This window comes from Adiantum capillus-veneris, chromosome 10 (genome assembly GCF_014529385.1).
Source record: "Adiantum capillus-veneris isolate H3 chromosome 10, ASM1452938v2, whole genome shotgun sequence".
In the NCBI taxonomy this organism is placed as follows: domain Eukaryota; kingdom Viridiplantae; phylum Streptophyta; class Polypodiopsida; order Polypodiales; family Pteridaceae; genus Adiantum; species Adiantum capillus-veneris.
The window spans coordinates 90398795-90542973 of NC_140940.1; positions in this window are offsets into that span (position 1 = coordinate 90398795).

A 144179-nucleotide genomic window follows, 5' to 3' on the forward strand; every position below is an offset into this window, starting at 1 on the left:
TCTCCCTTGTAAATTATCACATGATCACACTACACCACACCATTCTCAACACATAACACACCACTCTTCAAACCTAGTTGTGTAGAGTGTGTGTATTGTGAGTGCTCTATTCCATCATTACACATAGGTGCATGGAGAAGCTTGAAGTTAGTTATGCCATATAGAGGAGTGGAGTGTTTGCCATTCTCTTCACCACACTTGTAGCCTGCTCTTGTGCATAAATAAGATTTATAGTTTTGGGTGCAATTGTATGCTGCAACTACGACTCTTCTCTCCAAATTGACTTGATAAGTTGGCTCATCAGGTCGTTGAAGGTATATTGTCCTTGAAGTTTGTTGTGCTACTTCATGCTTGGTGGTTTGAGGGCTTATTGAATTGTTTTCCTAAAAGGTCAATTGTAAGAGGGTGCTTGGTGAGAGGGCTCCCGTGACCCTAAGACAATTTGTGTATTGGCAATAGGGTCAAGTTTTGTGTTGTCTCTCTATTTCTCATCAAGCTTTGTGTGCATCTAGTCTTTAAGGCTAAGACTGAATTGCTCAAGTTGATTTGTGCTCTTTACCTCTCTTTGGCGTGGTGAATGTTTGTGTTTGGTGTGTGTGGCTATCTTGCATTCCCCTCTCTTTGTACGTTTGAGTACAAGGAGATATCACGTGCGTCCTAGTTCGCATCTACAACTGAGTGGTGCCCCTTTTATTGTTTGTTTTCTGGCTGTGGGTTGTTGTTGTCTGTGATTGTGCTTGCCCCAGCCCCAATTGAGCAGCACGGGAGCCTCGAAGGGTGTTTAAAGGCCGCTCTTCTTGTTGCCCGCCCCGGACCGCCTCACTGTCAAGCCACTGATTCCTCGTCTGCAACCTGATTCCTGTACAAATTTGATCAAGTTAGCTATTCTTCTATAAAGACAGTAGATTTTTGGCCAACTGTTGTGATTGGTCTCTATGTATTACTTCAAATCGAGCTATGAAAGTAAAAATTTGACTTTTAAATTAGACTTTAGTAAAAATTCAAAGGTTTGATCTTCAACCTGTAAACTGAGTGTACATGTATTGATTTTGGTCAGATTGAACCCAAAATTGCCATGTGGCTTTATATTATGTTGGTCTATCACCGTATAAGTTTAAAAGTCAAAATTAATGTCTCTAGATAGCAGAAGTAAATAATCGTGATTATTTACTTTTGTCTGCTTTTTGCACTTTTTGGATTGGTTTGGCAAGTATACAACTTGTGAAAGTCTTTGGACAAGTTTCAGCAAGGGTGAACAAAATCTGATCAAGTTTATCAACTGTTTTGTGTCCGCAGACTCTGATTTCGAGACTCTGGCTTAAGTCTCACTTTTGGGATCCAAATTTTACCAAAATGGATTTCTGAGGTCTACTTGATATGCTTGACCTTGTGGTGTACTCAAATTTGCAAAATCACCAAGTTTTGAAGCAGATGTAAATAATCACGATTATTTACTCCAACTATAAGTTTGCAATTTTTTGTCCCAACTTTGACACAGATCTGTTAAGTACCTTAAGTTAAGGTCACTAGTCAAGTTTCATCAAGTTTGGACAATTTTTTGTCAAATGGTCATCAATTATCTGTCCACAAACTAACTTTGCAATTTTAGTCATAATTTTCAATCCAATGATCCGAATCTTACCAAATTTGGTTTGTGGACTTATTACAACATGGTAAAACTAGTGGTATACTGACTTGATAAAAAAAGTTGAAAAAGTGGACAGATGTAAATAATCGCGATTATTTACTTCTGACAAATTTTTACAAATTTTTGGTCAATTGAGCATGTACACATGTTTATCACATCAACATAAGCCTATGAATCAAATTTCAACAATTTTGGATTAATTTTATCCCAATTTATACTCAAGATTCAGAAAGTCAATACAAACTTTAGTTTTTACTGAGTTTTTTGACAGTTTAGTGATCCAAATCTCTTGGGCCTTCACAAAAGTTGTTTATACACATGCAATGAGTCAATGGTATGAACCTTGGTCAATTTAGAGCAGAAATTTAATAATCGTGATTATTAACTTTAGGCTTGAAATGAGCATTTTTTTGTGATTTTTTCAAAGACAGTCTTTATATGAGCTATTTTAAGCCTATCAATCAAGTCAAAACTTAATTTGATCTAAAGTGTCAAGAAAAAGTAAATAATTTGAGTTTTGGCCAACTCTTGAAATTTTTACGTCGAAGTGTCTTTGAGCTTACCAATTGGTTCAGACAACCCTTAGGCTTACTCTCCAGTCGGATCGAGTGGTTTTGAGTCTTTTGGAGCTATTTCTAGCTATTTCTAGCCGTAGACCTGAAATTCTGCAACTTCCAATAACAACTTACACTTGATTCTTTCAGAGAGAGCAATGTTCTAAAATCCCACCTCGGATCCTACTTACCCTACTCCTAGATTCTCATTCAATGGGGTTGTGGTAAGTGTTCACGAACACTCGTTTTTTGTGTTTTATATGTTTATCTGAGCATTGATCTTAAGACTTTTCTTGTCTACCAATCATTCTCAAAATCTTAATCTACTTCTAAAATCCTACAATCCTAAAGGTACTCAGCAAGTAGGATTACTTCCAAGCTACCTCTACACAACAAAAGACGACAATCTTAAGCTATGCGGTTTCTAAAAGAAAGTTTTGAACTCTAGACGAACTTAGAGGAAGTTTAAGGACAACTACACAAGACGCTCATATTTTTTCCAAGTTTAGGTCTCTTCGTTCCCCAGCAATGGCACCAGATGTGGGGCGCATGTCTAACCTCACCATCCTATTTTATTGCAGTATTAGCGAGAACCACGATTAATTTGTCAAACCATGGGACGAAGCTGACTCGACTAGTGCATAGAGGCTACAAGAGGTTGTCAATCTCTCGTAAAACAACTAACAACTCGCATCTAACTCAAGTGACTGAAATCACCAAAAGCCAATTGCTCATCAACAAACAATTCACATCCGTTACAGCATCAAATGACATCCAAACATAAGGAAACTTCTAGGACAAGTTTATAATACCTAAGCACACATGCTTATGGTCTCAAACCCCACTTTAGGTCAAGTTCCAAAATCGCGATTATTAACAGTAGTGGATTTTTGACCTAGTCGTTTTCGACTCAGAATGCATCTAAATGCTTAGCAATAATGTCCCAATACCCTGCCTATGCTTAGTTTTTGATTTAAAAGCGTAAATTCCTAGTTATAATGAAATTAGGCCGCAGATGAACGACGCCAAAAGCTACAAAATACTGTGAACTGCTCACGTCAATGTGTAGAATTCTTATCTGCGGTTGCAATGCAACAAACGCAATCGCAATGTGACAACGGGAGAGGAAGTACGAAGCACGAGAAGGAGAGAAGTGGGCGCTGTTAGCTCACATTGTGTATTTCTTATCCAAAACTTATAAAAAACTTACAAAAATTGATTTTTATACCTTAGTCAAGGTTTTTGGGTGGTCAAAACTAATAATCTGGAGTTCTACCAAAGCTAGGAAATGACTGGCTGAAATAATCTGGAAGCTTGTAGCCCTGGCTCATCAATTACAGAGTTTATCCGAGAATATAGCAGTTATAATATTCCCGATTTATTGAAATAATAAATGTTTTACAAAGAGAACTCCAAAAAATGGTGTCTGTGTTAGCTTGCTACTAACACGAGCAGACGCCGAGAAGAGAGCGAAAGAGGATAGGGCTCAAGCCACCCAACAAGCAAAGGTTGGGAGCTCCAGACCTTCAAAAATTCCTCAAAGAGCAAAACAATGTGCGAAAAAGAAAAATGACAAGCTCACACCTAAAGAGCAACAAGCCCAAGAAGAGAGGAGGAAAAAGTATAAAAATGACCCTCCTCAATGGGCCAAACAAGTTACTCCTCCACCACCGCCAACAACGCAGAAGAAAAGGAAATGGAAGCCTGGATCAATTGCTCTACGTGAGATCCGAAAATATCAAAAGAGCACAGAGCCAATAATATCAAAGGTAGCTTTTTCTCGGGTGGTAAGAGAAATTATGGACAAATATTCAGATTCAGTTACACATATCCAGTGTGTAGCCGGCTCTTTTGGCTTTACAGGATGCCGTCGAGGTTACAAGATGGTTGTATCTTGTATGGTGCATGCAAAGCGAGTTACACTAAAAAATACATATCTAGCTCTAGCGCTCAATTTAAGGAATGAAGGGTGCCTCCATAAGAATTAGTTTTCCCATGTTACCTCTGTTTCTGAGATTTATAATCTTTTGATATAATGTAAACGACTCAATTTTCTCTCATTCGGTGTAACTTTAGTAGTTAATTGTGTACTTTTTGTTGTTGAAGTATTTGAATCAATCAAGTAGTTAGATTTCGCCTCCTCGACCATCCAAGCACCCGTCTGACGTAAAACGCCTGTCGATGAATATTTTGTGAAACAAAGCCATTTTGGGTGCGTACGGAGGCCATGGGATGACCAAAAGCCACGCCAATGACCAACGACACGGAACGGGCCAAAAAATGTCATGTGCGCCATGGCGCGCATGGGGTAGTTTTGACCAAGTCAAAACTGGTCAAAAATGCCCCATGCACGCCGTGGCGCACAGGGTTTTGCATCGCCCAAGTCAAAATTGTCCCATGCATGCTTTGGCACACAAAGATTTTTTTTGGCCTGTTCCACACATCGCTGGTCATTGGCGTGGCTTTTGGTCGTCCCATGGCCTCCGTACGCACTCGAAACAGCTCTGTATCACAAAATATTCGTCCCACGTCAGACGGGTGCTTAGATGGTCGAGGAGGTGTGAACGCATTGAAGAAAAATATGTATTGGCCAATATGTACAATAGAAAAAAAAGTACATGAAGCTACAAACAAAATGCAGAAGACAAAATTATTGTATATTGCTCTAAATATTACATCATGGTTGGTTGGTTTTCTTGTAAATTACATCTTTTGGTATAGAGAGAATGGCCCACTTAACACCAAAGGTTTTGACAATATCCTCTGGGTTTGTCATCCCTTGACCTAGGCTTAAGGCACAATGGGAGAGGACTCACCCAGGGTGCTTTCCTGTAAAGGCATACAATGATGCCTCTCGATCCACCAAGATACACTTGTGAGCATTAAGGGTAAGGGAATCTTTAGCAAGGATGGCACTTAATGCCTTGCACTTGAGCAGCTCCGCAGAAACATGCTTGGAGAACTCTGTGTGTGAAACTGAAAGACCGGATGGCCCCAGATGGCCAAGGTAGTGCCACAGGGAGCTATCTCTACCCATAGGATTGTTGCGTGAACCACTAGTATGCATTGCAAACTTATCAACATGGTATGCAGTCTGCAAAATTTTTTTTAAAAATAAACACTTGCTATAGGATATAATTTACTTCAGTTAAAAAGTTAAAAAGTGGCTACTTCAGTTTCCTCATCCATCTCTTCAAGAATTTTCCTTATAAGGTCGATGCTAGAGCGATCTTCTCCACCCATAATGATCAGCGGTTTGTGTGGAACAAAAGCGCTTTCAGGGATTCTTTCATAAAATGAGGCACATGATTTGATTTTCATAAGTGTATTTGCCACGGTTTGTACCAAATTCTGTTCGTTTTCACTAGGGAGGAAGTGAGGCTTGGTGGGAGACCTTGTTCTTCAAAGTCAATTTGAAAGTTGACCTTCTCTTGCTTTCCACTGGGATCTTTCATGCTTGCATAGATAGCGAGCACTGAGGGCAACTCATCTTCTCTGAGTCCTAGTGTCTTTGCAATGTCGTCAAGGAACAAGAAGTGACGACCATCCACCACCACTGCATGCAAAGTGAGAATTTGGAGGTCAGGAGCTTCCTCCAGCACCTTGTATCCCTCTATCATCCCATCTTCCTCCCTAGTGGAGCTGGGACCTTGAAGGAGGACAAGTGCCATAGATGCTTCAGCCTGCTCATCAACCTCTTCAATAAATTCATTTGATTCCTCCACAATGGTTACAGGAGGTTTTTGGTCGGCCTTTTTCTTTGATTTTTCCTTCTCCATGCCCTCAAGCACAAGCAATACCAAAACCATGTCCCAAGAGATGAATTGGGTGCCTATGCACCCCATGCCCAAGTCTATGAGCTCATCCTCGTCCTCTGTCCTATAGTCCCGCTCAGTAAGACCGTTTATAAACCTCAACAAGCGATAACAATGGTTTTTGTTGGCTGCATAGAGGTGTTTGAGAAAATCCACTGGCAACCACGCCATGTTGGATCCCTCAAAGACTATTGCATATTCTTCTGTGTGCTCCATACACTACAAGAGGCTATTCATATTAAGGACGCTCACACAGCGACACTCAAAAAAAAAATTCTCGGCGTCGCTATGAGCGTCGCAAATTTACAAGTAGATTTGCGACGCTCATAGCGACGCCGGCTGGGTAAAAAAAAATAGTAGAGAGCGCCCAAAAAATCAGATCTCAGATCTGAGTTTTTCGGCGCCCTCAAGCAAGGAGCAGGTAACGCTCTCCCTCTCTCTCTCTCTCTCTCTTTCTTCTGTTGAGATGTAGAGAAAAAGAGAGAGAGACGAGACAAGAGACACACCATATACGCTCCCAAAGACTGATTCATATTGAGGACAAGATACAAATATATAGGTGAGACCAAGTTCAGTAGAGTGAGCCATATATAGCTCCAACACCCCCACTCAAACAAAGGTCTCTAGCTTTGGATGAAAAAACCCTTGGGGAGTTCAAGGGAAAAACCCAAGCCCCTATACAATGTGAAATATGAACCAGTGGTGATGATGTGAAAGTGAATTGTGCATCTATGTACAAATATTCAAGTGACTTAGATATCACAAGGTGCAAATGTGGAGTGTGCATAGTGCATGGTACCTAAAAGATTACAATGTCATATGTACAAAGCTATTACAATAGAAAAGAAGCTAATCTAGAAAGAGTGAGGCCAAAGCAACTCCAAGCTCCGAGCGCAAGAGGATGAAACGTGACTCATTGAGGCCTTTGGTCAAAATGTCTGCAATCATCTGGTCACTTGGATAGTGTTCAACCATAATGGTTCCCTTGCGTACTTCATACCTGACATAATGATAATGGACAGCAATGTGCTTTGACTTATTATGTTGAACATAGTCTTTTGCAAGACTAATAGCACTTTGGTTGTCACACCGCAAGGGTGTGCTAGAAAGAGGAGAGTGACCAATATCAACCAGCATTTGTCGAAGCCAAATCAACTCACGAGCTGCAAGTGATGCCGCAACATATTCTGACTCAGTCGTAGAAACTGCAACACAACGTTGTTTCTTGCTGGTCCAAGAAACAAGACAACCATTTATAAAGAAGCAATTTCCACTAGTAGATCGCATAGATAAATGTGAGCTTGCCCAGTCTGCATCTGTGTAACCCAAAAGAGAAAGAGATTGCATAGAATCCGATGTGAGTTGTCGTCGATAGACTAAACCAAAGTCTGTAGTGCCTTTCAAGTATTTCAATACACGCTTTGCAGCAGACCAATGCTTAAGAGAAGGACATGCAAGATGTTGTCCAAGATAGTTAGCAGCAAACAGAATATTAGGACGAGTGTTCATGCCAACAAACTGAAGACATCCAATCAAGTTAGCATAAGGTTGATTTGTGACAAGCTGACCGCCATTGTCAGAAGTATTCTTCGTAGAGCTCGCAAGACAAGGTGTGTTGGCTGAATGTGCAGATTCCATACCAAATTTTTGAATAGTATCTGCAATAAACTTTGACTGTCGAAGGAATAAAATACCTTTTGTAGGGTTCCGTTGGATTTGAATGCCAAGACAAGAGTGAATCTCTCCAAGATCCACCATATCGAATGCAGAAGACAATAAATTTTTCACTTGCTGAAGAAATCCCAAATCATTGGAAACAAGGATGGTATCATCCACATAAAGAGCAAGAATCACAAAACTGCTACCTTGGTGTTTTATGTATAAGTTGGGGTCTGACGAGCAAGAGATGAATCCTTTAGAGGTGAGAAAAAGATCAAATTTTGTATACCAGGCTCGCGAAGCTTGTTTGAGACCATATAGTGCCTTATGGAGTTGAGCAACAAGGTCTTCTTTACCTGGAATAACAAACCCTTCTGGTTGTTCCATATAAATTTCCTCTTCCAAGTCACCATTAAGAAAAGCAGTTCGCACATCCATTTGATGAGCTTCTAAATCAAATTGAATAGCAAATGCCAATAAAACTCGAACACTTGTAATGCGAACAACTGGTGAAAAAGTCTCTTGATAATCAACACCAGCTACTTGGGAGTAACCTTTTGCAACTAAACGCGCCTTGAATTTGTCAAAAGATCCATCTGCTTTTAATTTTGTTTTATACACCCACTTACATTTAATAGCTGTACGACCAGGAGGTAATTCAGTTAGTATCCATGTACCTTTAGAGATAAGAGAATCGTACTCTGCTTCCATAGCCTCTTGCCATTGATCCTTTTGTGGTGAAGAGATAGCTTCATCATAAGTAACGGGATCTTCAGAAGTAGAAAAAACATTATCAGCAATATCGTCCTCATAAACATGACATGAGCCATGTTCAAAATCAATAGGCAGATCAACAAAAATATCAATATCATCATTGGCAACATTTGGAATGGATGGTTGTGAGGAGGAAAGTTGCTCTATAGGAAGTGTTTCATCTTCTGAAAGAAATGGAAAAGCCTGAAGCAATGATTTAGTATCATCAGAATCATCCATGGACCATGAGCCTCCCATAAGCTGTTCGTTAAAAGTAGCATCACGATTCACAGTTACTTTCTTGGAGGAAGGGTCATAGAATTTGTAGCCTTTGGAAGTGTCAGAATATCCAATAAAAATAACTTTAAGACCAGGAGCATCAAGCTTTGTTCGTGTTTCTTTGGGAACATGAATATAAGCAATACATCCAAAGGTTCGAAAATGAGATACAGAAGGAATGTCACCTGTCCATGCTGTGACAGCAAGAAAAATTGAGATGAAGTTCAGGGTGTCATTAACAAGAAAACGTAATCAACGATTAGATTGATTATAAATAAACGCCACATAAAACACTAATCATATTCTTCTTAACACAAAACAACCACAGTTAACAAGAATCAACGCTCAAAAATAAAATTTGTAACAATTTTGAATCTTACATGCTAATCGCATACACATACTGTTGTCACCATGAATTGAATCGGCGCGTGATCGTTACCGCTCTGATACCATGTTGAGATGTAGAGAGAAAGAGAGAGAGACGAGACAAGAGACACACCATATACGCTCCCAAAGACTGATTCATATTGAGGACAAGATACAAATATATAGGTGAGACCAAGTTCAGTAGAGTGAGCCATATATAGCTCCAACATCTTCTCCACACACACACACACACACACACACACACACACACGAGGAGAGGAAGGAGAGCCAGGTATGCTCCTTCCCTCTCCTCACTCTCATGTTCCCTTCCCCTCTTTCTCTCTCCCTCTCTCTCTCTCTCTCTCTCTCTCTCTCTCACACACACACACACACACACACACATAGTGTTTTTGAGAGAGAGAGAGAGAGAGAGAGAGAGAGAGAGAAAGAGTACAAACATAAACAAAAACGCACACACACATACATAAACAAAGAATGCACACACACATTGAGAGAGGAAAAGAGAGAGAGAGCATGGATAAATAAAAAACGCACACATTGAGAGAGGAAAAGAGAGAGAGAACATGCATAAACAAAAAATGCACACATTGAGAGAGGAAAAGAGAGAGAAAACATGCATAAACAAAAAAGCGCACACACAGTGAGAGACAAAGAGAGAGAAACTAATTTAACATCGTAGGAAACTAATTAAAATTAAAAGACCTAAAGATCTAGCCGACGAGGAGTTGAACTCAAGACCTATTATTCAAGAGGGAAATGGCATAACCAATCTATCATACTTGGCATGGGTGATAGAAAGGTTATACCATTTATCTCTTTTTATTGGCACACACATCCACACACACGCACACACACGAGAAGAAGAGAGTTATAACGTCGTAAGAAACTATCCTAAAAGACGTTAAAGATTAGGTTAGATGTAGACTTACGTTAAATTATATTTAGGTTTATTTAAGTTAAATTATATTAGATTTAGGTTTATTTTTACTTAGATTTACGTTTATTTATGCTAGATTTAGATTTACGTTATATTAGATTAGATTTAGGTCTCCATAGACTGCGATGCCTGCATGAAGCGGGTGAAGAAAGCCCTCAATGGAATATAGGGTATTGCTGCCTTCACTCATGGTGGGCTCCGTCGATCCAAAAGTACTGGTGAAATGTCCTCAGAAGATAGGGAAGAAGGTGGATCTTCAGGGCGGCAAGAGTCACTACATCCCCGACAATGACCATCTAGACAACCTCTAGTCATTCAACAGCAACTTCAAAGTTAGTAACAAGAGCAAGAACGGTCCAAAGGGCCAATTGCTGTCATCAGATGTGGATGGAGATGAGGCAGCGTCACCGCCGGAAGTTAACTCTCACATCTTTAGTGATGAGAATGCCAACTCTTGCCGAGTTATGTGAAAAATTATGTGTTAAATTAGTTTTAAGGTTCTTATAATCCCTCTTAGTTTAGTTCTTTGTTTTTAATATAACATAATTTACGTTAGATTTAGATTTATGTTATATTAGATTAGACTTAGGTTTATTTAGGTTTACCCACACACACACACACACAAGAAGAAGAGAGTTTTAACGTCGTAGGAAACTATCCCAAAAGACGTTAAAGATTAGGTTAGATGTAGACTTACGTTAAATTAGATTTAGGTTTATTTTTAGTTAGATTTACGCTTATTTACGTTAGATCGAGTCCACGCAAGAATTACTTACGGTTTAGGGTTTAGAGTTAGACGAACAGTGAAAAGATGTTAAGATGTTGTGAAGTGCTACAGCTAGAGAAGAGGCAAAGGGGTTTTGTCCACTACATGCAGTATTATGTAGATTTCTTGTGCCCACAAATATAGGTATTGACCAATAAAGACGATATTATAACCCGGTGGTTCTGATCTCCGTGCACCTCTAGACCGAGGTGTGCGGGGATTGGACATGACTAGAGAATGTGAGGTAGGGAGAGAGAGAGAGAGAGAGAGAGAGAGAGAGAGAGATAAGACGAAGAATGCCAATAGAATATTAAATTTGTTGTCCAGGTCATAAGATTTTTATCCTCATTATGAGTAGTGACGAGGATGTGGGACCGTCCAACCGAAACACCTATCTCTCAACGAGGGTCTTATGTCCTTGTAATCAATGCAAGCATGATGTGCGACGGAAAAGACGTGTTTCTTTGCAGCACGTTCGCGAATTTGGCGAGTTCGATCCATCTATTATAGATCGAGTTTTTGCCAATTATAACTCGTCGGACTCTGACGCTGGCCAACAAGCAGCAATCTTGCAACCCAATAGACGTGTTCGCAGGCGCTTTGGTCAAGCAGCATATGTGAGGCCACAAGATGTAGCCTCTGACAGCTCGGGGGATGATCATGCAGAGCACATTCCCAACGAGGCAATGTTTGAGCCCGAGATTGATGAAATGATCGAGACGATCATGGATTCAGAAAGGCTTATCTATGATGATATGAAAAGTGAAGCCGATACGCCATTGTATAATGGAGCACGTATGTCTAGATTGAAAGCACTCCTGGTTCTTCTCAACATGCAGACAAAGTTTGGATGGAGTGACACTAGCGTCACAGCGCTTTTCAGGTGATCTATTACAATTAGTTTACTTTAATAAAACTCTAAATGTATAATGATCCGATAGATTTTTACACGACTGTATCGTATTTTTATGTTGTGTAGATTGCTTAAAGAGCACATACTACCAGCTGACAATGTGATGCCAGATTCCCGAGATGAAGCAAGAAAGATTTTGCGAAACTTGGGGATGGATTACAATTCTATCCACGCTTGTCCTAATGACTGCATTCTTTTCAGAGGGGAATACATAGACATGGAGAAGTGTCCGAAATGTGATTCCGAAAGATATCGAGTAGATCTCCACGGGACAAAAATTCCACGAAAGGTTTTGCGACATTTTTCTCTGCTTCCTCGCATCAAGCATTTCTTCGAATGTAAGTCCATGGCCGCCCTAGCATCATGGCATGAGGAGAATAAATCTTCGGATGGTGTGCTACGAATTCCTGCAGATTGCGCAGTCTGGAAACATATAGATGGAACATGGTCGGATTTTGCCAGGGAAGCTCGAAATTTGCGCTTAGGCCTGGCTATGGATGGCGTAAATACATTTGGTCAAAGATCAACATCTTACAGTGTATGGCCAGTTGTCATCGTCAACGACAACATTCCCCCGTGGTTGACTACGAAGAAGGGGCACCTATGGCTAAGCTTGATTGTGCCAGGGCGATATAAAGTGGAGAATATGGATGTGTATCTTCGTCCACTATTGGAAGAGCTACAACAATTGTGGATTGGCATAGAGGTGGTGGATATGAGCCAACACACAAGACGACGGAATGATTTGATCAGAGGCATTCTAATGTGGACCATGCATGACTATCCCGGGCTAACAGAATGCTCAGGTGATCTATTGACACTCCTCACTTAGACACTGTAAATCTTTTTTTTTCCCATAGTTGATCTATTATTATGTGTATACATGCAGGGCTTCAAACAAGCGGATACAGAGCATGTGTCACATGTGGACCTAGACTGAATGCACGTAGGGCGCCCTCACTGAAGAAGAAAATCTACGAAGGTCATCAAGCGTATCTTCCAGAGAATCATGTGTTACGCGACGGCTTTTTGGGAAGAGAGCCACCAGGGATGTCTGCACAAGCATGGTTAGAGCAGAAGGAGATGTGCGATGATGGATTGCCTCCAGGGATGAAGAGACTATCTCTATGGTACGAGTTACCATACTGGCCCCGACTCATGATCAATCACTTGATCGATCCAATGCACATATTCAAGAATGTGGGTAATCTACTATGGGACCATCTGACCGGCAAGAAAGATACTTTGGAAGCCAGAGTTGACCTTAGAAATGTGGATCGTATGGAGCAATATTGGCCGCAAACAGCGTTTGATGGATCCATAAAACTCCCTAAAGCACCATGGATTTTCAGAGGAGCCCAAGAACGCAAAGTAAAAGAGACCATTCGATCTTTGCGGACCCCCACTGGCGTAATGCACTCGCTCCGAACGTGTTTTACTAAAGAAGGAAAGCTTACCGGTTTGAAGTCACACGATTGGCATAAAATGTGTCAGGTACGTTCATAGTGGACTTTAATATCATTGCATAAAATGTGGACTTTAATATCATTGCTGCACATACTTTACTGTTTATTTTACCGGTTGCCATTGAGGGATGTTTGTCTCTCGACATCCGTAACACAATCTACAAACTTGCAAAGCTGGTGCAATGGATCTCACAAAAGGAGATCAACTTAGACTCCATACCATTCGCCAAACTAAATGCTGCGGAGCTTGTGTGCATGTTTGAGAAACATTTTCCTACTACCATGCTAACCATTCAAGTGCATCTTCTTGTTCACATAGTTGATGAGGTGGAAATAGCTGGCACAGTTCATTCCAGATGGATGTTCTTCTTAGAACGTTTCATGAAAACGCTTAAGGAATATGTGCGTCAAAAGGCACGTCCGGAGGGTAGCATGGCAGAAGGTTGATTGGTACCAGAGTCCCTAGTGTACATTGGAGAGTGGCTAGATGGATTTGATAAATCCCGGGACACGCTATGGCGAACCATAGATGATGAGCGCATATCTGGGATTGTCATGTGCAATCTAGGTGTTGAGAAGAAGATGACGGAAGATCTAGAGGTTAAAATCAACCGATTTTGCATGCTTCACAATCCAGTGATGCAAAAGTGGATTTCACAATATGAGGATGCAAAGCAAGAGCGACAAAGGGCACGAATCGAGTGGAGACGGGGAAGACGACCACCGATGCACTATCCGACGGGTCTGGAGAGCCTACCAACATTCATGAGCTTAAGATGGTTGCACAACCAATTGAAAAGCGCACAACAATGCGGTGACGAAGTGACTGAGGAAGAGTGGGAGTAATCTCGGGGTTGCGCGACCAAGGTAAGTTTGCAATGTACGACTAGCTAGTGACTTTATTTCTAAACATTTGAACGGCCACTCATAATCTTTGTTCGTTGTAGTATAAGTCATACACAGCAGCGTGGTGTAAAGGTCGACATTTTAGGGTGGAACGGATCGATAAAAAGCGTTTTACTCAAGATTGTGGAATCATGGAAAAATTTGAACAGTCTAGTCGACGACGTTCCTCTGATGCAGATCCTGTGGTGGCGAAACTCACTTACTTCGGCACGCTACAAGAGATTTTGAGGATCGATTACAGAGGATTTTTTGTCGACTTGTTCGACGTGCAATGGTTCAAGATAATCATGGAGGGTCGCAACGCTACTGTGCGTAGAGGAGAGTCTGGTTTTCTTGAGGTGGATTCTACTAAGAAATGGACTGACCTAAGAGACACTTTCGTACTACCCGAGCATTGTGAACAAGTAAGTATGTAAATAGTTAACATCCCTTTTTTACAAGTTATGTGCTTGAAAGCTCTCATGTAAGTTATGTGGCTCTGGCAGGTAATATTTCATCCTACAAAGTCTACATCAAACTGGTGGTACGTCATAGAGGTAGCCCCTCGTAGTGCAAGGACGTATGAAGGCTACCATGTGCCAATCACAACGACATCAATGGAGGAGATCAGAGAAGATGCTAAATCAGAAGCCGCTGCGGTGGTGCCAGACGAGCATCAAGATGCTACTACTCTATATGGGGTGCATGCAGAGGAGCTACAAAATGAAACAGAGGATATGTGTTTAAACGGAGAGCTCTATATAGATATAGGAAGTTATGCTGAGTTATGCAAGGATGAGAGAGAGATCTCTTAAAGCCACAAATATTATATTTGAACAATTTTGCTCCGTGTTGTAAAAGAACTGGCTCTCTAAGTACCTTCCATGGTGTATAACGCTCTTTTCTACTCGCGCTCACATCTTTTGATTGAAAATTATGAGTTTTCGACTTGCCTCTTCTATCACTCAATTCATTGCGTCATTGTATTTATATGCGTCATTACGTCATTGTATTTAATGGTCTTTGCGTCGTTGTCTACTCTATTCATTCAATATTAAGTTTAAATATTCGTGTGTTTAATGCAGGTATGGATGATGAGGAGTTTCTTTCTTCTTTGTCACCGCAGCAGAGACAGTGGTACGTGGAGTGTCATCGCTCTGGCGTATCATCGCGCGTTCCTACTCCATCCGCATCTCCCTCTCTTTCGGAGCATTCGGCGTCGATGAGACGATCTTCACACTCGTCTAGACGCCGGCGCTCTAGTGGTGACGGTAGCGGTTGTTGTGGGGATTCCGCCGCCGATGCCTCCACACCGCCTCATGCTCGAAGAGGCTCTTTACCATCCCCTTCTTTGCCCGCCCCCACACCAGCCACAGCATCGCCATCTACGCCAGGTTTTGCGCGGCTGACTGTTCCTAGCAGCTACACACCTCTACCTACTCCGCCAGGAGCCACCCCACTCGACACTCCTTGCTTCGGGGCCCAGACGCCGGTGGAGACACCTGACATCCGTACCCCCATCGACACGCCGCTAGAGACCCCTGCCAGGACACCTAGGTTCACGCGTCACCGGCCAGAGGGCTTGCCTTACTCCGTCGACTTCAGCGGCGGCATCATCATGGATGATGACGGCAAGAAGGTGATCTCGCGCATGCGTGGTCTTTGCTCTCAGCTCTTTAGACACTACATACTAAACAAATGGAGTGGAGTACCAAGTGGTTTAAAAAACAGAGTCATCAGCATACTTCATGATGAGTTTCCCGTTCCAACACGGGATCAGCGCTTCAATGAAGACGTGATGAAGATTCGAATACGCGAATACTGCAAACACAAGTGTTCCGAAGTGTAAAAAGCAATCAAGCATGGGTGGAATAGGCCAGATTGGCTGGCCAAAGAAGATTGGAAGAATGCGAAGAAAGCAGCGCGCGAGAATCCCGACAAGTGGAAGCAACAAAAGGATGCAGCCAGAGAGCGAGTAGAGACAGGGAGCTCGCACCACTTGGGGAGCAGTGGATGGGCATCATTTGAGGCCGATTTTGTAAGTGTTTTCGCATTTCTCTTTATGTTCGATATTTTAGGGTTTATGAGTTTTTAAATTCTAACATAATCAAATCTTTGTATGTTTTGACAGTGGTCGATGACAGGACGTGATCCCACACCGTACGAGCGCGAGTACGCAGGCAGGAAGGGCTTAAACGCCCTGATGGACATTCTCAGTTCTCGCGGCGGCATGGTTAGTATTAGGGTTTACTCTTTTCTATTTTTTGTATTGTTTTATAAATGTCGTTATATGTTTATACTTACTGAAAGCTGTCTTATTGTCTTGTTTTGCAGAATCCGACAGATACGCCGCTTGGACGCGATGAGACGTCTGACTAGACGACGTCAGTTTAGCCGTAGCTAGATAGCATTAGTTTAGGGTTTCTCATAGCTTATGTATCATGAGACGGATTTTATACGTCTTTTTGAACCATGTATATTATTACATTTGTCACCGCAATTCATTTTGGCAATCAATTCTTTATGCCTATGATGTTGTACAATTGTCATTATTACATTTGCCAATCAACTCATTTTGCCTATGATGTGTACAATTGTCAATTTTACGCTTGTCAATTTTGCAAACAATGCGTCTTGTGGGTGACTAGTTTGGGTCTATTATCTACCCTTGCACTTTTTTTAAAAAGTGAATCAAGTACAATATGCTTGATGGGTGGCAGGGCATTCAATGCCCTGTCACCAAAAAAAAATTCTCTCGGGCGTCGCTATAACCGTCGCTATTTATGGCTCTGTAGCGTCGCTATGAGCGTCACTATAGACTTCTATGTAAACATCGCTATAACCGTCGCTATATAGCGACGCCTATAGCGACGCTCTTGTAGCGACGGTTTTAGCGACGCCGGGGGTTATAAAAACCCAATGTATTTCCGTCGCTAACAGCGTCACAAGAGCACACAACCTCTTGTAGTGATCATGTAGTCAAGAAAGCTCTGGAATCCCTCTAGATGAAGGTTAGCAGTGGCATGCATATCGATTGTCCCCTCAAACACACTGACTAATTCATGTGCACGATCTGCAAGTCCTATCTTCTGTAATTGTGTGAGAAATGCATCAGAAGATGTTGCCATGGGTCGGTTCGCAAAGAAGATGGGAAGAGAGCTCAAAGCTTGTGTTTTGTGAAGTGAGAAATGAAGTTTAGAACCTACAAAGTGATTTTTATACTCAATGTCACTTTTTTAAAGCACTTAAAATTAACACCAAATTAAATTAGAACTATAATTATAAATAAAATCACGCGAAAAGCATTGAAAGGCACCAACATTGAAAGTCTTCACACTCAAAACTAAAAAACTTGCATATTTCAAACTTAACCTTGAAGAAATTAAAAATGAAACAAAGATTCAAAATGCCATATGTATTAATGGGAGAGAAATCGTTTTAGTTACAAGATTTTACATTAATACATCATGGAAAACTGATGTTTTCACACATAACGCTCTTCTCTTTTTTGGAACGAACAACCTTTTCATTGATTACAAAAATATATTGATTTGGCAAGGTATATCTAAGATTAAGATACTCATGAAGGTGACTGAGATTCTAGTCGTTATTCACTGAGATGTCATGCACTGCATTATTGTGGAGGCATATTTGCAGATCAATTGATTCTCTAGGAGCAACATCAAAGTCTAGTGCCTCCCATTCTCCCTGTGTTAGCTTCCATCTTCTATAGGGAAACACAATTGACAAGCTCTGCTTTGCAATATGGTATTTGCACATCACATTCTCAGCAACTAGAGAGCACTTGATTGTATCTCCCTGTTGGTTGACCACCTTAGTCTCCCATCCAACTGCAAGGAAACTGCTGATCGCATGTCCCCCTTTGCAAGTCCACATTGTTGGTGTCCTATGAACACTCTGCAGTCAAAAGATAAACACGAACACATGAAGGGACATAAACCAAGTTAGAGAAGCTTTATGGGAGCCATAGGTGCACTTCATTGCTGAATTCACATCCGCCTCGATTCTCCTTTTGGTTGCTGTGATCAAGGCACTATCAGTCTTAGGCCATTCCATACTCTGCAAGGTTTGTGGATGAATCGGAGAAAGATTACCATACCCAGTTTTCCTAGGTGTTACATAAGTATGGTTATAAAAAAAATGTCCCATGAGACAATCTCCACGGATGGACAACAAGCATAGAGTAGCCTGCCAAGGTCAACATGGATGGCGTCAAAATTTCCTGTGAAGGACTGTATTGGATCCCACTCCACAAAATTGGATGGGAATACATCTGCAAACATGAACGAGAAATGAAAGCCTTATAGACATCAAAGCAATATATACAAAAGAAGTACAAAATATACAATCTAAAAACTTGACAGAGGAGTGAAAATATAGTTTACAGGAAACCTTGATGAAGCCACTGTTGTCTCTAGCTTCAGTTGTGAAGCAACATACACATGTTTCACCTTTGCAAGATGCTTGCCGTCATGGGTTTGGTTGAACTCCATGATCCTTCCCTTCCAATGGTGTGCTCGAGAAGCCATGTGTCTCCTTGAGACCTTGTGTGCACCTCTTGAGCTGGGTTGCATCGTCACCCACATCAATCATTTGAACTCCACCGTCACCCAACATCCACTGTCGTCTTGTACATTGCTGCATGAAATGGAGTCAATGACACTCCTAGGTCGTTGAGTACCTGATGATGCCATGGAGAATAGTGGCACAACCTGCACACAAACACTTATGATTAGATATTGCACATCCATGTTCTCAGTTGTAAAAAGCAAGATCCTTGATGGTACATCAGATGAAGGATGCCACTTACTGCTATACTGCTCCACCTGCTTGTTGGATTTAAAGGGAGCAGGAAACCTGTTGAGGAAAGAAAGAGGGATGATCTAGCAGAAGGATATGCTGCAGATCTTCAGCTTTAGGTAGAGGTGTTTAGTGAGGCTCATGGAGAAATGGAGAACTTCAGCTTGAGGAGAATGCAGTGAGATTGAGGAAAGGAGGTTCAAACTTCTGCTGCAAAGCTTTTGGGAGGGAAAACTGAAAGGAAGGAAAGAGAAGAAACGCTTGCAAGGTGAAGTGAAGAGAAGTGAGAGATGGTACATTAGAGAGAGAGGGAGGGAATGATCAACACGTTTTTGGAGGGACCCCTTTTTAGGAGAGAGGGGGGAGAAACTGACAGCCACTAGAGAGAGAAAGTATTGGATTTTACTCAACTATTTAGAGAAAAGTTCATTTTTTTGAATTTATAAGAGATTTTATTTTTGTATTTTATAAAAGAGTACAAGTTTGACCACTTACTTGTAGGCCCTGCCATACCCACCATTTCAGTCCACATGGCATCCACCCATTTGCCCCTTCCATAATCTCCTTTTTAATCCCATGGAAAATAAAGAGACCCCCTTAGACCCCATTCCCTTCCTAATGGTCCTATGTGGTGGTCAGCAAGACTCTGACCTGGCTTTTAGCCCTACAAGAGACACCGAGCTCCTCAAGCTTACCAGCTAGATCAACCTCGTTGAACAAAGAAGTCCAAGACATAAGAGAATCCCTTGCTCAGGAAAAATATGACAGACAAATCATGATTGCAAGGTATAGGGCACTACAAAAATCCAAAGACAAGGAGATTGAAGAATTATGAAAGTTGTTGGCAAAGGCCAGGGGAGATTTGGAGGCTCTGAGGGCAGAACAATCAAAGCCTAAACAAACAACCCCAGAGAAATCTGATCAAATAGGAGGATTTGAGCATTCCACTTTTAAAGCTCACCAAATAGATGTCCTAGGTACAAGCACGGAGAGAGTAACACAAGAATTTGAAGTTCCAGCGATGACATACATCATGGATGCGGCCAAGGAAGAAATTCAGCATTGGATCTCATAAGTCAAAGACCCCTCACACAAAGAATATCTACAATATGAATTGAAAGTGTTGGAATCTGCTGCCCTACTCATGATCACTCCAGATGAAGTGGTAAAAAACCTTGGGCATGAGATGATCGCCCTGTCACCATTGATGCGGTAGGAGGGCAGATTATGGAAACAAAGAATGATACTGCCCTAGAGCCAAACAACAGAGGGGATTATAGAGATGTTCCTGTCATAGTAATACAAATCTAGACTATCATTGACAATCAACCCCTCTGGTGAAAGAAATGGTTTGAGCAGCAAAGATGAAGCCTACTATAGGAATGCTCCGCAACATCTTAGGATCGACCCAACTTACTATCCCATCAATAGACGGAGATCCTGGGACAGCTTTTACTCTTGGCAAAGCAAAATACCGGTAGTACTGAACTACCCGGTTATAACAAATCCAATCAATAACAACCTCCCCTCAAAGAACTATATGGTTCAAACGTTCAAAGGGGTCATCAACATGATGAAGGAGATCCCAGATCTCACATGCCAAATGCTTATAAAAATTTCCAAGATGCTAATCACCTGCATAACGGCATTCAATGATATAGAGGCAGCAGAGCATCTCTGGTAGATTTTTGTCAAAGGCACAAGAGATCTCTGCTGGAATATGGAGACAAAAATTCCAAGCAAAAATGTCATCATTGGATTCTATGCGAGAGTCATGTTCCTACCCTTCCACTATATGTAGACTTTTGAGGAGGTGTTCATGACCGGATTCTTTGAGGTAGACTCCTCAATATTTAATCCCATGACTAAAGATCTGCCAGCCGGACATATAGCCTATCAAAGTACTCTCAACAATAATCCTTTCAGAGAGATGGTGACAAAACTTGAGATTGAGGCAAGGGTGCAAAAGTTTAGGCACCTCATTGCGATGCTAGAGAAACGACCGATCAACTACTAAAAGACATTCAAAGCACGATTGCACGAGGATGTGCAATGAATAGAAAGGGGAGAACGTTTGGTGGACACAATGGACTAACATGTAAAGGAGGATGTACACCAAACCTTGTAGTACTCGCTCATTTTTTTGAAACAAGTGATGTAATTTAGCTATAAGGATTCATAATTGTAATGTATTTTGTCATGCCCTCTTAGCCTCTCCGAGTGTCCACCCCTTGTAAGTGGTTAATTGGCCGCGGGAAAGTTCCCTTATCTCTTAAGTCAAAACCCTTAGTTTTTGAAAACACTTTATCATTATCTAAGAGGAGGATTGGACGTTCATTGTGAGAGCCTCTTGCTACTACAATTTGTAATCCATTTTTCTCCTTGTTTGGTAATCGGGATTTATTTCCGAATAGCACATTGTGTTCCTTGTCTCTTGCTCTACAATCTAAGTGTAACCATTCTCGATTTTGTTGTGGTTTGCAAAAGTCTTTCTTGTGAGAAAAATGCATTGATTTGTGGTCTTAAATGGTTGTTTTTTTATGTTTGACCTTGGATAAGTGTTTTTGTGCTTGAAAGGACCTTTTCGTATAGTTGTGTTTCAATTTTTTTCACACTTTTTGTGATGGATTGTGATTTATGTACCTTCTGAGATGACTGCATAACTTGGTAGGATTGTACCATTAGGTGTTTTGATACCTCTCTTTAAGTTTTGTTGCATTCCAAATTCGTATGGATGCCGAAAAGGCGTGATAACCTAGAGTGGTGAGATCGGACGTAAACTGATTTTTTGACTAGGAAGTGGTTGATTTGCTTTTGTCGTAGTATGAAGAGCCCTTTGAGTTCACTTTGGTGAGATTGACACTCTCATTAAGTCTTCGTGCCCCATCCTGAGTCGCTTCCTTGCATATTGGCACTATGTTAGTACCAAAAAGCTATGCTGCAAACGTCCATTGCAGCGACCCGCTAACATGTGGATATACATGTAGAGGCTTCCTGGAAAGTTTGATGGAATATTGTTGAGGGTAAAGTCATCTTGCAAGGTTGATCAAATTGAGTGGTTGATTTAGCTTTAACTTTCTCCGTGATGGATGGCGATTTATTCTCTGCATGGGTTTGAGAAGCTTCGTGGAGTCTTACCATTGTTGTTGTTGAAGCTTTTGATTGTTGTTGAAAGATGATGTTCCTCCAGCTTTCTTTCAAGATCAAATGCTCTTTGATATGATGGGATTCAATTATGTGGAAAGTATCCTTGTACTCCCCAATACTTAACTTGAGTACCACTTTTGCCATGCCAAAGCTAGGAGTTGGCATTTTTGAACTTGTGTACACGAGCTCCTCTAGCTCGGTGATTGGTTGCTTTTCCATTATTATCCACGTATCATAAGACATTAGATTCTTTGTTGCTATTGGATCTATCACAACAACTGAACATGTGATTTTGAGACCCGTTTCTCCTCATATACTGAATTTGATCAATGTTGGAGACACTCGATCTTTTGTTGCATCCTTATCCTTCTCTTGATCTTGAGTTTGTTGAGATTTTGATGTGAAGCTTGGAATTTTTTTTTTCTTCGTCGGCTTTCATTTGTGCTTTTTCTTGAGTCTACTTCTTTGAAACAACTTTTGTTGATTCTTTGGATATGTCAATGATGACATATTCTTGTTGTTGCTGTGCTTCATTTTCACTTTTGCCTCATGCTCTAGGACGTAGCCATTTGTCTCATCGTTTCTGCTTTCACACTCACAAACTTCATTAGCTTTCTTCAACACTTTATCGTAAATAAGGGAGTTATGTCAAAGCCATCTTTGTTGTAAAATTTGGTAATGGTTAGCTTGTTATGTAGACATCAAGAGTTGACAGTATTTGATTCCATCCAAAGGGTTCAAACAAATCCTCTAAAAATGGTTCCTTAATATAATCTTCATCTTCTACTCGATTGAACGCTCTAGGATGCAATCTTCCTATCTAAGGACACACATCCAAATATGCTCTTTGATTTGCAACTAAGCAGATATCTTCTTTTCATCTTCAATTGTTGTGGAGTGTAATTATTCCCCCAAGGTTTTGTCTACATCTCTATAACTATGATCTTTGTAGTGATCGCTTTGTGTCTCAAGTAGATATAGTCATATCCCCAATCTTGTACCATTTTGAGTTGACACATGAATGGTCTGCCCAATATGATATCAAAGTTGCTACTCTTGTCAAAATTCATAATGACGAAGGTATGCTCATACTCAATGCCACACATGGATACAATAATTTTTTCTAACATTCCTATTGGTCTCTCCATGTATCCATCTCCTAATTGCAACTCTAGTCGAGTTTTGCTTAGAGAGGGCTTTCCCCATTTTACCCACATTGCCTTGATTGCAATGGAAATTCTTGCCCCACTATTTAATATCGCAACCATCTTTACTCCTTTGTACTCAAGTGGTAAAGTGGTGTTTCCTTCATCTCCTTCACAATAATCACCCACCTTATTTACAGGTATTGGATTTGTTCGTGGTTTCTTAGGCGAGGTGTCATCCATGTTTTTTGCTACAAGTTGATCATGTGAAGGGATTTTCAACCCCATCTTTTCCAGATGTTTGCCCATTTGGCCCCATAGGTGTGGTTTAATTTTTAAAAGCTCTAAGAGATTAAGTGTCTAATTTATAGGAGAAGACATCAATTCCTGCAAGCTCTTGGTATCCATCATTTTTGGTATGGCTTTCCACTAAGAAGGTATCACTCTAACCTTAGATTTTGTTTCGAATTCTTCTATAAAAGATGTCAAAGTCTGTAGAGAGCGTGGTGTACTTTCTTCAAATACGACAGACCCAACATTCCCATATAGAGATCGTATATACCATGGGAAAATTTGTGATCCATGTTTATCTCAAAGATAAGTGTTGACGGTAAAGTAGCACTACCATCTTTTTGGTTTCTAATCGATTCCCATAAGAATTGTGGCCAAGGTTCTTCTACCTTTGGAATTGGCATCACTACCTGTGAACCCACCCCATCTATGGTATTGGCTACTTCCCTTGTATCTAAAGGGGCCTCAACTTCTATCTCTTCTTGGTCTCTATTTACAATACTATGGATCTCCATTCCTTGGATTTTTTTGCCTCCAGTTTTTGGAGCATTTGGAACATGTGTTTCCACACGATCTTGGGCCGCCTGGATAAGCTTCTGGCACATTTGAAGCCTCTCTTTTTCGTACCCTAGATGAGGATATGTCAGCCATCTATTCTCCTTGGTTTGATTGGGCTTTAGCCTAGCATCATAGGTCTTCAAAATTGCATCTAAGGGTTCAAACTTTGTCCACCAAGACTGAACTTCTCGAGTTAGTCTTTGACTCTTTAGGTCCCTTTGCATTTTTCTTTCTTTGTTTCTTGTGTTTAAGTTGTTGTATTGTTTGATGTACTTTAGTTTCCAAAGCAGCTTTCTCATGCAGCCTCTTTGCTTTCATTTTGTCTTGTTTGGTTTTCCATGATTGTCTTCCTGTTGTCACCGATATATTCTTGATTTTTGTTTGAACAGGCAATGTGGCTTCCTCCTCAATGATTGCGTTTTTGGTAGCCTCTTGAGCTTGAGCTCAAGTCATCACCTTTAAACAAATGGTAGGTTCTACCTCTGATCCGCTTGAAGACGTTATCACACCTACAATGTTCATTGTTGCTTTTCCGTTGTAGTATGGATTCTTAGTATAGTTTTGGAGTAGAAGGTCTTTACCCACAACCGTCACATAATACAAATAATTATATTCATTGACCCTTGCTTGAACAATTTCTTCCCCAACAGTCACCTCCACATTCATAGCATGGACCTTCTTCTTTCATAGCTAACAATCCATGCAATGGTTGTTATTGCATGGTAAGAGTATTCTTCAAACCATACTCCTGATTGGCTATGAACATGAGCGTATTTGCATCCATGGAAAACTGGTTTCTTATTGGTTGTGGCACATGTGTTGGTTGAGCGCTCAGTGGGTTCACTGTTCACTACCCCCTATATAACATGGGTTCGTGGGCTATTAAAAAATTCCCTCTTTTAACATGTCTAAATGAATAAAAAGACCCCTTATTTTAGGTTTTTTCCAAAATTAACTATAAAAACCCCTTATTTTAAAGTATCTCTGTTAACTTGCATAAAATTTTTGCATTTTAAAATCCCTCCTTTTGAAATCACGTTATACATTATCATGTTATGTAGTGCACCCCCGTCCCCCCCCCGAGGTTGAGCGTAGTTGACTATCACTCTACCATCGTTTAGAACTGGTTCTTGTTGCCCTAGCATTTGTTGCGGTTTTGGTTAAGTGTTACACCATGGAGTGGGATGATCCCCTCCACAAGTATTGCATCTCTTCAATTGAGGTTTTCGTACATTCAGATTCTGTTTGTAGCCTTCGTTTATTCTTCTAATAACCTCCTCCACTACTTGATCAAATCTCTGCACCATATGAGGTTGAACATATTGCTTTGTTGTGGGTTCACTCTTCGGGGATGAGGTGCTACTAGTCACATTATTTATCTTATCATCGGTCATCTCCCCGTAGGCCTTACAATTTTCAACTAGCTAAAGAGCTTCTCTAGTGACTTGCTCAAACATTGTGCATACTTTTAGGTGTAAGCCCTTTTTGAGAATCTCATTTTTTAAGCCCTCAAAGAAGATAACTGATAATCTCTCATCTTGCGGTAGACAGGACATCTATCTATGTACAGTTTAAAGCAAAGCAATGCTTCCTTCACTTTTTCGTCCTTTTTCTGTTTGAAAGCATATATTTGTGACACCATGTTGTGCTTGATTCCCCTTACTCATCTACAAACTCTTGTAAGAGTTGTGCCATGTTTGGAAAATCATCTCTGTTTAGAGGTTGGAACCACTTCAAAGCCGTTCCTTCTAATGCCAACCCAAATCCCTCATAATGAGTATGGAAATTTGCAATCTGTGCAGCTCTCAAATCTATTTGAAGAGTGAGACATGAGAATATGGATCCTCTGACCCATCATACTTTGTTTTGACACATTGAGCCACTTGATATGGTCTTAATTGTTTAGGTCCAATCACCAATCTAATCAATTTGTGGTCTTTTGGAAAGATGTCTCCAGCTCTCACCTCTCATCTTGGAGAAAATCTTGATGGAATCCTCTCAAATATGTGCTCTGGCATCAATATTTGCTGAAAGTAAGTAGAGAATTGGAGTACCCTTGTATGTGTATCGTTCTAAGTCAATTGGATTGACAAGTTTGTACTCTCTTCCATACTTATCTACCATTAAAACTTGAACTTCATAGGCATCTGTATATGTGAATGCATATGGAATTGCATCTCTCCAGTATAGGGTTATATACACTTGTAGAAGATATATTGATCCCTGTTTGTGAATCTATATATGCCCTCATGAGAATAATTTGTAAGCACTCTCAAGGATTCATTGGTTTTGATGAATATTACGCTTGGTTTATTTATTAGAGGATGTCTCTCCTCTAGCTATTCTCCCAATCCCACTGTTGAAGGCATTGCAGTGATTCTTGCATTTTTCATGTCTCTAAGTGGAGTAAATAACCTTGATGGTGGATGATTTGTCATGATTAAGGCTCACTTAAGATTCTGAAGATAGTCTCTTACAAGCCCACTTTGTCTTAGTGCAACTTATCCCTTTTTGCCCCTAGTAAGGTCTCTTAAAAGTCACAAATTTGTGACTTTTTGGTCTTTGGAAATTATTCTTTGGGTACCCTAAAACTTTGGATTTAGGAAACCTCAAAAAATTCAGCTCGCAAGCTTTTTTCCTGGCTATACCTGACTGAATTTGGAGTTCTCTATCAAAAGGTAGAGAAATTTTAGTGACCTGCACTTGAAACAACACTCAAGAACATCTCAGGACCTGACCACAGGAACTTTGGCTTGTGTCTTGGCCTCTAGAAGGTCATTTAGGTCAAACTTGAGATCTCGGATGCTCTCAAGTATTTCTACAAGATCATCAAGTCAGATACCCTCACTATGCTGAGGTACATGGATCGCAATCCATGTTCCTCTATCAAATTTTTCTCTAAATATTCCCAAATTTTGACAGTATATAGACAAGTTCATATGTAGGATTTGTACTAATTTTCATGAAATTCTGCGATTGATGTACATGGATCGTGATCCATGTTCAACCACATCTAGACTTGATCTCTTAGGAGTTTGTTCCTCCCTATGTCCACAAGCTAAATCTCAAATATTTTTGGATTAGGTCAAACATTATGAAAATTGTATGCTTTGTGTGTGTCCCAAAAGTCTTCATCCATCCCTACATAGGAGGGGGCCAGAATTTCAAGTCGGGGATGAGAGAGAAAATCACACACACACAAGCTCCCTTTACATAAACGGACTGAGGGACACATGTCGGCTCCCTAGCCTAGATGCCCACAAGGTGTATTCAAATCCTGTTGGATAGCCTTGGAAGTAGACCAATGAGAATTAGGCTAGAATAAATCTAGTTTAATTAATTTAAAAACACTTCATAAAAGAACCAATGGAAATTAAGCTCTTTAGAAAACTAGTGAACAGTCTCGCAAGGGGTCCAATGAGCATTCAGCAGCCCAATGGCTTGCCTGATTCCTATTGGCCAGGAGGCAAAAGGGTCCAATGAGAGTTTAGTTGCATTTATTAATTACCTAAAGCTCTCACAAAAGGAGAAAGAGGGACACATGTCAGAAGGCTATCACTTATGTTGCTTTATTACCATTTGCTAAGCCTGGGGAGGTCTAATACGATGCTAGCAAGAGGGGTCGACCAAGAGAGAGAGGGGGACTGAATTTTCAAAGGCATTATCACCTACAAATTCACTCTAGCTCATGTGTGGAGTAAGAAGACTCTCTCTCCTTCTCAAGCTTTAATGGAAAGCTTATCACTTACTCCAAGCTTGTGAGAAGGAAGGCCTACACCAAAAACTCTTGGTTTTGTTATGCAAATCCAACCAATAGCCAAGCTTCAATGCATGCTCATCTCCTCTACCATGCTAATTATTAAGCTAAGCTATGCTAATATGAGTGATTATGTGAGGAGACTCTCATACCCCGCTAGCTCTCACCATCTTCGAAGGTGTGTGAGGTCTTGAGTGTGAGACCGTGAGGGAATTGATGTTGTGTTTGATAAGTGTTTTCCTTAGTGCATGAAGTTTCCATCTTCATTGCACTAGCTAGTATTGAAGGAACACAAAGAATTGTATTGTAAAATGTCTCTCTTGATGGGAGAAACAATGATACAAAGCCTTTCGGAGGGGGGACCGGCTCCATGCAATTCCGGTCCTCAGCTGTTGTCAATTGCCTAATTTATCTCTCTTTTGAAGTATTGTTCATGATGTCTAACTAGGTGTTATGATTTTTGTTGCTCTCTCCACCCAAGCACTCTTGTTATTCTCATTAGGAATCTATTCTAATGAAATGCTCACTATGTTCATGCTATTTTTTGCTACACACAAGCTACTAGACCATTAAATGATACATTGGTATCAAAGCACAAGGTTGCTCTTTTCTTGCTCAAGAAAGGAGGTCCTCAAGCTAGCTATAAATGGTTGGTACTATTAATTGCATGTGAGTAAGTAGAATAGGGATTTTTCAGCCTTGTAGTGCGCCTCCCTTTGTGCAGTTATCGGGGCATCACCGTCGAGAGCTATGGTCTTAATAGTGGAGTCCTACGGGGCTTGCCTACGGCTTAACCACTATTGAGCTATTAGAAGCTTGCAGCAGCCGGTGTTGTTTTGGTGTGAAGCGACCCTCTCTTCTATTCCTTGCAATTAATGGTATTCGAGCCACGGGTAAAATAGCTTGAGTGCTTTTTCTAAATGGGTAAAGAGGAGTAGTGTAACATTTAATGGCCTAAAAACTTGTGTGAAGCGAAAATTAGCATGAACATAGTGGGAATTTCATTAGAATAGATTCCTAATGAGAATTACAAGAGTGCTTGGGTGGAGAGAGCAACAAAAAGCATAACACCTAGTTAGATAGCATGAAAAATACTTTCAAAAGAGAGATAAATTAAGCTATTGACAACAGTTGAGGACCGGAATTGCATGGAGCGGGTCCCCCCTCCAAAAGACTTTGTATTATGGTTTCTCCCATCAAGACAGACATTGTACAATACAATTCTTTGTGTTCCTTCAAGACTAGCTAGTGCAATGAAGATGAAAGCTTAATGCACTAAGAAAAACACTTAGCAAACACAACATCAATTATCCCCGATCTCAGACCCAAGACCTCACACACCTTCAAAGATGGTGAGAGCTAGCAGGGTATGAGAGTAGATTGAGAGGAAGAAGGAGTATTCTTACGAGAAAGATGTACATCTCCTCACATAATCACTCATATTAGAATAGCTTAGCTTAGTAATTAGCTTGGTAGAGGAGATGAGCATGCATTGGAGCTTGGCTCTTGGCTGGATTTGCATCAACATGCCAAGAGTGTGTCGATGTAGGCTTCTATCTCACAAGCTTGGAGTAGGTGATGAGCTCTGCATTAAAGCTTGGCAAGAGATAGTCTTTTTCTTGCTTCTCACATAGACTGTGTGAGAGTGTGTGTGTGAAAATGCCTTGCAAAAATCAGCCCCCTCTCTCTTTTGAGTGATCCCTCTTGCTAATTGCTCTTGATGTCCTCTCATTGGACCTCCCTAGGGCTAGCCAATGACAATTAAACAGCATAAGTGATAACCTTCTGACATGTGTCCCCCTTTCCCATTTTGTGAGAGCTTTAGGTAATTTAATAATTCAACTAAACTCTCACTGGACCCCTTTGCCTCCTGGGCAATAGGAATCAGGCAAGCCATTGGGCGGTTGAATGCTCATTGGACCCCCTGGGAGATTGTCCAATAGTCTTCTAGAGGACTTAATTCTCATTGGTTCTTTTATTAAGTGTTTTTAAATTAATAAAACTAGATTTACTCTAGCCTAATTCTCATTGGTCCACCTCCAAGACCATCCAATAGAAATTGGGTACATCTTGTGGGCATCTGGGCTAGGGAGTTGACATGTGTCCCTCATTCCCTTTGTGTAAAGGGAGCTTGTGTGTGTGTGTGTGTGTGTCTTTCTCTCTCATCCCTACATGCAAGGCTCAACCCCTCGTAAGTAGGGATTGTAAAGACTTTTTTGTACACACACAAAGAATCCAATTCCCCTATGGTTGACCTTTGGACACAACCTTTGAATTTTGGAACCTTAGTATTTTGGAAGTCTTAACACTAGAATGGTAACATGACACTTTTATATCCTTGGACACTTTTGTGTCCTGTTAAGTGACCATTTTGCTTGAATTATTTGAAGAGTATGAAAATGAATTTCTAGGTGCTATATATCCACAAAGTTGCCTTATGAGCTGAAAAAAACTTAGCATTTTTTTTAGAGTATTGATCTCACCATTAACCTTACTCTTGCACAACATTTTTGAACCTAAACTGTGTGAAAAAACGGGTCCTGTTTTTGGCCTTTTTTCAATTTTTGGCAACTATACTACTCTAAACTTCATGTTTGTGAGGTTTAGATGGCTAGAGGTTAGGACTTCATAGTTCTCAACATGTTTTGATGCTTGTAGGGAGAGCTAAGTGTTAAAATTGAAAGTTATGACCAATTTATAAGAATTGCATAATCCTGTTTTTTGGCCAAAATTAGCACTTTTATGATTTTTTTGGTGGCTTTCTTGATATCCAAATTCAATTTTGATTGTGTAAGTGTAATGTATAACATAAAACTAATCTTCCTGGAGTTTTGGGGGACCTAATATGCTATATAGCATAGTATATGATGATGGTTGAGTTTTTTGATTGCTGAAGAATACGATACATTTTAGAGTAGCAAGTATAACTTTCTCAATATTGATAGTTTCTTAGGCCAATTGTGTGTATTTTGTAGGAAGTAACCATATCTAATCATAGACTAAAACTTGGTTAGATATTGAGTAGTTTTTATGGGTTTCTAGAGGTCATAATGCTAAACCCAGATTCATGTTTGCTGTATTTAGCACTTTATCATTGCCCCCAAGGTTCCAATTGTAAGAGATCCATAATCCTTTTGACATGATCCATGGATCCTTTTGAATCCAAAGGCCCAAAGGAAACTAAGAAAACATGTATATAGTATCTGTATTGAGCGTGACTATAGAAATTTTGATGATAGGTCCGCAGAATGACAAAAATGCAACTTTTTGGTACCTTTTTTTTTTACCAAAAAAAAATTAGTGAGGTAAAAGAAACCATATGTTTTGGTCACCAACCCATTGAAGTTAACGGGGCATTTTATCTCATGTCCTACAAAAATCCCCAGTCTTATTTATATGCAATCAGCCGTAAGAAATTGCTGTTTTGGGCAAAATGCACTGGTCCATCAACTTTGGAGGCTTGTAGTGACCAAGGGATGAGAAAAATTACAAGTTTCTCATTTTTTCCATATGTATTAGTTATTGAAATATAAGCTCATGAAATGATTTTTCAAAATGAGTGGATCTACTATGGTTTTGGAATTTTTTCCCAAAACCCTGAAAGGACACTTTTATGTCCTGTTAGGTTACCATTCTAGTGTTAGTGGGCTGAACCTTAGGGTCTTTTTAGCCCATTGTTGCACATGGATCTTTTGCAGATGGCCCCCAATTTGGATCCCTATTTTCCCTCCTTTGGATCCCTACTGTGGCCGGTCTGCTAGCTTAACCAATATTCTATCTTTTTCTCCCCTGGCACTTCCCCATATTAAATGATCAGTTTAACATGAGAAAATCATTTAGGAGAATTAGATATTGATTATTATGACATTACCTCTCTCTTGAAATCATAGTCGTCCCCTCGACTATGGTGTAGAGAAGATAAAGCATATTCATGAGTCCTTTTCTTAGCGGGTAGAGGATCCCTATGTTACCCTACTACATCATTCCACAATGGATGACTAGTCCACTTGGTGCTTGAGAGCCTGAGGCTGCCGCAACCATGTCTGCACATTAGTCCTATCAATCTTCCATAGTAGAGTGACAAGCTCTACCTGGTGTTTGGGACACGTCGTCTCCGCAAACTTGATCTAAGCATGCATACTACTTCATTTTTGTGCACAATAAAGAAAAAGAGAGTCTCATAAGACAAAAACTTTGTTTTTTTTAAACATTTTGTACATTTTCTTACTCTTGAGAAGCATTGTAATCATTGACAAGGTTTAGGTTATCCTTTAATTGTATGCCTTGCATCCATCTAGCATCTTCAAAAGGATAATTCTTAAACTTAATAAGATATCGTCGGATAGTCTTACCGCCTCTTAGTACCTTGTCTTCATGTCGGAGAATGGACTCGGGCTGCAGCACCTCCTCTTGGTCCTCGATCTCAGGTGGGTCTTCAATAGTTGGTTCTTGAGGTGGATCTCCTTTGTAAGGCTTTAATAGGCTCACATGGAAAGCATTGTGTATGAGCTAATGATTGGGCAACTTGAGTTGATAGGCCATCTCATTGATTTGCCTAAGAATATGGAAGGGACCATAGTACCTTTTTGCTAGTTTAGCATAGTACTTTTGGTGTCCCGTAGGATTCTTGCCCATTGTGTGTCTTAATCGAGCCTTGGGAAACTTTAATAAGACCCAATCATTTTCTTTAAAGGCTTGGGCTCTTCTGTGCTTGTCAGCAGCAGCCTTTTGCCTTTGCTGTGAGATAGAGATAGCATCCTTAATCTTTTGAGAAAATTCTTGTAGGTCTTGGCTATACTCATCTGCAGCAAAGATCTTCCCATGTACCTTAAGTAGGAAGGGACTTTTTGACCTTCCCTCAATTACCTCGAAAGGTGATTTTCCCATGGAAGTATGTACAGTGTTATTGTAAGCATACTCTACTAAGGGTAAGTACTTCTCCCATTGGGATCTTTGATCTACTTCCGTTACATAGGCTTTTAGTAGATCGAGAATGGTTAGGTTAGCTATTTCACTTTGGCCATCCGTTTGTGGATGATAGGCCGAAGAGAATTTTAGCCTTGTCCCTAAATTCTCAAAGAGACCCTTCCAGAAATTACTGGTCATTCTAGGATCTCTATCCAACACTATGGACATTGGCAAGCCATGGAACTTGAAAATTTGTGATATGAAGAGGGTTGCCATTTGATGGGCTTTGATAGTCTTTTTGACAGGTATAAAATGAGCTTGTTTACTGAACCTGTCTACTATCGTGCATATTCCCGTATTCCCATGGATAGACTTAGGCAATCGAAAGATAAAATCCATGGATATTCTTAGGCAATCCATATTCCCGTATTCCCATGGATAGACTTAGGCAATCCAAAGATAAAATCCATGGATATGCTCTCCCATGGTGAATAAGGGATTGGCAAGGCTTGAAGCAATCCAAGTTGCTTTCCTCTATCAAATTTTGCCTTTTGTCATACCACACATTTAGAAACATACTCTTGTATGTTCACTTTCATGGTAGGCCAATAGAAATATGTTTCAATTCCCTTTAACACTAGGTTGGTAACCTAACAGGACATAAAAGTGTCCTTTCAAGGTTTTGAAAAAAACCTCCAAAACCATAGTAGATCCACTCATTTTGTAAAATCCTTTCATGAGGTTATAGTTCAAGGCCTACTACACATGGAAAAAATAAGAAACTTGTAAAATTTATCATCTTTTGGTCACACCAAGCCTCCAAAGTTGATGACCAGTACATTTTCATCAAAACAGTCATTTCTTATGTTTTGTTGCATAAAAATAAGATTAGGGATTTTTGTAGGACTTGAGATAAATTCCCTAGTTAACTTCAATGGGTTGGTGATCAGAACATATGATTGCTTCTCACTCACTATTTTTTGTTTTGCCAAAAGAAATAGGTACAAAAAGTTGAATTTTTACCATTCTGCAAACCTATCATCAAAGTTTATATAGCCACGCTCAATACAAATAATATATGCATGTTTTCTTAGTTCCCTATTGTCCTTTAGGTTCATAAGGAGCCATGGAGCATGTCAAAAGAATAATACATCTCTTACTAAGGGGAATCTTGGGGACAAAGATGAAGTGCTAAATACAGCAAACATGAAAAAGCTGGGTTCAACATTATGAGTTGTAGAATCCCATAGAAACTATTCAATATCTAGCCAATTTGATCCTTATGACTAGATATGGTTATTACCTACAAAATGCATGTAGTTGTCACAAGAATCTAACAATATTGAAAAAGCTATACTTGATATACTAGAATGTTTCGTTTTCTTCTATGATTGAAAAAATCAACCATCGTTGTCTACTATGCAAAATAGGGTATTAGGTGCCCCAAAACTCAAGGAATATTAGCTTTATGTTACAATATGCGACATAGAAAATCAAAACTGCATTTGGATATCATGAAAGCCACCAAAAAAATCATAGAAGAGCTAAAATTGGCTAAAAAACAGGAATTGACAATTTTTGTAATTTGGTCATAACTTACAACATTTATTTCTCCCTAAAAGCATTTGGACATGTTGAGGACTACTAAAGATAGTTCTCTAGCATTATAGACCTCACAAACATGAATTCTAGAGTGGTATAGTTGCAAAAAGTTGAAAATTTTCAAAAACAGGACCCATTTTTTCACACAATTTAGGTTGTGAAATGTTGTGCAAGGACAAGGTTAAAGATGGAAGTGATATTCCAAAAAAATGTCAAGTTTTTTTCAGCTCATGAGACAACTTTCTAGACAGATAGCACCTCCAAATCCATTTTGAAACTCTTGACATAATTCAAGGAAAATGGTCACTTCACAGGACATAAAAGTGTCCCAGGACATAAAAGTGTCCCATTACCAACCTAGTGTTAAGGTAGACTAAATCCCTCTATGCCCCACATAAGGTGGAGCATGAGATTCATACATTACTTTCTCACGTAGTGAGTTAGTAACACATAGTCTATTGCCATAGAGAAGATAACCATCTTGTAAAGTAAATGGTTCTTCTTTCTTCCCTAATGCAAGGGCTGAAATCACATCTCTAAAATCGGGATCAATAGCGTACTCATCTATCATTGAAGATAGATCATTGTGAGTTGCTATGGAAACCGCATTCACTCTCGGATGTCTTGAGAGTGCATCAGCTACTTGATTATTCTTGCCAGCAATGTGAGCAATATGAAAATGAAATTGCGAAAGGAAATTTTCCCACCTCATTTGTTTGTCGCAAATCTTGGTTTGCGTCATGAAGTACTTAAGACTTTGGTGATCCGTTCGTCTCGCAGAATGAAAAGAGTCCCCAATAAATAGTGCTTCCATGAGTCTAAGGCATATAGAACTGCAAGGAGTTTCTTTTCATATATGCCTAGAGCTTGCCCAACAGGGTGAGCCTTCGACTCTCATAGCCTATGGTGTGCCCTTCTTGAAGCAAAACAGCTCCAAGGCAATCACCACAAGCATCACATTGGACCTCAAATGGTTTTGAGAGATCCGGTAGTGTAAGCACAGGTTGAGAGATAAGCTTTTCTTTAAGCTTTTCGAAAGCATTGTTCTCCTTAGCAGACCATGTATACCTAACTCTTTTCTTTGTTAGGTCATGTAATGGTCCCGCAATTTGTGAGAACTTTTCTATGAAGCGTCTATAGTATGCACACATACCTATAAAGATTCTTAGTTCATGAAGATTCTTTGGTTTAGGCCATCCTTTTGTTACCTCTAACTTTGATGGATCCATTTGGATGCCATCTTGAGAGATAATGTGACCTAAATACTGAATCTCTTGCAAGAAAAATTCACTTTTCTTTCGATTAGCATAAAGTTTATTCTCTCTTAAATCTTGAAATATTACCTGGAGGTGTTGCTTGTGTTTGTCTAATGAATTAGAGTAGCTGATAAGATCATCAAGGAACACCCCAGTGAAGGTTCGATGAGGCCTGAACAGCTTCTCCATCAAGCGGTTGAATGTGGCTGGTGCATTGGTCAAGCCAAAAGGCATGACAATGTATTCGTAAAGACCAAATGTGGTGCAGAATGCGGTCTTTACAATGTCTTGATGAACTATCCTTGTTTAATGATAGCCACTTTTTAGGTCAATCCTACTGAAGTAGGTTGATCCTTGTAGCTTATCAAATACGTCTTCTACCCGTGGAACGGGAAACCTATTCTTGATAGTAGTGATCCTATTTAGTGCTCTATAGTGAACACACATACGATATGTGTTGTCTTTCTTTTGCACTAATAGCACACGTGAGCAAAATGGAGATGAGTTGGGCCTAACCATGCCCTTCTCAACTAACTCATGCACTTGCCACATAATCTCCTCTTGTTGAACTTGAGAAACTCTATAAGGAGGTTTGTTAGGCAATGAACTTCCTGGAAGAAGTTCAATTGCATGGTCATCATTACCTCGGTTTAGGAGGTAGCTCACAAGGGATTTCGTCAATAAAGACATCTTGAAACCCCTTGAGAAAATTGGATAACTCTAATTCCTTTTGGTTGCTTTTATTTTCTATTGCTAAAGCATTAGGTTCATTTTGAGAATCTTTAACAAAAATCATGTACACAGAAATAGAGGTCTTTATTGACTTGTTGAAAGCTGGTGTATGTACAATGGGGATAGTGTTACCCATTTCCTTAGAATCTATATACATGTCTTTTTCCCTTAACTTAAAGGAGATTCTCCTTTCAGGAAATTTAACATTGGCAGCCAGGCGGTCAAACCATGGTGCCCCTAGGATTACATCCTCATACTTGAGAGGAGAGATAAAGAAGTCCCCTTTGTCCACATAGCTTTGGACATGAAGCCTCAATTTCCCGATTAAGGGAGTGACTGAAGGTTCTTGCCCCTTGAAAGCACTGTCTGCGGGTTGGACATCTCCCATCTCCTAGGCTTGTATGCCTAGCTTGGTGGCCAACTCTATAGATGTAACATTGTGAGTAGAACCAGGGTCAAAGAGAATAAAAGCATCATGTTCTCTTACCTTTCCCGAAGCATGGCATAGAGGAGATCCTTTGTGGTGAGTTTGGTGAGTCTCCTCCTCTTGGATTTCAACCAAGGTAGCTCTAGGAAGATCTTGGCGGTTTTTCTTTTCGGGACAAGCGCGGTATGCATGCCCTTGTTCGACGCACTTGAAACACCGATTATCCCTGCGATAACGCTCAAGCTCTTCAGGAGAGAGTTTGTTTTTACCTTTGTAAACTCCCTTCTCTTTAGCTTTGTTGGAGTTACCTTTAGGAGACTTTTGGTTGTCCTTCCCCTTAGGCTCGTTGGAACCCTTGTTTTCCGTGGGCTTATTATTTATTTTAGCCCTCGTTTGGAAATTGATTCGAGAGGCCACCATAGTATGGTGTATTACCGCTGATATGGTACGTGGCCTTTGGGAGTTGACATACTCCGCCATTTCTTCGGTTAGTCCCGCACAAAATTGTTGCTTTTGCTCTCCAAAATCCAACTTTTTGAAGACAGTGGCTTTGAGTTGTAGGTCCCAAAACTTGTCTACATATTTGTGGATGGATTCATAGGGAGAGAGTTTTAAGCTTCGCCATTCGGTGAGTACTTTGTCTTTGGCATCGGTGGCCAAAAACTGCTTCATAATGGAAGCTCTTAAAGATTTCCATGTTCGTGGTGCTTCACCGTTGGCTCATAGGCTAGACCACCATTGGCTGATAGAATTTTGAAAGTGCATAGCTACATGGCGTAGCTTAAAGGACTCTGTGAAGCCCTCATCTCCAAACGTCGCATCAAACTATTGGATAAAGGCCAAGACTTTGTCCGTAGCACCAAAGGTGCCATCATAGATAAGGAAACAGATGCTCTTCCCTCCCTCTTTGAAATTCTTCAGCTTGGACGACCTCTTCCATGCGGCATAGGATTTCCTATGGCCTCTTCTTTTTGATGGTTCAAAGGTTGCACCATCACTTTCTTTAGAAGGTGAAGAATTTGAAGAAGGTGGAGAAGAGGGTGACCTCTTTCTCGCCTTTTTCTTGTCTTGATCTTCGTCCTCTTCACCATCACTTTCATAAGAGGAAGAGGATGAAGAAGATGGAGAAGAGGGTGTCCTCTTTCTCTCCTTTTTCTTCTCTTGCTTTTTATAATCCCTCTTTGAATTATGGTGTGGAGAAGGGTGCAATGGTCTTCTCTGCTTTGGTGGTGATGGAGGAGAGCGTTTAGCCCACCGTCTTCATGGATCCATCTCCGCCGAGGTGGCGAGAGACTCACTTCTTTCTCGTTCCTTCGGTGGAGGCTCTTGAGTTCTCCTTTAGGAAGGAGATGCATCATCAAGAAGTAAATTCTTGAGCCCTTCATATGGATTCTCTTCTTCTTCCCGAATCGGAGAGAGACCTCTTTTGGGAGTCTCAGAAGGAGGCTTCCTAGGTGTTCTCTCGTCATGGTAGTGAGCTTGGAGAATCCCATGAGCACGGAGTTGCCGTTGCACTTCACTTTAGAAAGATGGATTGCCCATGGCTTGTTGAAGCCTAGAAACAAGATAGTTAACAAGCATCGGAGCATCATTAGTAGCTTGCTCATTAGCAAAATCAAAGTTATCAACATTAATTTCACTCTCTTTACTATTGTCAGCCATTCTAACAACTTTTAGGTGTAAACGTTTTAGGTGTACTTTGGAACTTCAAGCCCTAGTTGCTACTCCTCTTTACCCCTTTAGACAAAGCACTCAAGCTACTGTACCCGTGGCTCGAATACCATTAATTGCAAGGAATAGAAGAGAGGGTCGTTCAACACCAAAACAACACCGGCTTCTGTCAAGCTTCTAATAGCTCAATAGTGGTTAAGCCGTAGGCAAGCCCCATAGGAATCCACTATAAAGGCCATAGCTCTCGACACTGATGCCCCATTAACTGCACAAAGGTAGGCGCAGTGCAAGGCTGAAAATCCCTATTCTACTTACTCACAGGCAATAAATAATACCAACCATTTATAGCTATCTTGAGGACCTCCCTTCTTGAGCAAGAAAAGAGAAAACCTGTGCTATGATACCAATGTAACATTTAATGACCTAAAAACTTGTGTGTAGCGGAAATTAGCATGAACATAGTGGGCATTTTATTAGAATAGATTCCTAATGAGAATTACAAGAGTGCTTGGGTGGAGAGAGAAACAAAAAGCATAACACCTAGTTAGATAGCATGAAAAATACTTTCAAAAGAGAGAGAAATTAAGCTATTGACAATAGTTGAGGACCAGATTTGCATGGAGCCGGTCCCCCCTCCAAAAGGATTTGTATTATGGTTTCTCCCATCAAGAGAGACATTGTACAACACAATTCTTTGTGTTCCTTCAAGAGTAGCTAGTGCAATGAAGATGAAAGTTTCATGCACTAAGCAAAACACTTAGCAAACACAACATCAATTTACCCCGGTCTCAGACCCAAGACCTCACACACCTTCAAATATGGTGAGAGCTAGCAGGATATGAGAGTAGAAATAGAGGAAGAAGGAGTATTCTTACGAGAAAGATGTACATCTGCTCACATAATTACTCATATTATCATAGCTTAGCTTAGTAATTAGCCTGGTAGAGGAGATGAACATGCATTGGAGCTTGGCTCTTGGTTGGATTTGCATCAACATGCCAAGAGTGTGTCGATGTAGGCTTCTTTCTCACAATCTTGGAGTAGGTGATGAGCTCTCCATTAAAGCTTGGGAAGAGATAGTAGGATTTTTCTTGTTTCTCACATAGACTGTGTGAGAGTGTGTGTGTGATTATGCCTTGCAAAAATCATCCCCCTCTCTCTCTTGGGTGAGCCCTCTTGCTATTTGCTCTTGATGTCCTCTCATTGGACCTCCCTAGGGCTAGCCAATGACAATTAAGCAAAATACGTGATAGCCTTCTGACATGTGTCCCCCTTTCCCCTTTTGTGAGAGCTTTAGGTAATTTAATAATTCAACTAAACTCTCATTGGACCCCTTTGCCTCCTGGCCAATAGGAATCAGGCAAGCCATTGGGCTGTTGAATGCTCATTGGACCCCTTGGGAGACTGTCCAGTAGTCTTCTAGAGGACTTAATTCTCATTGGTTCTTTTATTAAGTGTTTTTAAATTAATTAAGCTAGATTTACTCTAGCCTTATTCTCATTGGTCCACCTCCAAGGCCATCCAATAGAAATTGGGTACACCTTGTGGGCATCTGGGCTAGGGAGCTGACATGTATCCCTCATTCCCTTTGTGTAAAGGGAGCTTGTGTGTGTGTGTGTGGATTTATCTCTCATCCCCTACATGCAAGGCTGGCCCCTCCTAAGTAGGGATTGTAAAGACTTTTTTGTACACACACAGAGCATCCAATTCCCCTATGGTTTACCTTTGGACACAACCTTTGAATTTTGGAACCTTAGCATTTTGGAAGTCTTAATGGGATGAACCTAAGGGTCTTTTTAGCCCATTGTTGCACATGGCTCTTTTGCAGATGACCTCCCCTTTGGATCCTTTTTTTCCCTCCTTTGAATCCCTACTGTGGCCGGTCTGCTAGCTTAACCAATATTCTAGCTTTTTCTCCCTTGGCACTTCCCCATATTAAATGATCAGTTTAACATGAGAAAATCATTTAGGAGAATTAGATATTGATTATTATGACAAGTAGCAACTATGGCTTGAAGTGTCAAAGTACACGTAAAAAGTTCATACCTAAAAGTTGTTATAATGGCTGACAATAGTAAAGAGAGTGAAACTAATGTTGATAACTTTCAATTGGCTAATGAGCAAGCTACTAATGATGCCCCGATGCCTGTTAACTATCTTGTTTCTAGGCTTCAACAAGCTATGGGAAATCCATCCCTCCAAAGTGAAGTGCAATGGCAGCTCCGTGCTCATGGGATTCTCCAAGCTCCCCACCATGACGACAGAGCACCTAGAAAGCCTCCTACGAGACTTCCAAAAGAGGTCTCTCTCCGATTCTGGAAGAAGAAGAGTATCCCTATGAAGGGATTAGAAATTTGCTCCTTGAGGATGCATTTCCTTCTCAAAGGAGAACTCAAGAGCCTCCACCAAAGGAACGAGAAAGAAGTGAGTCTCCCGCCACCTTGGCGGAGATGGCTCCACAAAGACGGCGGGCTAAACGCTCTCCTCCATCACCACCAAAGCGGAGAAGACCACCGCACCCTTCTCCACACCATAATTCAAAGAGGGATGATAAAAATCAAGAGAAGAAAAAGGTGATAAATAGGACACCCTCCTCTCCATATTTCTCATCCTCTTCCTCTTATAAAAGTGACGGTGAACACAATGAAGATCAAGGCAAGAAAAAGTCAAGAAATAGGTCACCCTCTTCTCCATCTTCCTCAAATTCTTCATCTTCTGAAGAAAGTGATGGTGCAACCTTTGAACCATAAAAAAGAAGAGGCCATAGGAAATCCCATGCCGCATGGAAGAGGTCATCCAACCTCAAGAAGTTCAAAGAGGGAGGGAAGAGAATCTCTTTCCTTACCTACGATGGCACTTTTGGTGCTACTGACAAATTCTTGGCCTTTATCCAACAATTTGATGTGGCGTTTGGAGATGAGGGATTCACGGAGTCCTCTAAGCTACGCCATGTAGCTATGCACTTTTAAAAGTCTACCAGACAATGGTGGTCTAGCCTACGGGCCAACGATGAAGCTCCACGAACATGGAAAGATTTAAGAGCTTCCATTATGAAGCAATTTTTGGCCACCGATGCCAAAGACAAAGTACTCAACGAATGGCGAAGCTTGAATCTCTCTCCCTATGAGTCCATCCACAAATATGTAGACAAGTTTTGTGACCTATAACTCAAATCCACTATCTTCAAAAAGTTGGATTTTGGGGAGCAAAAGGAGCAATTTTGTGCGGGCTTAACCGAAGAAATGGTGGAGTATATCAACTCCTAAAGTCCATGCACCATATCGGCGGTAATACATCATACTATGGTGGCCTCTCAAATCAATTTCCAAACAGGGGCTAAGAGGAATTCTAAGCCCCCTCAAATAAAGGGTTCCAATGAGCCTAAGGGGAAGGACAATGTCCAAAAGTCTCCTAAGGGAAATTCCAACAAAGCTAAGGAGAAGGGAGTTTACAAAGGCAAAAATAAACTCTCTCCTGAAGAGCTTGAGAATTATCTCAAGGATAATCGGTGGTTCAAGTGCGACGAACAAGGGAATGTGTACCGTGTTTGTGCCCAAAAGAAAAACCGCCATGATCCTCCTAGAGCTACCTTGGTCGAAATCCAAGAGGAGGAAACTCACCACAAAGGATCTCCTCTATGCCATGCTTGGGGAAAGGTAAGAGAACATGATTCTTTAAATTCTCTTTGACCCTTGTTCTACTCACAATTTTATATCTATAGAGTTGGCCACCAAGCTAGGCATACAAGCCTACGAGATCGGAGATGTCCTACCCCGCAGGTGGTGCTTTCAAGGGGCAAGAAGCTTCAGCCACTCCCTTAATCGGGAAATTGAGGCTCCATGTCCAAAGCTATGTGGACAAAGAGGACTTATTTATCTCTCCTCTCAAGCATGAGGATGTAATCCTAGGGGCACCATGGTTTGATCGCATGGCTGCCAATGTTAAATTCGCTGAAAGGAGAATCTCCTTTAAGTTCAGGAAAAAAGATATGTATATAGATGCTAAGGAAATGGGTAACACTATAGCCATTGTACATACACAAGCTTTCAACAAGTCAATAAAGAGATCTATTTTTGTGTACATGATTTTTGTTAAAGATTCTCAAAATGAACCTAATGTTTTAGCAAAAGAAAATCTACACAATCTATCCAATTTTCTCAAGGGGTTTCAAGATGTCTTTATTGACGACATCCCTTGTGAGCTACCTCCTAAACGAGGTAATGATGACCATGCAATTGAACTTCTTCCAGGAAGTTCATCACCTAACAAACCTCCTTATAGAGTTTCTCAAGATCAACAAGAGGAGATTATGCGGCAAGTGCATGAGTTAGTTGAGAAGGGCATGGTTAGGCCCAGCTCATCTCCATTTTGCTCACTTGTGCTATTAGTGCAAAAGAAAGACGGCACATATCGTATGTGTGTCGACTATAGAGCACTAAATAGGATGACTATGAAGAATAGGTTTCCCGTTCCACGGTTAGAAGACCTATTTGATAAGCTACAAGGATCAACCTACTTCAGTAGGATTGACCTAAAAAGTGGCTATCATTAAATAAGGATAGTTGATCAAGACATTGTAAAGACCGCATTTTGCACTACTTTTGGTCTTTACGAATACATTGTCATGCCTTTTGGCTTGACCAATGCACCAACCACATTCAACTGCTACATGGAGAAGATATTCAGAACTCACCGAACCTTTACTGAAGTGTTCTTTGATGATATCATCATCTACTCTAACTCATTAGACGAACACAAGCAAGACCTCAAGGTAATACTTCAAGTTATAAGAGAGAATAAACTTTATGTTAATCGAAAGAAAAGTGAATTTTTCTTACAAGAGATTCAATATTTAGGTCACATTATCTCTCAAGAGGGCATCAAAATGGATCATCAAAGTTAGAGGTAATAAAAGGATGGCCTAAACCAAGGAGTCTTCATGAATTAAGAAGCTTTATAGGTATGTGTGCATATTATAGACGCGTCATAGAAAAGTTCTCACTAATAGCAGGACCATTACATGACCTAACAAAGAAAAACGTTAGGTACACATGGTATGCCAAGGAGAACAATGCTTTAAAAAATATTAAAGAAAAGCTTATTCTCAAACTGTGCTTACACTACCGGATCTCTCAAAGCCATTTGAGGTCCAATGTGATGCTTCTGGTGATTGCCTTGGAGCTGTTTTGCTTCAAAAAGGGCACGACATAGGCTATGAAAGTCAAAGGCTCGACCCTTTTGAGCAAGCTCTAGGCATATATGAAACGGAACTTCTCGCAGTTCTACATGCCTTAGACTCATGGAAGCACTATTTATTGGGGACTCCTTTCATTCTGCGAACGGATCACCAAAGTCTTGAGTACTTCATGACTCAGCTGAGGTGGGAAAATTTCATTTTGCAATTTCATTTTTATGTTGTTCACATTGCTGGCAAGCATAATCATGTAGCCGATGCACTATCAAGATGGCTGAGAGTGAATGCGGTTTCCATAGCAACTCACAATGATCTATCTTCTATGATAGATTAGTATGCTATTGATCCCGATTTTAGAGATGTGATTTCAGCCCTTGCACTAGGGAAGAAAGAGGAGCCATTTACTTTACAAGATGGTTATCAGCTCTATGGCAATAGACTATGTGTTACTAGCTCACTATGTGAGAAAGTAATGTATGAATCTCATGCTCCTCCTTATGCAGAGCACAAAGGGATCCAGTCTACCCTAAAAGGGATTGAAACATATTTCTATTGGCCTACCATGAAAGCAAACATACAAGAGTATGTTTCTAAATGTGTGGTATGACAAAAGATGAAGTTTGATAGAGGGAAGCAACTTGGATTGCTTCAACCTTTGCCTAATTCACCATGGGAGAGCATATCCATGGATTTTATCTAAGTCTATCCATGGGAATACGTTAATATGGACGACAGTAGACAGGTTCAGTAAACAAGCTCATTTTATACCTGTCAAAAAGACTATCAAAGCCCATCAAATGGCAACCCTCTTCATTTCACAAATCTTCAAGTACCATGGCTTGCCAATGTCCATAGTGTTGGATAGAGATCCTAGAATGACTAGTAGTTTCTGGAAGGGTCTCTTTGAGAATTTAGGAACAAGGCTAAAATTCTCTTCGGCCTATCACCCGCAAACGGATGGCCAAAGTGAAATAACTAGCCTAACAATTCTCAATCTACTAAAAGCCTATGTAACAGAAGTAGATCAAAGATCCCAATGGGATAAGTACTTACCCTTAGTGGAGTATGCCTACAATAACATTGTACATGCTTCCACGAGAAAAGCACCTTTTGAGGTTATTGAGGGAAGATCAAAAAGTCCCTTGCTACTTAAGGTACACGGGAAGATATTCGCTCCAGAGATGAGTATAGCCGAGACCTACAAGAATATTTTCGAAAGATTAAGGATGCTATCTCTATCTCACAGCAAAGGCAAAAGGTTGCTGCTGACAAGCATAGAAGAGCCCAAGCCTTTAAAGAAAATGATTGGGTCTTACTCAAATTTCCCAAGTCTCGATTAAGGCACACGACAGGCAAGAATCCTACGGGACACCAAAAGTACTATGCTAAGTTAGCAACAAGGTACTATGGTCCCTTCCAAATTCTTAGGCCAATCAATGAGATGGCCTATCAACTCAAGTTGCCTTCACTGGCTCATACACAGTGATTTCCATGTGAGCCTATTAAAGCCTTACAAAGGAGATCCACCTCAAGAACCAACTAATGAAGGCCCACCTGAGATCGAGGACCAAGAAGAGATGCTACAGCCCGGGCCCGAGTCCATTCTCCGACGCGAAGACAAGGTACTAAGAGGCGGTAAGACTATCCGATGATATCTTATTAAGTTTAAGAATTATCCTTTTGAAGATGCTAGATGGATGCAAGGCATACAATTAAAGGATAACCTAAACCTTGTCAATGCTTACAATGCTTCCCAAGAGTAAGCAAAGGTACAAATGTTAAAAATGAACAAAGTTTTTTTCTTATAAGACTCTCTTTTTCTTTATTGTGAACAAAAATGAAGTAGTATGCATGCTTAGATCAAGTTTGCAGAGACGACCTCCTGAACACCAAGTAGAGCTTGTCACTCTACTATGGAAGATGATAGGACTAATGTGCATACATGCTTGCGGAAGCCTTAGGCTCTCAAGCACCAAATGGACCAGTCATCCATTGTGGAATGATGTCATAGGGTAACAAAGGGATCCTCTACCCGCTAGAAAAAAGGACTAATGAATATGATTTATCTTCTCTACCCCATTGTCGGGGACAACTATGATTTCAAGAGAGAGATAATGTCATGATAATCAATATCTAATTCTCCTAAATGATTTCTCATGTTAAACTGATCATTTAATACGGGGAAGGGCGAGGGGAGAAAAAGCTAGAATATTGGTTAAGTTAGCAGACCGGCCACAATAGGGATCCAAAAAGGGACAATAGGGATCCAAAGGGGGGTCCATCTGCAAAAGAGCTATGTGCACCAATGGGCTTAAAGGACCCTAAGGTTCAGCCCATTAAGACTTCCAAAATGCTAAAGGTTCCAAAATTCAAAGGTTGTGTCCAACCGTCAAACATTAGGAAAATTGGATGCTTTGTGTGTGTCCCAAAAGTCTTTATCCATCCCTACATAGGGGGGGGGCGAGCCTTGCAAGTAGGGGATGAGAGAGAAAATCACACACACACACACAAAATCTCCCTTTACACAAAGGGAATGAGGGACACATGGTAGCTTCGTAGCCGAGATGCCCACAAGGTGTATTCAAACCTTATTGGATGGCCTTGGAGGTGGAACAATGAGAATTAGGCTAGAGTAAATCTAGTTTAATGAATTTAAAAACACATAAACAACCAATGGTAATTAAGCTCTCTAGAAGACTATTGGACAGTCTCCCAAGGGGTCCAATGAGCATTCAGCAGCCCAATGGCTTGCCTGATTCCTATTGGCCAGGAGGCAAAGGGGTCCAATGAGAGTCTATTTTCATTTATTAATTACCTAAAGCTCTCACAAAAGGGGAAAGGGGGACACATGTTAGAAGTATATCACTTATGCTCCTTAATTACCATTGGCTAAGCCTGGGGAGGTCCAATAGGATAGCAAGAGGGGCCGACCAAGAGAAAGAGAGGGGGATGATTTTTCAAAGGCATTATCACCTACACACTCACACTAGATCATGTGTGGAGTAAGAAGACTCTCTCTCCTTCTCAAGCCTTAATGGAAAGCTTATCACCTACTCCAAGCTTGTGAGAAGGAAGGCCTACACCAACAACTCTTGGCTTTGTGATGCAAATCCAACCAAGAGCCAAGCTTCAATGCATGCTCATCTTCTCTACCATGCTAATTACTAAGCTAAGCTATGCTAATATGAGTGATTATGTGAGGAGATGTACATCTTTATCGTAAGAATACTCCTTCTTCCTCTCAATATACTCTCATACCCCACCATCTCTCATACCGTGAAGGAATTGATGTTTTGTTTGATAAGTGTTTTGCTTAGTGCATGAAGTTTCCATCTTCATTGCACTAGCTAGTATTGAAGGAACTTAAAGGATTGTATTGTAAAATGTCTCTCTTGATGGGAGAAACCATAATACAAAGCCTTTTGGAGAGGGGACCGACTCCATGCAAATCCGATCCTCAACTGTTTGTTGGAATTAGGGTTGTAGAGAAACGCACAAATCTTGGAGAAGATGAAGGAAGCTCAAGGAACACAATAGAGAGTGTATTACTTAGTGTGCAATGGAAAGATAGATAGCCCTAGAGTGATGGGCGTATATACAATGCACGGGGGGAAAAAACTCCTAAAGAGGGAAAAAATGCCCCGGCGGTCCTAGTGTGTTCACACACATCACTTCCACATGTATATGGTAACAAATCACCCCTGGAGTGATGCGGTGAATGAGAGCTGGCACATGAGTAAAGGGAAGTGCCATGCCCTAAGGACATGATCAGTGCGAAAAGGGAGTAATCCCAAAGCTTTGCGGAAAGCTTCAAGCTTCTCACGAGACAATGCCTTTGTGAAAAGATCTGCAAGGTTGTCCTATGTTGGCACATGAGCCAAGCTGAACTCCACTGCTGAGAGACTCTCCTTGATATAGTGGTAATGCACCTCAATGTGCTTTGGGGCAAGCATGAAAAATTGGGTTCCTCGCCAACTACCAATGCACTCTGACTTTCAGTGTAGATAATGTTGGCAGTGTCGTGTCCAACACCCAACTGAGCCATAAGGCGTTTGAGCCATACACACTCAACCGTAGCTGTGAAGACTGCCCTGTACTCGGCCTCACAACTCAAAGTGGCCATAGTAGGTTGCTTCTTGCTCAACCATGATATACATGAACTGCCAAGCATGAAACAAAAACCACTTGTGGACACTCGCATGTCAAGACAACCTGCCCAATCTGAGTCCGAAAAAGCATGTAAGTCTGGCAGCAATGATCCCCCCTTGGGATAAAACAAGCCAAGATGTACAGTGCCACTAAGGTAGCGGAAAATCCTCTTGTCAGCGTGCCAATGCTTAGACCCTGGGCTATGCATAAATCTGCTGACTTGTGAGCCAGCATCATGTAGACTCAATTTCAAACCTGTTTCCATGGGATTGGCAATAGGTTTGCAATCGGCAAGTACAAACTTACATAGCAATGTCTCTATGTAGCTTTTCTGACACAAGGCAATACCACCATCACACTACTTAAACTGTATACCCAAGTAATGATGCAATAGCCCCAAATCTTTCATCTTGAAAGTAGCATTCAAATCAGCCAATATGTCTCTCATTTGGTCCAGTGATCGACAAATCATCAACATAAAGAACCACAATGAGAAGTACATCACCCTCACGCTTTAAATACAATGTGCTTTCTGTTAGACTGTTACAAAAGCCTCGTTTAACCAAATGAGTGTCATCTTTCTCATACCAAGAACGAGGAGATTGCTTCAACCCATACAAATCCTTCTTACATTTGCACACTTTGTCCTCTTGTCCTTTTATGACAAAACCGCGAGGCTACGTTACATAAACTTACTCAAATATGTCACCATTCAAGAAAGCAGTATCAATGTCTGATTGATGTACATACCAACCAAAATGAGCTGCCAATGCACATAGAAAACGCACAGTAGTCATACGACAAGTGGGAGAAAAAGTCTCTTGATAATCTATGCCTTTTTGCTGTGCATAACCCTTTGCAACAAGTCGAGCCTTATGGTGATCGATCTCGCCATCCGGCTTCCATTTCAACTTGTAAACCCACTTTGTACCAATGGCCTTTTTCCCAAGAGTAAAATCACATAAAGTCCATGTGTCATTTTCTATAAGTTCATCATATTCTGATTGCATGGTAGCCATCCAATTTTTTGAATTTTGTGATTCATCAAAAGACAGAGGCTCCTCAAAATCATGTAAACTAGACACAGCCAAAGCATAACAGTTTGATGCATAAGATGCATGGTGAGAGCCTGAACGAGTACGACTAGACAAATGTGCATCCAATTTACTGTCACGCAAAGTGTGCACCTGCCATTTTGGCATACCTCTAGCCTGCTCATTTTCAGCCCTTTCATCAAGTACATCATGTACATCTGCATCAGTAATAGGCAAATCTATAACATTTTCAAAAACCCCCATAGGATGTACATTTGCCTCATTAGAACTTACATTCATATTTCCACCACTAAAAAGAGGCAACAAAGTGTCATAAATGTCCTGTGAGCTTACATTACTGTCTCTAGTACATGACAACAAGGAATAAACAGAATCTTCCACAAACACTACATCCAGTGAAACCAGAATACGTTTTGTTTGCGGATGATACAACCTGTAGCCTTTGCTTTCAGCACTATAACCAATAAAAATACATTTGACAGCCTTATCATCCAATTTTATGTGTTTTGTTTGTGGCCCCAAAGCATATGCCAAACAGCCAAAAACACGCATGTGCTCAATAGAAGTCTTTCTATCATGCCATGCTTGATATGGAGTAATAGACTGCAAAACTTTCGTAGGACACCTGTTAAGTACATAAGTGGCACACATGATGGCCTCAAGCCAAAAGGAATGCGGCAAAGCTTGACTTTTGACCATACATTGTGCCATTTCCGTCAATGACGTGTTTTTCCTCTCAGCAACACCATTTTGCTGAGGTGTATAAGGCACTGTACATTGGTGTTTTATCCCACGACTAGACAAAAATGCATTAAATTCATGAGACATATACTTCCTCCCTCAATCGGAACGGAGGGTGCCCATAGTACATTTCCAGACATTTTCAGCCATAGCTAGAAATTGTTTGAAGCACATAAAAACTTCGGAATTCTCTTTAAGAGGAAATACCCATGCATGCCTAGAGTAATCATCAATGAAAGTCATGAAGTAAAGGTAATTGCCCAAGGACGGAGTTTGCATGGGCCCACAAACATCACTATGCACAAGCTGCAACCTGCATGTGGTCCGAACTAGACCATCCTTTGGAAACTTAGAACGCTACATCTTACCCAAAATACAGCCTTCACAAACATGTTTGACAGGTGCTTCAAGAGGCGGCAAAGAAGCAACCATATCAAATTTCTGCAAACACAGCAAACTAGCAAAATTCAGATGACCAAAACGTGCATGCCAAAGTTTTGCATCTGAAATAGCCCTTGAATCTGCAACAGCATTTGCAAAAATTTTTCCACACTTGTCATACAAAGTGAGCTTATACAGCCCACGGCACAAAAGGCCAGATGCAAAAATTTCATCACCAAAACTAAGATCAGGAATTGTACATCTGTCATCCACAAATTTGACTACAAGTCCAAGTCTAGCAAGTGCGGATACAGAAAAGAGATTCTTCTTGATCCTAGGTACATAAAGTGCATCAACAAGTGTGAAGGAAGTGCCATTTGTAGCAGTAAGCAAAATATTTCCAACTCCTTGAAGTGGATAAGAGGCATTGTTGGCACAAGTGACTGAATTCCCATGAGGGACAAACTCGAGAGAGGTAAACAATTCACGATGTGAGGTAATGTGCTTTGTAGCAGCACGCTCGAAATACCACACATGTGAATCTGCAGCAATTGACAAGCATGCATCATGTACAACAGAATTTTAAGTGCACTATGTGCTAAAAGCCCATTTTGCATCAACATCAGCATTACAATCTCCTTTCACAGAAGACTCAAAAATAGCTGCATTTGTAGTGGAACCATCATTTGCAGTGGAACCACCCTCTTCCTTCTTAGCCTCTTTGGCCTTCAACTTAGGACACGACTTGATCAAGTGATCAAGTCATTAGATTTACAATAATGGAAACACATCGTCTTTTTGCCCTTATCATCAGAAATTCCAGACAAATTGCTGCCAGCAGAAGCATTAGGAACAAAATTTTTGCCGCTCGCAGGAGAACGATAAGAAGTGGTCACATTACTGTTACCACCCTTTCTTTGAGAAGCAATAAAAGCCTGTTCAACTGCACGTTGTCTAGTCCTGTTTTTTCTAGAAAGTGACTCTTGCAGCAACAATGTGCATAATGCATCAAACTTGACAACTTTAGGATTTCCTTGGGTCATAGGTCTCCAAGTACTAGCAAAAGTCTGGTAGGAATCTGGTAAGGCATCAAGAACAGTCTGCACAAGGGAACTATCTGAAATGACTTCACCTGCAAAACTAAGCTGCTCATTGATATCCTTGACACTTGCAAGAAAAGTGTCCATATCATCTTCCTCATGCATAATCTTTGACTCGACCAATTTACATAGCAAAGCAATTTTAGCCTCATTGCGACTTCCATAAAGACCAGCAAATATATCCCAAGCCTGTTTTGCAGATTTTGTTAAGCGGATGTGAGAAACAATGGTGCGCTTCATAGACAATGAAATCAATGCATGATCCTGCACATCCTTAACATCCCAACGAGCTTGTTCTGCTGTAGGCGAAACAACTCTAACAGCAGCAATCCTTCAGCAAGACCTGCAACATCCTCAACATTGCCTACATCCTCAGAACCAGGACGCACATCAATGCCCTGCACAATGTTCCAGACGCCCTTTGACACAAGAAATGTTGCATCATAGAAGCCCACATAGGGTAGTTGTCCCCATCCAACATGTCCTCAGCAACAAACATCTTTAACACATGGTAAATGATGCACCTGATGTGAAAACTACCCAAAAATAGGAGAAACGGAGCTACAATTGGAACCTTGAGATTATTTGACCAAATCAATGAATTACATTGTAATCCTCTAATCCATTCATCCTTTGTGTATCATACTCCCAAGTTTCAACAATAAGTACAACATCAACTTTGATTGTTAGTTCGTCAATGCCAACCCCTGCATTCCATGGGTATCCATTGAAATTTCAAAATCATACTCTCAATTGTAACTCGGCCTCATAGGTTGTGCATCCCTATTTTCTTGAGGGACTAGCCTCCTTCTTGGGTACAATTTCTTCATGAGAGATCTCCTTGGTTTTTCTTATTACTCTCCTCTGATGCATATTTTGTTTCTTAATAGTGTAATATTCACATACAAAACATTTTGTATCTCTCAAATAGATGCAACTACTATCAAGGATAATCTTTTGTTTCGTCTCATCCGGCATGGTGCATAAAATTGGCCGTTCTCACGAGAGAGATGAGCTCTTTGCTTACCCACTCTATATGATCTGTAAACCATAACTCCTGACATGTCAAAGTGGGTTTTGAAGAAAACTTTGATAACAATGGAAAGAGAAGGAGGTCCCTTAACTTCTCTTTGGAACTTCCATGAATAACAATGTTCGAATGTCGCTCCCATTTCTTCATACATCCACATTCTCAACATTCCTTGTTTGAGCTATAGCTTTCATGAGAGATGGATTAGGAACCACATTGCTATCACATACATCATCCCGAGTCTTGTTTTTGCACATTTTTCAAGCCGCATACATCTCGGCTCATGGTGTAAAATTTCTCCTCTTTCAACACACGGTCATGCTCTACTCTACTCGTGCGTGCCTTCAAAGTATTCAAGTCCACAAGAGATCGTTTATGATTTCCTGACTTCCTCTTCAAGTTGCATCAAACATGTTGTTTGTTTTTGTCAGTGGATTGGTCAAATGGGCATCCACCTAGCCAAACACATAGCTGGACACAATATTTGTACTCTATTATTTTTTCGAGCTAGTGTAGTGATACTCTGTGTAATTCCTGATGCAAGAGTAGCAGGTCAATTCCTTGAGTTGTAATTATGTCATGATATTTTTAAAGCTCCATGTGAGCCGGACACCCACTGACCATTTAGAATTCCCTAGGTATAAAAGTTAGTAACTTTAGTGTGAAAGGGAGGCTTATCTTTTGAAGAGAAAGGAGTTGTGTTGTATGTATGCTCAAGCAACTACAAAACTCAGATTTGTAATCATCACAACTAATGATTGGGTAATCCATTTTTTGTTTTTAAACGTGTATTGTGTTCCTCTTTCTTTTCTCTTTCAATCAAGTGCAGCCATTCTCAATTTTGTCGAGGTTCACAACTACATGTTATTGAGCCTAATCTTTAGATTTTAGTGCTTAAATCACTGTTTTTTGACCATAAGAGAGTGTTTGTAGACCATGGGGCGACCTTTTTGGATAGTTTTTTTTATAGTTTTTAAGACCTTTTTCATGATGGATTGTGATTTTGATACCTCGTTAGATTGCAACAAGACTAGGTAAGATAGTGGCCCTAGGTGTCTTAGACCTCCTCCTAGAGTTTCTTTGCATTTTGAGCCTGTTCGAGTGCCAAATGGCGTGATGACCATGAGTGGTGAGAAAGAACATAAGAAAATTTCTTGATCTTTGTGTGGTGGTTTGCTTGTTGAGTTGGTATGTGTTTTTTTTAGGTTCACCTCTTGAGAGCTGACAAGCTCAAAGAGTCTTTGTGCCCCATTTGAGTCACTTCCTTGAGTATTGACATTATGTTAGTGCCATATAACTATGCTATAGATTTTCATTATGACAACCCGCTAACATTTGCGCTATTTCTAGGGAATGATCCTTAGATGGTGAGTGACCTAGGGATTATTTAGAGCGCTCTTTTTTGAAGATTTGTCTTTCCATTTTATTTACACTTTAGCAATGAAGCAGCTAGACACAGCGTTTAGTGATTGGTAGAGTCTAGAAGTCGAGGACTTACTAGATCTATTTTTGAGAGATAAAGAGGGTTGTGAGTGAGATAGCCAAAAGCATTCTATTCTCCGATTTTCTTGTTTCTTTCAGAGTGTTGTACCATTTTTTGTTTCGACTTTGCACCATATTGTTTATTTTTCTTCATAGTTTTATTTCATTACTTAAGAGTAGGGTAAATAGAAATTGTCACCATCAAATTTGGGCTAAAAGATCAGAGAAGAAAAGGGTGAAAACTCTATTTTGGCAAAAACAACCATAACTCTAAAATTTTAAAAATTTGATGGTAGAGCCTGAAAAGTGAGCCAAATTCAAAAATTTGTTGATCAAGGGTATTAGCAGACTCTCTATGAGCAATCTAAAACGGTTGAGTAGATTTTGTGGAGAAATTGCGATCCATGTCCCCTAGAGACCACTTTTGTAAAAAAGTGATCAGTGACACTATGCATCAATGAGACATTGCTTTGATCAAGTTTGCTTCAAAGAAAAACTCAAAAATCACATCAGAATTGGCTTATAGGGCAAAAACAACAAAATAGACATTTCAGACATAAAATTTGGGGGTTTTCAACTTTTTGAAATCCAAATCAAAAAATAAGTGAAGATCTCACATGCACAGAGTGCAGGCATACTGCTGACCAAATTTCATGTTCAGAAGTGATCAAACATGGATCACGATCCACGTCCCCCTTGATCATTTTAAGTTGATATTTGATCAATAGGTAGCTGATATCATTTGGAACAACTTTTCAAAAAGGCACCATAACAAAAAGCTGCAAAAAGTGGGTTGAAATACCCAAACACATAAACTAGTCAAAAACCACAGGGCAGACATAAAACCTTGCTTTTGATTGACAAAAAGTTGTCCAAATCCAAAAATAAGTGGTAGAGTAAACTACTGATACTGCAAGTAATCAGTAGGTCAATTTTGGTGTCTACATCTGATGGAACATGGATCGCAATCCATGCCTCGCATCAAGATTTTTGGATGAGACTTAAGCAATAGGTAGCTGAGACATAGACAAACACTTTTTCCAAAAGAACCATATACAAAAAAGTTACAAAACGTGATCAAACAAGAAAAAAAAAAGAACATTGTAAAATTGTCACAAAAAACTGTAAAATTCACAATTGGTTGAGCAAAATTGATCCAAATTCAAAACTTTTTTGGGGAACAAGCTACAAATAACAAAGTCAATCAATACACCAAATTTCGGATCCAAAAGTGGTGGAACATGGATCGTGATCCATGTCCCCCATGTGAAATTTTGGACAGAAACTATATCAGCATGTAGCAGAGACCATTGTGAACCAAGCTTCCCAAAGAAGCATTGTCAAAAAAATTGAAAAAGTGGGTCAAAAGGGCAAAAATAGTGAAGGTGAAAAACAACCAAAACAGACATGAGGATTGACTTTTGGTTGACCTAATCAAGTCCAAATCATACAAAAACCATAAAGCCAACATCAAGAGATTAAGGACAAGATGTGCATCAAGTTTCATCACCTTTTTACACAAGGATACATGGATCATGATCCATGTCCCCCTATCACAGAGATTGAGACCAAACTTGCACCATAGCTAGAGAAGGTCATAAGGAGTCTAGTGGTCTTTTCAAAACTGAATTTGAATTAAAACGCCCAAGCTAAAAGAGAAAAACTATCAAGCATTATGACAAAGTGCCATAACTGACCTAATTTTCAATCCACAGGTCCATTCTCAAAAATTTCTAATACCATAGGACCTACTAGTCATTCTGATTTTGATGGTACCAAGAAAATTCAATCTAAGCTCCAAACATGGATTGTGATCCATGTCCTCATAGGGAAAATTTGACCTAAAAATTTCCAGATTAGTAGTGCATACACAAGGAAACATATCCTCAAGACCAATTTTGAAAAAAAAATCAAAAAGTTTGGGTCAAGACCTTACCACTTGAGTACAAAGGAGTAAAAATGATCGCCATACTTGATAGTGGGGATATAATAGCCATTGCTTCAAAGGGAATCTAGGAGAAATGGGAAAGACTAGCTCTCAAGAAATCACGCATGAAGTTACAGCCAATAGACGAATATGTAGAGAGACCCTTAGGGATGCTGGAACAAATTATTGTGTCCTCTTGTGGAATAGAGTACAAACACACTTTTGTTATAGTTGGCTTTGAAAAAGGAAACAACTTTGAGGTTATTTTGGGACGACCATTCATGCACTCAAAATGGTCCAAGATTGGGGCTATGGCCATCTCTATTTATGACACAAGGGAGTCATAACCAAGGTAAACCCCAAGGACCATAGTTACAAGGACATAAATCAAACTCCAATAGAATACTTTGTTGTCACTACCAATGACATAACATAGGTGCCTACTTGGTTAGTGAAAGATACGTATGTTTGGATGTGTGGGCATCATAATTTGGGAGTCTTAGAAAGGAAGAGTGTATCCTAGAGCGTTCAATAGAAGATGAAGCTTACATTAAGGATCCATTTTATTGGCAGCTCTTGGCATCTACATAAATGAGGTCACCAATACTACGTTTTGCGGCAAAGATGGTTAGGATATAAGACCCTTTCTAATAGTATCTTTTTTCCATGAAACTAAGATTGAACAAACAAGCGATTGAAAACAAATAGTGGATGAAGGTTTTGTACGGGATCTTCCACATGATGATGAGAACAAATACCATGATTTGAGGGGCGATGATTTGGGGAACAATGTTGAAGATGAACTTTCAAGTGGCTATGACATAAATCCCTTATTTACGATAAATGTGTTGAAGAAACCTAATGATGTTTGTGAGTATGAAAACAAAAAAGGTAAGACATATAGCTACATCATGGAGCATGGTACCAAAGTGAAAACGAAGAAAGCAAAGCAACCACAAGAATATGTCATCATTGAAATACCCGAAGAATCGATAAAAGTTGTTTCAAAGAATCCAAATCCAGAAAGAGCACAAATGAAAGTTAATGAAGGAGCAAATTTTCCAAGTCCAACATCAAATGTTCAACAAATGCAAGATCAAAATAAGAACAAGAATCAAGAAGAAGATCAATTGTCACCAACAATGATCAAATTCAGCATTGTGGAAAAACACAACTTAAAATCACATGTTCAGTTGTGATAGATCCAGAAGCGACAAAGATTATAATGTCTTATGGAACATGGATAATGACAGGAAAGTAGCCAATCATCGAGCTAAAATAGATAGTGTACACAAGTTCCAAAATTCCAATTCCTAGCTTTGGAGTGACTGAAGCCGTACTCAAGATGAGTATTGGATTATTCAAGGATACTTTTTACATATTTGACTCCCATCACATCAACGAGAGTCTAGTTCTGACTAAAAGCTGTGGATGAATGTCTTCTTTTGACAAAACCAAAAGATTCATCAACAACACCAAAAGCTTCTGAACAACCTTAAGTACATACAAACAAGAAACAACCAACCATCATGAAGAAAGGTAAAGCTAAAGCATCCATTGAAGTTGATCAACCTTGCAAGTCAAACTTACCTTCAATGAATCTCCATCAAGCTTCCTACGCAACAGCCTCTACATCAAAAGCCAAACCATCAATGATGCAATGGTACTCAAGATGCGTATTGGATTATTCAAGGATAACTTTTTACATATTTGACTCCCATCACATCAACGAGAGTCTAGTTCTGACTAAAAGCTGTGGATGAATGTCTTCTTTTGACAGCAACCAAAAGATTCATCAACAACACCAAAAGCCTCTGAACAACCTTAAGTACATACAAACAAGAAACAACCAACCATCGTGAAGAAAGGTAAAGATAAAGCATCCACTGAAGTTGATCAACCTTGCAAGTCAAACTTACCTTCAATGAATCTCCATCAAGCTTCCAACGCAACAGCCTCTACATCAAAAGCCAAACCATCAATGATGCAATGGAAACCCAAGGAAAAAGTTTATCAACCAAAGTTTCCATCCAAAAAAATTCTCTAGAACAAGCCAAATAATTTTAAGCAAGTACCCAAAGCACGCACCAAAGTCAAAGGCCCAGTTTGGATATATCAAGCACATGTCTAACTTAAAGGTTATAGGGTGTGTCTCATGGCCATCAATGGAAAAGAGACAACTCAAGCAGGAGAAATAACAATCAAAAAAGACAAAATAAAGGACCTTCAAGGAAACAAGAATTCCACATGTATGGTTACCAAAGTCGGACTTCAACAAACCTACCCATCATAGATAGGTGCAACAACGGATGAAGCTACTTGAGGCACAAGGGTTTTACAAAGGTAGCACTCAAATATGGTTACCCAAAGTTGTATCTCAACCTAGAACAAGGAAATTCAGTCATGTAGTACATGACTTGACGCAAAAGCAAGTAGTCACAATGAAGAGCCAATTGAAGCTAGCCACAATTAGGGCTGCTACAACCTCCAGATGGATACCTCTTCTTCAATTAAAAAAGAAATTCTTTTACAATGGGAATCATCAGATATGGATCCCAAAGCCTAGTGTCCATCCATTCATCAAGCAAAAGGAGCAAATGGAAAAGAGAGTCACACAAGGACCAAATACAAGGTGGGTTCCAAAATTGTTAATGAAAACTCAATTATAGAGAACACACACACATATAAAAATGTTTCTAATGGGAGATAAAGAAAAGGCTCCATCAATCACTACGAAAACCGAAGAACGTGTTTCACAAAGCAGTGTCAATAAATGACAAGTAAGTCAAGAGGAGCCAAAATATGTGAGCCTACTGGACAAAGTGGTGACATCCATAGATCAACACAATGAAAGAGGCCTAAATCTCCAAGAACTTATGGAATTGGGTTTCTAGCATTGAGCAGGTACGTCCAAGTTGCCATTATAAACACATGGCATAAAAGTCAAAGTCAGGTAGCTAAGCCAACAAATGAGGGATGTACTAGTCCCAAAGATTCAAGTTATATTTCATGTGGTCTAAGAGTCTTAGATCTTCTAGGTACTTCTCAAGCTGGAAGAGTTGAGCATAATTACATAGTGTCTCTCATGCTAGTATAGATGAGCACACGAGCCAAAGTCTATGTAATTTAGGTCTTGTGAAGTGAAGAAGGAAGTCCAAATGACACTCACATAGTGAGTACTCTGAGGAATGAGTGGAGAAGCTTCTACATTGCAAACCCTTCTTGGAATTGTGGAAGCTATTGTGAAGTCTTTTGATGTCACATATCTTACATTTACTCCATCTTTCTCACTGCATGATTTTATTTGACAAATGTATCATATGCATATATAGTGTCCCATAGTTGGCACTTGCATTAGGCACTCTTCCTTTGGTTCTCCCAAGCACTCACCTTGTATGAACAGGAACTTCAATTTCAATGGCTCAACTCCAATAAGAGCAAAGAGAAAAGGCACCTTTTTTTCCATTGGCTTTTCCCCCTTTGGTCATCCAGGTTTCACACCCTAATCTAGAAACCATCGTCATCATCTTCTTGTATATATTCCTTCTACATCAGCACAATAAGGATAATTATACCCACATCAATTATCAATGACTAGTGACAATAGCTGTAGATTATGACATACTTCTCAAAAGTAACTCTTACCTTCAAGGACACAACAAAGTATCAACACAAACAATGGCAAGTCAAAGGATGGCCTACAATGACAAGCAATGACAAATTCAACAAGAGAGCTATCAACAGCAATCAAAAAGATCTAAACATCAAAGAAACCTCACAAAATTGGTGACATAATACAGAGAACTCACATTGCCATAAAACCAAAAGGAAGGTCCATCATAAAGGCAGCCATCCAAACAAGCTCAGCTCCAACAAAAACAAACACATATCATCTTCACGACAAAAAGTGGAAACAAGAGGAGAATGAGCAATAAGATGCAAATTTGCCTTGATAAATGAAGTCTAGGACATGAATCAACCGGAACACAAGAGATATGAACCACTCAAGGAAGGGGGGAGCATCGTCAGTCACAAAGAATACAATTCTAAAGAATAGCCTTAAAGACAAAGTTGAAGACAACCCTAACAACACGTTTGCACATGGTCATGTCACGCGATGACATGAGCTAGAAAAGGGGGGATTTTAGTGAATTCACTAAACGGGTCCCCACTTTGTCGGACACAATAGTTGTACTCTATTATTTTTCAGAGCTAATGTAGTGATACTCTATTAGAAGCTGGACACGCCCCACGGCATCTAACTACTCGGAGGACTATTATTCCTGTAATTATTCATTCAATGAGGAAAACCCGATTTTCACCTTGTAAATATTGGGACTTACAGAAGTTTCCAGATTGTATCCCAGTTTTGATAGTTAGATTGAGTAGATGGTTGATTTTGGAGCTTTAGGGTTTGAGAAGTTGTAAGGTATATATACCACTTTTTGACCTTAATGAAAAACCTCTTGTCATTTTAAAACAAGATTGAAGTCTGTGAGTGAGCGTACTGGGTACGAGAGAGAGAGTGTGCGCTTCATCTTGACGCTACGTGTGCTCCGGTGGTAGGAATCGAGTGCGGAGAAGTGTAGCATGTTACCCCCGACTAGAGTTACGCGTCGATACCAACATTGCGCACGTACGGTCTGGCTTCGTGAGCTCCTTCTACGAGCTTCATCGGTTGTTTGGGTGAGCATACGTTGTCCGATTTTGCATTGCAGCATATCCACGCGTTCACATTGAGTAGAACTACACATTAGGCATTTTAGATTTTGGAAACGAAGACCTGTAGATTTTGGCCACACATCCTACGTGTTTTGGGTCGTGATTTTGGTTCATAGACCTTAGGGAGAGCGGCCTATTGGTATTAGTAGGGTCTCCTTCAAGTTCTAAGGTGTTTCGAGATTGTTTGATGGGTGTTCGGCTCTAGAAAGCGTTGTAGGAAGTTTCCTCTTTTGCACTCTTGAAGGCTGTGACTTAGACAATAGATAGAGACCTCTGTAGGAATTGGTTAGGAGTCGGTCTAGTGTAGGTTGACACCTTATGCTTGCTTCCACACGCCTGCGGGTCGAGCTTCGTCGTCCTTAGCTGACATTACATGTTAGGTGAGTTCTCGCTGTGCTGACGTCCGTCACGGCGTATCCGTCCAACATTGGCGCCGCTGTCGGGGACAAAAACCTTAGGTAGGTGACCGAGACTAATCCTTGAGGATTGGGATTTTTGGCTTGCCAAGAGTCTCGCTTTACATTTAGATAGGATCAGAGGGTGGAGGACTCTCTAGGTCTTATAGTGAGTCTAGGAAGCGTGTGTCTGGACTAGATCCTTCGACTTAGGTAGAGGAGGTAGACTTAGGTAGTATTAGGTGGTAGTTGAGTTCTAGAGTAGGAGTTTGAGTGGTAGAAGCGGTGAGAGGATAGCTTGAGAGTCCGGAAATGCCAAAAAGCAACCAAAAACACCATTATCACCATTTCTTCATGATAGGTAGGAGTAGAGTAAGTAGGACATCATCATTTAGGATCTAGACTATCTCATGCATGTACACTTGCTTGGTAGAATCATTACAAGTTAGTAAAAGAAGCAAAAAGATGCAAAAGTGTGTTTGAAAGCCTAATTGAAGTCCAAAAGTTACTGTGAGTTTTTCTGATAGATCTACAAAGCGTCAGGAGCATTCCTGTCGGAAAAAAATTTAATTTTAAGCCAGGAGACATCCTACGCGTAGGATGTCTACAAGCCAATCTGGGAGGAATTTTGGGATTTTGAGTTGACCAGTGTGTTCAGAAGGTAGGGTTTATCCTAATTTCAACTCGAAACTCGAAAGTGGAAATTTGGCCATATCTTGACAGGATAAGGCTAGATAGACTGAAATTGCTAGACATCCTACCCAAATAGTGCCAAAACATTAATTTGAGACCAAAACCATAAGATGGCTTCATGAGCATGTCTTGCATGATATATTGAGTGACTGAAAGGGGTTTCACCTCATTTGGGTAAGAAAATTGGGTTCAAAGCGGACTTTAGCACTTTTGACTGAAAAAGAAAAAACAGCTGAAATTTGGGACTTTTGACATCCAAACCAAAATCTAAGCATACCACTGGGTTACTCACATCAAGGGGAAGCTGTGGGACAAATCAGGGGTCAAACAGGCCAAAAAAACATCCTACGCGTAGGATGTCTTCTGAGTGATTTGGGACTCCAAACTGAATTCTGAGTAGACCAAAGTGATCAGCAACTCAAGGGGAGCTTGGGCTTTGAGTTTGAAGCCATTTTGATGAAAAAGACATCCTTCGCGTAGGATGTCTAATGAAAGAAAATGAAGCCAGACTTTGACTTTGAGAATAGTAAGGTGTTATATAGCCTAAGGCAAGCCTCATAGTCAATTTTGGTCCAATTTGGATTTGATTAGACTGATCAATACCATCAACAGGCCGTCAGAACAGATTTTCGACTCTTTAACCAGCTAATAGGTGTCCAAATCAAAAAGTAAAAACAGTTGTAAGCTCAGCACAACAAGAGGAAACAATAGTGCAAAAATCCAAGCACAACACAGCAGGAGACATCCTACGCGTAGGATGTCTATTGGGGCATACTGTAAAGAGAATTTGACCTGGCATAGACAGTGAGGTTACATTTGGCTTAAGGGTTCCAGAACTTCTTTCAGAAGTGAATTTGGACCTTGTTTGCCCATTTGAAGAAACAAAGACTGAATTCAGACTTTTTCGTGTAAATTGACCAACATCAGAGGGAAGTACTGTTTCAGATTCGCAAACCTAATCCAAAACATCAGTAGTGTATAAAATACAGTAGTGGTTGAGATTAACTCTCCAAGTTATACCAATCATTACTAAGATAACCTCTAGCAGATAAATGCTTTGATTCAATTGCCGAAATTGAAAAGCTTGTTTACAGGTATATTCAGCAACAAAGCAAGAAGTTGTGCAAAAACTGACCCATTGCCAGGTGAGTGGTTGAATTTGTGATAAATTGCATTGATAAGTTTGATGAATTTAAGATCAGAAAGATACATTGTTAGAGACCAGAAGGTGGCAGGTGATCAAGGTAGCTTAGTGTCCATCGAAGAGAGTGTAACTCAAGCAAGGTTAAATCCACTAGCACCGATTATTGAGGAAGGTAGTGATACTGACACTTCGTCAGAAAGATCTTTATTCATGATTGGTAGTCAACAGCCAGTAGATTTCACCTATGATGGACCTATGCGAGGAGGAAGCACCTCCCAAAATCCTTTGAATGATTCCAGGCTCATGGTGATCTTCTTAGAGGGAACAAACTCGAGAGGAGCCCTAGTCTATTCTGACTATCGAGGCCGCAAGTGCATTTGTATCAAAGAGAGTCCGGTTCAAAGATTGGAGATAATCCGAGTGTATGATGATGGAGATAGATTTCGAGACAAAAAGGGGAACCACTATTTAATAGTTAGTAACCCTGAAGATTACAACAGATATGGAGATAACGTGGCGAAAGGGAAAATGGTTTTAGAAACTCAAGAGCCGCCACCAAACATTGATCGGCCCGGAGCTATTTTTATGTATGATAAGAAAACAACCTGGGTTCCAACTTATAACGAGAATGTGGGAATCTACAAACATGAGAGCGAGGGTATTGTCTCTTACTTTCGCAGCAAACAACCATGCGTAAACGAACTAAGCAAAGACAAGGTTCTTTACTTATTCTCTTATGAAACTGCTACGGGGAAGGGAATAGTTTTTGTTGATAGATACGGGCAAGAATATCAACGTATTCACCCAGAGGAATTAGAAAGAGCAACAGGTTCAGGAGCATGAGCATATGCCCCTGAGGAAGTGCCGAGAGCCGCCCACACCCCAAGCAAGTCAACGAATCCATTTTCAGATGAGTATGACACTACCTCACATTCCACCCGACCGCAAGCATTCAAGAACCAAGACCAGCCAGAAAATCAGCCATCATTGCATGCATGGCTTCGACAGAGTGCAACAATGAAACCAGACCGAAACCAAGATGGTTATCAAGCCGCACGAGGGCTCAGGGATTTTCAAGAACCACCACTCTATTCAAGGTATCAGGCAGAGAGTAAGCCAAAACCACAAGGGTCAATAGAGCCTGGAGGACCCCCATGGAACGAGTTCTAAGAGAAGAACCACCTCGAGCGAGAACCGTTATAAATTATGGCTTAGGAGCACCATTGGGAGAGGAACCAGCCTATTACAGAAGGCCTGAGGAGGTGTGTCGACTGGGACGAGGTGATCCAATGATGAGATTTGTAGACCATCGAAGAATTAGACCTTCTCAAGTGCAAAAATGGGTAAACAAGAAATACACAAGAAACAGAGACCCAAGAGATCATGTAGCAGCCTTTGTGCGTGTAATTAGACTCGAAGAGGTGTTAGATTTTCCTACCCAATTTGCAAGGTTTGGACTAACCCTAGAGGATGATGCTGCCACTTGGTTTGACTCTGTAGAGCGTAGAGACTTTGAGTCGATGGAGGAAGTGTCTAGCTCATAATACCGTCTCACAAATCCATAAATTCAAACAAAAAGATGGAGAATCTGTACGGAAGGCAGCCCTAAGACTAGAAAGATATGTTAAGTTCTGTCCTGTTGAAGAACTACCAACTCAGTCCAGACATATGCTGATATTCATCCAAGGACTAAGGAATGCAGATCTTCAGAAGGCTTACATATGAAGAGGAGTACGATGTTGAATGAATTGACCAAGGAGGCTCTGTACCTTGTGGAAAATTGTGCGGTCTATAAAGAAGGGGAGTTCAAGGACCTTGATGATGATTCATCTTCATAGCAAAGTGGAAGCAAGTCTTCCAAGACATCATCGAAAGGAGAAATAGCGGTAAACCAGGAGCAGCTTGTAGGATGAAGTGCTAAAAAAGATCAACTTGTACGCCAAACCCCAGGCTAAATAGCCCAAGTGGTGTTCTATTGAACAAAAATGGACAAACCATGGGACCGAGGAATGTTATTATAACAAGGGATATGTGTGAGAGAGACCTTACTCTCCCCAAGCCCCAATAGCTCCCCCTCAAGTTCCACCGATGCCTAGATATCAAGTAGGCAACTTACCAGGACATGTAGGTGTAGAAAGACCACAACCGGTGTTGGGGCAACAACCACCCCTACCAGGATTACGACTAGTTGGTATAAGATACATACCAATGGTAACTGAATCAGAAGAAAAGGCTTTGGTGCATATGCATGCATATTATGAAGATCCCAATGGATATGTGGCAAACCCTGTCTATTATCCACCGGAAGAACCCTAGACACCAGTACCATGGAGCATGATAGGGAATCAAGGACCACCAATTGCCGCACAGGCTGCAGGAGAAGGAAGATATAGCTTAGATGAACGAACATTGTTGTTCATAGCCAATGGAGGCATGGGCAAACAGAGACATGCTTACGAGCAAAGAGGAGCTCAATGAGCACCTCAACAACCCAAGGGACCCTGTTACAAGTGTGGTGGAGACCATTAGCTGAGAGACTGTCCTCATGATGAAATCATTAGAGTCAATGCGTATTGCCCATAATGTGGAATTACTCATTTGATTCCCGATTTCCCTAAAAACCCTAGCAAAGGATCAAAAACCACCTTGAACATGTTAGACACAGTACCTTCCAGTGGAGGATCGAAAAATGAAACAATCATATCTATTCAGGCGGTAACACGAGCCCAAGCCCAAAGAAAGACGAAGGAACCCATAATTGAAGAACCAAAAACCGATGCCCAAAGTTCAAAAACGAAAAATCAGAGAAGCACTTGGAAAGCTAGAAAGGCGCGTAGGAAGGCCAGGAAGGAACGAGAGAAAACAGCCCTATCCGAGGAGTTGAAACATACAAAGAAAAGATTGGAGCGGTTAGAGGATCTAGCTAGTTTAAGCTCACACACCACAACAGCCATAGCACCCAAGGAAATAGCAAAGCCCAAAAGGGCAGGATCAGGAGGATCTGTACTGGCCGACAAGGTAAACGAGCAGTTGGATGCACTGCTAAAAGCTTATGAAGCTCGACTTAAAAAGAACCAAACCCAGGAGCAAAGGTGGATGACTTATCCATATGCAGAAATAGAAAAACAGAGGTTGGATATGTGTAAAAATATGATCGAGACGGCTCAATCATTGATGGAAGACCCGTTGGGTAAACCGGAAAATTGTCATGAAGCACCAGCTCCAACCCCTATCAAACCAAATTTAGAGAAACATGTGGAAACAAAGGAAAGACTCACTAATGCCTATGAGTCCAGAGGAGAGCCTATCATAGTGCCAAATACCACCGATGGGGCAAGTGACGAGTTCCAGCTTAAAATATTGGCAGAAATAGGTAAGGACTGTAACAGTCTAGACGATCTGTGGAAGCAAATCCGTGATGCCAATGAGGCTAATAGGATGAGAAACCACCTGAATAGCACGAGAAAAGAAAATAATGTGATCTTACCTCCTATTGAAGAATTTGAGGAAAGATCGCGATGAACTTTGAGATACATTCACAAGGGGGAGACCAAGGATCTATTAGTTCGGGGCATAGCCAACCAGACTCTTTGAGAACTTTACCTTCTTACCTGGGAGAGTACGAAGCTAAGTCGGAAGTGAGAGCAATCCCATCTCAAAGACTTTCTTCTAACAAGGTGATGGATTCGCAAGGATTGATTGAGTTGTTATCCACTCCGGTGGCATGCACAATCACGTTAGCAGAACTACTAAGGTTAAGGCCAAACATGTGGACCACAATAGGAAAATGCCTAGAAAAATTTGGAGTGAAAGACCCCACCTTGAAGCTACAAGAAGGGATCAGAGAGTTGGACAGGCCTCAACTAAACACTAGGCCAGTACCATTGAATAAGGTTGGAGAATATTGTGAGGGAGAAGACGGAAACACCAGGCTATCGGTAGAATTCCAAGGAGTAGTTTCCAAGTCTATTCTTGACAGTGGAGCGGGGGTTGCAATCGCCACCAAGGAAATCTGGAAAAAATGGAGAAACCAGCTTTGAGGGCTACCAGAATGAAACTGCACTTAGTAGATGGGTTCATGGAGAAGCCTTTAGGACTCTTAGAAAAAGTAATTGTCACTTCGTGCGGAATTGAGTATGAGCATACATTTGCAATAGTCGATTTCGACAAAAAGAACAATTATGAGATAATCTTGGGACGACCATTCATGCGACAACTGAAGATGGTCCAAGATTGGGTTTATGACCACATATACCTCAGACATGGCGAGACAACAACTAAAATACACCTGAAAGACCATAGTTGCAAAGATGTAAACCAAACACCATTGGAAGAGTTTGATTCAGCTATAGTAGTAGGATCGAAACTACCAGCATGGTTAGGGCAACCAAAAGAGCTATGGATGTGCGGAGCTTCACATTGTGGAAGCTTAAGAAAAGAGGAATGCATCTTAAAAAGAGCAATTGAGGATAAGGAGTATATTCCGGAACCTTTCCCTAAAGATGCCTTGGAACCTCTAGAATGGGAACACATACTGGCAACATTGGATGTCTGTACCATTACGGACAGTCCAACAACAAAATTTTGCGATAAGGATGGCTATGATGTGTTACCCTATTGCATGGTAAGCGTTGTACCAGAAAAAGAAACGGTAGGACCTCCAGAACAAGAAGAGTTTTACAACGCCTCTGAACAATTGGAAGTAAATGATGATGCAGATAATGAGTGTTCAGACACCTCAAGTGAGTGTGGAAATGAAGCCGAGAATATCAAGTTTTATGATTTTGCTAATCAGCACCCTAGACGCCAAGAACGCTATAGGAGGAAACGAGCAAGAAACAAAGCGAGAGAGAACCTGATGCCCAGGATAAAAGGTAAAACTCACTATTTGATGCTTGTAAAAGCAGAGGATTGTGTAAAAGATCAAATATCAAGAAAATTCTCAAAAAATCGAATAGAACGAACGAGAGAGGAAATAAAACAAGTACGAAAAGCTAAAACCGAAACAAAATCACAAAAATCCGAAGAATAAAAAAAAGAAACAACAAAAGACCAAGAGTGGACCAAACTGGAGCGTAAACAGAAATACCAAGAACTGAAACGGTCTCTGAGAGAGATATGGACTACTGAAGAAGATAGTGATTATTAAGAGGAGTCAGAAAAGGGCAACATGAACGTACCATCACACTATCGGAAATTTACTATCCAAGACAGAAAAATCATCATGACACCACCAATCAGGGAGAGAACCCACCAAGAATCTTACGATGGGCCTGAAAATACAAAAAAGATAGACCTTGCAGAACCAGGTGAAAAGCCTCATCCGGTTTATATAGTTAACGATTTAGAGCCTGAGGAGGAAGAACAGCTAACACAACTTCTCAAGAAGTATAAAGATGTGTTCGCTTGGTCCTATAAAGACCTCAAAGGAGTTGATCCATTGATATGCCAACATACAATTCCTTTGAAATCGGATGCAAAACCTAGCAAACAATGTCCTTATACATATAATGACACATTTGCTAAACGAATCAAAGAAGAGATTGATAAACTGATGGAAGCGGAATTCATCTATGAGATTGAACAAACAGATCGGGTGTCACCCATTGTGGTAGTTCCCAAAAAGAATGGAAAACTGCGAGTGTGTGTCAACCTCAAGAAGGTGAATGCAGCAACCATAAGGGATAATTATCCCTTGCCAATTACAGAACATGTACTTGAGCGAGTGATCGGGAAACGAACTTATTCCTTTCTGGATGGGTTTTCAGGATACAGCCAACTGGCAATAGCAAGGGAGGATCAACACAAAACAGCGTTTGCCACATAATGGGAGATTTATGCATATCGAGTTATGCCATTTGGCTTAACTAATGCACCATCAACTTTCCAAAGGTTGATGACTCACGCTTTCAAGGAATACCTAAGAATATTCTTAGAAATTTACATGGATGACCTGTGTGTACACTCTCTTCTCCGAGAGGAACATATGGACCATTTGCAAAAGGTCTTTGAAAAGTGCAGAACATATCGAATCTGTCTTAACCCGGAAAAGTGTGTATTTATGGTTAATCAAGGACAAATCTTAGGACACATTGTCTCAAGAAATGGCATAACCACAGACCTAGACAAAGTCAAAGTTATTGTAGACCTGCCCAGGCCTACTAATGCAAAACAAGTGCAATCCTTCATGGGACACTATGGATATTATCGAAGATTCATATACATGTATGCGGTTATCGCACAACCTTTGTATAGTTTGCTAGTCAATTTTGAGTGGACCGAGGAGTGTGAAACTTCATTCCAAAAGCTGAAGGAAAACCTTATATCAGCACCTGTACTAAAGGCACCAGATTGGGAAAAGATATTCCATGTGCACACTGATGCTTCAGCATATGCCATTGGAAGTATTCTAGCTCAACCTGGAGATGGAACAATGGATTTTCTAGTTTACTATGCGAGTCAACAGTTAAACAGTGCAGAAAAGAACTACACAACCACGGAGAGGGAAGGGTTAGTAATGATTTATGCTGTAAAGAAATTTCGGCATTATTTGCTTGCAAACAAATTTGTGTTCTTCACAGATCATCAAGCTCTTTTGTACCTAGTAAATAAACCTTGCAATACAGGGATAATCGTACGCTGATTTATTATATTGCTAGAATTTGACTTCACAGTGGTGGTCAAAAAGGGTAAAACCCATCTGCGAGCAGATCATCTTTCAAGGATACACAACGGGGAAGCTCCTGAAGGAGTAGATGATGACATACCAGATGCTTACCTTTTCAACATTGAAATGGTAGCTAAATGGTCTTAGGAAATAGTTAGCATTCTTTCCTTCGGAAGTGAGTTTGATAATACGGAATGCAGATCCAAACAGTAAACAATTGGACAAACAAAAAACTTTCAGTTGATAGCAGGGCGGCTGTATATCATCTTGAATCTGACCTAATCCTACGATTATGTATAAATCCGGAAGAATTCCAGTGCTACCTTGAAGAGGCACATGTCCAGGGTTGTGCATTTCATTGTTCAACAGTGAAAACACACCTGAGACTGAAACAATTAGAGGTTTATTGGCCAACTATGTATGCGGATACACATTCTTATGTTACCAATTGTACTATATGTAGTGACAAACGACCAGTGGATCACGCAACTTTGTTTCATGTAAACATAGCACCTGCATGGAGTCAATATATCATTGACTTCTTAACCACTAGGACATTCCCTGAGAACATCACAAGAGAATGGAAAAAAGCTATAGAGCTGGAAGCACGTGACTTTGAGTTAATTGGGAACCAACTCTATAAGCGGGGAAAGGACAATCAGCTTAGAATCTGTGCAAGTGAAAGCGAATACCTACTGATTCTAGAACATGCACATAGCGGAATAAGTGGAGGCCATTTTTTGGGCGATAAGACGGAAAAAATTGTCTTGACGCAGGAATTTGGTGGCCTACATTACACATGGATGCTGGAGAGTTCGTAAAGCGTTGTGAAGCATGTCAACGCACCAATATGCCAATAAAAAGAGATGAGATGCCATTACGGCCAATGATGGGAGCAAGAGCATTTAAAAAATGGGGCATTGATTTTGTGGGACCTATATCACCCCCTGCATATCGCACCCATACCCAATATATCATTGTGGCTACGGACTATCTCACAAAATACGTTACGGGTTACCAATAGAAATTGTCAGTGACCGTGGAACACACTTTCTCAATGAAGTCATTGAATATCTGCTAGAGGAATTCATGGTCATACATAGGAAATCAGCACCATACCATCCACAGGCCAATGGGCAAGCTGAGGCCACAAATAAAACACTATGCACGGTTCTCACTAAAATAGTGTCAGAATCAAGAACACATTGGGATCAGCAGCTACACTCAACACTATGGGCATACAGAGTAGCTTACAAAACATCAATAGGAACAACACCATACAACATGGTGTTTGGCCTAAATGCTATACTACCCATAGAGTTTTTAATACCAACTCTACGAGTAGCAACAAGCTTGGAATGGACAGGGCATGAACTCTCTTTAAGGATTGATGATCTTGAAAAGCTAGATGAACTCCGCTTACGAGCTGTCGCTTCAATCTATGCTAATAAAAGAAGACAAAAGGAATTTTTTGACAAACATGTGCGTACCAAAGAGTTCAAAACAGGTGATTACGTAGTTGTTTATACCTTGAAGCAACATGCCAAGAAACTTAAAAAGCGAGGGATGGGACCATTTGTGATTAGTGATCTATCACAAAGTGGAGCTGTCAAGCTTGCTACATTAGCAGGTGAACAAATGCCAAACTGGATTAGTGGATGTCGACTGAGGAGATATCATCTACCACTCACAAAGGAGATGCTCCAAAAAATTCATCAAGGAAAACAAAGGATGAGGGAAAAAGAGAGAGTACGGGAGGAAGCTCAAGTTGAAGCACAAGAACGCATTGCAAAAAGATCGCTTCTGCAACAACAACAACAAAGTGGACCACCAGTGAGAATCAATGTCGTTCGATTGACGAAGTTGGAGGAGGAAACAGTGGAGCCAATAATTACGGTCAAAGTGGGCAGCACTCAAGTTGAATCAACAGCATTGCTTGATTCGGGTGCTCAAGCAAATTTGATCTCTTACGGATTATACCAACAGCTCAAAGTCACATATCAACTTCATCCTACTCCTCAAGTTCTAGAAAGTAGCACGTCACACCCATTGAAAACTTTGGGATGGACTATATTGCATGTACAGATACATCAATATATTTACCCACACAAATTCTATGTGGTGACAGATGAAAGCACACAACACCCAATGATGCTAGGGAAACCTTGGAAAAAAGCATACAATGTGCAGATAGATTGGAAAGCAAAGGCGGTAAAGATTCAACATGAACATGAACAACAGGTGATAGCTTTTGCTCAGCAATACAAGCATGATCAACTGCAAGCCATGCAATCACTGGAAACAAAGCCAAAAGCACAAATGTCATCAAAGAACACCAGGAAACCTGAGACCAAAAATCAGGTAAAAGCCAACCATACTACTTACAGACAGATGAAGTCAACGGCCACAATGCAAAAATCTAGGCTACCAAAACAAGGTAAACAAGTATGGATGTGGAAGGATAGAAATGCAATGGCAGAAAAACAACAATGTAACAAACAGATTCCAACAAAGCAGACGGTTCAACCCCAAACCAAGGGAATAAAACAGATGTGGATACCAATAAAAATGCTTAGCAATAATCCAAATGTCACTCACCTTTGGATACCAAAGAAAAAGCAAAAGGAACAACCTGCCGTACAAGCAACAATGGAAGGCAGACAGCGGCATTTCAAAAACGGAAACCGACATATGTGGATGCCGATGAAAGGCAAACCAGTGGCCAACAAGAAAGAGCCAAACCATCTACAAAAATCGGCAGCAACAAAATACCAATGGAAACCCAAGGCCATAAGGCCCATAGCCATTACATCCCAGCCAATTCTATCCTTAGACACAGCTACGACTCGATCAACAGTGTCGACAAAGCAATTGCCTCTTTCCAAAAAGACAATTAAACAAAAAGCAGTAGAGTTACAGCTGTTACTTGCAAAGAAAGCAGGAAACCTCGACGGCGAATGCCAACAAGTATCTTGCTTATTCTCTTCTCTTGCACAGCATTAATTTTTCCATGCATTGACCGAGTATGCATAAAGTAGGGCCACATTAATCGGCCAGGCATTAGCACAACTTTTTCAACCTATGCACGACACCTACTCCGAGGCGATATCTTATCGTCCGGGAGGACTCCGGCTAGGAGGGGGGGAGGCATTCTAGAGGCACTCTCAAATGCGGAACCAATGACAGAAACAACAAAAAAGGGCATGATTTTCAACTATTTTAAGGGTTGCTGTTTGATTGCGAAATTTTCTAGAGCAACCCGAGTACCTATGGCCTTATACAGCATGAATCTACAGGTATATGGGGCCAAATGCTGTCGAGAAATTTGCGGTCTTGCCACGAAAGCACCAGTCTTATGGCTGTGAGAGTTTGTGAGAGAACTCGACAAAAACTATATGAAGGAGTTAAACCATAGATGCCATGAAGATTAGGGTTTGGAAAGAAGTACAATCAAAGAAGCCCACCCATTCTCTCTTGCACTCACACGCATAAAGAAAGAACACAAAAGAAAATGTCAAAATAACACAAAGATGAAAACATCAAGGCTATGGTCATATCGTATCATGGGTAATATGAAAGGGTTAACAGATGAGTTAATGGCATTCAATCTTGGCTGCCCAAATAGGCTACGAATTGTTCTTTGGAATTGTAGTTTTGTGCTTACCATAATATATATATTTTGTCTAGTGATTGGGATTAATTGTGTGTACAAATCCTCTTGGTTCATAGCAAGATAACTACGCTTACGTCAAAAGAAAAGTTATAGTCTATGAGAGGTAGTATGATGGGATCCGGTGATAGAAGTATTTCATTGAGCCTTTCTGGGCCAAAGAGAAACACTATACGTTGTTGAAAGTGTATTTTACAGCTAATCCATACGTTAATTCTAATAGATCTTACATAGTGAAAGCGATAGAAATTATCATCATGTGGGTTATTCATCTAGGATAGTATGTGAGAAATGTAGATATGAGAGAAGTGAAGAGATGAGAAGTTTCCCTCCCAAGCCCTATTCTTGCCCGTAAGCAATAAGGATACTGCGGGGAGAGATGTACCTGTAGCAAAGAGAACCTAGAGAGGATGAATTACTAAGAATGAGAGAGATAGGTTTGGTTAAGGAGATGAGATTAGATACATATATATATATTGGATTAGAGATGAAAATGAAAACAACAAGAAATCAAGAAAACATTAATGTAGAACACATCTTACTTGAAACCCTTCGGCACCATTATTGATGGGAGAGAGAAGAAGAGGGGAGAATTCAGCGTTGATTGATACGCCAAGTACAACACCTTCTTTGATTAGGATCTAAAAAGTTACAAGATAACTCTTGTAGCATGTGTTCCCACTATGTACATGTCACAGCACGACATCCACCCCCTCTAAACCTGTACACCCTCCGGTATGTGCCAAATTATTTCTTTGTAAGATCAGCCCTCTTGTACATCTTCCTTGCTTTCATCTTCACTGGATGATTCCAGAGCTTCATTTTCACTTTGATCTTCACCTGTGTTTTGCTCTTCTTCCTCATCAACATTTTCTGGATCATTGTCTCCTCTTCTCTTAAACATTTTGATCCTTTTTCCTGCAATGGGAATCTTTACTTCTGTGCCATCTAGTTCAAACAAGCTGTAAGTAGCATTTTCATGCACATGTTTTACAACATATGGTCCAAACCATCTTTTTGAAAACTTACGCATGACTGTGTGTTGGTTATCAAGGCTACTATCATACACTAAAACCCAGTCACCTTTGTCAATTGCTTTGCTCCTGAGCCGATGTCGCTTATCAAAGTAGTCCTTGTTTTTCAATCTTGCATTTTTGAGTCGTTCTTTTGCAGCCTCAATGTCTCCAGGTCTTCTCTCTAGTTGCCTTATGCGCAATGCAAGGAGATCTTCCCTGCTAAGCCCCTCTTGCCAAGGTAGTACATTCCATGTGGGAATTGTATTTTCAATCGGCATCACTGGCTTTTGACCATACATTAGCTCCGCAGGCATGTAGCCAGTTGCTGAGCTATGTGTTGTACGATCAACCCATAAAGCATATGGTAACAGTTTTGTCCACTCACCAACTCTTCCTTCGCAAGCCTTGGCCAAAGCTTTGATGATAGGAGGGTGCCCTCTTTCACTCTTTCCATTGCCTTCAGGGTTGTAAGCTGTAGTAAGAGAAAGCTTGATTCCTAATCTAGAAAAGAACTCCCTTGCTTCTTCGGCATCCAGTTCACCTCTGTCTGCAGTGATCTTTCCCACACAACCATAACGGCAAATCACCTCATCAAGAAGGAATTTGCACACAGCTTCTGTGGTTTTAGCTCTTAATGCTCTTCCTTCAACCTGATTAGTTAGGTCCTCTCGTGCAAGAACCAAGTACCTCATCTGCCAGAGTCCTAAAGGCATCGTGACTAGATCCACAACCCATTTATAGTGCATGGCTAGTGGATATGTAGGGTGCAATCCATCACGATGTCGAACATTTGAATACATTTGACAAGTTACACATGACTCTACAAACTGAGATACATCTTTATACATACCCTTCCACCAGTATTTTTCTTTCAACTTAGAGAAGGTTGCCCACACACCCCTGTGTCCAGCCCATAGACTCTCATGAAACTCTTGCATGAGCTTTACTTGAGTCTCTTTTTTACATATAACCCGTTGTGGTGTAGCACCCTTTTGCTTAGGATGCTTCCACAAGTAACCATCCCTTAAAAAGTACCCATATGCTTTTCTGCGTATCCTCTTGAATTCTTGTTCAGACCAATCATCCTGTTTTGTTAGAGTACTCAAGTACCTTCCAATAGAAAGCCAATCACCTTCATAAAGATCTTTCAAGAACAATTCAAGTGAATTAGTCATGCAGACATTGTTACCTTTGACATGAGAGATAGAATAGAATTTTGTGCCTACATCATCTCCCTCATCAATCATTTGTGACTCATCTTCATACCTTGCCCTTGATAGCATATCTGCCACTGTATTGTCTTTACCTGCAATGTGCTTAAACTCGGGATTTAAGGACTTAATGTAAGCAATCCACCGCAACATAGCAATGTCTGGTGTTGAGCAGCTTGTAATCATCCCAAGAAGTGGTAGACAATCTGTTTCTACAACCACACATGCACCAATTAGGTACTCTTTCCCACTTTTCAAGGCTGTAACCATACCCCATAACTCTCTCTTTATCTGTGGATAGTTTCTTTGGTGAGCACTTAGTACCTTTGCTCCAAATCTTACCACATACCTGTGTCCTTCTTTGTCATCTTGCCCTATTGCCCATCCAATCCCTGTAGGACTGGTATCTACTGTCACAATCACTGGCCTTTGACACTCATAGTCTACCTTTCTCAAAGTCGTTGCTGACTGGAGTAACTCCTTTAGCTTTTTCATGGATTTTATATGTTCTTCTGTCCATTTAAACTTTTGATTCTTTCTAAGCAGCTGATAAAGAGGATCAACTACATGTGCATAATGTGGAATCCAAATAACATAGAAGACACATGCTCCCAGAAACCTTTTAACCTCAGTGATGCTAGTGCATGTTTCTTTCATTCTTTGGATGGCATCTACCTTTTATGGACAAGGTTTCCTACCATATGGCCCGCACATGTGCCCCACAATGAGCACTTCATTGACACCAAACATAGACTTTTTCCCTGACAATGTAAGATTCACTTCTTCCAACCTAGACAAAATTTTATCACAATCATTTATGTGATTTACCACAAACCTGCGACATCCCTTGAGATCCAAAGCTTCATCTTTGTCACTTTCTTCACATCCTTTGATAGGAAAATCATCAATGAAAGGCATTGTGATGTGAGGAATAAAGTCACGTAAGACCTTATTCATCCCATTCATCATATGTGCAACCGAGTTGGTTACTCCCTGTGGCAAGGTACACATCCTTACCAAACCCAAAGGTGTCCTCATGGTTGTCAAGTCTCTGCTTTCGATTGCAAGATGAAATTGATCATACCATGATTAGAGATCCCCCATTGAGTAGATTGCTCTCCCTGCAAACGCCTCTGTAAATTCATCCACAATTGGACCTGTACCTACATTTCTAATTGTCACCTTGTTCACTGGTTGCATATCTTGGATGAAGCGTAGAGAACCATTCTTCTTTGGAACTGTGAACCACCTGTTTGAGTATGGAGCACAAGAAGGCTCCAAGATTCCCATTTTGATTTTCTCATTCAGTAGCTCTACTAACTTTGGCAAATGAGCCTTTGGAACTGGAATAGGCCGCAGATTCCAAGGCATATGAGGTATTGTGAAAATTACCATAGGAGCTACAATATAAGGATCAACACATCCTATCTCATGTGGCTCAAATGCAAAAGCCTTACCATGCTTTGAAAGCATTTCTTTGAAGCACTTTGTCTCCTCCTGTGTTAGAAACTCCTCGCAACCAATCTGCAACTCTTGAAAAGACTCCTTTGTGAAGGTATGCCCGATCTTTTTAGGATTCGGCAAACTTGGTTGTAAAGAAGCCTATTCAATCTTTTCTCTGTTGTTGGGTGGTAAGGGTGAAGCTACTGGTTTCACCTTCTTTGCTACACTCTTGTATTTAGTTTCAACATGGACTTTTGGGCCTACTGTTTGTCTTTCTTTAAAGGCTTCTATTACTTGATACATTTCCATAAAGCAAACTTCCACAACTTCATTTTCAAGATGCAAACTAGACCTCATTATAGCATCAAGCTCACCCATAGTATCTAGAAAAGAAACTTGTTCACACAAACCCAAAACATTTTCAGTAGGCTCTAGCAACCCACTCTTTTTCATGCCTATTTGTACATTATGCACATATTGCTTCTCACATCTCTTCAAATCTTCAAGTTTTGTAAAACATACTGATCCATTCTTTGTTACCAAGGAGCTCGTTGAAAATACTTCACCTATTTTTGGATCAGGCGAGACCCTTTTTCTTTCTGTACCACTGCAATCCCGCTTTACAATGGTACTTGGCCAAAACCCATCATTTCTCTATGATCATGAAACTCTTTGCTCACCTTTGGTAGAGGATGTTCTCTGAGGTTGTCACGATTTCTTTCATGGTTTACACAAACTGTGAGAAATTGGACAGCACGTTTAACATCTTTGCTACGTATCCTAGCATATGCTGAACCATCGTCCATTACCTTTGTTTCCATTCGAACTCCCACAATGTAGGGCTGTCCAAGGATGAGATGATATGAAGATGTATCCTGTACAAAGAAGTTTTGGTCAATCTTTACATCACCTATTGTTACCTTCACACCTGGACATGCTGCATACAATTCATCGGATGAATTGTTTGCCACTTTTACCATCCAGCCATGATCTGTGTCCATCGGCCATTTGCACTTGTTGTAGAGACTCTTTGACATTATGTTTATTTCTGAACCATGGTCAATCAAGGCAACAAATGGCTCTTCAAGATCACCTACCTTGACCAAAGTTTCTGTAGTAGCCCTTGCCCAATGACTTCGTGAATAGTAACTCCTAGGAATATCTTCAACTTCTTCATCATCATTTGAGAAATACACTTGCTTCACTCTCCCACTAGATTGGTAGCATCCTACCACAGCTCCATCATTCTCCTTATTTTGCAGTTGCATCCCTTGTGTCTTTGAGGTTTCCCCTTCAACTTGTGGATGAGAAACTTCAGCAAGGGTTTGCCTCTTTCTCTTGATGATGTCAATGATCTCCTCATGGAATTCATGCTTTGCAATGCCAAGAACTTCTCCCAGAGTAAACTCAATCTTGCTATTCAAGATCCTTTCCTCCAAGACTTTCTTTAAATCTGTAGCAACCTCAATATCAGATTGTAGTTTATAAGTTGGGCCTTTTGTCTTACCTTTCGTTGGCTCTTTCTTCTTTCCTGTTGTAGACTCCTCCATGAGTACTTCAGGTGGAGATGCTCCTTGTGTTGAGGGTGTTTGAGAAGGCATTGAGTCACTTCTTCCCCCACTTCTAGAAGCTCTTTTTGATGGTCCTTCATCAGCATTCTCACGTCTGCGCTTCTCTTCTACAATTGCCTCATTTTGTTGGCATTTTGTAATGTAGGCATGCACTGACAATGAGTCCACTGGATCATTCCATCCTGTTTCTAAACGTATGCAATCATTTGCTTCATGTAGAATCTCTTTTGTAAGCTTTCCCTTTTTAGCTAATTGCATGACATTTGGCCAAATTTGACCATGATGGTCACTCACTTCTTCATCACAAAAATGTTCAATTTTTACTCCATAAGTAGCTGCCTCAACTGAAGAGGTGGCATGCTTGGTTGCCATATCTTCAACTAAGGTTTGCATTCCCCCCTTCCCAAAGTTAGTTCTCAAGGGTAGACCTATCTCTCTTAAGTGGATTTTACCATCCTTAAAAAAGACAACATCTTTTGACAAAGCATCACTAAAATCATCACAATCCCTTCTTACATGGTTTGTACTATCACACCAAATACATCTATTAACAAACCCTTCTTTGGGCTGTTGTCTTTGCCTAGGAAGTGGCCCTGATGGTTGGCCTTTTTCTTCAAGCTTTGCAAACTTCACCTTCAAGTCACGCATTCCCTTCACAAGCTCATCTAGCATGGACTCATCAAACTTAGGAGCGATAAAAGTAGGCTTTACCATTTTGTCAGAAGTTGAGGTGGAAGGACTTGTAGTGTTTACTGTCATCTTGTCCCTTCTTCTTTGTCGTTTGGCACGCAGTGAGACAGCACCTTCAACCTCATTCCAGTCGGTCTTTAGTCCTTGCTCAGCATCTTTATCTTCAAGAAGAAGCTCCAAATTTTCTTGAAACTCTTTACCTGCAGCTTGTAAGAAAAGATCTCTCTTCTCTGCATCTAGTGTGGCCCTTTCTGTCCTAGTGAGTTGTGCATAGCGCCGCTCAAATTCCCTAAGTAGCTCTATTATTGATAGTCCTGGCTTTGGCTTGACTACCCATTCTAAGAATGTCCTTTTGGTCACTCTCTCAGAGTCCTCCATGAAATATTCCTCCTTTAAAGCTACTTTGAGTTCTTCCCAATTTCTCCCATGCCCATCTTTAACTGCCCTAACATGCTCCCTAATTTCTGGAGCAACAACTAGCTCAAAGCTTTGAATCATCTCACCTTCTGACACGTGATGCAGCTCCATCTCCTTCACATACTCGCATAAGTACTTGGTTACATCTTTGCCATTGAACTGATCCATTCTGTTGACGACCTCTTGTATGGCATTCGTTGCTGAAATCTCCCTTCTTTAAGTAGCATGTTGTTGTTGCATGAACATTGCAAATGCTTGAAACATTTGCATTGTTGCTCGGTCAAAGGGCATACCCTGTTGCTCAACATGATCACCCATGGTTACCCACAAACTCTCACCCTAGCAGATTCGCGTCGGGTTCACCAAAAATATGTCGAGAAATTTGCGGTCTTGCCAGGAAAGCACCGAGATTATGGCTGTGAGAGTTTGTGAGAGAACTCGACAAAAACTATATGAAAGAGTTAAACCATAGATGCCATGAAGACTAGGGTTTGGAAAGAAGTACAATCAAAGAAGCCCACCCATTCTCTCTTGCACTCACACGCATAAAGAAAGAACACAAAAGAAAATGTCAAAATAACACAAAGATGAAAACATCAAGGCTATGGTCATATCGTATCATGGGTAATATGAAAGGGTTAACAGATGAGTTAATGGCATTCAATCTTGGCTGCCCAAATAGGCTACCAATTGTTCTTTGGAATTGTAGTTTTGTGCTTACCATAATATATATATTTTGTCTAGTGATTGGGATTAATTGTGTGTACAAATCCTCTTGGTTCATAGCAAGATAACTACGCTTACATCAAAAGAAAAATTATAGTCTATGAGAGGTAGTATGATGGGATCCGGTGATAGAAGTATTTCATTGAGCCTTTCTGGGCCAAAGAGAAACACTATACGTTGTTGAAAGTGTATTTTACGGCTAATCCATACGTTAATTCTAATAGATCGTACATAGTGAAAGCGATAGAAATTATCATCATGTGGGTTATTCATCTAGGATAGTATGTGAGAAATGTACATATGAGAGAAGTGAAGAGATGAGAAGTTTCCCTCCCAAGCCCTATTCTTGCCCGTAAGCAATAAGGATACTGCGGGGAAAGATGTACCTGTAGCAAAGAGAACCTAGAGAGGATGAATTACTAAGAATTAGATAGATAGGTTTGGTTAAGGAGATGAGATTAGATACATATATATATATTGGATTAGAGATGAAAATGAAAACAACAAGAAATCAAGAAAACATCAATGTAGAACACATCTTACTTGAAACCCTTCGGCACCATTATTGATGGGAGAGAGAAGAAGAGGGGAGAATTCAGCGTTGATTGATACGCCAAGTACAACACCTTCTTTGATTAGAGTTGATCCTCCAAGGATGGCGTACAAGAATGGCTAGTTTTCCTCTAGGAGAAAGTGTAGGCTTGGGCTTATGTTAATGGGACTAAGTACAATTAGGCATTACTACTCACTCCCTCAAGAATTCCTCTCATCAATGGCTTGAATGCTTGAGTTCTTTTCAAGGAAGAAGTGGTCCCTTTTTATAGGTGAAGGGAATCCCCAAGGGTTTACACAAGAAGAGAGGAGCCAGTGTGAACAGGAATTGGAAAAGTTGGAAATGAGCTGTCTCTGCATGATGTGGACAGAGTGGGGTCCAGTATTTTGATCATATCTCCTCAATCGTAGCTCCAAATAAAAAAGTAAAAATATGGGCAGAAAATTCAGCTCATTAGCTACGATTTTCATTTTAAAATCGTTTTCCAATTCGGATTGGAACCTTGTGTAAAAAATTCATCAAAATAGGGTCCATTTCTGGAAGCAAAAGTCTTCATGTGGTCTCCTTAGCCTAGACTTTCATTTGATTCCAAAGGACACCTCATGCCATATGAAAGCATGACATTGCTCCTTGACAAAGTTTTGTAATCATGCTTGCAATAATGCATTAAAATAAGTGTATCTTTGAAATCATGCCACTTAGTGTCCCACTAGGATTTGATTCCCTCCTAGTAGCTATTTAAAAAGAAATATAAGAAAAATATGAAAAATACAAAGAGTATATATAGATTGGAAATTACCCTAGATATAGGATCTAGATAGGGTGTGAGATAATAATGAGATGGTAGAAAGAAAGAATCAATGCTTTTTGCCCCAAGTTAAAGAGGTGGAGCTATTGACACTTTTCCCATAGTATTTTTTGATGGTAAAGTAAGAATACATTACCCTTGAGATAAATAATAAGATGAGATAGAAAGCTTATTTTTATACTTACATATGCATATGTACATTATAGGAAATATAATTATGTATCTAAAAAGTTACAAGATAACTCTTGTAGCATGTGTTCCCACTATGTACATGTCACAGCACGACATCCACCCCCTCTAAACCTGTACATCCTCCGGTATGTGCCAAATTATTTCTTTGTAAGATCAGCCCTCTTGTACATCTTCCTTGCTTTCATCTTCACTGGATGATTCCAGAGCTTCATTTTCACTTTGATCTTCACTTGTGTTTTGCTCTTCTTCCTCATCAACATTTTCTGGATCATTGTCTCCTCTTCTCTTAAACATTTTGATCCTTTTTCCTGCAATGGGAATCTTTACTTCTGTGCCATCTAGTTCAGACAAGCTGTAAGTAGCATTTTCATGCACATGTTTTACAACATATGGTCCAAACCATCTTTTTGAAAACTTACGCATGACTGTGTGTTGGTTATCAAGGGTACTATCATACACTAAAACCCAGTCACCTTTGTCAATTGCTTTGCTCCTGAGCCGATGTCGCTTATCAAAGTAGTCCTTGTTTTTCAATCTTGCATTTCTGAGTCGTTCTTTTGCCACCAAATGGGAAATCGGCGAAACAACGATCAAATGCTACCAAAATTCATGGGTAGGAGCATCTCGACATGCTCAACAAGTCTATATGACCCGCATGACCAAAAAGTGACCCCAAGCAGCACTAAACTTTAGAAACGACATTAGACACACAAAGCGATAAATTGCGATTGCGGCCAAACCGCAAGTCCGTTTGCCACCAAACTTCACGAGCAGCTTTCCTAGGCCATCAACAACCAAGTCCTATGGTGATAGACCACCACAAATCATCAAAGGTATGTAAATGCAACCACGGGTGCTTCTAGAGCGACAAATTGCCAAATGGAGCTCCGGTAAAGCCAAAGTCGACAAAAACCATACGGCAAGGATCCCCAAGGAATTGGGAAGCTATGGAGACCAACATCGAGAAATTTCATCGCCAAAAAGCACTCCACAAGTCAAAAAATGGCTTGGAGGCTTTGAAGTCCACACATGGAGTTATACTCTATCCATTTGACTTTTTTGTTGAAATTAGGCTCAAAAGGGACTTAGGGGAGCAAAGGGCAAGCACTGGGAGCACTAGCACTGAAAAAATATCAAGGGAACGTTTTGGCACAAACTCCAACATCTTTTATCATGCACATGTTCTGAATGACATTTACAAGCCATACACCAAGTTTCATCACATTTGGACCAAGTTTGACCTCATATGCATGGAAAAATGCAAAGTTACGGCATAGAGGCAATAATGGGCCAAAGACCTACCAAATCTTGTCCAAATCCCATGAAACTTGCACAAAACATTCACCAACACATCAACAAACAATCTGTGTGGTCAGGGAGAAAAAATGATGAAATAGACATCCTACTCGTAGGATGTCTAATTGACCTTTTTGACATGCAAGGGATGTTTTATCATTCCAGACCCAATTACCTCATCATCAAGAGACCATCTGTCAAGTTTGAAGCAATTCTAATCATTTTTTATCCCAACACCTTCAAGATACACTTTTTGAGCCCAAAAACACCTCACAAAACCCTACAAGCATCAAATCTTGTCCAAATTCAAATCCAAGAACATGGACATGTTCCATGGGCCAAGGACAACACACAGAACAAGTTTCATGTCATTTTGATGAAAAAGACATCCTATGCGTAGGATGTCTCCAGCATACATTTAGCCTTCTGTGCAAAGAATGACATCATGGGAGCCAATACCATGGTGCAATGAGCCCATATACCAATTTTCAAACCATTTGGCCATCAATTGCTACCTATGATGGACATTCTACCCAAATTGTGACCTAAAGCCTGAATGAGCCCAAAAATCCACTTTTTGATATCCAAATTCAAATCCAAGCCTATAGCCATGTTCCATGAGCTTTACACTACCTGCATGTCAAATATGAACAAATTCTGATGAAAAATACATCCTACGCGTAGGATGTCTAGATGGAAATTTTTGGCCAAATTTGCACTGTGAGCACATGCACAACTTCACAAGTTCCTTTTAAGCTGTAATTTCAATTTTCAAGTCATTTGGATAAGTAAAAATCAGTTTTGCACTTAATATGGAAAAAACGCTAACTTTGGATTACTGAGTGCAACAGGATCTAGGGCAGCCTCGAAGTCACCAAGAAAAAGAAAATAATGACAATCAAAGATTATCTGGATGAGGTGGAACCTTTTGTCATTCCAGAGGGACACTAAAGCCCACCGGCACCTGGATACAAGAAGATCTATTAGAGTCAAACGACCTAAAGATCTACCAGGGAGTGTTCAAAGACAATGAAGGCAATGTTATAGAGCTACCAATGCTGCCAAGAGAGCTCAATGAATTTGTACGAAGCAAAATGGCCGGCTACTTGGAGAAAATTGACCTCCATAACTACTTCGAAGCAATACCGGCAGGGGTGGACATCAAAAAGAGTATGGGAGTTTGTAACCAGCATCAAAGAGGATGGAGTGGCCAAGGTGACAGATTTACAAGGCAGACCAGATACAGAGATCATAATCACGGAGCGGGTTGTAGCCCATGCACTAGACCTCTCGAATGGGGGGGACAACGTAACAAAAAGAAGGGATGAAGTCAAAGTGTACAAAGAGAAAAAGGCAAATTACACCTTTGAAGACATTGCCAACCCAAAGGTGGCAATTATGAGCCAGCTGTACAACCAGTACTTCCACATGTGCACTAAGAGGCCACAGAAGTACAGGATGCCTCCAGGTGCAATTTCCACAACGTTTACTTGGGCAATGATGAAGGGCACCCCAAAGATAATCAACTATGTGGCATACATACATGACAACTTAGTAAAGATGGGCAACAAATGGGCAGCATACATAGTGCCAGGAGAACTGATCACCAAGGTGGTTTATGGGGCACTACACGCTAAAGGAAGGTGGCCTGACCCATCTCAGAATGATTGGCTGAGAATCAAAGAAGACAAGGAAGATGAGCTGCAAAGGGCACCAAGGGTGGCTACGACGAGATTGAAGAGACGGCTGGAGCCGATTGAATAGGAGCAACCTGAGTAGAAGAAAGGAAAGAAGGAGTTTGTTCAACTTCCGGCCAAAGAAACCAGGTCTCAGAAAGTGGCAAGACTCGAAAGGCTGATGGAGAGTTTCCGAGCAGAAAGAGCCCTCAAGGGTGATTTAAACGAACTCTGGAAGCCATCTCTCGAGTCGATGTCCGGATCTTCCAGAAGAGTGCAAAGGGACTGCTTTGAAGATTATATCAAGAATTTCGAGATTCTTGATGCTACAGTGGAAAACATTCCCCATGTCCATTTCACAGAGGAGGAAGTAGAGCAGATAAGGCAGAAACTGCTAGATGAACAGGAAAGCCAAGAAAGAGAAAGAAAAACAAAAGCAGACAGGGACTTAAAGGGCAAACCGGCAGCTTTACCAGATAGCCCTAAACCCAGCCCACAGCCATCTCCACCGCCCTCACCACCTCGCAGTAGCCCTCCACACGAAGATAATGCAGCTGAGGACAAACAAGACGAAAGGCAAGAAGAGAAGCAAGAGCAAAGGCAGGAACCTGAGCCAAAGGAAGGGGCCAAGTTGAGTCTAAGCAAAAAAGATTAGATGAGGCCTACTACGCATTTTTGGACCTGCTAGCTGCAGCCTATACAAAGGAAGAAGCCGCCACAGTCGCATTTGACTTGGCAAGAACAGGGCATAAAGAACAGATGCAAGGCATCCGGCTAGTGGAACTAAAAGAAATTGCCAGAGACACTGTAGACCTGCACCCGCCCTCCTATGACTGGGACGTGGTGATGACAAAGCTAGCTGGATTGCGAGCACAATCCATGGCTTCAGAGAAAGAGATGATAACTCTTAAAGCCACGAAGAAAAGACTAAAATGGAAAGGGATTCTCTACACGCACAAAGACAAGGGCAAAAAGAGAGAGAAGATGACCTCCAGGCCAGCTTGGCAACGTCTCTACAAAACTACCAAGCAATGGAAGAAGCAAATGAGGCAGCAACAAAAAGAATACAAGCAGCTGAAGAAGAGTGTCTGCAGCTCAGCAAGTCATTGCGAGATGCCGAAAGAGAAAGGGATAATCTGACACTACAGCTTGTCGAAGAATCGAAAGAAGTAGGGGCCATGAGAAATGCCAAAGAAAAAGCAAAGATAGAACAAGAAGCAAGCCTGGATGAGGTCCTTGATCTCAAGGACCAACTAAAAGTCAAAGATCAAACCATCCAGAGGCTATGATCATCACCTGCTAGAGTCAGAGCTACGAGCTCGACTCAAATCATTTTCGAGAGTCAAATATATGAAGAGCAAATGCAGGAACTTTAGAAGGAGCTGACTCTCGAGAAAAAGAAGAGGTTAATGATGGCTGAAGGCTCTATCGTAATGCAAACAAGAAGAAGCTCGAGGAGGCGGAAAGAGTAAACGTTGAACTTAATGACCTCCTCGTGAATATGGGTGGAGAAACTGAAGCGAAAAAGCAAACACTCCTAATACAAATTGAGGAGTTGAAAGGCCAGCAACAAGCAAAAGCAGAAAGCTCAGGGCCAGCCGCCAATGAGGGCATCGACCTCAAAAATGTGGCAGATCCTGTGGACACACACATGCAAGAGGAAAGCATAGCAGTATCCTCTCAAGAGCCACACGATCTAACACAAGAAGAGGAGGAAAAATTGCGTAAGGCAATAGAGGAAGAGCTAAAAGAAAGCATGAAGGAGTCCTTGGAATGGGAGCAGAGGGTCTTCATATCTATGACAATTCAGAAGATCGACGCGAGCAATCTCAGGTGCGAGTGGGTTCAACTCTCTCTCCCATATCCATTGCTGAAATATGAGGCAACAACAATAAACAAGCGGATCAGAGAAGAGCCAATGGAACCTCTCTACAATGCAGACACCTCGAAGCCAGAAGGAGTTAAGCTTATAGTGGATTCTCAGCCAAAGTGGAGGAAGGCTTGGCTTACCAAGTACCCACAATACCTAATCCACTTGGTAGAGGCACCTAAACATATCAGAGACAACCTCAGCTTCTGTCCTCTACCAAGGGTTAGGACGTGGAAGGCACAAAAAATTTTCCAAAGAAGCCAACACACTTGGCTGAATTACCCAAAGCTGCTGGGCGTGAAGGCAGGTGAGAGAATAAGTGTCCAATACATGGTGAAAACCCTAACGGGCTCCATAAAGTTGTTCACCGGCTCACCTGACCTTACATGCATTATGATGAGGAAGATTTGCAAAACCATCTTAGCAGTGTTCGAGACCTTCAAGCCAGCCCAGGTGACCGACAACATATTCTTCTTCCAAGATACATACATATGTGCTTATGATCTATCAGGTCAGCCTTCCAAGGAGGTGATACATGCGCTGTATCAAAGAATCATGTTTCTACCATCCTATCACCTCCAAGCTTTTGAAGAAGCATTCTATACGCGGTTCTTCACCATGAATACAGAGATCTTTGGCCCAACAATGCTGAACCTACATGCCAGGTACGAATCACTGCTAAAGATGCGGGAAATGATAAGATGAAGCACCTGATCAAGGTCATGTCGGGGACGACACGAGCAAGGAGGAGGGGGATGTTAGAAGCTGGACACGCCCCACGGTATCTAACTACTCGCAGGACTATTATTTTTGTAATTATTCATTCAATGAGGAAAACCTGATTTTCACCTTGTAAATATTGGGACTTACTGAAGTTTCCAGATTGTATCCCAGTTATGATATTTAGATTGAGTAGATGGTTGATTTTGGAACTTTAGGGTTTGAGAAGTTGTAAGGTATATATACCACTTTTTGACCTTAATGAAAAACCTCTTGTCATTTTAAAACAAGTTTGAAGTCTGTGAGTGAGCGTACTGGGTACGAGAGAGAGATAGTGTGAGCTTCATCTTGACGCTACCTGTGCTCCGCTAGTTGGAATCGAGTGCGGAGAAGTGCAGCGTGTTACCCCCGACTAGAGTTACACGCCGATACCAACATTGCACGCGTACGGTCTGGCTTCGTGAGCTCCTTCTACGAGCTTCTTCGGTTGTTTGGGTGAGCATACGTTGTCCGATTTTGCATTGCAGCATATCCACCCGTTCACATTGAGTATAACTACACATTAGGCACTTTAGATTTTGAAAACGAAGACCTGCAGATTTCGGCCAGACATCCCACGTGTTTCTGCACCGGGTGTTTTGGGTCGTGATTTTGGTTCATAGACCCTAGGGAGAGCGGCCTATTGGTATTAGTAGGGTCTCCTTCAAGTTCTAAGGTGTTTCGAGATTGTTTGATGGGTGTTCGGCTCTAGAAAGCGTTGTAGGAAGTTTCCTCTTTTGCACTCTTGAAGGCTGTGACTTACACAATAGATAGAGACCTCTGTAGGAATTGGTTAGGAGTCGGTCGAGTGTAGGTTGACACCTTATGCTTGCTTCCACATGCCTGCGGGTCGAGATTCGTCCTTAGCTGACATTACATGTTAGGTGAGTTCTCGCTGTGCTGACATCCGTCGTGGCGTATCCGTCCAACATACTCTGTGTAAGTCCTAATTCCAAAGTAGGAGGTCAATTCCGAGGTCAATTGCCTGAGTTGTAATTCTGTCATGATATTTGTAAAGGTCCATGTGAGCCATCCACTGACCATTTAGAAAGCCCTAGATACAAAAATTAATAAATTTAATGTGAAAGGGACGGTTATCTTTTGAAGAGAAATGAGCTCTAATGTATATACGCTCAAGCGATACAAAGATCATATTTGTAATCATCACAAACTAATGATTGGGTAATCCCTTTTTAGTTTTGAAACTTGCATTATGTTCCTCTTTCTTTTCTCTTGCAATCAAGTGTAAGCAATGGCCTATTTCGTTGAGGTTAGTGACTATGCGTTAGTGAGGCTAATCTTCAAATTTAAGTACTTAAATCACTATTTTTTGAGGTTTGACCATATGAGAGTGTTCCTAGACCATTCGCCGACTTTTTTGGATTGTTTTGTTGCAGTTTTCAGGACCTTTTTTCATGATGGAGTGGTGATTTTTCTACCTTGTTGGGTTGCAACGAGGCTTGGTAGAACAATGCCCCTAGGTTTCTTAGACCTCCTCATAAAGTTTTGTTGCATTTGTTCAAGTGTCAAAATGGCATGATGACCTCGAGCAGTGAGAAAGGAAAGAGACATATTTCTTACTCTTTGAGTGGTGGTTTTCTTGTTTAGTTGGTATGTTTGCTTGCTGGTTCACTTCTCAAGGATTGACAACCTCAAAGAGTCTACATGCCCCATCCAAATCACTTCCCTGAGTATTGACATTATGTTAGTGCTAGATAGCTATGCTGCAGACATCCGTTGCGGCAACCTGCTAATAGTATCTCAAGTGTCCTCTTGACATTTTCATTCATTCTCAACCACAAGAACTCTTAGCATGCCATTGTCCATTGCAAGTGCCCATAAGTTTTCACCTTGTTTGTTTACGGTCTATTTCAATGATACCAAGTATGCCATGATCATGGCTTTTGACGTTTTTGGTTCAGTGGTTGTGTTGCTATCTCCTTGGGGTTTCTAGGATGGAAAGAGAGATATGACTCACAAAATAAGCATAGTACACTGCAAAGTAGCTTGAGTAAGGTAGGGAGTAAAGATGACACACTAGCAAGGGAGACAAGTATTCCATCTATGAGAATTCCACAAGTATATCAACTTAAGGAGATTGGGTGCTCTTTTGAGGGTTGAGGCAATGTTTTAGAAGTTTGTGAGCTTGAGAAGGTGAGACCTTAATTATTTTATGTAGAAATTCACCTTAGAATTTCTTAGAGTTTTTGTGCATAACCAAGCATCATTCCCACGTACATATTACCAGCATGCTTATAACCAAAATCAAGGAAAATATTATTAACATGAAATATCACAAGATTGAGGGTTGGATCTCATAAGGCTGCTCATTACTCTTTACCTTGGATTTGTCTACAACAAAGAGAAGCTTGAGTATACATTCGATTGTAAACACTAAGATCTCCGTGACCCAAGCAACTTAACAGCTTCCTTGGTGATCCTATGTCGTTCTCCTCTTCCTCAAATCATCAACAAGTAGTCGATACAAGTATATTTCCCCAAGAAACGTAGTGGAGTACATGGGACTCTTGTTATGAGCTTGAAAAGAAAAAGCTCCATAGTATAGTATTGTATAGATACTAGTATTTTAACTTTCTAGTATTCATGATAGTAATTAATCATATCATATGATTCCTAAAAATCTTGAAATTAGTTTCTTTTCCTTATAAAAAGTTGTAAACTTGAAAAGAGATAAATTAAAATTTTTGTTTTTTTAATAACTACAACCGTCTATGAGCTAGTTATGACCAATTTATTGAAGACCATTGTTTCCCCCTTTTTAGAAGGAGTAACTTTGAATTTCTAAAAGGAGGTAAAGAGGTTCAAAGCATGGGAGTATGAATGTGGATATTTAAGGTATTTTGGAATTTTCTTAAGAAGTACATGATTTCTCTAAGCCCACATGGCCTTCTACCCACTATGCCTCTTGTTCCCACCCTCTATAAGTCTTATTTTGTGGATTTGGATCTATCAAGAACTTATTTAGCTTTGTAAACTTATTGTGAGATCATAGGAGTATTTTCCATTGACTTATAAGGTGAGATTCATCTTGTAGCACTTCCTTAGTAATAAATATGCTTCCTTGCATGCCTCATGGTTCTTTGACACTTGTTTTCTTTCTCTAGTATAGTATTTTTTTAAGAGAAAAAGGACATGGTAAAGCCTAAGATATAGCAAAATTGAATTTGATGACATAACCCTTCCTTGACATCATAGTTGTCCTGACTATACATGGATCAAGGGGGAAGATAGGCCAAATTGTTTTTTGGTATCCACATTTAAGTGAGAATACTTTTCCTAGGCTAGATGGCAAGTCCAAAAAGAGTTTTGGTGACGTAGTAACTGCAAAATTTATTCATTGTACACAAATAAACTTTTGGTGCACATTGAAAAAACATAAACAATGCATTCAATCATTAGATATTTTCTATATTAATATCTTAGTTTACATTTAAGCCATGAATGAACTTGTAGTCTTGGAGTAAAGGAATAGAATCCTTTAGCTAGGATTCCCTTTGTGTTACATAATAGCCTTAAGTTGTAGGATTTCCTCCCTATGAACATTGAAGGATCATCTTCAATGGGGTCTATCACTACTCAAAAAACTTGAGTCTATAAGGAGTTAAATCAATAATTTTGATCAAGTTTAACATAGAACTTTTGATGTTTTGTGGGTTTGCCTTGCTTGCTGCTGCCCATCTTTTGAGATAATTGGGCCTTAGAGAATTTAAACCAAACCGATGATTTATTATTAAACTCAAAAGTACTTCTATGTTTATTGGTCATCCTTTTTTGCTTTTGGAATGAAACTTCTTTTTATTTTTTATAAGCTAATTAATATCACACAATTTTCATCAACACTAAATATCTTTTGATGTCCTTCACAAATCTTTCGTACAGGGTCTTCTCTCCATGCTTACCAAGGTTTACATTATTTGGATCACAAAATTCAAAGGAGCCAAGTAAATTTTCCAGTTTAGAGCTTTCAAGATAAAACTGAGCATTATTCATCATTCGATGATCCAAATCTACCCAGAAGCTCATAGGGATTTATTCGAGATAACATTGAGTGCCATTCATCATTCAATGATCTTAGTAGGGCCTTATCTTGTGCATAGGCAAATTTTGTGGTCAAAATAATGGTTTTTTCTATAAAGTTAAGTATTGTGATACTTTGTACTTCTTCACAACATGGGTTTTTTCTAGCACCAATTGAATGGCCATTGTTTAATTGACGCAGTCATCAAGTTTGAGCTCAACCAGACACCAAAACCATTTTTGATCACATATACGACCAATTTTAGAGTTCATAGACTTAGTTTGGGATTTTCATTCACTTTAATATATCCAAATCAATAGGAAAGTCACACAAACCATCATATCAAATTGTTGAGTATCATGTTGCAATGTTTTTGTGCGAGAATTCATATCCCCAAATACAATAACATCACCTTTTTCTTTGAAATAAACAATGCCCTCTTCTAAATTAAAAAAATGGCTGATGTCTATCCATGCAAACATAAAAGGGGGAACCATGATGAGGAATGTATCAACCAACTACAAAAATGGGTGCTTTTTTTGGTGTCATAATTTTCAACCATACATAACGTTTGTACTTGTCATCTTTTACAAATGATACAAAATCTTACAATCCTTTCTTAACCATACATGCTACCTCTCTTTGACCTCTTTGCTGCTTGAGATTATTTGACCACATCATTGAATCTACATCGTAATCCTACAAGCCATTAATCCTTTGTGTATCATACTCCCAAATTTCAACAAGAAGTACAACATTGACTTTGATTGTTCGTTCATCAATGCCAACCCTCGCATTCCATGGGTATCCATTGCAATTCCAAAAGCATATTTTCAATTGTAACTCGGCCTCATAGGTCGTGCATCCCTATTTGCTCGAGGGACTTGCCTCCTCCTTGGGCACATTTTCTTCGTAAGAAATCTCCTTGTTTTTCTTATTATTTTCCTCATGTGCCTGTGACATATATTCTGTTGCTTAATAGTGCAATTTTCACATACAAAACATTTTGTATCCCTCAAATGGATCCAACTATTATCAAGGATAATCTTTTGTTTGGTCTCATCCGGAATGGTGCATACAATTGGCCATTCTCCAAAGTGAGGAGCTCCTTGCTTACCAGCTCTATGTGCTCCATAGACCATAACTCTAGACATGCCAAAGTGAGTTTTGAAGAAATCTTTGATAGGAATGGCAAGATAAGGAGGTGTCTCTAACTTCTCTTCGAGAATTCCACGAATAACAATGTTTTTGGAACATCAATGCCGTTCCTTTAACTCCTCCCCATCCACATTCTCAACATTCTTTGTTTGAGCCATAGCTTGCATGAGAGAGGAACCACATTGCTACCACATACATCATCCCAAGACGTGTTTGTGCATACATTTTTCATGTCCCATACATTCCCAATTAGGGTGTCAATTTCTCCTCTTTCCATACATGGTCATGCTCTACTTTGGTCATGCACTCCTTCAAAGCATTCAAGTCCACAAGAGAGCGTTTACATTCCTTGACTTCCTCTTCAAGTTGCATCAAACATGTTGTTTGCATCTCAAGTGTCTTCTTGAGATTCTCATTCTCAACCACAAGAACCCTTAGCGTGCCATTCTCCATTGCAAGTGCCCGTAATTCTTCACCTTGTTTGTTTATGGTCTTTTGCAACAATACCAAGTATGCCATGATCATGATTTCTGATGTTGTTGGTTGAGTGGTTGTGTTTCTATCTCTACACTTAGGAGATTTTGGATCATTCTCTATAATGGTCGTGGACATTGTTGAAGAATAAGAACCCTTGTGAGTGCTAGAAGACATTGTATATAAAATAAGAGATGAGAGTCAACTTTCCTGAACCAATTCACTTCAGAAATGATGCTACAGAAATGCCTTCCATAACTATGAAAATTTCTATCTTTAGATCAATGCATAGAGGGCGCCCTTCTCTTCCATTGAGGCTATAGATCACCCAAATTGGAGTTCGGATGAAGAAGCTATGATCAAAAGATGCTATGTTAGCCAGTTAGTGCAGATGCGGGCCAGCAGCAAAGTAACCAATGACTTAACTTGGCAAGGGATCCGCACGTCACTGACATAGGATGATGCACATGCTAAAAATAGGACGCCACCATCTAGACATCATTGCAAACGGCTAGGGGAGACGAGTGACTTTTTGTTGAAAGTGGTAGTTGCACGATGGGTTGGTAGTTCAATGAGTCTAAAAACGTGGTGGGACAACATGGAATCTCCACCATTTGGGGACCTCTTCTTGGTGCATGTGCACACCCTAAGATAGAAAGAGGCACCATTGCAAGGATCTCCATTAGGACAACAAGATGGAGAGAGAGAGAGAGAGAGAGAGAGAGAGAGAGAGAGAGAATTATCATCCACGGAGGTCAAATATGACATATGGGATCGGAAAGCAAAAATGTTACATCTCAGTTAAGGATTGAGGGTCCAATGAGAGGTGAACAAAAGGGAAGATAGGATAAACAGAATAAAATAAAAAAACCTAAGGCAGAGTAGGTCAGGGGGGAGCCATTTTGGGAGTTTGAAACTCTTGGATAATGGCTTTACCTCCTCGATAGACTGCCCATTTTCCTACCGCGCACACTTCTCATACCTTTTGTAGTTCTACCTTATTCTGTTTGATCTCGGTGGGTGTGAGGTCTTCTACAAAATAGATTTTAGTGTTCTTGAGCAGCCTTGATTGCTCAAGGATTTTGATTCAGTCCACCTTGACCTTGAAAGTGAAGGTCACATGGTTGGTGCGTTTCTCATGTGTGAGGAAGGTGATTGTGCCTCGGCCCCACTCTATCATGTTCACAGAGAACTCATGGAACTTGAGGTCTCCTCTCTTCTTCAGTCACTTGGAAGCCCACCAATGCAAACATTGAGGACGAGGTTCTCTTGTCGTTGTTGTTTTTGTAGCATGGATGCCACGCGATCCTCAACCCTGTGGAGAATGACCTCCTGTACTTGATTTTTGACCGCCTTTGTGAGAGTGGTTTCTAACTCTTTTTTTGTTTTGCTGAGCTTGGCTTCCATCTATTCCATTTCTTCCTTCTTGTACTTGATTTTTGACTGCCTTTGTGAGAGTGGTTTCTACCTCTTCTTTTGTTTTGCTGAGCTTGGCTTCCATCTTTTTTTGTTTTTCTGAGCTTGGCTTCCATCTGTTCCGTTTCTTCCTTCTTGTAGTTCTCCATTGCAGTGAGCCAAGTCTTGTTGATCATTACTAGCCTTTTGTTTCAACTCTCATTTTCCTTGAGGAGTCTTTCGACTTCATTCTGAAATCGAATGGTGTTGTCCATTTTGGAAGGCATTGCCACAATCCCTACAAAGGTGGCCTTGCTTCGGGATGAGCCTTGAGTAGCCATGGTTGTTGTTCGGGGTTGCACTGGTGGGAATGGGGCCAACCGACAAAAGCACAAAAATGGGCTTACTATCGTGGGTTGGCTTTGGCTAGGAGGTAACCGACAAAAAGTGGGCTTACCATCATGGGTGGGCTTCAGCTAGGAGGTAACCGGTAGTGAAACCTTGGATAATTGTCACCACGAATTACTCCAATGGTGGGAAAGCACTCACTGCGTACACTCTCACTTGGGTTGCAACCAACAACTATGCCTTGCAAGATGGGCTTACAATCAGCTGGGGCTAATGTTGGAGGAACTCCAAGTCAGGCAAGGGTGAGAAGTTAAAAGAGAGAAGGTGGGCTGTGCAGAGAAGTCGATTTGTGCAAGGGCAAGGGCGAGAAGTGTGTGGGAAGGGCGAGCAGAGCTCCAATGCAAGAAAGTCGTTGAGCTTTAGGTCGAGAAGTCCAGAACGTTGCAGGTCTGAAACTCTTGCTCGGCTTTGGTGTTGTGGTGCAGGCAAGCTTGGAGGCTTAACGCCCCTCCACAAGCCTCTCTTGATCCTGGGGGGGACACAGGGTAGAGAGAGAGAGAGAGAGAGAGAGAGAGAGAGAGAGAGAGAGAGAGAGAGAGATTGTATTATCATCCACGGAGGTCAAATATGACCCATGGGACCAAAAACAAACATTACAACGGTTGCATCTTAAGTAGATGGCGACGACACATATCAGTTAAGGACTGAGGGTCCATAGGGAAGATGAGGAAAAGAAAAGGTGGAAGACAAAAACCTAAGAGGGTTCAACTGTGGGGAGAGCTGATTTGGGATTTCGAACCTCTTGGATGATATCTTTACCACCACGGTAGACTGCCCATTTACCTTGTTTGCGGGCTTCATGTACCTTCTTGAGCTCTTCACTTTTGCATTTGAGTTGTAGAGGAGTGATTTCTTTTGCGATCCAAAACTTGGTGTCTTTGAGAAGACGTGATTGTTGGAGAAGCTTGAGCCAACCTTCCCTACTTCCAAATTCAAGGATGACATGCCCATGTGGTATAGCCTTGTCACGGGCTCTCGAGGTGATACAATCTATTGCATTGTAGTCGAACTTGACCGGCTTGCGAGTCTCATTAAGGAAGTTGATGCGCTCTGAGAAATCATTCTTGGTCATTTCCCATGCTTGAGGTAGCCCACCAATTTGGATCTTGAGGGTATTTTCTTCTTGGAGTCGTTGTTCTCGAAGCTCTACTGTCACACACATCTTCACCTTTGCAAGTGTTGCCGAGTGAGTTTCCATGGCTTTGGCTTCCACTTCTTTCACTTTGTTGGTGGCAAGATCGACCATGGAATCAAATCGTGCCTCAAGCTTGCTTAAGCGAGCTTTGAGGTCGCGATTCTCTTCCATGACCCGATCAAGATCCGCTTGAAGATGCACAATTCGGTTTGATTTCTTTAGAGCTGCTAAAATGGCAGCAAAACTTGGTCGTGTTCTTGACTTCGAAGTGGCTACTTTGGTCGTCATCTTGGAGAGAGAGAGAGAGAGAGAGAGAGAGAGAGAGAGTGCACCAAAAGAGGGCAACGCCATTGTGAGCAGCCAAGGCAAGCCAAGTTCTGATCTTGGTACAAGGATAATATTGTAGTGAGAGCATCCTTTAGGGACATGGACGGAGTGGGGTTATAGGTGAAGCTCCAATGGAGGAGGCGGTCAGGCTCTTGATTGTCACCAGGGTTGGGAGGACAACGGTCGGAACAATGAGATGGAGAGAGAGAGAGAGAGAGAGAGAGAGAGAGAGAGAGAGAGAGAGAGAGAGAGAGAGAGAGAGAGAGAGAGAGAGAGAGAGAGAGAGAGAGAGAGAGAGAGAGAGAGAGAGAGAGAGAGATAAACACAATTGTGAGAAGCCAAGGTGAGCGAAGTTCTGAGCTTGGTTCAAGGAGAAGATTGTAGTGAGAGCATCCTCTAGGGACATGGATGGAGTGGGGTTACAAGTGAATCTCCAATGGAGGAGGATTGTCGCTAGAGTTGGGGATGGGGGAGATCTTGAAGGTGTTTACATAGTTCATAAGAGAGAATCCTAGGAGGGTGGTATTAACGAGGGCGTAGGAGTAGCAATGATAGAGCTGGTCCATCTTTAGAACCTTCTCAGCTATGATAGAGGAGGTTGCAATTATGGATTTCATGGTGGCCTTATCGACGAAGACTAATTTTTGGGGCTAGCACTCTGGATCAACTTGCAGCTTTGAATTGTCAATTGTAGCCAATATTTGTGAATACCAACAAAGTCACCTATCATGGCCCACACTTACTCCATGTTGGTGTGCTTGATCTTCCACTTAAATGCCTTGCCACATGTTTTAGTGATGCCATTACCCTCCTCTATCACATGTAGGCATACACACGTTCTTTGTTGCAATAGGTGTATGAATGGCCACCAAAGAACCCACAAGAGATTTTCCTCTTGCCCCTCTTCAACACATCGTTCAAAGGTGATATTAAATGCCATTCATCAAACAATGCTTCATCTCAATGTTGGATGCTACTCTCACACAAGTGGCCATAGATATATGTACAAGATGTCCCATATTCTATAGAGCTAGAGAGAGAGAGAGAGAGAGAGAGAGAAGAAGAAGAAGAAGTAGATAGATTTTAACGTCACAAGACCAATCCAAAAGACCTCAAAGATCTATATACATATATATAGAGAGAGAGAAAGAGAGGTGCGACAAACTTACCTATCTATACTCATGGCAATGGTGGAATGAGCTCTCTATATGTTAGTGATAAGAAGAGTATGAGGAGGAGGAAGAGGGTATAGTAATGTATATGTAAGAGTGGTGAGAAGTTGGTTTTAACCCAGCTCACACTCGCAATTGAAATTGAGATGCACCAACAAAATTGCCATATGTAATAGCATTGCAACTACCCTCCTCTATCTCTCTTGAGACATACACACATTCTCTGCTGCGGTATCCAACCGATGGAATGCCCACCCAAAGAGATTTTTATCATGCCACTCTTTAGCACATCTCTCTCAATGTAGATGGTGTTGGCATGCGTTAGCTAATAAATTCCACATAGCACCATTAGAGGCGGCGGCATTGTACTAGTTTCAATAATGAATTCCTGGTGTTCTCTCTATATTTTAGTGTGCCATGATGACGTGTATATATATAGCACACACCATATATATATTTCCTTTCCTCTCTATATTGGGAGCACTTGGACTCTTTTACTCAATAATGTTGGACTCTTTTACTCAATAATGTTGAATAAATTACTATTGTGAGTTGAGATCACCATATCAGAAGAAATGAAAATTTTCTCTCTTTGGCCGTGTATCCAACATGATATCTATCATTGTGTCCACAACCAAAGTCCAACCTCAATCCCTGCTGAAATTGAGTGAAGTGAGGGTATAAACCAAGCTAGCAACAACAATGTTTTGGTGTTCCAAAAACCCACACAATGACAACCAATAGATACATTTCCTACTCCGACGGGCATAGATGGCCCTAATGCCCAAGAAAATACTTGGGGATCCCTCCCAACTCAAGACCAACAGGGGCAACCAAAATGCTTTTGTTGTAATAAATATGGGCATATAAGGGGACATTGCATGATTCTTAGGGCCAGTCATCAACAATTACGAATATAAGTTGGTGATGTGACAATTCTAACAACTTTTCCACAAGACATATGAGCGAATTTGGACCTTTCTAAGAACAAAACATTAAGATTGGAATGGTGTTGAGAAACACTGTATGCTATGCATCAAAATGTAAGCATGCTTGAGTTTTAGAAACCAACCACAACCCAATGTTAAGGGAGAAAGTTCTCTTGGTAAGAAATAGAAGTTGTGAGTAAATTTGCTATGAGCTAGATCAAATTTGCAATGGGCTACTATGTTGGAGCAGTAAATTTTTTTGTTGTCTCCAAATGAAACAATGATGGGAGATGTTCTGCTAGTAGGGTTGCCTGATTGGGTTACTTAATGTTCATTATTCTATTTGAATCTAAGAATGCTTCATGAGATGTGTCGTAGACTGTGAACACACCATGCATCCACAAGATGCAATGACCTTAATTTGCTTGAGATTTCCTTGCATCAAAACAACAAACAACTCATATCTAACTCAAGCTATACTCAAGTGACTGAAATCATCAAAAGCCAATCGCTCATCGGTAAACAAATCACATCCGTTACAACATCAAATGAAATCCAAATGTAATGAAACTTCTAGGAAAAGTTTATAAGACCTAAGCACACATTCTTATAGCCTCAAACCCCACTTTAGTTCAAGTGCCAAAATCGCAATTATTAACAGCATTGGATTTTTGACCTAGTTGTATTTGACCCAGAATGCACCTAAATGCTTAGCAATGATGCCCCAATACCCCGCCTATGCTTAGTTTTTGATTTTGAAGTGTAAAATACTACTTATGAGGAAATTAGGATGAAATACTATGATGTGTTGACGTCAATGAGTAGAGCTCTTACCTACGGTTACAATTCAACAAACACGACTGCCATGTGACAACCGGGGAGGGAGTAGGAAGCATGAGAAGGAGAGAAGTGAGTGCCGTAAGCTCACGCTGTGTGTTTCATTATCCAAAAAACTTACAAATAACTTACAAACATTGTCTTTTATACCTTTGCCAAGGTTTCTGGTGGTCAAAACTAATAATTTGGGAGCTCTAACTAAAGATAGGTAATGACAGTTTGATACAATCTGGAAGCTTACAGCCCTGTCTCATCAATTACAAGGTTTATCCAAAAAATAGGAGTTACAATAATCTTGATTTATAAAAAATAATGAGTTTTTTTACAATAAGAGCCCTGAAAAATGGTATCCGTGTTAGCTTGCTGCTAACATTTCCCCCATCCTCGCCTGTGTCGTCCCTTGACACAGCTTTATGGGCTGAAGTAGTCTTTGGGTTGACGACTGGCGAGGTAGTCTTTAAGTGCATTTAGTGCCCTTTGGTATATGATCTTCCTCTCTTAATCTAGTACTTGCAAGAAATGCATAGTGACTCTGTTCTTCAGCTCCACTGTCGAGTAGCCTACAAATCGTGATGTCAGCTTGTTGATCATTGGCCCAAATATTTTTTTTTGCCAAGTGAATAACCCTGTGTAGAGCTCTTCCTCAAATGCCAGCATATTGTGAGAAGATAAAAACATACATCTGGCATAGAATCCATAGAGGACTACTTTGGAAGGCTGGCCACTAAGGGCATAACACAAACCTTTGTTACACTCAAGGAATGACATCCACGGGGTGCCTCCTTGCTCTGGCTCATGGAATACTTTGATGCAAGCGAGCAACATTCGGTAGATTTTATATAACATTGCACATGACAGATCTGGTAGATTTCTGAAGAAGGACATGGTTTCTGTTAGGGTTTTCACCATGTACTCTTCCGTCAGCAGTCCATTTGTTGGAGCAGGCAATCTGGGGTAATTCAGCCATGTTGGTCGCTTCTTTATTAGTGGATCATGTGCTTGCCAATTCCTTAGTCTTGGTACACTATAGAAAGTAGGATCCTTTTGCAGGGCCGCAAGTGCTCTTGTGAACAGAATCAAGTACCGTTGGATTCTTGTTCAACCAGCTTAGCCACCACTTCGGGTGGTCTTGATCTACACCTTCGACTTGCATGTCTGTGTAAAGCCTCTCTTTAATTTGTAGCGACTCCACTTTAATCAGAGGATACGACAGGGAATGTTGGTGCCATTGCACATTGATTTTATTGGGAGTGAGTTGTGTAATGTTGATGGAGTGAAGAACTCTCAGCTCCCAATCCATTGCTGCCTTCCACTGCTCATCTACCTCTTGTGTAATTTTTTCCTTCTGCATCTTACTTAGCCTTTGAGAGCTAGACCATTGGCACTGTGTTCGTTTCGATTATGTGTACTTGAAACTTCTCCTTGCCACTTGGCTCTTGTGCTGGCTGCATCCCCATCTTAGCAAGTGAAATTGAGGGGATCTCTATTTGTGGCTGCTCTGAAGTGCTTGCCTCTTCTTGTGTTTCTCGCCGTCCCTCTCTCAACAGCTCGTTCACTCTTTTAAGCTCAGCTATTTCTTTCAGCAACTCGTCTTATCTTTGGACCCGCATTAAAGCTAGGCCTCTGCGTTGAGACTGCTCCAATTTAAGCTCTAGCTTGAGGTCTTTGTTCTTTTTCTCTAATGCTTTGTAGACCTCGTCTATTCCTTTGATCGAGGCCACTGCGGGATTTTCTTTGATTTGCTGCAAGAAAATTGCCTGATCATTTATTCTTTGCTCTAACTACTGTAGGGAGGCATTTGCTACATCTAGCTAAACCTGAATCTTATGAACTGACAGTGTTGTAGTTAGAAGTTTGTTTGTGACTTCTGTCAGCAGTTCAGCTATTGTTCTCAAGTCTTGCACTTGCCTTTGTATATCGGTGATGACGTTTAGTCGGTCGTCTAACTTCCCATGGAGTGCGTCAAGCACCATCTTTAATTCTTTGGCCCTTGTGCTACGGCTAAGTGCTACTAAGCGAAGTCGTTCAGCCATGTCCTGCATTTGCTTAGCATCTCATTAACTTGCAATTTGACCTCTTCATTTGATTGCCAATCTTCGTTTCATGCTAGTTGACTTGATGTTTCTGCAAATGCTTGTGTATCTTTTGGTGGCGTCATGGCGGCTAGTTGTTGTTGCCCTTGTGGCTGTTGCTGATCCTCTGCCGTTTTGTCATCCTGAGGCTTCGTGGATGCCTCAGCCTTCTCTTGCTGTGTTGAGGTAGAGGATGTTTCCTCGGCCTCCTGTTCTCTTGGTTGCTCAAACTTTGTGTTGTCCTCTACTGGTGTAGGGCTTGCTTTTCTTTCCGGATCTTTGATGTGTGCTTTTTGATGCTCTTGTGTAGATTCAGCTGCCTGTTGTGCAGATTCCACTACTTCTTGCTGTTCAGGCTCTGTCTCTTTTGTTGGCTTAGCTGCTATGGTTCTAACTGGTGGTAATGGTGGTGGGCTTGGCATGGGGTGATCATGCTCATCAGAAACAAGTGAATAAGGGATAGGAAACACATCACCCTGATCATGTTGTGCTGCTCCTTATTCAGTTGCTTCCTCTGCTTGCTTTTGCTAGTCTACTACCTCTTTTTCTTTCCTTGCCACTTCTTGGGCTTCCCTCAGTTTCAAGGCTTCTGCTTCTTGATACATCTTTTCCAGGGATTCTGTGGGATCTTCACCCTGCTTCCTGGTATGATGTTTGGTTCTTGGTCCTTTAAGCTCAATGGGTACCAACTTTGCTGGGTCCTTGCTTTATGCTTGGTGGCTGCGTTTGTACGATTGCTTTTCTCTTTCCAATCTAGCTTGATTTTGTACAGGTTCCTCCTGGTGTGCTGCCATGGCTTTTCTCTTTATTTCTTGAATTCGATCTCTCCTTTCCTCGTTATCCGAGATTTCCTTGCTGTGCCATTCTGGCGATCTCTCAACACTCTTCATCATACTTGTATGATCTTTTGGCAGATCTTGTATCTCGAGGAGAAGGTTGTGCTGACACTATCCAAGGGTGCTGATCTCGTGTAAGGGGAAAGTTGTATGCCATGCCGATGGCATGGTAAGCAATCTTGGTCAAAACCTCTGGTGCACCCAGATATGTGATTTTACCTTCTTTCTTTGTCCCTCTCAATATGGACAAAACATAATGTGCATGGTCAATTGGGTGCATGGTTGTTGATTTGATAACTTGTGTAAAGGTTGTGGCAACCGCATGATTTGGTGTTGTATACCTTGGTGGTCTTTTGACAAGGAAGTGGAAGTGCTGGTGGTACAACCTTGGGGGCTCTTCCACCTGTTTGTGGATGAGGTCAGCAAATTTCACAGCGGCGGTTTCCTTGGTGAAAGTTCCTACTGTCTTTCTATCTCTTGCCCTCATTGTCATTCCCTTTGTTGGCAGTTTGAGTGCCTCTACCACTATCTCCTTATTCCATCTTCTTTCATCGTGGACAAAAGCTCATAAGATTTTTGGAAGTTTACTCCACATGGCTCTTGTTCAGAAAATTCTGTGAGACCAAGCCTTCTGTTGGCTTCTTTGGTGTGGGGCTTTGTGGTGACATCATAAACTTCTTTTGGTAGAGGTTGCAGCTCTACATGATGTCCCTCTTCGCTCTTGAATCTTTTAGTGAACACTGTGGTGTTATGCTCTTCAAGCTGTTCTCTTGACAAATAGGTTGCTTTGGCGGATTTGACTGAATCGGGGTCTAGTTGATATGGTGGTAGCTCTTGCAAATTTTCTTTTTGATTGAGCTTCTTTTTTGGCCTTCTCTGCTGCTTGCATGGTTCCTGTTGAGTGAATAGAGTGTCAAAGTTAGTAAATTTGACAAATATTTCTCTGAAATGTCCTTCGGTCTAAAATGATGACAGATTTGGTCCAATTTGTTTTAATCAATTTTTGAACATGCATAGATGCATATGTAAGGAACAAAATTATAAAGTCCAAACAAAAAATTGCAACAAAAGTAAATAATCCTGACTATTTATAGCTGAGTAATTTTTTCAAATTTTTGAAAATCTTGCATTACAAGCTTGAAGTATATACCAAATAGATACTCTAAGTGAAATATGGGTTCACCTGGATGCATAGAATGAAAATGGTGCCAGATTTGAGCTTTAGGTCTCTGAAACAATAGATGGAAAGAGATTTTGAGATTCTAAGCTCCAAATTTGTGCAAACTTGGCTAGTGGGCTTAAGGCATCATGTACTTTGGATATATGATGTAAAAATTGCAAATTTTTCCCATTTTGGCCAAAAAGTAAATAATAATGATTATCAGTAGCATGGAGATTCATTTCCCAATCTGTCCTTCCTGAACTAACCACTTTAGTCAATACCGAGCTAAGAATCTTATTCGTATGATCAGCTTGTCCGTTTGCTTGTGGGTAATACGGAGCTGATTTGTTATGGATGACTATAAATTCATTAAGCAGATACTCGATTACCTCATTGAGGAAATGAGCTCCTCTATCATTGACAATTTCTATTGTCAATCCATATCTTGTGAACACATAATTATATAAGAATGCGACAGTGGTTCTGGCATCATTTTTTTGAGTTGCTTTAGTGTCGGCCCACTTAGTCAAATAATCTGTAGCTACAATAATATATTGAGCTTGGGTTCTATAATCAGGTGGATGTATTGGTCCAACAAAATCTATACCCCATTTTGTGAAAGATCTAGCTCCCATCATTGGTCTTAAGGACATGCTATCCACTCGTGTTGGCATTTTTGCTCATTCACAAGCATCACATCTTCAAACATATTCCTTGGCATCTACAAAAAGTGTTGGCCACCATATGCCTGCCATCAAGATTGCTCTTGCGGTGGTCTCACTGGAAAAGTGACCTCCAGCTAATCCAGCATGTGCTTGTTCTATAATCAGAATATATTCCTCTTCATTTGCACAACGACGCATATTTTGATCCTTACCTCTTCGATACAATTGGTTTCCAATAAGAGCATAGTCTCATGCTTCAGTTTCAATTGCTCTTTGACGGCGTTTACTCATATCCTCAAAAAATGTTCGGCTCGATAAGTAAGTAACTAGATAGTTACTCCACGTAGTAACATGTTACATTTGAAACAATGTTACGTGAGGTATGGGTGTTTGTTTTTGACATTGAGGACAGTCCTTTACAAAAGAGCGAACATCACTCATCATAGTTGGCCAAAATACTCCAAGTCTCAAGATCCTTTGCATAGTTTGGTCTTTTGCAAAGTGAAGTCTCACTATGGTAATATGTGCTTCACTTAGGTATTGGTTTTCCTCTTCAGGATTAATGCATAAGAACAATATTCCATCTTGGTTTCTTTTGTATAGCCTCCCAGCTAGTAATTGATACATAGCCAATTGCTCAATTAATCCGATTGTAATAGGAAGTGGTATTTGAGAATCTACTTGAGCTATGGTCATCAATGATACCATATTTTCTTACCATCGAGGTATCATTTCCACGGAGAACAATATGCATCTCGTAGATCATTATCTACTCCTTTAGAAGGTTCTCCTGAAACAATCCTAGAAAAATGATCTTCTCTTTGATGAGTAGTGTCCTTTTTTACAACTACAGTGAAATCAAATTCCAGAAGAAGAACCATCTCAGTATTCTTCCTGTGTTGCATGGCTTGTTGACCAAGTACAATAAGGCTTGGTGGTCCACAAAGAACACAAATTTGTTTACTAATAGGTAATTTCTATACTTTTTTATGGCATCGACCATTCCTAATCCTTCCCTTTCTGGTAGATGTTTCATTGTATGTGTATGGCCTTTGTCTACTTGGTTTCGCATCATCTCTTATGGGTATGGTATGTTGACAAATTTCTGGATCAACACCCTTGAGATCCTTGTAAGACCAAGTGAAGATATCTCGGTATTCTTTTAGGAAGCTTAGTAAAAGCTCTTCTTCTTCTTCTATTAGATCATTTGCATCGTAGGTAGGCCTAGGCTCTTTTCCTGGTTCAGTCAAGTCTACCTTTTTCGCATTTTTAGGCTCTTCGTAGGACTAGCCTTGTTTTTGTAGTTCTCTAACAGGTTGTTCTACTATGATTTTTCTGTCTTGGAGAGTATATGTTTTCTAATGGGATGGAACACTCATTGTATCTTTACCATCCTCTTCTGTGGTTTCCATTTTGGTTGTATATATCTCCTTTAGAGCTATTTTCAACTCTTGATATTTCTTTTTCCGCTCAACTTGTGTCATGGTTGGCTCCTTGTCTTGTCTATTTGGCTTCGCTTGAGTATCCTTCCTTGTTTTTCTCAATGTTTTTGACATTTTTGGATTTTCGTTTGAAGGATATCTGCCAGTGATTTTTTCCTTGATACAATCATGTGCATCTATCTGCATCAGGAACTGTGTTCTACTGGAGATTGATGGCATAGGTCTTGTTTTCACGTTTCTAGTGTCTCTTTTTAATCTATATCATTTTTCTCTTCTCGAATTTTGGTTAGAAAAGTCAAAAAAAAATTCCTCCCCTCCTTTCAGGAGTAGCTTAGCTCTCAAATGTTCTTTTCTTGACCCCGAATCTTCTGAGGTAGCTGAGTGTTCTTCTAACTCATTTGTTGCATCGTAGTAGAGGTCTGAAAAGACTTGTTGAGCTTCATCAAGTCCTTGGGTTCCTCAATTTCATCTTCAATGTGGAGGGTTGAAATAATTTGGATGGGAATTATGTCGTAGCCATCCTCATTGCAAAATCGAATAGGCATAGTCGTATTCACACACACATCCATTGTCGCTAAAATTTGAGTCCACTCAAATGGCTCAAAAAAATGTTATGGAAAGGGTTCAGGTACATAGACTTCGTCTGTGCAATCCCTTTCTAAGGTATATTCTTCTCTTTTTAAGATTTCGTTTCTGAACCTCTGCACATCAAAATAGGAGTGTCTTTGTTTAACCATGAGGGAAGCTTAGTTTCAGCTGAAGAGACTGAATTGAACTCTTGTATGGGCGTTTTCATGACATCTCTATAAGTGTGATCTTTTAGATTAACCCTTGTTATAGATCTCACTTGCTCCAAGTACTAATAGTTGTTTCCGCAATCTTAGATAAGTTGTACCTATCGCATGAAAGGTCTTCCCAATATGATTTCATAATTGAGTTTCTTCCCAAAGTCTACTATGGAAAAAGTGTGTTGATATTCAATCCCATAGGAACTAACTATCACTTTTTATAGCAGTCCTAAGGGTCTTTCAATATGTCCCTCAGCCAATTGCAATTTCATTTGAGTTTGTCTAATGGCTGGTTGTCCCCAAGATTCCCATCCTGCTTTTGTGGCTATGGCTATGCCTGCCCCACTATCCAGTATTGCCATGGTTTCAATGTCATTATACTTCACTAGAAGGGTGGTGTTTCCTTCTTTCCCTTCATAATATTCTCCAACTTTTTTCATTGGAATAGATTGAATCTTTTTGTTATCCATTTCATGTTTCAATCTTTCCAAATTTTTTGTGATGAGCCCCATATCTCCACCTTCTCTAGGGTTTTCTGTAGGTCATTCCATAAATATGGTCTGATTTTTAGCAATTCTCCCAAAGTAAGAGTGCATTGGGTGGGTGTAAACATGATTGAATGAATATTATCTTCTTCGAGGGTCTGTTTCGCTCTTTTTACTTGAGTGTTCTTACACAGTATGTATTCATCTTCGTTTTCTCCCAAGTAAGAGGGCAATGTTTTCAAGGTCAATGGTTTAGATATTCGTGAAGCTTCAAATCCGCAATCCCCATACAAGGATTGTACATCCATGTCCATATCAAGAGGTAGGTTGTCTAACCAAGCTTCCTCTATAGGATTTTACTTTAGAGTTAGGCTCCCATCATTGATCTCTCGATCTTTTTCTCATAAGTGTCCTGGTCAGTATTCCTCTACGAGTGGAATCCCGTCTAAGGCATTTTTGTTGTCCAGCACTATAAGTTCTGGTTCAAAGTGGTTTTCTACCACCACTTCAGATTTTTCTTGATTGTCTCTCACCACAAGCTCCTTAAGTTTTGCCATACTTTCGAGCTTGGGTTTATGTTTTTCTAGCATCCCTTATGTGATTCTTAACAAATTTTGATAAGCTTCAAGCTTAGATGCTTCCACGTTTGGAGAAGGATAGTTTTTCCATTTGTTTTCCATGTTTTAGACTGCTTTAAGTCTTGCTTGGTAGGATTCCAAGGATGCATTAATAGGCTCAAAATTTTTATCAACCAAAACTGATCCTCCAGATTTCACGATTGTTTTTTTTATTTCACTTCCACGTTCTTTCACCTTTTCCTGGAATAGATTTCTCCTTGATTTCAACTCGTTGTTTCTATTTTCTCATCTCATACCTTTTGCTTCTGCTTCTTTTGGTCTTTTGAGAGGCAACTTTTGTATTCTCCGAATCATCAGAGGAGTTATGTTTCTTTTTCTTAGCCTGGGCTCTAGTGATTACCTTGATTGGAACAATCGGTTCACTCTCGAATGAGCTACTAGGTATCACTTGGACTACATTTAATACTGTTTTTCCCGTGTTTAAAGGATTTTTAGGAAAATCTTTTGGTAAGTGTCCTCCCTTTTTGCAACATTGTGTGCAATAAGCTTCAATCGGCTTGAGGTTTTTGTCAGGCTCTGGGCATTCATTTTTCCAATGATCATCTACACCACAGTTGTGACAGGTACCCATTCTTGGCTTAATCATGCGTCTTGCCATAGGAGGTCTAACACCTTGATTAGCTACATAATACATTGGTGTGAACTCTGGTGGATCATAAGTCACAGGTTCCTCCATTGGTTGTGGATGTGAGAGTTCCCCAACCTGCTAATACCAAGATCGGGATGGGATCCTTCACAGGTCTCTATGTATGATAAAAATCAGAGTCTCAAAACAAGCAAAATCCAAGGAATAGACCTTTACCATTGACAATGGCTTGGGTCTATAGCCTTAGAAGAATACCTAGTTCTATCTCGCAGCGAAAACGGGACAACGTATTAAAAGTCCAAAAAAACTATTTCGGTCCTATAACTTCCACAAATTTGGCTAAGGTATCCTCAACCAACACTTTTTTCCCCCTAACATATGTGAGGGCACAGCCGCTGGTGGACTCCTCTTCCAAGTGAAGATGGTTTCCACCCGTCCTTGATTGACATCCTTAGTCAATCCCCACTTACCACCCCGCACTCACACATGATTCATTTGTTATTTAATTACTACCATGTTCTTATCACAATTAAAATAATCATTTCTTTTATCCTTCATAACCAAATTTCATTAAAACAGCCCTTGAAAATAGTATTGAAAACATTCTTTTTGCAAAAAGACATCTTTAAACTTAAGACAAGGTACTGTCAATCAAAACCATTGTCCATAATAACCATGACCAGTACTCTTCTTGTCTCAAGACCACCTAAGGGTGAAAAAACGACACCCATTCCTTACTCACAATCCGGAGTGGATAAACCCCGACCCAAGGTTCCGGGTGCCCATACAACCAGGCGGCTCCCCTAGGATAGAAAACGGTATCCTAATTTATGTAGATACATCAAGACATGACACGGAGTAGAAACTCATCGTTCATGGGGGTAACCGACTTATCCGTGGTGGCTGGAAAGCCATCATTATTCATCAATTTATACCAAGGAGTCAGAGGTGTCTTGAGACAAGCTGTCTTAAGGATGATCAATCATATCTTTCCTAATTCATCCAGTTTTAACCCAAACAAGTATTTCTTGCATTATAAACAATTGCACGTTGGTTTCTTGGAAGTTACCTACCGTTTTTTACCAGCTATTCCTTTTCCTATTCTTACTCACTCCTTACGTATGCAATGTTAACTTATAAAAGAACTTAAACTATTTTAAGACCTAATTGAACAATGGAAAACCCTCCTGGGATAGATCGTCCATCTGGTGCTGCGCTGGCGCTTGAAGACTCTCCTCCGTAGGCCTACTTCTAGGCCCAACTTCATCGTCGTGTGACGCTCTAGTTCTGTTTAGAGCTCTGCCCTCATCATCAGATGTAGGATTGGTTGGGGTCCTTTTAGGAGCCATAACTTCTTATTCCTTATAAAAAGGACGTTTAATCATTAGGTAAATAATCCAAAAGCTAAACTTAACCCTTGTATCCAATTTTACCCAAATCTAGGTTAAATTTGTAGTTTTAATTGGCAAATTCTTGACCTAGTAATTTCTTATTTTCCTATATAGGCATGATAACTTTTTCCTGAGCTTACCTAAGGGTTTTCTAGGCTATCCTAATTTTTTTATAATTTTCTATATCTTTTTCCTAATTTCTCCATCGAATCTTAAGCTGGGAATCTGCTTATTTTGAGCTTAATATTTTTTCTATTTATTTTCTCTCAAAGATTTCATTTTCTCAACTTTATATCACAGGTTTACACTTACTATAATTTTCCTAAAAACTTTTGACCACAAGTTCTATTTGTTTTAATTTATCTTTTGCAAAAAATAGGACTTTTAGTCAGTTATAATTTTCTTAACTCACTAATTAACTATGTTATAATTATCACAAGTAGATATGGATATTTTTTACCACCACGAGTAATTATCTTATTATTTTCCAAATTAATTATCTAATTTTTATCTTTAATATTTAACTAAAATTAGTATAATTTGACTTAAATAAATATCTATACTACTTTTCTAACTTTGAAATAATTATCAGCACCTCTTTATGATGTAATTTAGCTTTGATAAATAGTATGTAATCATATATAATGATTTACTAATTTCTCCCTTTAATTTATCCTCAAAAATAGTGTTTTTATATTAAGATAATTAGCTAAACTAATTATCTATCATCAAAATGATTATCATAAGTTTTTTAAGATGTATTTTACCTCTAATAATTATCTTACAGCTTTTTGGATTAGCTTGCTATTTCCCCCCTTCAATTTACCATCAAAAATAGTGTTTTTCTGCTGAGATAATTAGTTAAACTAATAATCTAAGATTAAGATAATTATCACAAGTTTATTAAGATATATTTCATCTCTATAATTATCTCAAATCTTTTTGAATTATTTTGCTATTTTTCCCCTTTTAATTTTCCTAAAAAATAGTGTAACTCTATTGAGATAGATAGTTAGACTAATTATATGAGGTTAAGATAAATATATCGGGTTTCATAAAATGTGATTTACCTCTACTAATTATGTCAAAGCATTTTGAATTAGTTTGCTATTTTCTCCCTTTTATTTTTTTCCTAAAAACAGTGTAATTCTGTTGAGATAATTAGTTGGACTAATTAATTAAGAAATTTGTAGATAGGTTAACCTAGCTTTGTTAATTAAGAAAGGTTAGTGCTAAATATCATTGATTAACCAACTAGAGCTATGCTCTCTAGTGATTTTTGCGTAGAGGTCCCTCTAGATGAGAGAGAATGTACCAAGGCTCCGAGTCTGTTCAAAATGTGAAGCAAGGGGTCTTATTTAAAGGTTTCTGTGCACTCATAAGCTCTCATAGGCTGAAAATAGTAGTTTCTTGCAGCTCAAGCAGTCCTACAACTCAAGATGGCGCCCCTTGCTGCTAATTGAGTCCCTGGAAGGTCAGTGATGACTCTCCCATTACCTACCAGCTTTATAATATCAATTCTGCTATATTTTGACCTATTTTTGCTTAATTGGTAAATATCTTGTAAATATCTGGGAGGCCTTTAGTAAAGTCTATGCTTAAATGATTACTGCAACCATTCAAATTTTCTTAATAATTTATTTTACATTGAATCTTTCGAAAGGACTAGCGAGGTCAGTTTTTGTCCGAATTTAAATCTGAAAATTTCTAGCCTGGGGTTTTTTGTGCTTAAGATTCCAAAAATACCATTTTGAATTGCTTTTGAAATAGTTCTTTACATGTTTCTAAGTCCAATGCTTTTCCCTAAAACTTTGAGTTCATCCCTCTTCAGCTTAGAAAGGTATAGACCTTACAATCACCCCAACTTAAGAATTTGAGATATCCGCATCTCAACCGAGATTGAGAAAGGTTTGAGAAAAACAGGTTTAATTTTTCCAAGTGCCATCGTTGGTGGAATAATCTTTCCACTTTACCAAATGTTCTTGATGATTCTAAGAATCCCTTCTTGTTTCAAGGATTCGATCTGGTTGGAGTTACTTGCTAGTCAATTTTTCCCCAAGAAACTCTCACTATTGAGCTCATCTTAAAAACCTTTACAAACCAATTATATCATCTCAAAAACCAGATTAAATCCATCCTATAAAAGATCCATTTATCCACCTTGTCATCATGAACGCGCTCGGTCTAACTGACCATTCAGAGCAATCAGCATTCGACAAGTATCATGTATTTCAGCTTTGCTAATATAAACGCGGTCGGCATGTCCTTGCCATTCTGAGAAATCTGCATTCGTTTGGCACAAGATTCCACCATTGCACCAGAGGTACCCCCTATGTGCTCTAACCTGGTTGACCAACAATATTTAAAGGGCTTTAAGAAGTATCATACCAAGAGTTCTTTTTGGCTTCCTATTAGTCTCGTACATTAATACTTTCATATTTAGGTCATTTTTCAAGGAAGGCTATCGTGTGCATAAATAATGTGAGTTGGTTTCTTAATAACTATCTCAATCTCAAGATTCAAATTCTTTTCATACTATTGAGAACCTCTGTCTCATTTGCTAGATCAATCCTTAATTTCTTGATTGAATGCTAACTTAACTTTAGATTCCTTAAGTAATTTGGAAAAGAAAATAATGTATACCATTATATAAGTAACTCAAAGTTGTACATTATCGACTTATAGTGGTTTACAAAATTGCCTATTGTTGTTGAGCTCTAGGATTACTAACTGTAGCCAAGCAAGTGGCTCTTTCACCTTCCTCGTTCATTAAGGTTGGTTCTCCCATGATTGCATAAGCTCTGGCTCCTCTTGCTCTTCCCCTACCTCTTCCTTCATTTCTACATCCTCTTAGATTATCTCCTTGATTTTGAGGAATGGTTCTAGAAGTAGTTCAAGGGTTTTTCTCTTCATGACAGTCATTTCTATAGTGCCCCATTTGATTGCATCCATAGCACCTAACGTTTGGGAAGGTCTGCTCCAAGTTCACTATCGCAACTACTCCACGTTGTTGATATCCTTGGTTGAAAGTTCCTCTGGCTCTTCCCCTAAAGTTATTAATTCCATTAAAGTTCCTTGTAGAGTTGGTTCTTTCGGCTGCAAGAGGCTTAGCCCTGAGAAGGGCATCCTGTATTGATGTAGGCCTCATGGCTTCGAGATGTGTACTCAGGGGTTTATTGAGGTCTTGACAGAAACGGGCAATTTGTTGCTCCATGGTCATCTGAAGATCATAACATCCTAAAGACACAAACTTGGTGTAGTATTCCTCTAATGAAAGTCCTAATTGGCGTAGACCAAAGATTTCGTTCATCTTGATAGCCGGATGTGCGGGAGGGAGATAGCGTTCTTTGATTGCCTGCTTCATTTTCTCCCAAGATGGACTACTCGTGGGATTATCTCTGCAGTGTTGCTTCCACCAAAGTTTGGCATCTCCGCTGAGACGGAACATACCCAACACTGTTTGGTTTTCCTGAGCAGTTCCTACAGTTTTAAAATAGTCGTTCATAGCATCTAACCATGCTTCGGCATCTCGCTCTAAATTGGGTCCCTCTCCCTTGAAAGTAGGGAGTTGAACTTGCTTTAGTAGTATTTTTTTCTCTTGAGCAACAGTGTAAAGGCTATTTACACGAGTATTTCCCTGATATTAAATTAGTGGAATTTAGTACCAAATGAAATCTCTCTTACTTATGCTTTTGACTTATTTGCACACATGATGAAGACAATTGCCAAGCCATAAACAAAACTGCTTATAGCATACCCATGAGAACCATAGTATTGACAAGAGTTAATACAATCCATGAAGGTCCTTCTATGTACAAGGGTGACGACAATCCTATACTAGAATCTTGTGGACTTTGGGTGGATCAAATATAGGATCAAAATATACAATATTTTTTGGTCCATTAAAACTAGGGCCTACACCTATGGGCCTAATTCCACCTGGGTAGATTACTTTAGACACATGATCAAACACCCGCTGATTTTGTGATACTTGGACATCACCTATTACAAGGTTTTCCTCTGGATTCTCCGTTCCAATGAAAAAGTATACTTCAATCACTTGAAGATCTTCGGCCCATTTGAGTCTCTTCATATTTATTTCTAAACCTTCTAACTCTCCGGCATCAACGAAGAAAATTCCACCGGATCCTAACGAGCTGATCCTCCAAGTGGAAGAAGAAAATCTCTTATCTATCCATTTCATCACGCTTTCTCGCATTGAATAGTGTCAGGATAGAAAAACCCTCATAAACCTAATGTTGAAATCCATGGATTTGCAACAGGCTTGATGGAAATCTTCCTACAAAGATGGGGATAATTCTCTCTCTTTATTTCTCTCTCTCTTTTCAATTAATTACCTCTTTAATTGAATTTTTAAAAGAACTCTTTTTTCAACCTAACACCTTAAACTTTTCCCTAGGTCCAAGACTTTAATTAACACACGCTCTAATACCACTTGAGAGGTCCCCAACCCGCCAATACCAAGATCGGGATGGGATCCTTGACAGGTCTCTAGGTCTGATAAAAATCAGAGTCTCTAAACAAGAAAAATCCAAGGAGTAGACCTTTACCATTGACAATGGCTTGGATCTATAGCCTTAGAAGAAGACCTAGTTTTGTCTTACAGCGGAAACGGGACAATGTATTAAAAGTCCAAAAAAACTATTTCGGCCCTATAACTTCCACAAATTTGGCTAAGGTATCCTCAACCAATGCTTTTTTCCCCCTAACATATGTGAAGGCACAGCCGCTGGTGGACTCCTCTTCCAAGTGAAGATGTTTTCCAAACATTTTTAGTGTGGGGGGATGGATAGTTACTTGACTAATCAGGTCCACCCGTCCTTGATTGACATCTTTAGTCAATCCCCACTTACCACCCCGTACTCACACATGATTCATTTGTTATTTAATTACTTCAATGTTCTTCTCACAATTAAAATAATGATTTCTTTTATCCTTCAGAACCAGATTTCATTAAAACAACCCTTGAAAATAGTATTGAAAACATTCTTTTTGCAAACAGACATCTTTATACTCAAGACAGGGTACTGTCTATCAAAACCATTGTCCATAATAACCATGACCATTACCCTTCTTGTCTCAAGACCACCTAAGGGGGAAAAAATGGCACCCATTCCTTAAGCACAATCTAGAGTGGATAAACCCCCACCCAATGTTTCCAGGTGCCCATACACCAAACCAGTTGCCCATACAACCGAGCGGCTCCCCTAGGATAAAAAACAGTATCCTAAATTATGTAGAAACATCAAGACCTCACACGGAGTAGAAACTCATCTTACATGGGGGTAATTGAATTATCTGTGGTGGCTGGAAAGCCATCATTATTCATCAATTTATACCAAGGAGTCGGAGGTGTCTTGACACAAGTTGTCTTAAGGATGATCAATCATATCTTTCCTAATTCAACCAGTTTTAACCCAAACAATTATTTCCTACATTATCAACAATTGCACCTTGGTTTCATGGAAGTTACCTTCCGTTTTTGACCAACTATTCCTTTTCCTATTCTTAATCACTCCTTACGTATGCAATGCTAACTTCTAAAAGAACTTAAACTATTTTAAGACTTAATTGAACAATGGAAAATCCACCTGGGATTGATCGTCCATCTGTTGCTGCGTTGGCGCTTGAAGACTCTCCTCTGCAGGCCTACTACTACGCCCAACTTCATCGTCGTGTGACGCTCTAATTCTTTTTAGAGCTCTGCCCTCATCGTCGGATGTAGGATTGGCTGGGTCCTTTTCAATGCCATAACTTCTTATTCCTTATAAAAAGGATGTCATTAGGTAAATAATCCAAAAGCTAGATTTAACCCTTGTATCCAATTTTACCCAAATCTAGGTTAAATTTGTGATCTTAATTGGTAAATTCTTGACCTAGTAATTTCTTATATTCCTATATAGGCATGATAACTTTTTCCACATCTTCCCTAAGGGTTTTCTAGGCTATCCTAATTTTATTCTAATTTTCTATATCTTTTTCCTAATCCCCATCGAATCTTAAGCTGGGAATCAATTTTTTTTGAGGTTAATAATTATTCTATTTATTTTCTCTCAAAGATTACATTTCCTCAACTTTATATTAAAGGTTCACACTTACTATAATTTTCCTAAAAACTTTTGACCGCAAAGTTCCATTTATTTTAATTAATCTTTTATAAAAAATAAGACTATGGTATAATTATCACAAGTAGATAAGGATATTTTTGACCATTAATAATTATACTATTATTTTCCAAATTAATTAACTAATTTTCATCTTTAATCTCTACCAAAAATTAGTATAATTTGACTTAAATAAATATCTATACTAATTTTCTAACCTTGACATAATTATCACCACTCTTTATTATGTAATCTAACTTTGATAAGTAGTGTGTAATCATATATCATGATTTGCTAATTTCCCCCTTCAATTTACCTTCAAAAGTAGTGTTTTTATATTAAGATTCCTAGTTAAACTAATTATATGTCATTAAAATAATTATCACAGGTTTTTTAAGATATATTTTACCTTTGATAATTATTTCAAAGCTTTTTGGATTAGTTTGCTTTTCCCCCCCTTCAGTTTACCCTCAAAAAATAATGTTTTTCTATCAAGATAATTAGTTTAACTAGGAATCTAAAATTAAGATAATTATCACGGGTTTACAAAGATGTATTTGACCACTGATTATTATCTCAAAGAATTTTTGGATTAGTTTGCTATTTTTCAATTTTTATTTTCTCCTAAAAATAGTGTAATTCTATTGAGATAAATAGCTAAACTAATTATCTAAGATTAAGATAATTATCACGGGTTTTATAAATTTTGATCTACCTTTGATAATTATGTCAAAGCATTTTGAATTAGTTTGCTATTTTCCGCTTTTATTTTTCCCTACAAATAGTGTAATTCTATTCAAATAATTAGTTAGACTAATTATATGAGATTAAGATAATAATGACGGATTGCATAGAATATGGTTTACCTCTGAGAAGTATGTCAAAGCATTTTGAATTAGTTTGTTATGTTCCCCCTTTTATTTTCTCCTAAAATCAGTGTAATTCTTTTGAGATGATTAGTTAGACTAATTATCTGAGGTTAAAATAATTATCACAGGTTTCATAGGATGTGATCTACCTCTAATAATGATCTCAAAGAATTTTGGATTAGTTTTCTATTTTCTCCCTTTTATTTTTTCCTAAAAACGGTGTAATTCTATTGAGATAACTAGTTAGACTAATTATTTGTGGTTAAGATAATTATCACGGGTTCCATAAGATGTGATTTGCCTTTGATAATAATTTCAAAGCATTTTTTGAATTGGTTTGCTATTTTCTCCCTTTTATTTTTCCCTAAAAACAGTGTAATTCTATTGAGATAATTAGTTAGACTAATTATCTGAGGTTAAGATAATTATCACGGGTTCATAAGATGTGATTTACCTTTGATAATTATCTCAAAGCATTTTGGATTAGTTTGATATTTTCTCCTCAAAACAGTGTAATTGTGTTGAGATAATTAGTTAAACTGATTATCTGAGATTAAGATAATTATCACGGATTCCATAAGATATGATTTATCTCTGATAATTATCTCAAAGAATTTTGGATTAGTTTGATCATTTCCCCTTTTACTTTTCTCTTAAAAACAGTGTAATTTTGCTTAATTGATTATAAAAATTTCTCAAAAAATTACAAGATAATCTTTCTAGTATAATCACAGTTTAGCATAGCTCTAATAATTATCTTATCTTAATCTAAACTTAATTAGTATAACTATCATTAATTTATGATTAAAATGAGTAATTTTAGTCCTAATATGATATAATAATTAATTAGCTTAGTAACCCTAAGCTTAATCACAATAATCAGCAGAGAATTTTGAATTAGGAGAGGATTTTTGAGTATACATAGGTTTAATCTTCAATCAATTAAGAAATTTATAAATAGGTCAACCTAGCTTTGCTAATTAAGAAAGGTTAGTGCTAAATATCGTTGATTAACCAACTAGAGCTATGCTCTGTAGTGATTTCTACGTAGAGGTCCCTCTAGATGAGAGAGTGTGTACCAAGGCTCCGAATCTGTTCAAAATCTGAAGCAAGGGTTCTTATTTATAGGTTTCTGTGCACTCATAAGCTCTCATAGGCTGAAAATAGTAGTTCCTTGTAGGTCAAGCAGCCCTACAGCTTAAGATGGGCCCCCTTGCTGCTAATTGAGTCCCTGACAGGTCAGTGATGACCCTCCCATTACCTACCAGCTTTAAAATATCAACTCTGCTATATTTTGAACTATGTTTGCTTAATTGGTAAATATCTTGTAAATATCTGGGAGGCCTTTAGTAAAGTCTATGCTTAAATGATTACTCCAACCATTCAATTTTTCTTAATAATTTAGTTTACATTGAATCTTTTAGAAGGACTAGCGGGGTCAGTTTTTGTCCGAATTTAAATCTAAAAATTTCTAGCCCAGGGTTTGCTGTGCTTAAGATTCCAAAAATACCATTTTTAATTTCTTTTGAAATAGTGCTTTACCTGTTTCTGAGTCCAATGCTTTCCCCTAAAACTTTGAGTTCATCCCTCTGTAGCTAGAAAGGTGGAGACCTTACAGGATGTGAATTATACCAATCTTCTTCTACCATTACTGTAGATAGACTAGGCTCATCATAGGGTGTAACACGCTCTAGTGCTTGTTCATCTATGACTCCTTCTGAATGCATGTACTTTACGGGCACTGCATTATGTCCTAGATACGGAGGTTGTTGACCCAACATGGGTTGAGGTCTTTCCATACCCATCTGTGGTCATTGAGCTGGTTCCATGTTAGGCTCGTTTCTGTACATGGATTGTCCTTGTGGCCACATGGGCACGTACTTAACATTCCCATCATACTTTGGTCGGTAGTAGTACTCATTGGTCTCATGTTTGGTTATGTATGTACCTAGTGTACGCTTTTGTAATTCAAAGCCTTCGTTGACACTCCTCTTAGCCTTTGAAATTTGTCTCTTAAGTTTCTACACCCACGGCTCAAAGTGGTTAATTATAGAGAGTAGTGGAGTAGGTCTAGCATAGAAAAGTTGCTAATGGCTAGCTCCTTTTGGACTTCTTATGGCTCAATAATGGTAAAGCCGTAGGCAAATCTAAAAAGACTCCATTATTAAGTCCAAAGCTCCAGAGGTGTTCACCATATCTCACATAGAGGGCTCAACAAAATCGATAATAGATCCCAGTTCCACTTAACTATATAATTAACAACATCAACCATTTATAGGCTACTTAAGGACCTCTCTTCTTAAGCAAGAAAAGAGAAATCAAATGCTCTGATACCAATGTAATGGAATTGGCCTATTAACTTGAGAGTAGCAAAAATTAAAGGGGGTACTTTTGAGAAATTACTTTGTGAGCATAGCGGGTGAACTTAATTGAAGATAGCAACATAGACATAGCAATTAGTTAACTTGGCATGAACAATAATTTTGCAAGAGACATAATTTAGAGAACATGACAACATTTGAGGATTGGATTTATGTGGAGCCAGTGCCCCCTCCAATAGGCATTTGTATTATGATTTCTCCCATTAAGAGAGACTTGTTACAATACAATCTTTGTGTTCCTTGTGACCTAGGTGATGCAATGAAGATGTAAAGCTTCATGCATCACAACAAAACATAAACTTTGAAGAAATCTTTAACTACCCCAAGACCTCAAACACCTTCGAAGGTGGAGAGAGCTAGCAGGGAATGAGGGTAGGGAAGAGGAAGAAGAAACGTTTCATAGGAGAAAGAATTAGTTCCTCACTTATCATAACTCTTCTTGCTATCATACATAATAGCATAGTAATGAAGATGAAGAAGATGGCAAGATTAAGCATTGAAGCATGGCTCTTGGTTGGATTTGCACTTCATAGCCAAGAGTGTTGGTGTAGGCTCTCAACTTCTCAAGGATCTCGGAGAAGGAGATGGAGCTCTTGCACTTTGCATAGGACACAATGAGAAAGTGTGTGAGTGTGTGTGGGTGAGTATATCTTGCAAGCAAGGCCTCTTTTTGCTTTGGTCGACCCCCTCTTCTAGCTCATGCTTGAAGTTCAGTAGCTCATGCCAAGACTAGCCAATCACAAGCTTGGGCCATTTCTACCAATAGGGGTAGTCTTGAACAAGTGTCCCCCTTTTCCCTTTGAGAGAGAGGACTTGATAAATTCAAAAAATAATAATTAATTCAAGTAATTTATCATTGGACCCCTTTTAAGCTTGGCCAATACGATTCAAGCACCTCATGAAGGTAACATGGGTAGGAGCTTGACATGTGTCCTTGTTTCCTCTTAAGGCTTGGGGTTACCTTGTGTGTGTGTGTGTGTGTGTGTGTGTAGTCTCTCACTAGACCCTACAATATGGACTCGCACCCTCTTATGTAGGGATCACTTTGAATTTTGGTGCTCAATCACCTTACTCATCAAGCATGACAAAGCACTTCTAGCTTAGGGGTGTTCCCACAAGCATCGCAAGCAAGCACAACAAAGCACCTCAAGCACCTTAATCAAGCACGACAAGTACCTCAAGCATGACAAGAACCTCAAGCATGACAAGCACCCTTAGTCAAAATCCAAGAGGAGAAAGCTCACCACAAATGATCTCCTCTATGCCATGCTTGGGGAAAGGTAAGAGAACATGATGATTTCATTCTCTTTGACCCTGGTTCTACTCACAATCTCATATCCACAGAGTTGGCCACCAAGCTAGGCATCCAAGCTTATGAGATGGGAGATGTCCTACCCCCAGATGGTGCTTTCAAGGGGCAAGAAGCTTCAATCACTCCCTTAATCGGGAAATTGAGGCTCCATGTCCAAAGCTATGTGGATTAAGAGTACTTCTTTATCCCTCCTCTCAAGCACGAGGATGAAATCCTAGGGGCACCATGGTTTGATCGCATGAATGCCAATGTTAAATTCCCTGAAAGGAAAATCTACTTTAAGTACAACGAAAAAGATATGTACATAGATGCTAAGGAAATGGGTAACACCATACCCATTCTAAATACGCAATATTTCAATAAGTCAATAAAGAGATCTATTTCCGTGTACATGATTTTTGTTAAAGATTCTCAAAATGAACCTAATGCTTTAGCAAAAGAAAATATAAACAATCACAAAGAATTAGAGTTATCCAATTAAGACCATATTAGGTAAAGTGGGAAAATCCCAATTCCCAGTTTGGGCAACTTTCAATATATCATGTACAAAATATAGAGATTTTGTCAAAAATTTGAGTTTTCTTAAGGTCTCATTCCACTTTATGCACATACAATACACAATGAAAACAACTAAAATACCATGGTTTCAATAAATTGGATTATTAGGAGACGAGTATATTGCATCCATTATCGTTGTCTATGTTCTACTGTCCTACCTACAACTTATCTCAACATGGAGATCTTGGTTTCTAGGCCCACCACTTGTCCAAGTTAATGTAAAAGTGACTCAAGGTTCACAACTTGTGAAAGCAAGGATCCATTGAGGAATACAATCCACTTGGCTATTTTTCCTTAATTTATTGCATGTGACATTCAAGCAAGGTCCACTTCTAATCTATAACTTCTTAATTTGAGGCATGGGGCATACATAAAATATGTAGCATATGCTCTATTGCCTCATAGGAAGGTTGGCTTCAAGGTGCACTTATTCAGGCTAGCCTATCTTGGAGAAATGATGGAGCTTGCTTCTCTCCTTGTTTCAATGGAGACTAGCTTGGACAAGTGGTAGACCTTTGCTTCTCTCTATGTTTCAATAGAGTTAGCTTGGACAAGTGGTGACCTTGGAACAAAACCCCCATGTAAAACATATCATGGGTATTCCAAGTGATTAGAAAGATTACCATTTAAGATATAACCTTATAGGCTGGACAACTAGAGCCTGGCTTGGAGAAATGGTGGACCTTTGATTCTCTCCATGTTTCAATGGAGCCTATCTTGGAGAAATGGTGGAGCTTGCTTCTGTCCATGTTTCAATGGAGCCTAGCTTGGACGATTGGTGGACCTTTTCTTCTCTCTATGTTTCAATAGAGTTAGCTTAGACACGTGGTGGATCTTCAAACTAAACCAACTACTATCAATGTTTCCTAGCTTGGACAAGTGGTGGAGTGTTTCTCCTCTCCATGTTTCAATGGAGCTTAGCTTGGACAAGTGTTGGACCTTAAAACAAAAACCCCATGTACAACATAGCATGGATTTTCTAGATTTCAATGGAGTCTAGCTTTAACAAATGGTGGAGCTTGCCTTCATCCATGTTCCAATGAAACTAGCTTGGACAAGTGGTGGACCTTGTAACAAACCCCCCCATGTACAACATATCATTGGTTTTCTAAGAGATGGGAAGGAATACCATTCAAGATATAAACTTATAGCTTGGATAAGTAGTTGACTTTAAAACCAAATTCATCATAATACAATGAAATACAGGTCAGCCAATTCCTAAATCTTGAGACCAAACCTCCCATGCTATTAGAGATAATATATTGGATAAGTGGTGGACCTTCTATTATTTTCCCATGCCTAGTTTAGACAACCGGTACACTTTGCAGCTATAAAGGTTGGACGAGTGGTGAGCCTTGTTTCTATCCATGTTTTAATGGATCCTAGCTTGGACAAGTGGTGGACCTTGGAAAAAATCTTCCATGTACAACATATATGAGGTTTTCCATCTTTTAATGGAACCTATCTTGGACAAATGGTGAAGCTTTCTTCTCTCCATGTTGATTTTGGAACTACCTTAGACAAGTGGTGGAGATTTGCTTTTCTACTCTTCATAATACAATGAAGTATAGGTTGGTTACATGGTGAATCTTTAAGGCCAAACCTCCCATTTTACTAGATATGATAGGTTGGACAAGTGGATCAACCTTCTATCATTTCTCCATGACTATATTGGACAATTAGTAGACCTAACATCTCTCTATGTTGTCTAGAGATGAGCTTGGACAAGTGATGGACCCTGCTTCTCTCTTCCCTTGGTTTACTAGTTTGAAGACTCAGTATATATACTTTCTTAGATCTAGCTTGAACAAGTGGTGGACCTTGTATCCACAATCTTAATTCATTACAAAAAAGTATATGAAAAAATAACATAGGAATCTTGGTTTGAAGGTCAAGCAATTAGGTTCCAAATGCACATAATAATATATTTTCCACCCATAAGAAAAGAAAGTTAAATATGTTATTACCAAATTGACAAAGGTAATGTCCAAGAATTTTAGCTTTGCATCTTGTTAGATCTAAATCTTCATCAAGGCGACATGCATCTATACATCAACTTTCAAGCCATTCAAGAATACATGTACTTAGATTCCATAGTTTTCTCTTCAAAGTCTTTTAGGTTCTAAAACTCTTTCACATAAAGTATGTAATGAAAAAATTCTTGAAGCAAACATTTGTGCCCAAGAGAAAGATCCCTCTCACATATTTAAAGTCCATGAATTCTTTGATCCACACTTACAAGTTTTATTTTGACATCAAACATCAAATCTCTCATAGTTAAAAATAAATACAACCTCGATTTGAATTGACAAAAAATGAATTTCTTTTACTATATGACCCAACATAGGCCCCAATCAAATAAAAAATGAGTCCCCAAAAATTTGGGTGCACTCTAGCAATACATCAGAGTCCCCTTACAATAGGATGCACTCCAATAGTACATTGAAGTCCCCTTAGAGTAGGGTGCACTCCATTGAAGTATTCATAAAATTGACACACCTTTGTTTTTTTTTTTTTTAAAGACTATATCAAATTATACAAATGTTGAAAGATACACACTAGAATAAAAAAAGCATCTTATGGCCATATTTATTCAATGCTTTTGTGTTGACAAGTACACACCAAGGACATAATTTGTCTCATCATCACTATACTGATTTACAATTGTGTATGTATAGACTCTCTTATCTCTTGCATATAACCATCCTACCAACCATGTCTCTGCAAGAAGTTTTGAAGTTGCTTGGAAGTTTGCCTCCACATCTTTGGAAATATAAGATATGTCCCTAGCATGTTCCACATCACCCTATATGGAGTGTCATCAAAAATTAAGGTATTGTTTGCATCCAAATCCTCAAATATCTTCGAAATATCACTCAAATTTTTGTGATAAACCCTTGTAAATCCTAACATGATATTTGGATTTTGGTAATTTTTATTACTCATAAACACCTTGAACTTGGTATACTGCTCAGGAAAACATTTTTGTGTGATGCGTTGCACCCTTGTTAAGTTATAGCAACTCCATATCCATAGCTCAAAGTATTCAGCACAAAAATCCAAAAAACTTTGTGCGTCTGGTCGCACCAAATGATAAACTTCATCTTTATCCTCCACAAGTCGCATGTGTTGAGCCCAAGCTGGCATAGAATCTCCATGTTTCATTTCAATTGTCTTGAGAAGTAACCCCTCTAGATCCAAGATAAGTACTCTTTTGATGTCCTTGAAAGCAAGTGGTAGGTGATAAGGAGGTGATTCATTCCTTGGACAAGGTCTTGGAGGAGGTTGGATGGGTAATTCAATAGTTTTCTTCAATTTATGCCAGCATATAGCCAATCCATTTTTCTGTAATGATTCTGAAATTAAAGAACAAGAACACTTAATAAACACAACAATAGACATGAGTTTTACATTGTCTACCCTAAGGTTTTATTAGATACCAAAATCCATCTATGATCTACTCATTAATAGAAAGAAAGTCAAATTAAAATCCTGACTCTTTTTTATGCTACACTCTCTCTTAGTCTCAATACCATGGAGTTCAACTAGACTTAAGTCAACTAATAACTACTACTTGTTGTTAAAGGTATGCTTGAAGTGCATAAGGCTTAACCAATGCTCTAGTGTAGAATGGGTATTTAGGTCTCAAGGTCTACCACTTATCCAAGCAAAGATCCATTTAGATATGGAAACCCAATTTTTCTTAATATAATTATATAGAGTGGACAAGTGGTGAATCCTGAGACCAAACCACTCATGCTACTAGGGATAATAGGTTGGACAAGTGGTGGACCTTGAATGTAAATCCCCATGTACAAAGTATCATGGGTTTTGGGTATTTCAATGGACTCTAGCATCTTGTAGACATGGTGGAGCTTACTTCTCTCCATGTTTCAATGGAGTCTATCTTGGATAAATGGTGGAGCATCATTCTCTCCATGCTTCAATGGAGCCTAGCTTGGACAAGTGGTGGACGTTCGTTTCTCTCTATGTTTGATCAGATTTAGCTTGGACAAGTGGTGGACCTTAGACAAAAACCCCCATGTAAAACATATCATGGACATTACAAGTGGTGAGAAAAAATACCATTAAATATATAACCTTATAGGTTGGACAAGTGGTGGACCATAACACCCAATTATTATTAATATAATGACATAGAGTGGACAAGTGGTGAATCTTGCGACCAAAACTACTAGGAAAAGTAGGTTGGACAAGTGGTGGACCTTGAATGCAAACCACCCATGTACAAAATATCACTCATGCTACTAGGAATAATTTGGTATTAAGGTCCATGTTTCAATATAGCCTAGCTTGGACAAGTGGTGGACCTTTGTTTCTCTCTATTTTTCAATAGAATTAGCTTGGACAAGTGGTGAACCTTGGAACAAAACCCCCATGTAAAGCATGTCATGGGCATTACAAGTGGTGAGAAAAAATACCATTCAAGGTATAACCTTATAGGCTGGACAAGTGGTGGACCTTAGCACCCAATTCCTCTTAATATAATGACATAGAGTGGAAAAGTGGTGAATCGTGAGACCAAACCTACTAGGGATAATAGGTTGGATAAGTGGTTGACCTTGAATGTAAATCCCTCATGTACAAAATATCATGGGTTTTGCGTATTTCAATGGAGCCTAGCATCTTGGAGACATGGTGGAACTTACTTCTCTCCATGTTTTAATGGAGCCTATCTAGGAGAAATGGTGGAGGTTCCTTCTCTCCATGTTTCAATGGAGCCTAGCTTGGACAAGTCGTGGACCTTTGTTTCTCTCTATGTTTGAATATGGTTAGCTTGGACAAGTGATGGATCTTGCAATGAAACTCCCATGTAAAACATATCATGAGCATTTCAAGTGGCGAGAAATGATACCATTTAAGATATAACCTTATAGGTTGGACAAGTGGTGGACCTTAACACATTGTTCTTCTTAATATAATGACATAGAGTGTACAAGTGGTGAATCTTGAAACCAAACCACTCATGCTACTAGGTATAATAGGTTAAACAAGTGGTGGGCCTTGAAATAAAACCCCCTAGAGTGTTTCAATGGAGCCTAGCTTGGAAACATGGTAAAGATTGCTTGTCTCCATGTTATAATGCAGCCTATCTTGGATAAATGGTGGAGTATCATTCTCTCCATGTTTCAATGGAGCCTAGCTTGGACAAGTGGTGGACCTTTGTTTCTCTCTATGTTTCAATAGAGTTATCTTGGAAAAGTGGTGGACCTTGGAACAAAACCCCCATGTAAAACAAATCATGGGCATTACAAGTGGTGAGAAAAAATACAAGTGGTGGACCTTAACACCCAATTATTCTTAATATAATGACATAGAGTGGATAAGTGGTGAACTTGGGACCAAACCTACTAGGGAAAATAGGTCGGAAAAGTGGTGGACCTTGAATGTAAACCCCCCATGTACAAAATATCACTCATGATACTAGAAATAATTTGGTATTAAGGTCCATGTTTCAATGTAGCCTAGCTTGGAAAAGTGGTGGCACATTGCAATTTTGTGAAGTTAGTGAGATCCACAAATGCAAGAAAGACAAATCCAGGATCTGTTGACCCTCCAGCAATAGCCAAGATTCCATCCAAAGCATTGTTAAATGTCTCCTCACTCCACTTCAAATTGCCTCCGACGTTTTTTGTCATATCTAAAACACATAAGCCAATAGGCACTTTATTATTGAAGTGGCGCATCAAGTAGACATTGCCTTCCATTTGTAGGCTCACCACATAGATTGACCATGGCAAATCTCTAGGCTCAATTTTCTATTTTTGAAGGTAAATTGCCCATTGCATGTATTTTATTTCTCCATCTGGAAAAGCCATTTTCTTTGTTCCACGCGTCAAACTAGATCTGATCCATTCCTCGCATAGAATTAAAAGTGTTTTATAAACAACATCATTGATGTTATACATTTTGACCACCTCCTCCCAGTCTTTACATGGTGAAGACTCTTTCAAATTGTTGAAGCCTTCAAGAAGTGCATCTTGAATCAATTTGTCTTGCTTCAACTGCTTGATTCGATCATACATGTCAGTTGCATCACCATCCTTTGCACTCTTTGACAGTAAAATCTTCTCATCTCTAATCTCTTCTTGAATAGTCTTTACCTCTGATTCCTCAAGGCCACCAAGGTATCTAAATACAGTTGTTGGGGGTTTCTTATTCTCCTCTTCTAGCCTTTCAATGATTTATATCCAGCAATCATAAATTAAATCAGAGTACGTGACCATGTGTGCCTGTTTAGCAATCCAACTTGCTGTTGCACTCATTCTTGCTAATCGAAGAAAAGCCTAAAAAGAAATAGAGAAATAATTAAACTATTGAGCAAGATTTGTTGATTAAACACTATAAAAAAGACAAAGAAAATAACTTACATCCCATCCGGCACGAGATGCATACCCTTCTGCAATTCCACTTGCTGCCTTTGGTGGTTGTCCTGAGAAGATCCATTGACTCCGTAAATGTCTCAATATTTGGCTGTAAGGTTGCTTGACAGACAATGCCTGAGCCTCCTCATTTTCAATGGCAAATATAGCAGTTGCAACAAATGGAGGAGCATTCACAACAATGCGAGCCTTTCTAAATTTATACACGCTAATTAGTCTTTCAAATATCTCTTTGTTGTTTTGTTCATTGTGAAGCAAAACTTTTGCAGCATAGATTGAATTCTGCCCATCAAGAATCCAATAATGATAATCTTTAATTTTTTGCTCTTCTACCTCTTCTACTGCCAAAGGAGTCCCCTTCTTTGACTTTGCATTTCGAACAGGCATCAAATATGTACATGCTGCAGGCTTGGTCATACTCCGTGAAAATCCAAATAACACACTTTCAGTGTGTTTCTTATCCATAATACGTGCATTATAGTGATCAGGAGCAAGCCAACAATTTTGAATAGGGATATCAAATTCCCTATATTGGAAAGGAAAATAGTTTATGTACTTATTCATTCCACCTGTATCTTTTTCTTGTCCTTTCATGGTCTCATCTTTGACATTGAACCCTCTGTTGATGAGGATGCCAAAGATGCCTTGTCTACATCTAGAATGGAACTAGTTTGCTTAGCTGCTACTTTCTGCACTTTTTCTTGCTTCTTTGTGGATGGTGGTCGTGAAGCTTTCACCTTTTTTCGTTGTAGTGTGGAAATGATGGAGCTTTGAAGTTGATCTGCTGTGATATTTGGATTTGATTCTGCAAACTTCCATCCTCGAGAAAACATTGTCTCTTCTTTGTTTCTAGACATGCGCTCCAATGCATATGCTCCTGGAGATAGTTGAAATTATAGATTCATTGGAACTAGAATGTCAATGCATTCCACCTCCGGATGACTATCAACTACAGAGACAGATGCTTCCACAACTTGTCCAACATCTTCAAACAAGCTGTCATTCTCCTTTTTGGCAATAAATAGATGCACCTTATGAAATTGTGCACCCTCTATACCATGTATGTCCAAATACCATTTCCTAAGATCATTGCAAGTATAGTCAACTGAGACAGCAACCCTTGCAACCTCTTTTTTTGGAGCCATCTTTCCTGAAACAAAAAAAAACCAAATGTTATTTTAACATATACTTTTTTGTAATGGATTAAGTTTGTGTGAATACAAGGTCCACCACTTGTTCAAGCTAGATCTAAGCAACTATACATAGTGATCTTTTAAGTAAGTAAACTAAGGGAAGGGACAATTAAGGTCCACCACTTGTCCAAGCTCAGCTCTAGACAACAAGGAGAGATTCGAGGTCTACTAATTGTTTAATATAGGCTAACTTTATTGAAACATAGAGAGAAGAAAACGTCCACCACATGTCCAATCTAGGGTCCATTGAAACATGGAGAGAAGGATGCTCCACCATCTGTCCAAAATACGCACCATTGAAAGATGAAAAGTGGAGATTTTTAAAGGACATGAGATAAATGCCCCGTTAACTTCAATGGGTTGGTGACCAAAACATATGGTTTCTTTTATCTCACTAATTTTTTTTTGGGCAAAAAATAGGTACAAAAAAGCTGCATTTTTGCCATTCTACGGACCTATCATCAAAGTTTCTCTAGTCATGCTCAATACAGATACTATATACATGTTTTCTTAGTTCCCTTTGGGCCTCTCGATTCAAAGGAGCCATGGAGCATGTCAAAAGGATAATGGATATCTTACAATTGGAACCTTAGGGGCAATGATAAAGTGCTAAATACAGCAAACATGAAAAAACTGGGCTTAGCATTATGACCTCTAGAAACCCATAGAAACTACTCAATATCTAGCCAAGTCTGTAGTCTATGATTAGATATGGTTACTACCTACAAAATACACACAATTGGCCTAAGAAACTAGCAATATTGAGAAGTTATACTTCCTACTCTAAAATGTATCGTATTCTTCAGCAATCAAAAAACTTAACCATCATCATATACTATGCTATATAGCATATTAGGTCCCCCAAAACTCAAGGAAGATTAGCTTTATGTTATACATTACACTTACACAATCAAAATTGGATTTGGATATCAAAAAAGCCACCAAAAAAATCATAAAAGTGCTAATTTTGGCCAAAAAACAGGATTATGCAATTCTTGTAAATTGGTCATAACTTTCAATTTTAACACTTATCTCTCCCTACAAGCATCAAAACATGTTGAGAACTATGAAGGCCTAACCTCTAGCCATCTAAACCTCACAAACATGAAGTTTAGAGTGGTATAGTTGCCAAAAATTGAAAAAAAGCCAAAAACAGGACCCGGTTTTTCATACAATTTAGGTTCAAAAATGTTGTGCAAGAGTAAGGTTAATGGTGAGATCGATACTCAAAAAAAAATGCTAAGTTTTTTTCAGCTCATAAGACAACTTTGTGGATATATAGCACCTAGAAATTCATTTTCATACTCTTCAAATAATTCAAGCAAAATGGTCACTTAACAGGACACAGAAGTGTCCAAGGACATAAAAGTGTCCTGTTACCATTCTAGTGTTAAAGGGTATTCTTTCTCACCACTTCGAATGACCATGATATGTTTTACATGGGGGTTTGGTTCCAAGGTCCACCACTTGTCCAAGATAACTCTATGGAAACATAGACAGAAGCAAAGGTCCACCACTTGTACAACCTAGGCTCCATTGAAACATGGAGAGAAGGATGATTCACCATTTGTCGAAGATAGGCTTCATTGAAACATGAAGAGAAGGAAGCTGCACCATGTCTCCAAGATGCTAGGATCCATTGAAATATCTTAAACCCACGATATGTTTTACATGTGGGGTTTAAATTCAAGGTCAATCACTTGTCCAAGCATTTATCCCTAGTAGCATGAGTGTTTTGGTCTCAAGATTCACCACTTTTCCACTCAATGTCATTATAATAAGAAGATCAGGGTGTTAAAGTCGACCACTTGTCCAGCCTATAAGGGTATATCTTAAACGGTATTCTTTGTCACCACTTGGAATGACCATGATATGCTTTACATGGGGGTTTGTTTCTAAGGTCCACCACTTATCGAAGCTAACTCTATTCTTCTCATAGAGAGAAACAAAGGTCCACCACTTGTCCAAGCTAGGCTCCATTGAAACATGGAGAGAAGGATGCTCCACCATTTGTCGAAGCTGACTTTATCAAAACATGGGGGGTTTACGTTCAAGGTCCACCACTTGTCCAAGCTATTATCACAAGTAGCATGAGTGGTTTTGTCTCAAGATTCACCTCTTTTCCACTCTATGTCATTATATTAAGAATATCTGGGTGTTAAGGTCCACCACTTGTCCAACCTATAAGGCTATATCTCAAAGGTTGCTCTTTCTTACCACTTGGAGTGACCATGATAGGTTTTATATTGGGGTTTGTTTCCAAGGTCCAACACTTGTCCAAGCTAACTCTATTCAAACATAGAGAGAAGCAAAGGTCCACCACTTGTACAAGCTAGGGTCCATTGAAACATGGAGAGAAGGATGCTCCACCATTTGTCCAAGATAGCCTCCGTTGAAACATGAAGAGAAGCAAAGTGCACCATGTCTCCAAGATGCTAGCCTTCATCGAAATACGTTAAACCCACGATATTTCATACATGGGGGGTTTACATTCAAGGTCCACAACTGGTCCAACCTATTATCGCTAGTAGCATGAGTGGTTTGCTCTCAAGATTCACCACTTTTCTACTCCATGTCATTATATTAAGAATATCTGGGTGTTAAGGTCCACCACATATCCAACCTATAAGGCTATATCTTAAAGGTTATTCTTTCTCACCACTTGGAGTGACCATTATAGGTTTTACATGGGGGTTTGGTTCCAAGGTCCACCATTTGTCCAAGATAACTCTATTGCAACATAGACAGAAGCAAAGGTCCACCACTTGTCCAAGCTAGGCTCCATTGAAACATGGAGAGAAGGATGCTCCACCACTTGTCCAAGATAGGCTCCATTGAAACATGACGAGAAGAAAGCTACACCATGTCTCCAAGATTCTAAGTTCCATCGAAATACCTTGAACCCACAATATTTCGTAGATGGGGGGTTTAAAGGTCCACCACTTGTCCAAGCTATTATCCTTAGTAGCATGAGTGGTTTGGTCTCAAGATTCACCACTTTTCCACTCTATGTCATTATATTAACAAGATCTGGGTGTTAAGGTCCACCACTTGTCCAACCTATAAGGCTATATCTTAAATGGTATTATTTACCACCACTTAGAATGCACATGATAGGTTTTACATAGGGGTCTGGTTCCAAGGTCCACCACTTGTCCAAGCTAACTCTATTGAATCATAGAGAGAAGCAAAGGTCCACCACTTGTCCAAGCTAGGGTCAAGCTAGGGTCCATTGAAACATGGAGAGAAGGATGCTCTACCATTTGTCCAAGATAGGCTCCATTGAAACATGAAGAGAATCAAGCTGGACCATGTCTCCAAGATGCTAGGCTCCATTGAAATACCTTAAACCCACGATATTTCGTACATGGACACGAGTGGTTTGGTCTCAAGATTCACCACTTTTCCACTCTATGTCACTATATTAAGAATATCTGGGTGTTAAGGTCGACCACGTTTCCAACCTATAAGGCTATATCTTAAAGGGTATTCTTTCTCCCCACTTGGAGTGACCATGATAGGTTATACATGGGGGTTTGGTTCTAAGATCCACTACTTGTCCAAGCTAACTGTATTTACACATAGCGAGAAGCAAAGGTCCACCACTTGTGCAAGGTAGGGTCCATTGAAACATGGAGAGAAGGATGCTCCACCATTTGTCGAAGATAGGCTCCATTGAAACATGAAGAGAAGAAAGCTACACCATGTCTCCAAGATTCTAGGCTCCATGGAAATACCTTAAACCCACAATATTTCGTACATGGGGGGTTTACATTAAAGGTCCACCACTTGTCCAAGATATTATCCTTAGTAGCATGAGTGGTTTGGTATCAAGATTCACCACTTTTCCACTCTATGTCATTATATTAAGAAGATCTGGGTGTTAAGTTTCACCACTTGTCCAACCTACATGGCTATATCTAAAAGGTTGTTCTTTTTCTGCAAGGATCCATTGAAATACCTTAAACCCACGATATCTTTTACATGTGGGGTTTAAAGTCAAGGTCCACCACTTGACCAAGCTATTACCCCTAGTATCAGGAGTAGTTTGGTCTCAAGATTCACCACTTTTCCACACCATGTCATTATATTAAGAAGATCTGGGTGTTAAGGTCGACCACTTGTCCAACCTATAAGGGTATTCTTTCTCACCACTTCAAACGTGGTTCCAAGGTCCACCAATTATCCAAGCTAACTATTTTCTTCTCATAGAGAGAAGCAAAGGTCCACCACTTGTCCAAGCTAGGCTCCATTGAAACATAGAGAGAAGGATGCTCCACCATTTTTCGAAGCTAACTCTATTGAAACATGGGGGGTTTACATTCAAGGTCCACCACTTGTCCAACCTACTAACGCTAGTAGCATGAGTGGTTTGGTCTCAAGATTCACCACTTTTTCACTCTATCGCATTATATTAAGAAGATCTAGGTGTTAAGGTCCACCACTTGTCCAACCTATAAGGCTATATCTTAAAGGGTATTTTTTCTCACCACTTGGAGTGACCATGATAGGTTTTACATGGGGGTTTGGTTCCAAGGTCCACCACTTGTCCAAGCTCAGACTCTATTGAAACTTAGAGAGAAGCAAAGGTCCACCACTTGTCCAAGCTAGGGTCCATTGAAACATGGAGAGAAGGATGCTCCACCATTTGTCCAAGATACGCTCCATTGAAACATGAAGAGAAGCAAGTTGCACCATGTCTCCAAGATGCTAGGCTCCATTGAAATCCCTTAAACCCATGATATTTCTTTCATGGGGGGTTACATTCAAGCTCCACCACTTGTCCAACCTATTATCCTTAGTAGCATGAGTGGTTTGTTCTCAGGATTCACCACTTTTCCACTCTATGTCGTTATATTAAGAAGGTCTAGGTTTTAAAGTCGAGCACTTGTCCAACCTATAAGGCTAGATGTTAAAGGGTATTATTTCTCACCACTTGGAATGACCATGATATGTTTTACGTGGGGGTTTGGTTCCAAGATCCACCACTTGTCCAAGCTAACTCTATTGAAACATAGAGATAAGCAAAGGTCCACCACTTGTCCAAGCTAGGCTCCATTGAAACAGGAGAGAAGGATGATCCCCCATTGATTGAAGATAGGCTTCATTGAAACATGAAAAGAAGCAAGCTGCACCATGTCTCCAAGATGCTAGGATCCATTGAAATACCTTAAACCCATGATATCGTTTACATGTGGGGTTTAAATTCAAGGTCCACCACTTGTTCAAGCTATTATCCCTAGTAGCAGGAGTGGTTTGGTCTCAAGATTCACCACTTTTCCACACTATGTCATGAAATTAAGAAGATCAGGGTGTTAAGGTCGATCACTTGTCCAACCTGTAAGGGTATATCCTAAAGGGTATTCTTTCTCACCACTTGAAATGTCCATGATATGTTTTACATGGGGTTTTGGTTCGAGGGTCCACCACTTATCCAAGCTAACTCTATTCTTCTCATAGAGAGAAGCAAAGGTCCACCACTTGTCCAAGCTAGGCTCCATTGAAACATGGAGAGAAGGATGCTCCACCATTTGTCGAAGCTACCTCTATTGAAACGTGGGGGGTTTACATTCAAGGTCCAACACTTCTCCATCCTATTAACACTAGTAGCATGAGTGGTTTGGTCTCAAGGTTTACCACTTTTTCACTCTATGTCATTATATTAAGAATATCTGGGTGTTAAGGTCCACCACTTGTCGAACCTATAAGGCTATATCTTAACAGTTATTCTTTCTCACCACTTGAAATGACCATGATAGGTTTTACATAGGGGTTTGGTTTCAAGGTACACCACTTTTCCAAGCTAACTCTATTGAAACATAGAGAGAAGAAAAGGTCCACTTGTCCAAGCTAGGGTCCATTGAAATGTGGACAGAAGGATGCTCCACCATTTGTCCAAGATACGCTCCATTGAAACATGAAGAGATGTAAGCTACACCATGTCTCCAAGATGCTAAGCTCCATTTAAATACCTTACACTACAAGAGGCTATTCATATTAGCGACGCTCACACAGCGACGCTCAAAAAAAAAATTCCCGGCGTCACTATGAGCGTCGCAAATTTACAAAGAAATTTGCGACGCTCATAGCGACGCCGGCTGGGCTAAAAAAATAACCGAGCGCGCCCAAAAACTCAGATCTCAGATCTGAGTTTTTCGGCGCCCTCAAGCAAGGAGCAGGTAACGCTCTCCCTCACTCTCTCTCTCTCTCTCTCTCTCTCTCTCTCTCTTTTTCTTCTCCACACACACACACACACACACACGAGGAGAGGAAGGAGATCCAGGTATGCTCCTTCCCTCTCCTCATTCTCATGTTCCCTTCCCCTCTTTCTCTCTCCCTCTCTCTCTCTCTCTGTCACACACACACATACACACACACACATAGTGTTTTTGAGAGAGAGAGAGAGAGAGAGAGAGAGAGAGAGAGAGAGAGAGAGAGTACAAACAAAAACAAAAATGCACACACACATACATAAACAAAGAATGCACACACACATTGAGAGAGAAAAAGAGAGAGAGAGCATGCATAAACAAAAAACGCACGCATTGAGAGAGGAAAAGAGAGAGAGAACATGCATAAACAAAAAACGCACACATTGAGAGAGGAAAAGAGAGAGAAAACATGAATACGATCCAAAAAAACGCACACACATTGAGAGAGAAAGAGAGAGAAACTAATTTAACGTTGTCGTGTTGTGACATGTACATAGTGGGAACACATGCTACAAGAGTTATCTTGTAACTTTTTAGATACATAATTATATTTCCTATAATGTACATATGCATATGTAAGTATAAATATAAGCTTTCTATCTCATCTTATTATTTATCTCAAGGGTAATGTATTCTTACTTTACCATCAAAAAATACTATGGGAAAAGTGTCAATAGCTCCACCTCTTTAACTTGGGGCAAAAAGCATTGATTCTTTCTTTCTACCATCTCATTATTATCTCACACCCTATTTAGATCCTATATCTAGAGAAATTTCCAATCTATATATATTCTATGTATTTTTCTTATATTCCTTTTTAAATAGCTACTAGGAGGGAATCAAATCCTAGTGGGACACTAGGTGGCATGATTTCAAAGATACACTTATTTTAATGCATTATTGCAAGCATGATTACAAAACTTTGTCAAGGAGCAATGTCATGCTTTCATATGGCATGAGGTGTCCTTTGGAATCAAATGAAAGTTTAGGCTAAGGGGACCACATGAAGACTTTTGCTGCCAGAAATGGACCCTATTTTGATGAATTTTTTACACAAGGTTCCAATCCGAATTGGAAAATGATTTTAAAATGAAAATCCTATCTAATGAGCTGAAGTTTCTGCCCATATTTTTACTTTTTTATTTGGAGCCACGGTTGAGGAGATATGATCAAAATACTGGACCCCAGTCTGCCCACATCATGCAGGGACAGTTCATTTCCAACTTTTCCAATTCCTGTTCACACTGGCTCCTCTCTTCTTGTGTAAACCCTTGGGGGTTCCCTTCACCTATAAAAGGGGACCTCTTCTTCCTTGGAAAGAACTCAAGTATTCAAGCCATTGATGAGAGGAATTCTTGAGGGAGTGAGTAGTAATGCCTAATTGTACTTAGCCCCATTAACATAAGCCCAAGCCTACACTTTCTCCTAGAGGAAAACTAGCCATTCTTGTACGCCATCCTTGGAGGATCAACTCTAATCAAAGAAGGTGTCGTACTTGGCGTATCAATCAACGTTGAATTCTCCCCTCTTCTTCTCTCTCCCATCAATAATGGTGCCGAAGGGTTTCAAGTAAGATGTGTTCTACATTGATGTTTTCTTGATTTCTTGTTGTTTTCATTTTCATCTCTAATCCAACATATATAAATGTATCTAATCTCATCTCCTTAACCAAACCTATCTCTCTCATTCTTAGTAATTCATCCTCTCTAGGTTCTCTTTGCTACAGGTACATCTCTCCCCGCAGTATCCTTATTGTCTACGGGCAAGAATAGGGCTTGGGAGGGAAACTTCTCATCTCTTCACTTCTCTCATATCTACATTTCTCACATACTATCCTAGATGAATAACCCACATGATGATCATTTCTATCGCTTTCACTCTGTACGATCTATTAGAATTAACGTATGGATTAGTCATAAAATACACTTTCAACAACGTATAGTGTTTCTCTTCGGCCCTGAAAGGCTCAATGAAATACTTCTATCACCCGATCCCATCATACTACCTCTCATAGACTATAATTTTTCTTTTGATGTAAGCGTAGTTATCTTGCTATGAACCAAGAGGATTTGTACACACAATTAATCCCAATCACTAGACAAAATATATATATTATGGTAAGCACAAAACTACAATTCCAAAGAACAATTCGTAGCCTATTTGGTCAGCCAAGATTGAATGCCATTAACTCATCCATTAACCCTTTCATATTACCCATGATACGATATGACCATAGCCTTGATGTTTTCATCTTCGTATTGTTTTGACATTCTCTTTTGCGTTCTTTCTTTGTGTGTGTGAATGCAAGAGAGAAAGAGTGAGTCTTCTTTGATTGCACTTCTTTCCAAACCCTAGTCTTCATGGCATCTATGGTTTAACTCCTTCATATAGTTTTTGTTGAGTTCTCTCACAAACTCTCACAGCCATAAGCCCGGTGCTTTCCTGGCAAGACCGCAAATTTCTCGACATATTTTTGGTGAACCCGACGCGAATCTGCTAGGGTGAGAGTTTGTGGGTAACCATGGGTGATCATGTTGAGCAACAGGGTATGCATTTTGACCCAGCAACAATGCAAATGTTTCAAGCATTTGCAATGTTCATGCAACAACAACATGCTACTGAAAGAAGGGAGATTTCAGCAACGAAGGCCATACAAGCGGTCGTCAACAGAATGGATCAGTTCAATGGCAAAGATGTAACCAAGTACTTACGCGAGTATGTGAAGGAGATGGAGCTGCATCGCGTGTCAGAAGGTGAGATGATTCAAAGCTTTGAGCTAGTTGTTGCTCCAGAAATTAGGGAGCATGTTAGGGCAATTAAAGATGGGCATGGGAGAAATTGGGAAGAACTCAAAGTAGCTTTAAAGGAGGAATATTTCGTGGAGGACTCTGAGAGAGTGACCAAAAGGACATTCTTAGAATGGGTAGTCAAGCCAAAGCAAGGTTTATCAATAACAGAGCTACTTAGGGAATTTGAGCGGCGCTATGTACAACTCACTAGGACAGAAAGGGCCACACTAGATGCAGAGAAGATAGATCTTTTCTTACAAGCTGCAGGTAAAGAGTTTCAAGAAAATTTGGAGCTTCTTCTTGAAGATAAAGATGCTGAGCAAGGACTAAAGACCGACTGGAATGAGGTTGAAGGTGCTGTCTCGCTGCTTGCCAAACGACAAAGAAGAAGGGACAAGATGGTAGTAAACACTACAAGTCCTTCCACCTCAACTTCTGACAAAATGGTAAAGCCTACTTTTATCGCTCCTAAGTTTGATGAGTCCATGCTAGATGAGCTTGTGAAGGGAATGCGTGACTTGAAGGTGAAGTTTGCAAAGCTTGAAGAAAAAGGCCAACCATCAGGGCCACTTCCTAGGCAAAGACAACAGCCCAAAGAAGGGTTTGTTAATAGATGTATTTGGTGTGATAGTACAAACCATGTAAGAAGGGATTGTGATGATTTTAGTGATGCTTTGTCAAAAGATGTTGTCTTTTTTAAGGATGGTAAAATCCACTTAAGAGAGACAGGTCTACCCTTGAGAACTAACTTTGGGAAGGGGGGAATGCAAACCTTAGTTGAAGATATGGCAACCAAGCATGCCACCTCTTCAGTTGAGGCAGCTACTTATGGAGTAAAAATTGAACATTTTTGTGATGAAGAAGTGAGTGACCATCATGGTCAAATTTGGCCAAATGTCATGCAATTAGCTAAAAAGGGAAAGCTTACAAAAGAGATTCTATATGAAGCAGGTGATTGCATACGTCTAGAAACAGGATGGAATGATCCAGTGGACTCATTGTCAGTGCATGCCTACATTACAAAATGCCAACAAAATGAGGCAATTGTAGAAGAGAAGCGCAGACGTGAGAATGCTGATGAAGGACCATCAAAAAGAGCTTCTAGAAGTGGGGGAAGAAGCGACTCAATGCCTTCTCAAACACCCTCAACACAAGGAGCATCTCCACCTGAAGTACTCATGGAGGAGTCTACAACAGGAAAGAAGAAAGAGCCAATGAAAGGTAAGACAAAAGGCCCAACTTATAAACTACAATCTGATATTGAGGTTGCTACAGATTTAAAGAAAGTCTTGGAGGAAAGGATCTTGAATAGCAAGATTGAGTTTACTCTGGGAGAAGTTCTTGGCATTGCAAAGCGTGAATTCCATGAAGAGATCATTGACATCATCAAGAGAAAGAGGCAAACCCTTGCTGAAGTTTCTCGTCCACAGGTTGAAGGGGAAACCTCAAAGACACAAGGGATGCAACTGCAAAATAAGGAGAATGATGGAGCTGTGGTAGGATGCTACCAATCTAGTGGGAGAGTGAAGCAAGTGTATTTCTCAAATGATGATGAAGAAGTTGAAGATATTCCTAGGAGTTACTATTCACGAAGTCATTGGGCAAGGGCTACTACAGAAACTTTGGTCAAGGTAGGTGATCTTGAAGAGCCATTTGTTGCCTTGATTGACCATGGTTCAGAAATAAACATAATGTCAAAGAGTCTCTACAACAAGTGCAAATGGCCGATGGACACAGATCATGGCTGGATGGTAAAAGTGGCAAACAATTCATCCGGTGAATTGTATGCAGCATGTCCAGGTGTGAAGGTAACAATAGGTGATGTAAAGATTGACCAAAACTTCTTTGTACAGGATACATCTTCATATCATCTCATCCTTGGACAGCCCTACATTGTGGGAGTTCGAATGGAAACAAAGGTAATGGACGATGGTTCAGCATATGCTAGGATACGTAGCAAAGATGGTAAACGTGCTGTCCAATTCCTCACAGTTTGTGTAAACCATGAAAGAAATCGTGACAACCTCAGAGAACATCCTCTACCAAAGGTGAGCAAAGAGTTTCATGATCATAGAGAAATGATGGGTTTTGGCCAAGTACCATTGTAAAGCGGGATTGCAGTGGTACAGAAAGAAAAAGGGTCTCGCCTGATCCAAAAATAGGTGAAGCATTTTCAACGAGCTCCTTGGTAACAAAGAATGGATCAGTATGTTTTACAAAACTTGAAGATTTGAAGAGATGCGAGAAGCAATATGTGCATAATGTACAAATAGGCATGAAAAAGAGTGGGTTGCTAGAGCCTACTGAAAATGTTTTGGGTTTGTGTGAACAAGTTTCTTTTGTAGATACTATGGGTGAGCTTGATGCTATAATGAGGTCTAGTGTGCATCTTGAAAATGAAGTTGTGGAAGTTTGCTCTATGGAAATGTATCAATTAATAGAAGCCTTTAAAGAAAGCCAAACAGTTGGCCCAGAAGTCCATGTTGAAACTAAATACAAGAGTGTAGCAAAGAAGGTGAAACCAGTAGCTTCACCCTTACCACCCAACAACAGGGAAAAGATTGAACAGGCTTCTTTACAACCAAGTTTGCGGAATCCTAAAAAGATCGGGCATACCTTCACAAAGGAGTCTTTTCAAGAGTTGCAGATTGGTTGCAAGGAGTTTCTAACACAGGAGGAGACAAAGTGCTTCAAAGAAATGCTTTCAAAGCATGGTAAGGCTTTTGCATTCGAGCCACATGAGATAGGATGTGTTGATCCTTATATTGTAGCTCCTATGGTAATTTTCACAATACCTCATGTGCCTTGGAATCTGCGGCCTATTCCGGTTCCAAAGGCTCATTTGCCAAAGTTAGTAGAGCTACTGAATGAGAAAATCAAAATGGGAATCTTGGAGCCTTCTTGTGCTCCATACTCAAACAGGTGGTTCACAGTTCCAAAGAAGAATGGTTCTCTACGCTTCATCCAAGATATGCAACCAGTGAACAAGGTGACAATTAGAAATGTAGGAACAGGTCCAATTGTGGATGAATTTGCAGAGGCGTTTGCAGGGAGGGCAATCTACTCAATGGGGGATCTCTACTCAGGGTATGATCAATTTCAGCTTGCAATCGAAAGCAGAGACTTGACAACCATGAGGACACCTTTGGGTTTGGTAAGGATGTGTACCTTGCCACAGGGAGCAACCAACTCGGTTGTACATATGATGAATGGGATGAATAAGGTCTTACGTGACTTTATTCCTCAAATCACAATGCCTTTCATTGATGATTTGCCTATCAAAGGATGTGAAGAAAGTGACAAAGATGAAGCTTTGGATCTCAAGGGATGTCGCAGGTTTGTGGTAAATCACATAAATGATTGTGATAAAATTTTGTCTAGGTTGGAAGAAGTGAATCTTACATTGTCGGGGAAAAAGTCTATGTTTGGTGTCAATGAAGTGCTCATTGTGGGGCACATGTGCGGGCCATATGGTAGGAAACCTTGTCCATCAAAGGTAGATGCCATATTCCAAAGAATGAAAGAAACATGTACTAGCATCACTGAGGTTAGAAGGTTTCTAGGAGCATGTGTCTTCTATGTTATTTGGATTCCACATTATGCACATGTAGCTCATCCTCTTTATCAGCTGCTTAGAAAGAATCAAAAGTTTAAATGGACAGAAGCACATGTAAAATCCATGAAAAAGCTAAAGGAGTTACTCCAGTCAGCAACGACTTTGAGAAAGGTAGACTATGAGTGTCAAAGGCCAGTGATTGTGACAGTAGATACCAGTCCTACAGGGATTGGATGGGCAATAAGGCAAGATGACAAAGAAGGACACAGGTATGTGGTAAGATTTGGAGCAAAGGTACTAAGTGCTCGCCAAAGAAACTATCCACAGATAAAGAGAGAGTTATGGGGTATGGTTACAGCCTTGAAAAGTGGAAAAGAGTACCTAATTGGTGCATGTGTGGTTGTAGAAACAGATTGTCTACCACTTCTTGGGATGATTACAAGCTGCTCAACACCAGACATTGCTATGTTGCGGTGGATTGCCTACATTAAGTCCTTAAATCCCGAGTTTAAGCACATTGCAGGTAAAGACAATACAGTGGCAGATATGCTATCAAGGGCAAGGTATGAAGATGAGTCACAAATGATTGATGAGGGAGATGATGTAGGCACAAAATTCTATTCTATCTCTCATGTCAAAGGTAACAATGTCTGCATGACTAATTCACTTGAATTGTTCTTGAAAGATCTTTATGAAGGTGATTGGCTTTCTATTGGAAGGTACTTGAGTACTCTAACAAAACAGGATGATTGGTCTGAACAAGAATTCAAGAGGATACGCAGGAAAGCATATGGGTACTTTTTAAGGGATGGTTACTTGTGGAAGCATCCTAAACAAAAGGGTGCTACACCACAACGGGTTACATGTAAAAAAGAGACTCAAGTAAAGCTCATGCAAGAGTTTCATGAGAGTCTATGGGCTGGACACAGGGGTGTGTGGGCAACCTTCTCCAAGTTGAAAGAAAAATACTGGTGGAAGGGTATGTATAAAGATGTATCTCAGTTTGTAGAGTCATGTGTAACTTGTCAAATGTATTCAAATGTTCGACATCGTGATGGATTGCACCCTACATATCCACTAGCCATGCACTATAAATGGGTTGTGGATCTAGTCACGATGCCTTTAGGACTCTGGCAGATGAGATACTTGGTTCTTGCACGAGCGGACCTAACTAACCAGGTTGAAGGAAGAGCATTAAGAGCTAAGACCACAGAAGCTGTGTGCAAATTCCTTCTTGATGAGGTGATTTGCCGTTATGGTTGTGTGGGAAAAATCACTGCAGATCGAGGTGAACTGGATGCCGAAGAAGCAAGGGAGTTCTTTTCTAGATTAGGGATCAAGCTTTCTCTTACTACAGCTTACAACCCTGAAGGCAATGGAAAGAGTGAAAGAGGGCATCCTCCTATCATCAAAGCTTTGGCCAAGGCTTGCGAAGGAAGAGTTGGTGAGTGGCCAAAACTGTTACCATACGCTTTATGGGCTGATCGTACAACACATAGCTCAGTAACTGGCTACATGCCTGCGGAGCTAATGCATGGTCAAAAGCCAGTGATGCCGATTGAGGATACAATTCCCACATGGAATGTACTACCTTGGCAAGAGGGGCTTAGTAGGGAAGATCTCCTTGCATTGCGCATAAGGCAACTAGAGAGAAGACCTGGAGACATTGAGGCTGCAAAAGAACGACTCAAAAATGCAAGATTGAAAAACAAGGACTACTTTGATAAGCGACATCGGCTCAGGAGCAAAGCAATTGACAAAGGTGACTGGGTTTTAGTGTATGATAGTAGCCTTGATAACCAACACACAGTCATGTGTAAGTTTTCAAAAAGATGGTTTGGACCATATGTTGTAAAACATGTGCATGAAAATGCTACTTATAGCTTGTCTGAACTAGATGGCACAGAAGTAAAGATTCCCATTGCAGGAAAAAGGATCAAAATGTTTAAGAGAAGAGGAGACAATGATCCAAAAAATGTTGATGAGGAAGAAGAGCAAAACACAGGTGAAGATCAAAGTGAAAATGAAGCTCTGGAATCATCCAGTGAAGATGAAAGCAAGGAAGATGTACAAGAGGGCTGATCTTACAAAGAAATAATTTGGCACATACCAGAGGATGTGCAGGTTTAGAGGGGGTGGATGTCGTGCTGTGACATGTACATAGTGGGAACACATGCTACAAGAGTTATCTTGTAACTTTTTAGATACATAATTATATTTCCTATAATGTACATATGCATATGTAAGTATAAATATAAGCTTTCTATCTCATCTTATTATTTATCTCAAGGGTAATGTATTCTTACTTTACCATCAAAAAATACTATGGGAAAAGTGTCAATAGCTCCACCTCTTTAACTTGGGGCAAAAAGCATTGATTCTTTCTTTCTACCATCTCATTATTATCTCACACCCTATTTAGATCCTATATCTAGAGAAATTTCCAATCTATATATATTCTATGTATTTTTCTTATATTCCTTTTTAAATAGCTACTAGGAGGGAATCAAATCCTAGTGGGACACTAGGTGGCATGATTTCAAAGATACACTTATTTTAATGCATTATTGCAAGCATGATTACAAAACTTTGTCAAGGAGCAATGTCATGCTTTCATATGGCATGAGGTGTCCTTTGGAATCAAATGAAAGTTTAGGCTAAGGGGACCACATGAAGACTTTTGCTGCCAGAAATGGACCCTATTTTGATGAATTTTTTACACAAGGTTCCAATCCGAATTGGAAAATGATTTTAAAATGAAAATCGTATCTAATGAGCTGAAGTTTCTGCCCATATTTTTACTTTTTTATTTGGAGCCACGGTTGAGGAGATATGATCAAAATACTGGACCCCAGTCTGCCCACATCATGCAGGGACAGTTCATTTCCAACTTTTCCAATTCCTGTTCACACTGGCTCCTCTCTTCTTGTGTAAACCCTTGGGGGTTCCCTTCACCTATAAAAGGGGACCTCTTCTTCCTTGGAAAGAACTCAAGCATTCAAGCCATTGATGAGAGGAATTCTTGAGGGAGTGAGTAGTAATGCCTAATTGTACTTAGCCCCATTAACATAAGCCCAAGCCTACACTTTCTCCTAGAGGAAAACTAGCCATTCTTGTACGCCATCCTTGGAGGATCAACTCTAATCAAAGAAGGTGTCGTACTTGGCGTATCAATCAACGTTGAATTCTCCCCTCTTCTTCTCTCTCCCATCAATAATGGTGCCGAAGGGTTTCAAGTAAGATGTGTTCTACATTGATGTTTTCTTGATTTCTTGTTGTTTTCATTTTCATCTCTAATCCAACATATATAAATGTATCTAATCTCATCTCCTTAACCAAACCTATCTCTCTCATTCTTAGTAATTCATCCTCTCTAGGTTCTCTTTGCTACAGGTACATCTCTCCCCGCAGTATCCTTATTGTCTACGGGCAAGAATAGGGCTTGGGAGGGAAACTTCTCATCTCTTCACTTCTCTCATATCTACATTTCTCACATACTATCCTAGATGAATAACCCACATGATGATCATTTCTATCGCTTTCACTCTGTACGATCTATTAGAATTAACGTATGGATTAGTCGTAAAATACACTTTCAACAACGTATAGTGTTTCTCTTCGGCCCTGAAAGGCTCAATGAAATACTTCTATCACCCGATCCCATCATACTACCTCTCATAGACTATAATTTTTCTTTTGATGTAAGCGTAGTTATCTTGCTATGAACCAAGAGGATTTGTACACACAATTAATCCCAATCACTAGACAAAATATATATATTATGGTAAGCACAAAACTACAATTCCAAAGAACAATTCGTAGCCTATTTGGTCAGCCAAGATTGAATGCCATTAACTCATCCATTAACCCTTTCATATTACCCATG